Source organism: Syngnathoides biaculeatus, chromosome 2 (assembly GCF_019802595.1).
Source record: "Syngnathoides biaculeatus isolate LvHL_M chromosome 2, ASM1980259v1, whole genome shotgun sequence".
NCBI lineage: Eukaryota > Metazoa > Chordata > Actinopteri > Syngnathiformes > Syngnathidae > Syngnathoides > Syngnathoides biaculeatus.
This window is the reverse complement of record NC_084641.1, coordinates 33,793,225-33,936,295: the sequence shown is the minus strand read 5'-3', so window position 1 is coordinate 33,936,295 and position 143,071 is coordinate 33,793,225. Positions and strand designations below refer to the sequence as shown.

The 143,071-nt window shown below is 43.5% G+C and overlaps 7 protein-coding genes across 15 annotated transcripts in view; 4 read left to right on the top strand and 3 right to left on the bottom strand.

Annotated features, from left to right (window-relative positions):
- The window catches only part of LOC133491044 (bile salt export pump-like), a 37,555-nt gene extending 13,893 nt beyond the window's left edge, over window positions 1–23,662 (bottom strand). For 2 of the 5 annotated variants that reach the window (XM_061801900.1, XM_061801926.1), the window contains exons 1-15: window positions 23,523–23,659; window positions 11,628–11,738; window positions 8,542–8,630; window positions 8,446–8,464; window positions 7,543–7,572; window positions 7,404–7,455; window positions 5,501–5,745; window positions 5,336–5,423; window positions 4,828–4,961; window positions 4,569–4,740; window positions 3,905–4,029; window positions 1,379–1,553; window positions 401–514; window positions 187–297; window positions 1–105 (exon numbers count right to left, since the gene is read on the bottom strand). The exon at window positions 1–105 is cut by the window's left edge and continues 21 nt beyond it. In XM_061801900.1, the coding sequence (XP_061657884.1) occupies window positions 1–105; window positions 187–297; window positions 401–514; window positions 1,379–1,553; window positions 3,905–4,029; window positions 4,569–4,740; window positions 4,828–4,961; window positions 5,336–5,423; window positions 5,501–5,745; window positions 7,404–7,455; window positions 7,543–7,572; window positions 8,446–8,464; window positions 8,542–8,620 (1,449 nt within the window). In that variant the 5' untranslated portion in view covers window positions 8,621–8,630; window positions 11,628–11,738; window positions 23,523–23,659. Of the gene's footprint in view, window positions 106–186; window positions 298–400; window positions 515–1,378; window positions 1,554–3,676; window positions 3,778–3,904; window positions 4,030–4,568; window positions 4,741–4,827; window positions 4,962–5,335; window positions 5,424–5,500; window positions 5,746–7,403; window positions 7,456–7,542; window positions 7,573–8,445; window positions 8,465–8,541; window positions 8,631–11,627; window positions 11,745–23,522 lie in introns of those variants that run through there. The other 3 variants (XM_061801910.1, XM_061801918.1, XM_061801935.1) reach the window with 3 other exon arrangements.
- LOC133491076 (retinol dehydrogenase 7-like) lies at window positions 22,543–25,868 on the top strand. The gene is made up of 5 exons (XM_061801969.1): window positions 22,543–22,909; window positions 23,482–23,796; window positions 24,718–24,976; window positions 25,065–25,228; window positions 25,299–25,868. The coding sequence occupies exons 2-5, from the start codon at window positions 23,484–23,486 to the stop codon at window positions 25,520–25,522; spliced, it is 960 nt and encodes a 319-aa protein (XP_061657953.1). The 5' UTR covers window positions 22,543–22,909; window positions 23,482–23,483; the 3' UTR covers window positions 25,523–25,868.
- Window positions 25,869–26,067: 199 nt separating this feature from the next.
- atp5f1b (ATP synthase F1 subunit beta) lies at window positions 26,068–29,330 on the bottom strand. Its single transcript, XM_061801957.1, has 10 exons — window positions 29,172–29,330; window positions 28,228–28,407; window positions 27,952–28,126; window positions 27,728–27,849; window positions 27,459–27,643; window positions 27,232–27,390; window positions 27,037–27,159; window positions 26,752–26,964; window positions 26,431–26,632; window positions 26,068–26,356 (listed from the first exon to the last, which is right to left on the bottom strand). Exons 1-10 carry the CDS (start codon window positions 29,272–29,274, stop codon window positions 26,259–26,261), a joined length of 1,560 nt encoding a protein of 519 aa, XP_061657941.1. The 5' UTR covers window positions 29,275–29,330; the 3' UTR covers window positions 26,068–26,258.
- Window positions 29,331–41,273: 11,943 nt separating this feature from the next.
- LOC133491036 (collagen alpha-1(XXVIII) chain-like) lies at window positions 41,274–66,806 on the top strand. The gene is made up of 36 exons (XM_061801886.1): window positions 41,274–41,391; window positions 41,472–41,628; window positions 43,730–44,304; window positions 45,771–45,791; window positions 45,873–45,935; window positions 46,734–46,787; window positions 46,900–46,944; window positions 47,029–47,055; window positions 47,272–47,316; window positions 47,440–47,484; window positions 47,767–47,820; window positions 49,684–49,752; window positions 50,315–50,383; window positions 51,814–51,882; window positions 54,638–54,706; window positions 55,193–55,261; window positions 55,343–55,411; window positions 55,587–55,655; window positions 55,745–55,816; window positions 57,681–57,749; window positions 57,836–57,907; window positions 58,062–58,130; window positions 58,250–58,318; window positions 58,592–58,660; window positions 58,943–59,011; window positions 59,266–59,334; window positions 59,942–60,010; window positions 60,082–60,150; window positions 60,227–60,307; window positions 60,391–60,426; window positions 60,533–60,569; window positions 61,773–62,330; window positions 62,994–63,247; window positions 63,336–63,492; window positions 65,931–66,128; window positions 66,219–66,806. The coding sequence occupies exons 1-36, from the start codon at window positions 41,389–41,391 to the stop codon at window positions 66,224–66,226; spliced, it is 3,597 nt and encodes a 1,198-aa protein (XP_061657870.1). The 5' UTR covers window positions 41,274–41,388; the 3' UTR covers window positions 66,227–66,806.
- A 3,361-nt stretch (window positions 66,807–70,167) lies between these two features.
- LOC133495611 (kelch-like protein 41b) lies at window positions 70,168–77,380 on the top strand. The gene is made up of 6 exons (XM_061810478.1): window positions 70,168–71,271; window positions 71,782–71,939; window positions 72,102–72,209; window positions 76,385–76,570; window positions 76,637–76,783; window positions 76,865–77,380. The coding sequence occupies exons 1-6, from the start codon at window positions 70,183–70,185 to the stop codon at window positions 76,974–76,976; spliced, it is 1,800 nt and encodes a 599-aa protein (XP_061666462.1). The 5' UTR covers window positions 70,168–70,182; the 3' UTR covers window positions 76,977–77,380.
- A 5,930-nt stretch (window positions 77,381–83,310) lies between these two features.
- Window positions 83,311–122,993, bottom strand: LOC133491032 (heparan-sulfate 6-O-sulfotransferase 3-B-like). Its single transcript, XM_061801873.1, has 2 exons — window positions 122,083–122,993; window positions 83,311–84,526 (listed from the first exon to the last, which is right to left on the bottom strand). Exons 1-2 carry the CDS (start codon window positions 122,610–122,612, stop codon window positions 83,803–83,805), a joined length of 1,254 nt encoding a protein of 417 aa, XP_061657857.1. The 5' UTR covers window positions 122,613–122,993; the 3' UTR covers window positions 83,311–83,802.
- A 13,224-nt stretch (window positions 122,994–136,217) lies between these two features.
- dzip1 (DAZ interacting zinc finger protein 1) overlaps window positions 136,218–143,071 on the top strand; it is a 20,720-nt gene continuing 13,866 nt past the window's right edge. The window contains exons 1-11 of one of the 5 annotated variants that reach the window (XM_061801831.1): window positions 136,218–136,459; window positions 136,554–136,657; window positions 137,216–137,367; window positions 137,477–138,070; window positions 139,677–139,761; window positions 139,855–139,970; window positions 140,060–140,099; window positions 140,222–140,331; window positions 140,405–140,521; window positions 140,600–140,662; window positions 140,759–140,887. In XM_061801831.1, the coding sequence (XP_061657815.1) occupies window positions 137,341–137,367; window positions 137,477–138,070; window positions 139,677–139,761; window positions 139,855–139,970; window positions 140,060–140,099; window positions 140,222–140,331; window positions 140,405–140,521; window positions 140,600–140,662; window positions 140,759–140,887 (1,281 nt within the window). In that variant the 5' untranslated portion in view covers window positions 136,218–136,459; window positions 136,554–136,657; window positions 137,216–137,340. Of the gene's footprint in view, window positions 136,460–136,553; window positions 136,658–136,863; window positions 137,061–137,130; window positions 137,368–137,476; window positions 138,071–139,676; window positions 139,762–139,854; window positions 139,971–140,059; window positions 140,100–140,221; window positions 140,332–140,404; window positions 140,522–140,599; window positions 140,663–140,758; window positions 140,888–143,071 lie in introns of those variants that run through there. The other 4 variants (XM_061801849.1, XM_061801814.1, XM_061801822.1 and 1 more) reach the window with 4 other exon arrangements.

Here is a 143,071-nt window from a genome sequence, read left to right as displayed (position 1 = left end):
GAAGCGCTGAATGAGCTGGACAGCTGTGCTTTTCCCCGCACCGCTCGGCCCAACAAAGGCTGTGGTCTCGCCTGACTTCACTAAGACACTGAGCTGGTCCAAGATCTGAGCAGAAGATGGCACAACTGTCAGGTTAGAAGCATATCTTCATCAATATATTGCAATTACAAAAAACGAGTCACATACCTTGACTTCAGGTCGAGAAGGGTAGTGGAAGGTCACATGATGAAATTCAAGGTCACCTTTGACTCGATCAAGTTTATATCCTGCCTCAGATAAACAGTCAATCTCAGGCTCCTGAAAAAGTTAAAAAAAGAGTGGAGGGGAGTCATGTTAATGCCACAACAGAACTACTTTTCGTGATGACAATATCAATGTTACCCCACCAAACATTTTTTACCCTTTCAATGGTTTCAAAGATGATGGTAGCAGCTCCTCGGCCTGCAGCGAATGCCTCCAGACATGGCGAGGCCTGTCCCAAATTCATGGCTGCGATCAGAACACCAAAGAATACCTAGAAAGATTGTGAAAGATTATCGTACAAGGTAATCATGTTATAGGTATCCCCATAAAATGACAAAAATGTATACACCAAAGGATAAGAGGAATTTTAGTTTCAAAGTGTTCCCGTTATAAGTTGTCTAAAATGTCTGTGTAAAACAAGGACTTTGATGGTATGTGTCTCAGCTACAGTTTTCCCAAGTAAAAAGCAAAGCTCATCATAGTACTGAAGCAGATATTAAATTTTAACAAGCTCTTTGGGGAAATATAATGACCCATTACAGGGATGGGCAGCTTTGATGAACGCTACAGGGCAACAAATGTTTGTTCCATTCCCCTTGAGGGCCAGAATTAGCAGAGTGGGGTTTTTTCGTTTGTTTTTTTTTATGAGCAGCACAGTAAAAATGTAGGTTAAACTATTGATAATTCTTATTTGAAATGTATTATAAGCATTCATAGATTATATTAGATTCTGACCTCTAAATGCTTCAATCAACTCACCAAGTATTATGTAACTACCATGTAATAAACATACTGTATATGAAACGAACTTTCAATAGCTTTAGTAAATACTGTATGAGGAAGACGATCTCTTGTTATTTTTTGTTTTCTTCCACTAGTAACATCTCCCAGGTGTTGGCTATTTGATTATTTTTGCCTTTGTACGTGGTACTGTAGCGACAACGCCACTCAAAACATAAGTAGCTAATTGTGACACCAGGCAAAATGACACTTTCTGTGAAAAGAAAATTAGCTTCTTTTGGCCACATTCTCTTTACTGCCTATCCCTGACACATTAGCTTGAGGGCAGAGATGACCAAGAAAACGGTCGAAAAGCTGCATATTATCATATATTGGCAGCATGGGCTGGTGTTACCTGAAGAAGTGTCCCTGGTGAGTATTCGTCTGTGTCTATGACAAGACTGGAGCCATACCAGAAAGCCAGGCCATAACACAGGAAGATAATCAGCCACATGTATCCAGTGAAAAAGCCCATGATCAAACCCTTTCTGATGCCCCAGCGCTGTGCTGAGACTAGGTTCTTGTCATAACTGGAGGGAACAGGAGCAGTTTTCTTGTTAAAGACTTAACTCATAACATAACATCCATTTCTGTAGTGCTTGTTGTCCTTGGGGACGCATATGACCCTCGCCTTGCTGATTTGGCCGAGATCCAGGATCCACCTTGGACTGGTCGCCAACCCATCGCAGAGAACATACAGACAAACAACCATTCACAATGACGCCTATGGACAATTTACAGTCGTCAATGAACCTGAGCGTTTTTGGAATCTGGAGTACCCTGAGAAAACCAATGCAAAAACATGGAGAATATTCACACACGGGAAAGCTAGAGCTCAGATGTCAACTTTGCTTACCACTAGACTACCATTCTACACTCTTAATTCAATATTTTCAATCAATGTTGTTTATGTACACAGAGTAAAAAAGTACAACACTTGTTTTTGGTCCCATTTTTCACAAGATGAACCTAAGATCTAAGACTGTACAAAAAAGGCCTATTTCTCTCAAATTGTGTTTAAAATCTGCTCAAATCTTAGTAAGCACTTTTCCTTTGCTGAAATAATACATCCACCTTATAAGCATTCCATATCAATATATTGATTTTGACATATTGCATATTTGTGTCTTGGGTTGACCCCAATTAAAATGTCACTCTAAAATGTGTGGTTATATCATGCGGGCACAGTGCCACAGATGGTGAAAATTTTGAAGGAGATTGCAATCAGCATGTTGACTGCAGGAATGTTGCCTGGGAACGGAATGTTCATTTCTCAACCATAAGCTGTCTCCAAAGGCATTTCAGAGAATTTGGCAGACCATGTGGAGAGAAACTAGCCCAGGATCTCCACATCCATGATAAATTGAGACCAGCCACTTAGACAGCTGCAGCAACAATCGCTCAGCGTAACTGACTTGAGTGGGCAAATGGTCACAAATTTCAATGGCATCTGCCAATTTGGAGAGGCATTCTCTTCACAGATGAATTCCAGTTTTCACTTTACGGAGCAGATGGCAGACAAGTTTGTATGCCATCATGTGGGTGAGTGGTTTGCTAATGTTAACACTGTGGATAAGTAGCGGATGGTGGTGGTGTGGTTATAGTTTGGGCAGGCAGAGTATTATGGACAATAAACACAGGAGCATTTTCCTGATGAGATTTTAGATGCATAGAAATTCCATGACAAGATCCTGAGCCTTGTTGTTGTTATTCATCCAGGACACCCAACAGATATTGCAGCATGAAACTGCACACACCTGTGTCGCAAGAACCTGGACAATTCCTGCCAACTGAAAAAATTCCATTTCTTGAATGGTCAGCTGTCATGCTCAACATTTTGTTTGCGTTGTTTGTGTTTCATGTTTCCTGTGCTCCATCCTTTCCATGTCTTGTGTGCTCATTTTGTTAGTTGTGTCCACCTGTTCATGTTTAACGTCCTCCATTGTGTTGACCAATCACCTCCCTCCTGCCCCTCATGTCTTGTCCAAGCGTTCCTCGTTGTCTCACCCATCTCTGTGCATTCAACTCCCTGGTTTCTTTCAGTTCTTGTCACTCTAATGGTCGTCGACGTCACGTTTGTCCGTGGCCATGCCATTGTCTCTCTGTGCCACATCATGTCGTGTTTAGGTTTATTTAAGGTTTTCTTTGTTACTTTGCTTATTTAGTTATTGGACTGTTTGATTTGCCGTTTTTCAAATTGAATATTATTTTTGGAGATTCCTGGACTTCTGCCTTGCGTCCCTGCATCCCTGCACTTGGGTCCACTGTGTTTTTTCCTTGCCTTCTTTGCCTTCAGCAGCCCCGACCGTGACACCAGCATACTCACTGGACAACTTCTCCATTGAGTATGTTTGGGATGTTCTGGATCAGCCCATACAGTGTTCCATTTACTACCAATTGCCATTTACTTTTTGCAGCCATTGGTTTGGAGTGGACCAACATTCCACTGACCATAATCAACTACCTGATCAACTCTTTGCGAAGGAAATGTGTTGCACTGCATGAGGCAAATAGTGGCATAACAGATAGAGAGCCTGATGAATGGTGCCCCCCCTCAATGGTCACACACATACACACACAAAAGCAGAGTGTGTGTAAACTCCCCATTTACCAGTTATAGTGTTTTTTTGTGTGTGGACAGCTGAAGGCACACCTGTACATTAACTATGCTGTCTAATCAGGATCTTGATATGCCGCACCCCTGGGGTGGATGGAGAATCTCAGCAAAGGGGAAGTGCTCACAAACAGATCTAGACAGATTGGTGAAGTTTGAGAGAAATACTCCTTCTGTCTGCAAAGAAAAGGTCAGAGATTCTTTTTAATTTAATATCATGGAAGACTGAGCCAAAATCAAAAGTTGTATATTTTTCTTCATGCATACCGTTGAACTTCTTTTTTCTCCCCACCAAAAGCAGCCACTGTTCTGATGGAAGAGAGGACTTCATCTGCAATGGCTCCCGCTTTAGCATAGGCCTGCAGCTCCATGCCAGTCAGCTTAGCCACAAACTGGACACAAAGTTTCAGCAAAGAAGTCAAGTCATGTCAAGCCAAACGCTTCTGAAGAATCCACAATTCCACAAAGTCCCGTTGTATAGTTCAGTTCACTAAATTATGGTTGGAAAAAGTAAATCCAAATCTTCTTTGTGTTCCCATTGCAGGGTGTGCATGCGGGATAGTGACAACAGCGTCAGCAATCCTGACTGTCACATAATAAGAGTGTGATTCAATACATCACCAATTAATTCCTTAAGGAGAAACCCGCACACTGCATATGACACAATGTTCGGTAAAAAGAAATGTCTTTATTAATATTTTTGGGATCATTTCACTGTGTATTCTTATTTTAGCATAGAAGTGATGAGTCTTCTCCAAGGAATCGAAAAGGAATCTTATTCTATCATCTCGATGGCCAAATGTAAGGATGCCGAACAATATTATGGGACGAGTCGTACTATCAATGTAAATGCAAACCATCACACATATTCATTTCAAACTGAACATCAAAGCATGACGAAGGAAGCGCAGTTTAAGGTGCAGAGTCTCACCAAAGCCATTAGGCCTGCTCCAATGCCAATTAGTGGACTTGCTGCCACAATCACCAGCGTTAACTTCCATCCTTTCACAAAACCGATGCAGAAGCCACAGACAAAGGTGGTGAAACGCTGCAAAAAAATGGCCACCTGGTCCGCAATGGCGTCATTGATCTTGTTGATGTCACTGCGTTGCCACAAGCATGTCATAATCCAGTCAGCAGGCATCAGATGCCCCCATCTGCCCCACATAGCGAGATAGCGGCCTACTCACTCTGACATGCGCGTATTGAGCTCTCCCACCGAGGTGCAGTCGAACCAGCCAATCTCCATCCTCATCACTTTGCTGAAATAGATTTTCCTTATGAGCTGGATCTGCTTGGCAGCAGCAGTCACCCACAGAGAGATCTGTCAGACATAAGGTTGTCAAATGTAAAACAGGAGAGCACACAGAGCAAAAAAGGCTAAACCTATGACCAATGTACCATTAATTCAACGTAGCTTCTTCACTTACCACCCAGCCTCATTTCTTCTGAATGTGTTAAGTCAATGGGTTTTTAAACCAAGTCAATTTCCCAGTTGTTTCAAGGTTTTTGTTTCACACAATACAAAAAAAAAAAAAAAGGTGCATCAAATGAATCACAAGAAACTATGTGGGATCACACTCTTGTGTTCACACTTGACCAATGGTGGGAGATAGAAATAGTCGGTAATCAGATGGAAGAAAAGGTGTGGGGTGAGAGCTCCCCAAGATGGTACCGACATTAGGTGAAGTTACTGACCTGAAAGTATCCCAAAATAAATACAGCTGCTCCAATTCCAACATAATAGAAGGCAAATTTGGTCATTTCGTGTTCGATGTCCAGTATCCTGAAATCAGCATGCATACATGATATGCATTACGCACACGCAAAATAAAAACCTTGCCATTCAAACTTCCAACGTACCCACAGGACAGAGACCCTGAGTCTGACTGGTTCATGTTGTCAGTGTAGTTCTTCCACTGGATAGTGTTGTTCACACACTCCTTCCGCTCATCACTTAGCTCATTCAGTTCAACGTCATACTCGATGAACGTGTCCGTAAGCAAGCCGAACACCAGCAGCATAAGTGGCTGGGCTGAGCCGTGCAGCACGGCACATATGCTTCCCATCACCATCATCAGCACTTCATTGCATGAGGCAAAACGGAACTGCATATACAGTGAGGAAAATAAGTATTTGAACACCCTGCTACATTGCAAGTTCTCCAACTTAGAAATCATGAAGGGGTCTGAAATTTTCATCGTATGTGCGTGTCCACTGTGAGAAAGATAATCTAAAAAGAAAAATCAAGAAATCACAATGTATGATTTTTTTTTTAATTTATTTGTGTGATACAGCTGCAGGTATTTGAACACCTGTCTGTCAGCGAGAATTATGACCCTCAAAGACCTGTTAGTCAGCCTTTAAAAGTCTACTTCCACTCCATGTATTATCCTGAATCAGATGCACATGTGTGAAGTTGTTAGCTGCATAAAGACGCCTGTCCACCCCATACAATCAGTCAGACTCAAACTTGTAACATGGCCAAGACCAAAGAGCTGTCCAAAGACACCAGAGACAAAATTTTACAACTCCACATGGCTGGAAAGGGCTACGGAGAAATTGCCAAGCAACTTGTTGAAAAAAGGTCCACTGTTGGAGCAATCATTAGAAAATGGAAACAGCTAAACATGACGGTCAATCTCAATCAGAGTGGAGCCCCATGCAAGATATCACCTCGTGGGGTCTCAATGATCCTTAGAAAGGTGAGGAATTAGCCCAGGACTACACGACAGGACTTGGTCAATGACCTGAAAAGAGCTGGGACCACCGTTTCCAAGGTGACTGCTGGTAATACACCGAGACGTCATGGTTTGAAATCGTGCATGGCACGGAAGATTCCCCTGCTTAAACCAGCACATGTCAAGGCCCGTCTTAAGTCTGCCACTGACCATTTGGATGATACAGAGGAGTCATGGCAGAAAGTTTTGTGGTCAGATGAGGCCAAAATGGAACTTTTTGGTCATAAGTCCACTAACCGTGTTTGGAGGAAGACAAATGATGAGTTCCATCCCAATTAGCATCATGCTTTGGGGATGTTTTTCTACACATGGGACAGGACGACTGCCTTGTATTAAGGAGAGGATGACCGTGGCCATGTATTGTGAGATTTGGGGGAACAACCTCTTTCCCTCAGTCAGAGCATTGAAGATGGGTCGTGGCTGGCTTTTTCAACATGACAATGACCCGAAGCACAGAGCCAGGAAAACCAAGCAGTGGCACCGTAAGAAGCATATCAAGGTTCTGGCGTGGCCTAGCCAGTCTCCAGACCTAAACCCAATAGAAAATATTTGGAGGGAGCTGAAAGTCCGTGTTTCTCAGCGAGAGCCCAGAAACCTCTCTGATCTAGAGAAGATCTGTGTGGAGGAGTTTGCTAAAATCCCTCCTGCAGTGTGTGCAAACCTGGTGAAGAACTACAGGAAACGTTTGACCTCTGTAATTGCAAACAAAGGCTACTGGACCAAATATTAATATTGGTTTTCTCAGGTGTTCAAATCCTTATCTGCTGCTGTATCACACAAATAAATCATTAAAAAATTGTGATTTCTGGATTTTTCTTTATAGATTATCTTTTTCACAGTGGACATGCACCTACGATGAAAAGGTCAGACCCCTCCATGATTTCTAAGTGGGAGAACTTGCAATATAGCAGGCTGTTCAAATACTTATTTTCTTCACTGTAAGCATTAAAGAGTACGTTTGCAACAATGAATGCTGCATTAACAATGAAAAGTCAAGACATGAAAGCCAACTGTTGTGATTTTACCAGCTGAAAGAAGCCAACTCTTATTGCAGGCTGCTCTTTGTCCTGTTGTCCTCTGTTTGGAAGAAAATATTACCATATATTTTTTTTTTTTTATTGCTGAGATGAAATATCAGGTCTTTGCCAAAACCGTTCTACTCACGTAGCCTTCTCCTTGGAAGCTGTCATAGTCCTGCACAGAAACAAAACACATGCCAAGCAACTAATCTGATCAGCGACAACATGGATAATTTAGGGAATTCTATTTAGTTTTAGGCAGCGATGAACATCTGCCTCACAGTTCTTAGGACTCAGGTTCAAATCAAACTCCATGTGTGGAGTTTGCATGTTCCCTGTGCCTGTGTGGGTGTTCTCCGGGTACTCTGGTTTCCTCCCACACCCTCCCAAAAAATGCATGGTAGGTTAATTGAGGACTCGAAGTTTCCCATTGGTTTGGATGTGAGTGTGGATGGTTGTTTGTTTCTATGTGCCCTGCATTTTGCTGGCGACCAGTTGAGGGTGTAGACTGCCTCTTGATAGCTGGGATAGGCCAGTACGGCCGCGACCCGAGTGAGAATAAGGGGTACTGAAAATGAATGAATGAAAGAATGAAGTCTTATGTACAACATTTAAAACGTATTGCTAAACTTTACATACGTGTGGCAGCAGACATTGAAGTCATACTCAATATTAGTCTCTACCCTGTCATTAGGTAAACTTCTATTTGAATACAACAGCTGTGTTTGAAAGAATTGCGGGATTTACAAACGTTGACACTATTTGAGAATTGTAATTAGAATTGGCAGTGCTTTACAATAGCCATGCATCATATTCAGTGGTTTTTATGATATTCAGATACATGAAGGAGCCCGCAAAATATTGGAAACTCAGCACACCATAGACTCAAAGTATTTTATTCATAATGTTGTGGCTAGAGAGTGTATGTTCAAATAAAAATGGATTTAAAGGAGCAGCAAAAAAAGTACCCAATAATAGCCAATACAAAATCATACTACTTCATACTACTAATGTACTAACTCTATGAAATAAAATATAATATACATACATGTAAGGACCAGCTGGTTCTGCAAAACAGAGAAAATATGAAACAATTTAATTGAGATTCAACTGCAATTCTCATTGATGACTGGAGCTGTTTTACCTTCATCCGTAATCTCATAGCTGTGATTCTCTTGTCCAAGCTTTTTTATACTTTGCAATTTCACTGATCCAGATGGCATATTGACTCATCTCAAAAAGGCAAAGCAAAAGTAAAATTCATGAAGAATCTCCAAAACAAGAATTCCAATTATGAGACAATCATATGAGTACAGAAGAAGAAGAGGCATTTACCAACAAGTGTTCTTTGACAAGGAAATGTGTCTAACTAATCATGAGTACCTAGAACAGCAGCCAGGTGAAGTGATCCTTCAGCAATTCTTTGACGCCTAAGTCAGTTTTCGTGACATGCAGCTTATACGCCCATCCAGTACTATAGTGCCAGTTGTGACCACATTCCACTTGTATATAGGAGGAGCACATGCTGTGTACCTTGATAGGGATTCACGTGCCCTTACTGAGGAGGGTTGGGCTTGTTTGGAACTCAGGAGTCATGATGTTTTTCTTTGAGGGTAAGTGTCCGTTCGGTTTGTGTCCTAATGCTGTAAAGGTCAGTGACCGCACGTGTAAAATTTCACCTGCCGAGGCTGTTGGATTTATCATGACTGGATTCTTCGGATTTTCTGTGTAGGCACATCGGTATATATATAATACAAAAGAACTGGTTTAAAAATCTATTATTTCATTCTTATAGACAGTATACTATAGATGTTTTACTGCACAGAAGAAAATCTGGTGTAAACACTCAGTAAAGTGGTTTGTTTACTGAGGGGAAATAAATCAATACTATAACTTTTAAGCTTTATGGAGGATTACCACTATCCTACTGAGAGGATAATGCGAGTACTCATGAGCCCACGATCACGAAAGTGGGTCTCAAAAATATGTGGACAAAGTAAATAAAAATAAATAATAAAATAAAAAAGCCTCATTCCTTCCCGAAGATCCTTTTTCAGGATTTCGCTTGCTGCTTGTGTGCTGTGGCCTTCAGGTTTTGTCTTCAGTAGGTGAAAAGGAATTTGAAGACAACAGGTCAGTGACTTGGCTGCTCAAAATCAAATATATAGTTTAATTTGTTCTGTGATTATGCTAATAACTTCAAACTCTAAACAATATAATATAATGCAACATGGTGATGCAACTGGTTCAACCCTTGGCCTCACAGTTCTGAGGACCACCGTTCAAATCCTGGCCCCATCTGTGTGGAGTTTGCATGTTCTACTCGTGCATGCATGGGTTTTCTCCAATTACTGCTGTTTGCCCCCCATATCCTAAAAAAAACATGCATTCATTGGAGACTCTAAATTGCCCCGAGGTGTGATTGTGAATGGGCTGTTTGTCTCAATGTGCTCAGCGATTGGCTGGCAACCAGTTCAGGGTATACCCTGCCTTCTGCCCAATGACAGCTGGGATAGGCTCCAGCACTCCCCGCGACCCTTGTGAGGATAAGTATCTCAGAAAATGGTCGGATTGAAATATATATATATATATATATAAGTAGTATACTTTATAAAAAGGGAAAGTAATAATTAAAAATATAAAAATTACATCTAAAGATGAATATAGAGAAATTTTTATTTGCACATCATGATTTCATCCATTAATTCAATGGGCAATCTGTTTCCAATGTGCACATCTTGGTCACCAAGGAGCAATATAATAATAATTAGAATCAGAATCAGAATCAGCTTTAATAGCCAAGTATGTAACAACACAAAAGGAAATTGTCTCCGGCAGTCGGTGCCGCCATGGTATGACATTGGGAACAAAGAACAAACAAACCGACATACTATATGTGGATTTGATGAAGACTGTCAAATGCAACGCAATCAAGTAATATATTGCATTTTTAACAGATGGTAAAGAATATACAGCTATGAGTATTGTTTTACTGTATACCTTCTTGTATTGTTACTGTTACTGATTTTTAATGTACCTCAATATCAATGATAGATTTGTGAATCTGTTTATGGCGTTTCCCAATATGTGTTAGCTTTAAGCTATCAGACTTTTTATAAGGCAAACAAAAGTTGAATACACACACAATTCCTTCTTCTCGGATCAATTGGGCAGTAAACTTCAACTGCGAGTGTCAATAAACAGCCAAAAGCAAGCACTTGGCCTCTTTTTTGAAAAAATCTTCCAAACTGCTTGTTGTCATGTTTGCTCATTTTTGCCAGCATTTGTCCTCATGTCAAAGCAAAATTGATCTGCCAACCAACTCGAGAAAAAAAAAGAAAATTGGGTCACTTGGAAGTCAAGGCACCACTGTTATACATTTATTTTTCTTGAAAAAGTCAAGTTGTTTTCATGGTACATGGAGGTCATTGATCTGAACTGAGAAGGGGCACACTGTGTTTGTAATAATTGGCTGAATGTGGGCAAAATACCGTGTTTCTTCCATCAAAAATCACATCATCATCATAATCAATTCCCACCAGGGAGTCCATTGTGTTAGCAGGGCTACTGTTTGTCCATGATGTGATTTGATATGCTTTCGACCATGATCTGTTTCTTAAACGTTTCCAGTGGTTTGGTGAACTGCTGCTAGGTTTCACATTGGTCGTTCAACCACAACAGCGGCCAGATGTCAACTCCATGCCGGACTGGTCAACTGGTTCATGCTTCAGCCATCTGGTCAAATTGTCTCTTGTACGTTAATTGTCAAAATACTTTAAGGCCCCATAGTTCCCCCATATGGGGTTTTGGGTTTTTCCTACCCCGATTGGGGGATTTAGATGAGTGGATGTCCTCAATCAGTGCCAACTGTGGGCCTGTGAAGCCGTTTGAGACTCTTGCACATATACAAATAAACTTGACTTAAATCATACTCATACTGATTGTAAAACATCTGTATTGCCTGGAGGCCAAAACTCATATTCTAGAGAAACCTTTTGTTAAATTAAAACTGAAATTCTACGCACACTTGCATTTTTAACCGCATCAAAATACACTGTGGTGGTGTCTGGAGCGAACTATAGAGGTAAGACTTTAGGTACCATGTGAGGGAAGAAACAAAAAGATCAAGATAAAACAGGCTGCGTGACCGATGGGGCCCTAAAAAGCAATACTTTCAATTTGCAGAGTTGATGTGCTCAGAGTGCATTGCTTTGAAGAGACGGCTCGTACTTCTCTTGAAACAACTGTTTGCAGGAGACAACGCTCTGGAGGTCACTCATCTCATGTCGTCCTCCCGCAGTCCCTGGTATCGGTGAAGTACACGGACGGCCACCGTGAGCTCTGAAACTCGAATCCAGACATCGTTTGCATGTTCATACAAAAACAACAATTGGGATTTTTTTATGAAACCCATCACATCCCCAACGTAGTCCATCAAAGCCGAGAGTACAGCTCATAACTGAATCTGAACTGGAACCACCAGTTTTTCCTTTTATATATGCTGGCAGCATTTTTACATAAATGTGATGACAGTCTCAAAAAAATAGGGGAAATGTAAAATAGGCGGCATGGTTCATCGGCTGCAAAGCGTTGGCCTCACAGTTCTGAGGTCTCGGGTTCGATCCCGGACCCGCCTGTGTGGAGTTTGCATGTTCTCCCCGTCCCTGCGTGGATTTCCTCCGGGCACTCCGGTTTCCTCCCACATCCCAAAAACATGCAACATTAATTGGACACTCTAAATTGCCCCTAGGTGTGATTGTGAGTGTGACTGTTGTCTGTCTCCTGCGATTGACTGGCAACCAGTTCAGGGTGTACCCCACCTCCTGCCTGTTGACAGCTGAGATAGGCTCCACCCCGCCCCACGACCCTTGTGAGGATAAGCGGCAATGAAAATGGATGGATAGATGGATGGATGGATGATGGATGGATGGATGATGGATGGATGGATGGATGGATGGATGGATGGATGGATGGATGGATGGATGGAAATGTAAAATAGCCTCAAAGAAATTACATGATGATCAGGGTGGGACGGATATTGCGGATTATTCCATTTTGTGTCAGTCATACTGCATTTTATCAAAGCAAGCAGACGCTTCGAGTACACTTGAAAAGAGCACAGGTCGAAATAGGATGCGACTATTTAAAGATACACTGCTGCCATCTCATGGTTAGAATGTAAACTCCACCCAGGTGCCCAGAAATCTTCCTTCAGGCTCTATCGTTAAGGGCGTTTATTCTTTTTAGTGTTATATAGGATTCTTGTGTGAAAACAAAGGTTGTGCAAGACCATGGTATATCATTTGAAATATTTGCACACTCTTTTATGCAAAAGCACACAGAATGTGTCCGAATGTGAGGATATCTATATCGCTTGTGCTCACATATTTTTGGAATTGGATTTCCAGTAGGGGGAACGATGGCGCAGCTAGAAAGCGTTGGCCTCACAGTTCTGAGGATCGTTGTTCAAATCCTGGCCCCGCCTGTGTGGAGTTTGCATGTTCTCCCTGTGCCTGCATGGATTTTCTCTGGGCACTCCGGTTTCCTCCCACATCCCAAAAACATGCAACATTAATTGGACACTCTAATTTGCCCATAGGTGTGATTGTGATTGCGGCTGTTTCCCTCTATGCTCCCTGCGATTGCCTGGCAACCAGTTCAGAGTGAACCCCTCCTCTTGGCCGTTAACAGCTGGGATAGGCTCCAGCATACTCTGACACCCTTGTGAGGATAACCAGCTAAAAATGGATGGATGAATTAACAGTAGGTTTAGTTTCTGCTGGGCCATTCTAAAACTTTCATCTTTGATGTGGTTTGGGTTTTTGTCATGGTGAAAGGTAAATTTCCTTTACATCTTCAGGTTTGTTGCTGACAAGCAGTGTTTTAAATAAGTCTTAAATCCACCTTAACTCAATGTTTTTGTTCAAGTTTAAAAAAGGAAACAATCTTGTAAGATCCTGCATAACTGCTATTGGCCAAAAAAGTTCATGTTTGGTTTCATCAGAAGATGTATACTGCAATACATTGTTTTAGTTTCACACATGCTTTTAGGAAAACTGATATGTGGTATGAGTTTTCATCCACAATTCCATTTTTTTTCTGCAAAAATCCTAAAGATAGTTGAACAGTGGGGTAGTCACGTTCCCTTCAAAAGCACTGGAACACTGAGGCCAATTTTAGACCGAAAACATTTGAGTTTGACATCAAAAGGGGAATAGGAGACAAGAGATTGAATGTCAGATATTATTTCCAGGTATTATTCCAGGATCTGATTCACAATATTTTTTGATCAAATCCATCCCCGTTTCTCATGTGAGAAAAAAGTATTAAGACGTGACTGACAGTTGTGTTTTATTTGCCATATGAGTCTAAAACGATCATACAAACAATAAATAAAACAGAATTGAATGTCAATACCAGGGGTTGGCAAGATATGGCCCTCAGACATCTAGGACTCACTCCTTTCTTTCATCCGGCCTGCTGACATTATCAAGACTCCTGCAATATGTGAAACTCAATGTGCTTTACGTGATTGAAATTGTTTAAATACAAAGAAATAAAATATTTAGAAAAGAAAATTAAAAGACGAAAACAAAAGTACAATTAAAACAGCATACAGTGCAAGGAATATCACTGAAAAGTGGAAATACTCTGAAAAGCATGAGGAAAACACATGGATTTAAAAACATTCCTACTTGGGGCTGACCTCACCTCTGTTGGTAACTTATTCCAATTGTGTGCAGCATAATAGCTCAATGCTGCTTCACCGTGTTTGCTTTGAAATCTGCCTTCCATTATTAGACCTGAGTCAAGTCAATCTCAGAGCCCTACTGGGTTTGTATTCCATGAGCATTTCTTTCATGTATTCAGGACCTAAACCATTTAGTGATTTATAGACCAACTTTAAAATTGATTCTAAAGCTGACTGAAGGCCAGTGCAAAGATTTTAGAATGGGAGTTATTTCTTCTGACTGATTTGTTCTGGTCAGAACTCAAGCTGTAGCATTCTGAATGAACTGCAGCTGCTTGATACTATTTTTTGGGGAGTCCGGTCAGAAGACCATTACAATCGTCAAATCTACTTGAGATAAAAGCATAGATGATCTTTTCCTGGTCTGCTTGACACATACAAGCCTTCACTCTAGATACAGTATGTTCATCAGATGGTAAAAGTCAGTTTTACTAATTGATTTGATATGAGGTGGCACAGTGGAGCAACTGGTTAGAACGTTGGCCTCACAGTTCTCAGCATCCCCCTGTGTGGAGTTTGCATGTTCTATCTCTGCCTACATGGATTTTCTCCAAGCACTCCGGTTTCCTCCCACATCCCAAAAAACATGCAACATTAAATGGAGACTCTAAATTGCGCATAGGTCTGATTGTGTTTGTGCCTGTTGTCTGTCTCCATGGTCAATTGCAATTGGCTAGCAACCAGTTCAGGGTGTACCCCACCTCTCGCCCAATGACAGCTGGGATAGGCTTCAGTGCTCCATGACCCTTGTGAGGATAAGCGGTTCAGAAAATGGATGGATGGATGGATATTTTTTTAAAAACCTCGATGACTGGCCCATTTCTCCATTATAAAAATCAAATGTGGCCCTTGAACACAAAGGTTTGCTCACTACGGTCTACGCTCATTTTGAATTTGCCTGTCACGGACGAGACTCGGGGGTGGACCCAAATGCACGACTCAGGTGAGAGGTAAGCAGTGCGGAATAAGCCTTTATTCGTTCGCCCATGCCTCCGCCCTCCCTGTCATGTGGGAAATCACGAAGGCGATCCGGGAGCGGTCTGTGGGAAAAGCGGGAGCTTGCAGCTCAAAGTGGAGATCGCACTGCGCCAGGAAGGGCTTGACGTTACCGGAGTCGCCTGAGAACCGCTCTGGTCGAGAGAGCGGAGTGATGGTGGCACGGGGAGGCACAAGAGCGGCCGCGCTAGCTTGGGAGGCTAGCCACGGTTGCAGCTGGGTGCAGAGCTCCTGGATCTGGTGAGTCATACCCTGGAGAGCAGCCTCTTGCTCACCCAGGCGTTTGCCCTGCACTTGCAGCGCACGGCGAATGGCTTCAGAGTCGGCTGGGTCCATGTTCTTGGCTAGATCGTTCTGTCACGGACGAGACTCGGGGGTGGACCCAAATGCACGACTCAGGTGAGAGGTAAGCAGTGCGGAATAAGCCTTTATTCGTTCCAATGTCGGTTACCAGGGAGTCAGTCCAAACAAGCAGCAAGATCAGTAACGGCAGGCTTACGGGGTAGGTCGGGAGACAGGCGTTGGTCGGTACACGTCAGGAGTACGGTAGTGCGGGAACGAGGCATGAGAGGCAACGATCTAGCAGAGTAATAGTCGTCCCCCGGGTCCTAATCAAAGGTCATGAGGCGCAGGTGTGCACCTTCAGATCAGCTGGCCACGCCCAGCCCTGGCTGGAATCCAGGAGCATGACAGAACCCCCCCCTCAACGGCCGGCTCTGGACGGCCCAGGAGCATCAGGGTGAGCCGCGTGAAAGTCCCTGATGAGGGAGCGGTCCACGACGAAGCGGGAGGGGATCCAAGAGCGCTCCTCCGGGCCATATCCCTCCCAGTCCACCAGGTACTGGACCCCCCTTCCTCTGCGACGGGAAGAAATCAACCGGCGCACAGTGTACACCAACCCACCGTCGACCATGCGGGGGGGGATTTGAGCGGAGGAGCCAGCGACGATGTACGATTCGGGTGAAGTCTGCTGACGTGGAACGTCGGGTGCACCCTCATTGACCTGGGCAGTTTCAACGAGACGGCGACCGGGTTAATAACTTTGGAAACCGGGAACGGGCCAACGAACCTGGGAGCAAGTTTGCGGGATTCTGTCCGCAGCGGGAGATCTTTGGTGGAGAGCCACACTCGCTGTCCCACTCTGAGCTCAGGTGCGGCCCTCCTCTTGCGGTCTGCTGCGGCCTTGTAGGCGCTGCTCATGCCCAGCAGTGTCCTCCGAGCTGCTTCCCAGGTCCGTTTGCAGCGTCGCACCACGGCCAGGGCCGACGGAACTGTGGATTCTGTGACCAGTGGAGGAAACAGGGACGGAGGATACCCATGCACGACATGGAGTGGAGCCATACCTGTTGAAGCGGAAGGTAGAGAATTGTGGGCATACTCCACCCACTTGATGTGCTGGCTCCACGTGCTCTGGTCTCTGGATGCCAGACATCGAAGACCGGTCTCTAATTCCTGGTTAATCCTCTCAGTCTGGCCGTTAGACTCTGGGTGATGACCCGATGTCCGACTTGCTGAAGCGCCGATGAGGTTGCAGAACTCCTTCCAGAAACGGGCGCTGAATTGCGGACCCCTGTCCGAAACGATGTCCTGGGGTAGGCCGTGGTAACGGACGACCTCGTCTAATACCAACTGGGCTGTCTGCTTGGCCGACGGGATCTTCGGAAGCGGCACGAAGTGGACCATTTTGGAAAAACGGTCCACTATGGACAGCACCACTGTGTTCCCTTGAGAAGGCGGCAGGCCGGTGACGAAGTCCAGCGCGATGTGTGACCACGGACGAAAGGGGATGGACAGGGGTTGCAACTCACCAACAGGCCGTAGGCGGGAAGTCTTATTGGCAGCACACACCGGGCAGGCGTTGACGAACTCCCTTACGTCCTTGCTGAGGTTAGGCCACCAGAACCTTTGTTCGACCACTGAACGTGTCTTCGCCATACCCGGGTGGCAGACCGTCTTGTTGGTATGGGCCCAGTTGATGACGTCTCCCCGCAGAGATGGGATGACGAACAGGCGGCCCGACGGACAATCCGCGGGTGACGGTGTCTCTCCCAGAGCCTCCTTCACCCGCGACTCGATCGCCCAGGTGAAACCGGCCACGAAGCACCTCGCTGGCAGGATAGTAGCGGCGTCTGAATCCGTGCGCCCTCCCTCGTGGATCCGCGAGAGTGCATCCGGCTTGCCGTTTTTGGAGCCTGGGCGGAGCGGAAACACACCTTAAAGTCGAAGCGGGTGAAAAATAGGGCCCACCTGGCCTGACGGGCGTTCAACCTCTTCGCCGACTTCAGGTATTCAAGGTTCTTATGGTCCGTGAAGACAACGAACGGTACTTGCGAACCCTCCAGCCAGTGCCGCCACTCCTCCAACGCGCTCTTGACCGCCAGCAGTTCCCTATCTCCCACGTCGTAGTTCCTCTCTGCCGGGGTCAACTTTCTAGACAGGAACGCGCACGGGTGGATCCTTCCATCCCTGGGACTCCTCTGCGACAAGACTGCTCCGATTCCTGAATTTGATGCATCCACCTCCACCACAAACTGGTTATCTGGGTCCGGAATAATGAGAACGGGCGCAGTAGTGAAACTTGCCTTGAGCCTGCTGAAGGCCTCCTGGCAGGTCCCGGACCAGTCGAAGGGGGTATGTGGCGAGGTGAGCGAATGCAGAGGAGCGGCCACGGAGCTGAACTTCCTTATGAATTTCCTATAGAAATTGGCAAATCCCAGAAACCTCTGTATGTCCCTCCTGTTGGTGGGGGTAGGCCACCGCAGCACCGCGTCGACCTTCCCGGGATCCATCCGTATCTCTCCCTCAGCCAGGACGAAGCCCAGGAAGGACACGGATGCCCGATGGAACTCACACTTCTCCATATTCACGTATAATTGGTGCTGCTGCAGACGCCGGAGCACCTCTCTGACTTGTTGAATGTGAGAGGTTAGGTCTGCTGAAAAGATGAGAATATCATCCAGATAAACAAAGACAGATCTGTTCAGGAACTCCCGAAGCACGTCGTTGATGAAGTTCTGAAAGACGGCCGGAGCGTTAGTCAGTCCGAAGGGCATCACCAGATACTCATAGTGCCCTGTGGGGGTGTTGAATGCCGTCTTCCACTCATCCCCTTCCCGAATCCGCACCAGGTGGTAAGCGCTGCGCAGGTCGAGCTTGGTGAAGATCCGGGCTCCCTGGAGGAGTTTGAATGCTGTAGAGATAAGCGGCAAAGGGTACCTGTTCTTGACTGTGATGTCGTTCAGGCCTCGGTAGTCGATGCAGGGTCGCAGCGTGGAGTCCTTCTTCTTGACAAAAAAAAAACCCGCACCGGCTGGTGAGGATGAGGGGCGAATGAGTCCGTCTGCCAGCGAGTCCTCGATGTAGTCCCTCATGGCTTGATGCTCTGGTCCGGTTAAAGAGAACAGTTTCCCTCTGGGAGGAGAGGTGCCTGGCAGGAGTTCAATCGCGCAGTCGTATGACCGATGTGGCGGCAGAGACTTTGCTTTAGATTCAGAGAAGACCTCCCGTAGGTCATGGTAGCAGGAGGGCACTGCGGTCAGGTCCAGGGCGGTACTAGGTTCTGTTAGCCGAACCGGCGCAACTTGAATACCCCTGTCTCTCCGGACAGCGACTGAGACAGTCCTCTCCCCAAGTCTTGATCTGACCCGTGGTCCAATCTATGTGCGGATTATGTTCTTTGAGCCACGGGCTGCCCAAGATGATGTCGCTACTACGTGCGTCGAAGACATGAAAGCTAATACGCTCCGAGTGAGCGTCCGGAAAGCTCATACGTAGCGTCTGAGTGCGATGTGTAACCCGACAAAGGAACTTGCCGTTGGCGGCATAGGCGTGACGAAAACGTTGCGTGGGAAAGGTTGCTGCCCCCAGCTCCTCGACCACGCGGGGATTTATCAGATTTGCTTCCGACCCAGAATCAATGAAAGCTGTCACAGAGCATGAACGGGAGTCCGTTCCCAAGGTGAGGTGAAGAAGGGACCTCCCTGACCCCATCGCGGTGTACCGCACACTCACCGGAGTAGCGATCCTGATGTCAGAATGCCCTGGTCGAGTCGGGCAACGGGCGATCAAGTGTCCCAAACGCCTGCAGTAAAAACAGCGTCCCTCTCGTCGCCGACGTAAGCGCTCCTCCACTGAGCTGCCAAGCCCCTCCACTTGCATGGCTTCCGGTGAAGCTGACAACACGGGTGGCCGGGAAGCGGAAACAACCGGACTGCGACTCTCCCTCTCCTCCTCCCTCAGGCCCTCCATCTGTCTCTGCACGGTGAGGCGCTGGTCCACCTTGAGGGCCAATGCGATGAGGGAGTTAAGCGAAGGCGGAAGATCCATGGCCACAAGATGTCCACGGATCTGTGGGGACAGTCCCTCGTAAAACGCGTCATGGAGGGCTTCCTCATTCCAGCGGCTCTCGGCAGCCCGAATCCGGAACTCGATGGCGTAGTCGGACACGCAGCGACGCCCCTGGCGAATTGTCATGAGTGACGACGCTGCCTGGCGTTCTGGAGCCGCATACTGGAACACCTGGGTGAGCGCGCAGACGAAGCTCGCCCATGAGCGACAGGTCTCCGAGGTACGGCTCCACTCGGCGGTGGCCCATGCCTCCGCCCTCCCTGTCATGTGGGAAATCACGAAGGCGATCCGGGAGCGGTCTGTGGGAAAAGCGGGAGCTTGCAGCTCAAAGTGGAGATCGCACTGCGCCAGGAAGGGCTTGACGTTACCGGAGTCGCCTGAGAACCGCTCTGGTCGAGAGAGCGGAGTGATGGTGGCACGGGGAGGCACAAGAGCGGCCGCGCTAGCTTGGGAGGCTAGCCACGGTTGCAGCTGGGTGCAGAGCTCCTGGATCTGGTGAGTCATACCCTGGAGAGCAGCCTCTTGCTCACCCAGGCGTTTGCCCTGCACTTGCAGCGCACGGCGAATGGCTTCAGAGTCGGCTGGGTCCATGTTCTTGGCTAGATCGTTCTGTCACGGACGAGACTCGGGGGTGGACCCAAATGCACGACTCAGGTGAGAGGTAAGCAGTGCGGAATAAGCCTTTATTCGTTCCAATGTCGGTTACCAGGGAGTCAGTCCAAACAAGCAGCAAGATCAGTAACGGCAGGCTTACGGGGTAGGTCGGGAGACAGGCGTTGGTCGGTACACGGGAGGTAGACGTCAGGAGTACGGTAGTGCGGGAACGAGGCATGAGAGGCAACGATCTAGCAGAGTAATAGTCGTCCCCCGGGTCCTATATGTACTGGGTCTTAATCAAAGGTCATGAGGCGCAGGTGTGCACCTTCAGATCAGCTGGCCACGCCCAGCCCTGGCTGGAATCCAGGAGCATGACATTGCCTGTGAATATGACATTTACACACTGAAACAAAAACCTTTGAAAGTACTTAATTTGAACATGCCCATTCCTTGCACATGATTAAAATCAGTTCAACTTACACAACTAAATTGAGGGGGGAAAAGGCAAAATTACGCCACTTTTTATGACACATTTTAAATACGTGCAACCGAAAATGAAGTTATTTATTTTTAGTTTGCTCGTTCGATGAAACCAATGTGAAAAACAGATAGCTGTCTAGTTATGGTTTTGGGTGGAAAAAAAAGAAAACTGGGAAAATATAGAAAATCTATTCAAGCCATTACACAACATTGACAGCCATTTAGAAATGTCCTAAAGAAAGAAGAAACCACAACGTTACTAAGTAACAAACGTTGAGCAAGTGAATCATGGAAGCTAACAACCAATGATGACCAAAAATGTTTGAAAGCAGTAGACAAGTGACATCAGCAACAACCTCCAGCTGGTAAGAGTTCAGGTCATGAACATGAACAAGATGTGCGTGTGCCCCATGAGAAGAAAACATTATTAAGAAGAAAGGGAACGCCAGGTTGGAATTTGCAGATAATTTACAGTGACGAGGCTCATAAGTTCTGGAACAAAGTTTTATGGCTTGATGAGACAAAGATTAACCATTAATTGATGGAAAGGCTAAAGATTAGTTCAGCTTGTATTGTTTGTCTGGGATTGGGCTCATTCACCTCAAATTGATGGAATAATGTAAAGCAATGGAAAAATGTGGACAGCAGCAAAATGTTGTAAGAAGTCAAGAGAAATCTTTTGTGTGCCACTTTCCAACAGACCTGTTTGGGAGATCCTTCATCATGCAGCAAGATAATGACCCAAAGGAAAAGTAAACAGCAAGGAAAGAAGTTCATCAGGGGCAAAAAGTGAAAGGTTTGAGAGAGGCCAGGTCGATCTGCAAACTCTCCAACATAGAGCCAGCATTTTACCTGCTGAAAAGAGGAGTAAAGGGAATACTATAATAATATATTATCAATTTACAGAGGCTGGGGAGAAAGCCTTGAAAATCACCACAAGAACGCAAGAGTCTGGTCATGGACCACAAGCAGCTTTGATGCACTTATTGCAAGTTCAGTATAGTCAGCAATAAGTTGAATTCCCTTCAGCCAATTTCAAGTCTATCGGTTCTTTTAAGTACCCTGTCTATAAACGCTTCAAAATTAAATCCGAAATGTTTATCAGAATCAACTTTAATGGCCAAGTATGTAACAAGTAACAACACACAAGAAATTTGGCTCTGGCAGTGGGTGCCGCCCTGGTACAGCATTCATGTTGAGTACGGAAGAACACAACAAACAAACATTCAATTAATAATAATGTATTTCTGAAAAGAAATGTGCAAAGATGCAGTCTTCTAGCATTTAGCGGTATCTTTTGTCTTTTGATGTTGAAGACAATTTTTTTTCAGTGTACAGAAAAAAAGAGTAAGTAAGCTTTTTCAGCTCGTCCCATGAGGGGTCGCCACAGCGAAACACTCATATATGTTTGGCACAGTTTTAATGACAGGTGCCTTCCCGACGCAAACTCTCGTTTTGTCTCGGGGCGTGGAGGCCACAATGGGATACGAACTGACAAGCCCTAGTATACCAAACCAACAGTCTAACCACGGAGCTACAGGGCCTCTGGAGAACAGAAAACTAATAAACAAACAAACAAGCAAACAAACAAATATATGTATATATATATTTATATATAGATAGATAGATAGAGAGAGAGAGAGAGAGAGAGAGAGATAGACAGAGAGAGAGAGAGAGAGAGAGAGGAGAGAGAGAGAGAGAGAGGCCCTGGGGCCTCCACTCACTGAGAAGGGTTGCGTCAGGAAGGGCATCCTGCGTAAAAATTGTGCCAAACATATATGTGCGTTCATCTGAGATGACACGCTGTGGCAACCCTGAAAGGGAGAAGCCGAAAGAAGCTTTTATATATATACATATATATATTATTTTTTTTTAAAGGAACTTGCTTCACTGTTCCAATACTTTTGAAAAGGAATGTCTACCCACCCAATGTTCGACAAGCAATGTAAGCAAGCTGTCCAGAGAGGAAATTCAAAAGTAAACAGAGGCGACTGATGTTGTTTATAACTCGGAAAAGTCAGGAACCCGCGCGTGCAACGGTACTTGGTTGACAGCAGATGGGAGCCACATTTATGATTATTACTTTTGAAGCCATGTATTTACATTCCATTGCCACACTTTCTGTCCACGTTTAGATAAGGATAGCACAAAGGAGCATAAGGTCTTGTCGCCAGTAGAAGCGCAGCTATTTCAACAGGGAGGGGCGCCATGGCATCTACATCATAAGAGGGAAGCGGGGGCGGCTCCGATAGCTCAAAGGGATTGGACATTAATGGAACAGAGTACAACTCACTCCATGCTGAAGCGCTTCACGTTGCTCTGGTCCACCTCCTGTCGAAGGGTAAGATGTTGCGCTTAACTTTTTGAATTTTGCTCATATTTTAAGCAAGGATTAGTTTGCTAGATGCTGAAAAAAATGCTAATGTATACAATTTTGTGCTGTGGACGCTTATTTTGGTATCCGAATCATCTATATATTTTTCATCTAATAAAACCAGTTACTACCTCGTAAGGAAATTACTTTTTAAGTCTTACTAGAAATGAAGGTGTCGTAATGTGATGAAAGCCCTTTCCGATGTATTTACCTTTACAAACCTCTAACCCAAATGTATTCAACTGTGCGCAACTGAGTGATAAAGTGAAAAAAAAACATCTCCCACATCAAGTAAAGTTAGATACTGTTCGAATTATGTGCACGCACGGGGGTAAAGGTTACATTCTGACACGTTGGTCCTAATACATTATGCAACGTCACCACACTGCCCCCCCCCCCCCTGCAATATTCGGCTTTGGGGTCAAACGTTTCCGCATAAATCCTAAAATGCACAACAAGTACAACATTTGGGCCTTCTCTAAACTTTTGATCGCACGTTCGACGCACCAATGTCGGACTTCTTTGTGTGCTTCCCGTAGACATGTTTCTGTTCCTCCTGGGACTTGTCGTGTTCTATTACCTGTACCGCTGGCTCAGGGAGCTACCCAGGGTTCCCGACAAGGACGGCAAGTATGTGTACATCACCGGCTGCGACACGGGCTTTGGAAACCTCCTGGCTCGTCACTTGGACAAGCTGGGATTCCGAGTGATCGCCTCCTGCTACACGGAGAAGGGCGAAGAAGAGCTGAGAAAATCTTGCTCTGGTAACTTGACCACAACCCACCTGGACGTTCGATCTGCTGAAAGTGTCGCCAAAGTGGCGGCCATGATCAAGGACAAAGTGGACCAGCGTGGTGAGTGTGCAGCAGCGGTAGTAAGTAACAAAGTATAAATACTAACCTTCACAAAGCTACGGGCACTTGTTTTGATCACGTGTCTATTTTCCTTCTTGTTTCAAAGACAACGGTATGTCAGTTAATAAAAGATGGAAAGTAATTTTGTGTGGAATTTTTTTTTGTTGTGCCAGGTTATCAAAACAGTTAATGAACTGAATATAAATGAAAGTACATTATAAGAGTCTTATTTTCAAACATATCTTTTATAAAGAAGTTGTGAAGCAATATTTTTTGTGCTGACGTGTCTGTCAGTTGATACCAGTATGAGTACTTTTCCCAACTGTTTTGTACAGGGAGGTCAGGTTCCACATACTTTCAACTTTTAAAATCTTGACAAAGCTATGACCAGGACTCTTATTTGGATAGGTACCATTTGCAAAGAAAAATGTTTCCTTTGTTTTAAAGGTATTGTTTTGAACCCTTGTCCTAGTCACTGGTGGTGTTACCTAGCTGGCTTCCTTCTAGGCTGCATGGATTCAGTTCCCACTCAGTGATGGTGTGAAAGTTTGTGTGAATGGTCTTCGCGTGTGCAGCTCTGATTGACTGGAGACCAGTCCAGAGCATAGCCTGCCTTTTCCCTGAAATTAGCGACTATGAAATGAAGCTCCCCCTTGACCCTGAAAAGGACAAGCAGTTATAACCCCCCTCCAAAAAATGGTTGCCTCACCTCTCATTTGTCTATCCATCACACAGCATTTGCCCTTATTACTGGGTAAGAGGAAACCTATCCCAGATGACTGGGGGGGGGGGGGGTAGGGTACCATCCTAGATAGATGACCAGACAAACGCAGGGTCGGCATAAATCAAAATTGATAATTACTATATTTTCACATGTTGGTGTATTCTGTCTACACTGACTTCCTCGTGTGGTCCTCCCAGGCCTGTGGGCCGTAGTGAACAACGCCGGCGTGTCCGTCCCCTCGGCCCCATGTGACTGGCTAACCATCGAAGACTACAAGTCTATGCTGGATGTGAACCTAAACGGGGTGATCGCCGTGACTCTGAGCGTCCTCCCGCTCATCAAGAAGGCCAGGGGCAGGGTGGTGAATGTTGCCAGTGTGTTTGGGAGGATTAGTCCCACCGGAGGTCCGTACACTGTCTCCAAGTACGGCGTGGAAGCGTTCAATGACAGTCTCAGGTGAAGCTGTGCTCATTGCCAACTTTTTTTTTTTTTTAAGTTTTAGCTATGAAACTATCACTAATGATAAATGGCTTCCCCCACATAGGCTAAATATGGCACCCTTCGGTGTCAAGGTCTTGTGCATCGAACCGGGCTTCTTCAAAACAAACGTGACTGATGCAGCAATCCTGAGTAAGAATATCAAGTGGTTGTGGGACAAGATGCCTCAGGAAGTCAGAGATGACTATGGACAGGAGTACCTTCAGAAATGTAAGATTGACTTATATATTCTTACTTTTTAAAATTATTTCTTACACTGCTCTTTGCCCAACCCTTACAGCGTTAGCACTCTTATCTGACAAAGTTGCTAAGCTATCTGATGGAGACCTGATGAAGGTGGTTAACTGTATGGAGCATGCGGTATCAGCTGTTCAACCTCGTACTCGCTACTCACCAGGATGGGACGCCAAATTGTTCTGGCTGCCGCTGTCCTACATGCCAACTTGCGTCTCCAGCTACATTCTGAGTAAAGAAGCCATTCCAATTGCCAAGCCAATGCAATAAGTGCACTATTTTAATCATTTTTTACATAGCTGCTATTCTACACGACCACTTGCTCTGATGTTACAGCAGTCACGAATGAAAATGCAGTTGAGAAAATATTCTTCCCCCCACCCCAGATTTCAAAACAATTTGCTTTCTTCCATACCCGAACATTGTACTTTTGTTATGCTGTGCCATATAGAAAACCTTATCTGAAGGGAACATGTTGAGGTCAACGTACATGTTCTTCGTGATAAGCCTGTGTGAAATGTAAGAAAAACTAAAAACTACAATTTGGGGTCAGTAAGGCATGCATATTTCCTTGTAATGTATAAAAGTACATGACAATAAAGCAAGCTACGCTTCACATAGGAGACTTTGCTGATCCAGGTAAAATACAAAATTGGATTACCTCATTGTATTGCCATCCATACAACTGCACTCCAGAAAGACAAACAAGCTATGTTTCCTTTTATTTCTACAAGAACCATTTGGATAGTTGTTAAACATGGCTCATGAGTTCTATCTAGTGGTTATTGAAGGTACAAAATTCTTGGGGGAAATAATTGACAAGTGTAAAGACTCTTTATTCTCTTTTTTTGTTGCAAATGGTGACTGACATTGAATATAACTCCCAAGATGACAAGGCATTTGTATTTGGACATGTTTTACAAATCAAGTGCTCCGAACAGCTGGAGACCTGCCTATTTCTTCGTTTATCTTCTTTAGTTCCTTAATAGTTCAATTGCTCAGGGATTTAGGAGTGCTCCTCAGCCAGTTTCTCAGCCTTCTGGACCACTTCCTCGATAGGGCCAACCATGTAGAAGGCCTGCTCGGGCAGGGAGTCATACTCACCTACGAGAACCAGGAAATTAATTTAGAAAGTTGAGTAGTCTCTTACATTTGCATGTGGAACCTTCCACACTCACCTCCAAGAATGCTCTTAAAGCCCTTGATGGTCTCCTTTAGAGGCACCAGCTTGCCCATGTGGCCTGTGAAGACTTCAGCCACCTGGAAGGGCTGGGACAGGAACCGCTGGATCTTGCGAGCACGAGCCACAGTAAGCTTGTCCTCTTCAGACAACTCATCCATACCCAGGATGGCAATGATATCCTGTAGGGATTTGTAATCCTACAGAAAAAGGGAAAAAAAAAAAAAAAAAAGTAAATTGTGGAAATTTAGTCTTTAAAAATAAATTAAATGACAATTAGCCAAGGTTAAACCTAATTAAAAAAAAATAATAATCAGACCTGAAGGATTTTTTGCACACCACGGGCAACATCGTAGTGCTCGGCTCCAACAATGTTGGGATCCATGATACGGGAGGTGGAGTCCAGGGGGTCGACAGCAGGGTAGATGCCAAGCTCGGCGATGGCGCGAGACAACACAGTGGTGGCATCCAAGTGAGCAAAGGTAGTGGCGGGGGCAGGGTCAGTCAAATCATCAGCAGGCACATAGATGGCCTGAGAGAGGGAAAGAGATACAATTTTAACATTGAAGCGCACACATTTTGTGAAACAGATTGTTGAATGTACCTGCACTGATGTGATAGAACCCTTCTTGGTGGTCGTGATCCTCTCCTGCATAGTACCCATGTCTGTGGCCAGAGTGGGCTGGTAACCCACAGCAGAGGGGATACGTCCCAGCAGGGCAGACACCTGAGAAGTCAAATGAAAGCGTTAAAACCTATTCCAACTTCTGTACATGGCACTTGTTCAGGAAGTGCTGACCTCAGAGCCAGCTTGTGTGAAGCGGAAGATGTTGTCAATGAAGAGCAGCACATCCTGACCCTCCTGGTCACGGAAGTACTCTGCCACAGTCAGTCCAGTCAGAGCCACTCTGGCACGAGCACCAGGGGGCTCGTTCATCTGTCCGTACACTAGCGCCACCTATTGGAAGAAGAGTTGAAGAAAGACTTCCAAAAATAAATAAGGTGAGACCCATCTCATCTGCTCACCTTGGAGGTGGTGTCCTTCAGATTAATAACACCGGATTCAATCATTTCGTGGTACAAATCATTTCCCTCACGAGTACGCTCGCCCACACCAGCAAACACAGAATAACCACCATGGGCCTTGGCTACATTGTTGATCAACTCCATGATCAGCACAGTCTTTCCTACACCAGCTCCACCAAAGAGCCCTGAAAGCATAGATTTTTTTTTTTTTTAAAGTTTTCAAATCAACTGCATCTAAAACAATTAAAATGTATATATCTTCCACATACCAATCTTTCCTCCCTTGGCATACGGGGCCAACAAATCGACCACTTTAATGCCAGTCACGAGAATCTCCTGCTCAACACTCATGTCAGTAAATTCAGGTGCCTCAGCATGAATGGGTGCAGTCCTGTGAGAACACAAATAAACATACATTTAGAGAAGCAAACACTGCATTAAATGGATGCATGTTTTATCAGCGCCTTTAATTTAATCTCCACAGTAAACTCACTGCTTTGTGGAAATGGGGCCCCTCTCATCAATAGGTTCGCCAATGACATTCATAATCCTACCGAGGGTCTCAGGACCCACTGGGATTCTAATGGGTGCTCCGGTGTCTAGAACCTTCTGTCCGCGAATCAGACCTTCAGTACCATCCATAGCAATGGTGCGTACAGTGTTCTCACCTACACAAACAAAAAGACAAGTTAACTTCAGATCCTCACTTCAGAGCTGCTATGTGCTTTTAAAAGTAAAAAAAGACATCATTACAAGTCTGGCTCCTCACCAAGATGCTGTGCCACCTCCAGAACAAGCCTGGACTCTCGCCCAGCGACCTCCAGGGCGTTGAGGATAGGTGGAAGGCCCTCATCGAACTGGACGTCCACCACAGCACCGATGACAGCCACGATGCGTCCAGTGGCAACACTAGCAGCAGCAGCAGCGGCAGGGGAAACATAGTCTCTGCCTGTGAGAAAAAGAAACCCACCAAATCAATTTATAGTCATGACATTGTATTCACATTGGCAAGCTATCGTGCAAAGTTAAAACCAGAAATCACGAGTTTCTGAAGTCTAGAAGAGCAAAGCACAACCAAGTTGCTGGGTAGTGAGACAAATATCCACCGCGAATCTCCAAATTAACCCTTGATGAATTTAAAAACAAAATTACAAAGCTCAGTCAGTAATTCACTACCTGCGAATGTCAAATGAATGAAACCTAACCGAAGCTAAGGTTGCTAGCAATCCGGAAACTCGCTGTGTCTGCTACAAGCTCCTTACTATTCTACCCGATCATCTCTAACATTATCCTCGCTCTGTGTAAGATATTCCATGTTTTGCTGGAGTAACATCGAGGCTAAAACTCCGCAAGAAAAACAACACCAAGACGACCAGCGCGTAATGTCAGTCGAGCAGCCACCTCATGTCATTCCTGAAAGGTCATTTATGCTAGCGTTGGAAAAGCGCTATTATAACATCGTCCGACGTATGCATTCTGCCAACAATGATTACGTACATTTGCTTCTAGTTCATGAATACTTTTGAGAGCAGTCCATTATTCCTAAATTAACGAGTGGATCTCAAGACCTGTCAAGTGGCTCGAAAGAACAGCCAGCGTGTGGCTAGCAACGGCTAACTTTAGCATAGCATTAGTCGCGTATTTGAAAGACATCTTGTAATGTCTTGGGCACATGCATTTTCGCTCAAAATCCCCAAAACTCGAGCGACTTACGAGAAAGGACGGACGGTGATCCGACAAGGGCCTTCAGGGGCTGGACCCCAGGCCTGAGAGCCCGCAGAGCCCCGGTGCAGCAGCGTCCCACTGCTCCCAACATGATCAAAATGGCTGAAGGTGGAAGGAGACGAGAGGACCTTTGCGGCTTTAAATTGAGTACGGTCTCAAGGCACTGCGCGTGCGCACATGACGTTTTTTGTTTTTTTTTTAAACGCCCCCATGCGCATTTCTCAAAACCTTTGTGGATGACATTCTGCCTTCCATAAAATTGGTTACGCATCCCGTATTGTTAGTTGATACACATACAGTACTTGAAAAAGAAGACATTTTCCTCACAAAATAGTTAATAAAAAAGACAAAAATAAATCTATCCCACCCGTGACACTTGCTCCTTGACCTGGGACATTGACACCTTATATATATATTGAAACGATCGATAATATTGATACCAAGTCACCCAAGCAGTGGTTACCCCCCCCCCCCCACTTCCCGATCCAACACATGCATGAAAAATAGCTGGGTGTAACTTAATAATGAAAAGTGTTCGTGGTAGCCTCGCACCCTCCCTGTTTGAAAACCACTGAAGTAAGTGTAGGATCAGATCAATAATAGACGGAGGCCATCAATACAGTATTTTGTTTTTCATTATTGCGAGTGTTGGGAGTGGGAAGTTCGGGGTTTACCTCACCTTTCTTCCGCAGATAGCTGGTCGCCAAGGGGACATTTCAAATCTGGACACGGGCCCTTATGACTCCCAGTATAATTACATATTGAAGAAAAATAAGAACTAAAACTGATTATTGTTTTGGACATTTATTTTTAAAGATAGCATAAATGAGGAAAACCATACATTAGAACCATTTAGTTCTTTTTAAGACGGAGATAAAATAAAGCACAATTGACAGTGAAAAGTAAATCTGAGGTGGCAAGTAACATTTAATTCATGACAAATTACAACGCGTTTAGGACTGTTCACAAGCTGTTGATATTTTAATTATACTTTCCTGTATATATATTTCCTTCACAAACTTTTTAAGTGATGTTGAAAAGGATACATTTTTTTTTTGTTTACCAGCATATCATTTAAGACACACAAGAAGTAAAAATTCAGGCAATGAAACGAGCTTCAAATGGACTATTTAAGACAAGCAACATTTATTTTTTTATGTTGAAAATAATCAAGTTGCTTTTTGAGAGTGTTTTATTTATTTTATCAGACAAAATAAATGTTTAAGAGCTCGTTTCCAGATTTGAAATAAGGGTTAAGGGCATATGTCCTCGGGGCCCATGTCCATAAGGGCTCATATCCTTAAGGGCAAACGTCCGTTCCCCCAAATAACCACTCACAGTTACATTCACACCTATGGGCAATTTACTTGTCAATTAATTCACCAAATTAATTCAATTGCCTATGTGGAGTTTGCATGTTCTCCCCGTGCCTGCGGGGGTTTTCTCCAGGTTCTCTGGTTTTCCCAAGAGCATGGATGGCAGGTTGGTTGAAGGTCGATTAATTGAAAACTCTAAATTCTCCATAGGTGTAAATCTGAGTTTGAACAGTTGCTTCTATGTGCCTTACGATTGGCTGGCGGCCAGTTCAGGGTGTACCTCGCCTCCTTCCGGCAGGGAGTTGGGATAGGCTCCTCGTGAGGAGAAGCAATTCTGAAAATGGAGGGATGAATACTGTGTACAGTATTATATTGTAGTGTTTCCACTAGAGTGCGCCCTTGTACCGTAAAAATGCACATAGGCTACATTATCGGCAGTTGCATCACGAGGGGAACGGACATTTGCCCTTGAGAACATGAGCCCTTATGGACATGAGCCCCGAGGACTTATGCCCTGAAGACATAAGCCCCTAACCCTTGTTTCAAACCTGGACAAGAGCCCTGAAGTATTTATTTTGTCTAATAAAATAAAGCAAATCCTCACAAAAAACAACTTCATTATTTTCAATATAAAAAAAATAAATGTTGCTGTCTAAAATACTCTATTTGAAGCTCGTTTCTTCTTCTTTTCCTTTCGGCTTGTCCCGTTAGGGGTCGCCGCAGCGTGTCATATTTTTCCATCTTAGCCTATCTCGTACAACATCCTCTCTAACACCCACTGTCCTCATGTCCACCCTCACAACATCCATCAACCTTTTCTATGGTCTTCCTCTTGCTCAATCCTCAGCACCCTTCTACCAATATACTCACTCTTTCACCTCTGGACATGTCCAAATCATCGAAGTCTGCTCTCTCTAACCTTGTCCCCAAAACATCCAACTTTGGCTGTCCCTTTAATGAGCTCATTTCTAATCGTATCCAACCTGTTCACACCAAGCGAGAACCTCAGGATCTTCATTTCTGCCACTTCCAGTTCTGGTTCCTGTTGTCTCTTCAGTGCCACCGTCTCTAATCCATACATCATGGCCGGCCTCACCACTGTTTTGTAAACTTTACCCTTCATCCTAGCGGAGACTCTTCTGTCACATAGAACACCAGACACCTTCCGCCAACTTTTCCACCCCGCTTGGACCCGTTTCTTGACCTCCTTACCACACTCTCCATTGCTCTGTATTGTTGACCCCAAGTATTTGAAGTCGTCCACCCTCGCTATCTCTTCTCCCTGGTGTTTCACTCTCCCCCCTCCACCCCTCACATTCATGCACATATACTCTGTTTTACTTCGGCTAACCTTCATTCCTCTTCATTCCAGTGTGTGCCTTCATCTTTCTTATTGTTCCTCCTCCAGCTCCCTGCTTTCACTGCAGATCACAATGTCATCTGCGACCATCATGGTCCAAGGGGATTCCAGTCTACCATCATCTGTCAGGCTATCCATTACTACCGCAAAGAGGAAGGGGCTCAGCACGGATCCCTGATGCAGTCCCACCTCCACCTTAAATTCTTCTGACACACCTACAGCACACCTCACCGCTGTTCTGCTACCCTCATCCATGTCCTGTACAATTCTAACATATTTCTCCGCCACACCAGACTTGCGAGTGCAGTACCACAGTTACTCCCTTGGTACGGTGTCATAGGCTCTCTCTAGGTCTACAAAGACACAGTGTAGTTCCTTCTGACCTTCTCTGTACTTTTCCATGAGCATCCTCAAGGCAAATAATGCATCAACTCTTTTTGGGCATGAAACCATACTGTTGCTCACAGATACTGACTTCTGTCGTGAGTCTAGCCTCCACTACTCTTTCCCATAACTTCATTGTGTGGCTCATCATCTTTATTCATCTATAGTTTCCACAGCTCTGAACATCATCTTCGTTCTTAAAAATGGGGAGTAGCACACTTTTCCTCCATTCTTCAGGCATCTTCTCATCTGCTCGTATCATTTGATGAACGCTCGTGTATGTTTGGCACAGTTTTACGCCAGATGGCCTTCCTGCCGCAACCCTTCCTGCCGCAACCCTCTGCATTTATCTGGGCTTGGGACCGGCCCACAGGATGCACAGGAATTGTGACCCCCTTCGGGCTTGAGATACTCAAAACAAGCAATCAAATAAACAAAGTCAGCACGTTAGGTACACAAATCACGTACTACCTGTGTGAAAATATAAAGGATATGGCGATTTAAAGGATATGTGGATGGAAGGGATTCAAACCACAATGGCCCTCACTCTAGTAGTTGAAGGTTGAGTCCACGTTCAATGTTTGGTCCTCGTTGTATACTCTACGTAGGTAATGTGGTTAGCGCGCTAGGCTAACTTGGGCCGAGCAGCTTCAAGGCGAATGATACACCACCAATTTGGGTACAAAGGTGTACTAAGATAAGACTTGTTAAATTTCCTATAAGTCCTCACAGCCCTCATTGAACAAGTTTGGAAGTTACTCACGTTCGATATTTCTTCAAAATCATGGTTTAATCACTAACGCATCTCGTTGTTAGCCAGCTAAGCTTAGGTGTTCTGGGCCAATAAGCAAGTTTAAATTGACGTTTCTACTTCCCAACTTCCTACTAAGTACTCACGGTCCTCATTGTAAATGAAACAGGTTTTGCCGGTCATGTAAGTACTAACGTTTGATGTTAAATATTAGTTTAGCTCAGTTTAGAATACAGACGCGTTTTGTTATTAGCGATCTATTTGAAGCTCGTTTCAATGCCTGAATTTTTACTTATTGTGTAATAGAGATTGTGCATGTGACGTCACCCTTTTCCTTTTTTTTTTTCCAATGATAGTTAATGAATGCGAGTTTGTGTAAAACCAGGGGTCATTTATTCAAAGGGCCACTGTCATGAAATGCATGATGTTTAGTATGTTATTAATGAAAAAACAGCAGCCAACATGGACCCATGCATTTTTTTCACCATAAAACATGATTTTGACGTATACAGCTTTTTGTAACTCCCGCCATGAAAATCCTCTCGAGGGATTTGCTTTCGAGAACAAGCAGGAAGTGGCGTACATGGTAAGACCGCCCTCCAGTGGACTCGTTTGTTTCTATTAGTTTTACCTCCGGGAAGGTAGCTTGTTGTTCCTTCATGTTAGCCAAAATGCCGGCTCGTTGCATTGCTGGACATTGCTTGAACACTCGGGAGAATGGAATTACCCTTCATAAGTTTGAAAGAGACCCTTTTCATTGTGAAAAATGGATTGCACGGGTGCAAAGGACGAGAGCTTCGTGGGTTCCAAATGACAGGTAGGTTTGTATACAGCTACTGAAAAAAAATGAAAGTTTGGGGCGGACCATGTCATCAGTCTCTCATAATGAAACAAAAGATCCGCGTACGTATGACAGCCGTGCTAAATGTGTCGATGTGCGTGTCGGACGGGTTCTGCGTCAGGCTCGCCCGCGATTGCTGCCGTGTTGGCTCGCCCACAAAGGCTGCCGTCACGGCTCGCCTGCAAAGTGGACGAGCATGGCTTCAGCCAGGCTGGCTCATACATACTTTCTGGGAGTCTATCGCCGCCGCAGCGCCGGTCACGGCTTCGGGTGGGGTGGCTCATCTTCAGCGCCGAGGTGGCTTATCATGGTGCCGAGCCGGGCCGCTTTACGGTGTTGTCCTCGCACGCGGCTGAGTGCGCCATTGCCGACAGGGTTGTTCATACCTGCCGCTGTCGTCCGTAAACCGGCCCTCCTCGGCACTGTGATAAGCCACCTCAGCACCGAAAATGAGCCAGGCCATCCGAAGCCGTGACCGGCTTGGCCTTCCCAGTTTTGTCGACAAGGCTGAGCCAGCCACCGGCCTTGTCGTCCAGGATGGCTTGTCGCAGTGCCGGACCGCGATGGCTCATCTCCACTGCAAAAGTGGATCATACAGGGAGGCGGTTTGGCCATGATCGCATATCATCTGAATATGGCTCGAAACAATAGGGTAATATTGTCCCGGTAACTTCACTCGGTTGTGTGATGTTCTCTTCTTCGAAAACAGCTTCCGTGTCAGAAGGGGTGTGTTCGTCTCCCATAGTAGGGTCCACAGCGTGTTTTCAATGGCGAATGTCCAGGGTGACGTCACGGAAAGGAGATACAGCCAATATGGCGACTACTTGGAAGTCGTCGAATGACACTTCCGCAACTTTGCGCATGGATGACGCGCTCTCCGCTCATATTTATTTTTTCGTATAGACATTTATGTGAATAAGGTTATATGTATTTTTCATTCCAATATCAATTTTAGAATGTTTATAGGGATGACACTTGACCTTTAAATATTGGTATTTGTATTGAAAAAATCTGAGTGGGTCCATCACTACGTGGGATTTATTCTTGATTGAGAACAGATCCAGCAACAAAGTATTTGTATGTCTCCAGACTTTTCTACTCTTTCAAACTCTTCCGTATAAATCTCGACGACTTAATCACCAGATACATGTGTAGATTCAGTTGTCCAAGACAAGCGGAAGCCAATTAACAGTCAATAGCAAGAACAAAAACATCTCATCATCAGAACTGTTAGAACTGCTGCCTGTTAAAGAAATGATGACCACACATGTATTCAGCAATCTTCCACACATGCACACGCACATCAACAAAGATGTACACCTTGTTTCAAACTGTTTTGCTTGTCGTCTCCTTTTTGTGACATCCATGTAAATAAGGGGTGTCTCAAAACTAAATAAAGAAAAGGTTGGGGTTTATTTGGCGCAGGCTCCATCTTTTAAACAGTTGTAACTAACTAACCAAACCAAACACAAGATACTGTATGCAGTCTGATTCCATTGCGTTTCACTGTGCCTTATACTGTATTTCACATTACACTCAGTTCGCCTGCAAATCACTTTCTGAATCTGTCACATGTGACAGTCGAGGCCCGAGGCTTCAGACCTCCACCAAATAAATCATGCCTCGATCCACGCTTTGCTGAAACGCCCACTCATAACTCGGTCCACTCTTCGAAGCTTCAGTACGTCTTGGAACTCCATCCATTTACTGAAGCGTTACTATGTTTTGTGAAGGTTCATCCCGTCATCACTACTATCACCACATTCTGCACTAATGAATGAGCTTGAGTGTGTGTTCGCCTTTTTAAGGCTCATCTTCTAAATAACGTGGAAGTGAAACATAAGTTATGGAAACTATTTTCTTTAAAAAAATAAAATTATTAAATTATTAATTATTATTATTAATTTAATATCTATTTATTATTATTATTATTAAATGCAGCCCCATGGGGCACAAACCAGTCCAATCTGTAGGCCGGTCCCAAGCCCGGATAAATGCAGAGGGTTGCGTCAGGAAGGGCATCCCGCGTAAAAACTGTGCCAAACAAATATGAGCGTTCATCTAAAGAATCCCATACCGGATCGGTCGTGGCCCGGGTTAACTACGCCCGCCCCCGGCACTGCTAACCTGCAGGGTGTCGGTGGAAATTCAGCAACTGTGGGTCGTAGAGGAGGAAACCGGATCCATCGTCAGAAGAAAAAGAGGAATGTACGGAGCCTACAACTGACTGTAGGGACTTTAAATGTTGGGACTATGACAGGAAAAGCTCAGGAGTTGGTTGACATGATGATTAGGAGAAAGGTTGATATTCTGTGCATCCAAGAGAGCAGGTGGAAAGGTAGTAAGGCTAGAAGTTTAGGAGCATGGTTTAAATTGTTCTACCACGGAGTAGATGGGAAGAGAAATGGAGTAGGGGTTATTTTAAAGGAAGAGCTGCCTAAGAATGTCTTGGAGGTGGAAAGAGTATTAGATCGAGTGATGAGACTAAAATTTGAAATTGAGGGTGTTATGTATAATGTGGTTAGTGGCTATGTCCCACAGGTAGGATGTGACCTAGAGTTGAAAGAGAAATTCTGTAAGGAACTAGATGAAGTAGTTCTGAGCATCCCAGACAGCGAGAGAGTTGTGATTGGTGCAGATTGTAATGGACATATTGGTAAAGGAAACAGGGGCGATGAAGAAGTGATGGGTAAGTACGGCATCCAGGAAAGGGACTTTGAGGGATGGTGGTGGACTTTGCAAAAAGGATGGAGATGGCTGTAGTGAACACTTATTTCCAGAAGAGTGAGGAACATATAGTGACCTACAAGAGCGGAGGTAGAACCACGCAGGTGGATTATATTTTGTGCAGATGATGTAATCTGAAGGAGATTACTCACTCTAAAGTAGTGGTAGGGGAGAGTGTAGCTCAACAGCATAGGATGGTGGTGTGTAGGATCACTCTGGTGGTGGGTAGGAAGATTAAGAAGACAAAGGTAGAGCAGAGAACCATGTGGCGGAAGCTGAGAAAGGAAGAATGTTGTGCGGCCTTTCGGAAAGAGGTGAGACAGGTTCTCGATGGACAGCAGAAGCTCCCGGAAGACTGGACTACGACAGCCAAGGTAATCAGAGAGACAGGCAGGAGAGTACTTGGTGTGTCTTCTGGTAGGAAATGGGAGAAGGAGACTTGGTGGTGGAACCCCAAAATACAGGGAGTCATACAAGGAAAGAGATTAGCGAAGAAGAAGTGGGACACTGAGAGGACTGAGGAGAGGCGAAAGGAGTACATCGAGATGCGATGAAGGGCAAAGGTAGAGGTGGCAAAGGCTAAACAAAAGGCATATGAAGACATGTACACCAGGTTGGACACGAAAGAAGGAGAAAAGGATCTCTACAGGTTGGCCAGACACAGGGATAGAGATGGGAAGGATGTGCAGCAAGTAAAGGTGATTAAGGATAGAGATGGAAATGTGTTGACTGGTGCCAGTAGTGTGCTAAATAGATGGAAAGAATACTTTGAGAAGTTTATGAAGAAAATGAGAGAGAAGGAAGAGTTGAAGAGGCAACTGTGAAGGACCAGGAAGTGGCAATGATTAGTAAGGGGGAAGTCAGAAAGGCACCACAAAGGATGGAAAAATGGAAGGGCAGTTAGTCCTGATGACATAACAGTGGAGGTATGGAAGCAATTTGGAGAGATGGCTGTGGAGTTTTTGACCAGCTTATTCAACAGAATACTAGCGGGCGAAAAGATGCCTGAAGAATGGAGGAAAAGTGTTGTAGTTCCCATTTTTAAGAACAAAGGGGATGTTCAGAGCTGTGGGAACTATAGAGGAATAAAGTTGATGAGCCACACAATGAAGTTATGGGAAAGAGTAGTGGAGGCTAGACTCAGGACAGAAGTAAGTGCCTGAGCAACAGTATGGTTTCATGCCTAGAAAGAGTACCACAGATGCATTATTTGCCTTGAGGATGCTAGTGGAAAAGTACAGAGAAGGTCAGAAGGAGCTACATTGTGTCTTTGTGGATCTAGAAAAAGCCTATGACAGCGTGCCAAGAGAGGAACTGTGGTACTGCGTGCGTAAGTCTGGTGTGGCAGAGAAGTATGTTAAAATAGTACAGGACATGTATGATGCCAGCAGAACAATGGTGAGGTGTGCCTTAGGTGTGACAGAAGAATTTAAGGTGGAGGTGGGACTGCATTAGGGATCAGCTCTGAGCCCCTTCCTGTTTGCAGTGGTAATGGTAAATGGTAAATCGACAGCTATCTTCATTCTTATCGAACATTCTAGAAATCTGCGTCCGATGACGTAATGGAGTTCTTCTCTAAGAATGTGTCAATGCACGCGGGCTGTCATTAGCGGTGGCGCCGCCACTGGGATGTCGAGTCATACTTTCACAACTTTGCGCTTTAATCAAACGCTCCCAGCTCACTTTTTCTGGCTCGTATTATCATCAAAGTGATTAATGTTATATGTAGTTTTGATAATAACACCAATTTTAGAATTTATATTTTGGTGTCAGTGGCATTTTAATAATCTTTGAAAGAGCACCAGCAGTTGTTCCTATCTTCCCTTTATCTATACAAGCTGTTATGGATTACAGTTAATTCTAATTTAGCGCCGGTAGGCTGTGTTAAATTGGTGGATGACTGGTTAGAGCATTGGCCTCACACTTTGCAGGGCTGGTGTTCAAATCCTGGACTGTGTGAAGCTTGCCTGTTCCCCCTGTGTCACAATGTAATATGAAAGTAACATTAAAAACAGCATGTAGATGCTGTAGCTATAAGGGCCTGATGAAGGGTCAGCAGAGAAAACCATTTCTTTCTGCTCACAATAATACAGTTCTACCAGTCTGTAGTTGACTGACAAAACACAACAGATACTTCTTTTTGGTACTCTGGACATGCCCCAAAGTAAAGTCGGAAGTGATGACTGAAGGGTTGTGCTTTCAGGGTTATTGCGGGGACATGTAGAACATCAAATACCTTCCACTGTGGATTCTGAGCTCATCTGGACCTTTAACTAAGGAAGTTGGTGCTTTCTTTAATTTGGTGTTACTATCGTTACAACAAGGGTGGAGGTGGAATCTGTTCAAGAGAGGCCAGTTGACACAAGACTCAATATGCTCCCTTCACTTGATTAAATGCATGCCAATGCCAATATTATTAGAAATTGAAACTGCCCTTTTTTTTTTTTTTTACAGCTGGAATGAAATACCTAAGATAGTTGACAATGCGAAATCAATTACCTAAATGAAGAATAATTATTTTTTTCATTTTCCGGACCACCTATCCTCACCTGGGATGTAGGCGTGATGGAGCCTATTGCAGTTGACTCTGCACAAGAGCCGTGGTATACCCTGAACTGGTCGCCAGCCAATCACACTCATATTCACACCTGCAGGAAATTTCTAGTCTTCACATGACCTATCATGCATGTTTTTGGGATGTGTAAGGAAACCAGAATACCCAAAGAAAACCCACGCAGGCACGGAGAGAACACGCAAATGCCACACAGATCCAGATCCCCAGAACTGTGAGGCAGACACTCTAATCAGTTGCTCCACCGTTCAACCTAGATAAAACATAACCAAATGTATAATATAAATATTAATTTGTGTTGAATCATTAGTCTTTTGTTTACATCCAGCGTATGTTTCATTGTAAATAATATTTTTGGTAGAGGATGAAGTGTTCTCCTCCAAAGCAGTTGTTGAGTCGGAATTTGCGTGGAAATACCGACAGGGTTGTAGGGATATAAAATAGTGAAAGTAACTGCTAGTTTAAATGCAATAAATATTATATATAAAAATAGCATCTCTTTTTTTTCATGCCTCAACCTGATAGAACATGCACACAGATGCACACAAGCGCACGCATGCTCACACTTAATTCTTCAAATAAAAGGTGTCAACATTGAAAGTCCAACCTATTTATTATCCATGCACGCATAACAAAACACTCATGTAGTATTTACAACACGGCCGTGGTCATTTCTTCATTATTTGAGTTACATTTTTGCATGCATTGCAACAGCGAACCAACAAGAGCATTTTCTTTTAAGTTCCCATTCCTCTCCATAGCTATCCTCATCATGTAGCCAATATTATTCATCCCTCACACAACCAACAGCTTTAAGGACAGGCATTCTTGAGTGGCAGCCCACCATTCTGTGCTTTCAGTGAGGTACTTGGCAAGGAAAAATAAAAACACACACACACATGCACACGCTCACACACACACTGTCACCACAGAGACAGAGTTACGTGATGCTTGTTGCAGCTTCTGGGGCTACAGTCTCGCTGGAATACATTGAGTCGGAACAACATTACAATTACACGAGTTTTTGCTAACGTTTGGTGATGAGAAGGAAAATCTCCCGGTTTTCATCTGAGGGAGCACTAAAACAATATAAAAAAAGAAGTACACAAAAGAAATTTGTAATTTACTGCTTTAACTGCAGTGTTTTTATCACACTGTGAACCAAATCTGTTCTGGGGGGGGAAAAAAGGTATCCTACATACATTTTTGGGATGTTTGACTGTCTTTGCATATTCATCATGTGAGTCGCATGTTGTTTTTGCCCTTGAATCACATTTTAGTTCTTACACATTTTTTTTTTTTTAAATGTGCAGTGTTGTACTGGATTAGCACTCTTGGCAATAAGTGCCTATTGTCTCGTTTCCAACTGGGAGTATCAGTTAACAGCGACCATTATTATCATAATAGTGAACCAAAATAGAGCAGCACAGTGGAAGATTGGGTAGTAAACCCGACTCACAGTTCTGGAATTAGAATCTTGTCTGTGGCATTCATTTGTGGAGTTTGCATGCTATCCCCACGGTTGTCTGTCTCTGTGTGTGTGTGTGTGTGTGTGTGTGTGTGTGTGTGTGTGTGTGTGTGTGTGTTGGGGGGGGGTGTTCTTGCCCAGGCACTATGGCTTTCTCTTGAAATCCAAAAATATCCATCTATAAAGTCAATTGAAGTTTCTAAATCAGTTCTTTGTGTCAATGTGCTTTGTGATTGGCTGGCTAACAGTTCAGAATGTATTCTGCTTCATATATTCTACGTCAGCTGGGATAGGCTCCAGCTCAGTATTGATTACTGCTTAATATTGTTAGCAGTGACATGATTAATCCTTATTTTAGCTGTGCTGTAGATATTCACTGACAATCTATTCCTAGTATTCCCTGGGGTTTTCAGTTACTTGAGGTGAGACGAACACACAAATAAATTAAGTTTAAAAGCACCAAAGCCCTCATTGCCCTTTTTAAGAGTGTCTTGAGGTGCCTTGTTAGGTCCCCTCCCAGAAATGGGAGTGAGTGAGCTCAGAAAAAGGGCTGGTCTTTCGTTCACTTGCTACACCTTTTTAGAAGGGCAATATGTGAGTAGTGTTGGTAAGACGTGAACCGGCGCCATTCAGCCCTGGAATAGGACGCTCAGTCTTTTGGACATGGAACCTAACAAATTGCAAATGTAGACGATCTCCAACTTAATAGCACATTTTGTATCCCGAGGTCGTTTCTTTCAGGAGAACATTAAATTGTTGTTCACCTTGGAGACTTATAGCATCCACATGGTGAGTTCAGCTTGTCACAGCTTGTTCTCAGATGGTATTCAATTTTTTAAATGGCTAAATGTAATTTCTTGCCATTCAAGGACACCATGCTGCTGATGCCGTCAGTGCACTGGCTTCTGCTCCTGTGGGGGCTGCAGTGTGTTTGGGCACAGGACTATAGAGGATATGAAAAGGGGGTGACCTCCAAGAGGAACACCAGGCAATATACATCCAACAATGTGCCAAATAATGACCAATGTAAGTCCAAATGAACAATTGTTTTTAATGAGATTGTTTTAATGGTGTGAAATCAAGTTAAAACAATGCGCTTCTGAAAGTCATTTACCCCTTTGTAAGAGTGATTTGCAAATTACAAAAAACAAATGGAACATAAATTACAAATTTAATAGGAAGTTATATTGTTTTCATATTTACTAGTATATAAATCTAAAAAATAAACTACAGTACATTCCCTATAGCATTGCTTATGTCACCCTCACCATTGAAGTTTGTTACAAAGTGACAGACTTATACTACTTAACAAATCTGTTGGGGTTCCATAGGGACCACCAGTGATTTGCTTACTATACCTTTTAATAGAGAGCACTTACAGACTAAAAACTTCAGCTGTACTTCAAGGAATCAGGGATCCATCCATCCATCCATCCATCCATCCATCCATTTTCTTAGCCGCTTTATCTTCACAGCGGTCGCGGGGAGCACTGGAGCCTTTCCCAGCTGTCAACGGGCAGGAGGCAGGGTACACCCTGAATTGGTTGCCAGCCAATCACAGGGAACATAGAGAGAAACAGCTGCAATCACAATCACACCTATGGGCAATTTAGAGTGTTCAATTAATGTTGCATGTTTTTGGGATGTGGGAGGAAACCGGAGTGCCCTGAGAACACCCTGACAGGCATGGGGAGAACATGCAAACTCCACACAGGGAGGCCTGAGATTGAACCTGTGAGCCCAACGCTTTCCAGATGATCCACCGTGCCACCTCTAGGGATCCATATTTGTCTAATTAATATTACTATATATTGATGCCACATGGTGCATTAGAATGTAGCGCAATCATGTGATCAAACCCACAAATTAAACAAATCTGTATTAAGGGGGACTGGTTAACAATTTTAATTTTCCAAACATTTATACATATTGACGATAGAAAATGGCACAGCAGATTGGAGAACTTTAAATTAAAACCGTTTAGGATGATTATTATATAGCATTCTCTGTTTTGAACAGCCACTTAAAGTCCCGCTGACACGAAAGGCATGATTTTTAGTATGTTTTTAATTAAGAAAAAATGGCAGCCAGAATGGACCCATCCTTTTTTTTTTTTCCACGACACCACATGATTTTGACATATATGGCTTTTTGAAACTCCCGACATGAAAATTGAGTGGTTATTTCGTAGAAGAAGCAGGAAGTGACGTTATTAGCAGATGCCCTCTCAGGCGGGTTCGTGTGTTTATACAAGTTTGACCTGCGGGAAGGTAGCTCTTTATTCCTTCGTGTTAGCCAAAATGCCGGCTCATTCTATTGCTGGATATTGCTCGAACACTCGGGATGATCGATTCACTCGTCATACTTTTCTAAAAGACCTGGTTCATCATGAAACTGGATTGCACAGGTGGAAAGGACAAGAGCTTCGTGGGTTCCAAATGATAGTTTGGGTTTTGGGGTAATCCTTCTTTCAGTGAGCGACAACAACGCAGTGGCTCGTTCCGGCCAGGCCGGGCCGCTTTACAGCATTGTCATCGTTCACGGCTGAGTACGCTACATGCTGTCACAAATACTGTCGGGGAGTCTGTTGTTAGTTAGAAGTGATCCGCATATCGTCTAAATATGGCTCGAAATGATCGATTGTGAGATGTTCTCTTACTCAAAAAGAGCTTCTGTGTCAGAAGGGGCGTCGGAAAAATCCGAAAATCTGCGTTGTTCGTCTCCCATAGCAGGTGTCACTACGTGTTTTCAATGGCGAATGTCCCAGTGTGAAGTCTGCTGATGAGGTTGCAGGCAATATGGCTACCACTTGGATGTCGAGTGAGATTTCCGCAACTTTGCGCATAGATTCACACACATTCTCCGCTCTTATTTATTTTTTTCATATAGACATTGAAGTGAATAATGTTATATGTATTTTTCATTACAATATCTATTTTAGAATGTTTATAGGCATGTCAGTGGGACTTTAGGTTTCCATGCCCACGAAGCACAGTTATTTGAGTTACATTAAAAAAAGAAAAAACAGCCTTGTACCAAGCTCAAGATAAATGTAGAACAGTAATGTCGCATTGTAAAAGTGGTGCTAAGGTGCTAATGATGATTCCGTCTTACTTTCTTGTCTCAGCACTTACGGATGATGCCTGCAGCCTGGAATTAGCCTTTTTGATCGACAGCTCCGAGAGTGTCAAAGACAATCACGCCCAGGAGAAACAGTTTGCATCAGAAGTGACCGAACGACTGCAGGGTCTGAGGCTGGAGAGCGGCCGCAACCTCATCATCCGCTCGGCCCTCCTTCAATACAGTAGCCACGTCATCATAGAGCAGACCTTTAACCAGTGGCAGGGTCCCGACAGTTTCAAGGCCCGCATTGCTCCCATGACATACATCGGCCATGGCACATACACAACCTACGCCATCACAAACCTCACACGCATCTACCTGGAAGAGTCAGCTCCCGGCAGCATCAAGGTGGCCATTCTGCTCTTTGACGGTATCTCCCACCCCAGGAACCCAGACATATCTTCAGCCGTGGCTGATGCCAAAAACCAGGGCGTCCGCTTTTTCACCGTCGGAATCACTCCCGAAGCCAAGGAGTCGGCCAATATTGCCCAGCTGCGGCTAATTGCAAGCTCACCAGCCTCCCGCTACCTTCATAACCTGCAAGACAGAGGCATTGTGGAAAAAGTCATCCAAGAGATTGTGAGTAAATATATACTAGAATTTAGCCAATGTGGAAATCAGATGGTCAGAATTAGAATCTATAGTTTTGCTTTCTCCTTGAACATTCTACTATACTTTATCTACTAGAATCAAAGCCAAATGGCTATTGTTGTTTGCAACGTTTGTTGAAAGCATCTAAGATATGAAGAAATGTTTTTGGACATTGGACCATTGCAGGAATGAAGTAGAACCCATGAAGACACTTTCATTTTGGGATGGAAACAGGCACTTGTCATACTCACAGAATAGAATTGGGTTTCACGAGCTAAGCTCTGTGCAACGGGCCAGTTACTCAATCCCCATTCCCAAATGCCATGTGACTGACTCTGCGGGTTTACCACACTGTGTGGTATAGAAAATGATCTTTGTATGGTCACTGGTGTAGTGATCCATTTAGCTGGCATTCATGCAGTCCAGGTTGTATAGTCTGTCAAAATTTGGAATGGATTGGCTTGATGTGACAATGAATAGGATAAGCAATGGAGTGGTTATATGTTGGTGAACAAGAAAAAACAGATTCAGATTCATAACTAAGGAGTTTAGGCAAACTCTGATTGATAAATTAATTGAGATAAATTCTCAACTTCTCAGCTGGTAAACCATTGGCCTCACTGTTCTGAGGATCCGGGTTCAATCCCAGCCCCGCCTGTGTGGAGTTTGCATGTTCTCCCCATGCCTGCGTGGGTTTTCCCCGGGCACTCTGGTTTCCTCCCACATCCCAAAAACATGCAACATCAATTGGACACTCTAAATTGCCCCTTGTTTGTTCATCTGTATGTGCCCTCCGATTGGCTAGCAACCAGTTCAGGGTGTACCCTGCCTCCTGCCCATTGACAGCTGGGATAGGCTCCAGCACTCCCCGCGACCCTCGTGAGGATAATCGGCAAAGAAAATGGATGGATGGATAAATTACCCAGTATACAGCCTTTGGTATCCTATACCTAGGTATAGCTGCAAAATGTAAATCACTCCCTCGCTGCATTTCAGTTAGATAGAGAGCATCTTGGGGTATGTTGTCTAGTTTTCACAAAATCACAGTTGCAGTCCTAAATTTATGAGTAAAGTATACTGGAATGCAACATCTGGTCGCTGCAAACATGTTCCCTATTAAATGTCGGTGGGAAAGCTATGTACAAAGAGGACGCAAGCAAAAATGAGCATGTACACTAGATCCTTCAGATGACTCGATAAAATAGTTGACAGTACTGTACATTCGCGTTTGGGTTTCAGATGCCATGGGTAGCATACATCTGCACAATCATAATTGCTTGGATCTTAGTACTCAGCATTTTTGACAGCATCACTTTGTAACCTGGCAACAAATTCCACTATTGAAAGATCCTCTGTGTGATTGGCTACATTACTTTCCTGATTAATGATGATGTGTTAGCTCCAGTGATAAAGTCTCTTCTCCCCCCACCCTCACCCCCACACCTTCTCTGTAGAGAACATTGGCAGAGGAAGAGGTACGTCCTAACACTCACAAAACTTGATTTATGTTCCTAAATGCCTTGTCTAACTGCCTCTGAAACTCCCTGTGCTGTAAGTGTCCACTTATGCAGAGCCTGTGTGCTTGTGAAAAGGGTGAGCGGGGGCCCGGCGGTCCAGCTGTAAGTATTCACCTTCCCCACAGGAACATAAAACACCAGTGAGTTTCCCTTTTGGCTCTTTTCTTTATTAAGACATTGCAGACAAAGACACATGCTGATGCCAACCAGCAATACAATTCAAACTTTGGGGGGAATCGTATGGTTCGGAGAGACTCCCTACAGCAATGAGAATGTTGCACATTCTTTACTAACCTTATTGAGAACAGGCTTTAACAGATATTTACTTGGGAAAATACATCAGTGGAATCATGTTCTGACCATATGAATCCACATATTCAGTGCGTTTCTTTCATCTAGGCTTTCTTCATCGGCCAAAGTGATTACACGAGATTCAGCCACATAGAGATGCTTGGCTGATGTATTCTTTCAAGAGTAATTACTTTTTTTTAACTTAATTCTCAGAGCAAACACTGTTTCATGTCATGGCTGCAGGCCTGTGCTGAGGAAAGGATGGAGACTCCATCCACAACAACAACTCTCTCAGTCTCACAAATCAGCACAAAAATACTTTGCTTCAGAGCTTCTTACAGGTCCAAATATTAAGAGAAACTTAAAAGCAGGTTTAAAGCTGTGAAACACCAAATACTTTGATTTCGCTTCAACTGTCTCCAAACAATAAGGTCTCACAAATCAATTTGCAAGTCATGGCCAAATAACACATACATCATAAGGCCTTGCCAAACACTCATACAGTGTTAGAATTTTATTTGAAAATGTTAAACATCTCATCTATTTTTTTTTTTTAATTTCCAAATCAGCAATTTAAAAAAATATATTCATCGCTCATTTTCTGTGCAGGGCAAGAAGGGCCGCCCTGGAGAGGATGGCATCCCAGGACTGAAGGGAAACAAGGTGCTTCTCGTCCATTAACGTCTCTGTTGTTTTTATCCATGACTGCGGAATCTACGATCCGTCCTGACTTCTTACAATCTTGGAATCCTTATTCCAATTCCTTCTTTTTTAGGGTGATGCTGGGCTCAGCGGACGTCCAGGTCGAGAAGGTGCTGAGGTGGGCTCTGGCCTTGATTCTTTATGTTTCTCTGAGTATTGGAGTACATACAATGATTTTTGAACAAGGTCGTTTGGTTCACAGGGCAGAGCAGGATCCAAAGGGGAGCAGGTACTCGACAATCAACTATGATGAAATGTTTTCATCTTTTTATCATCCCACCTGCAGGTATCTTTAGTTACTTCACCTGGCTACCGCTTCAACATAAATGCTCCCAATTGCTCAAATGCTTGGTTTGGACGTCCAAATAAATGAATGGCTTATTCACCTCGGTGTTGTCATGCTATTCCATTTCACGTCGGCACTTCTTGTTTTGTTCTCTTTCAGGGGGACAGAGGAGAGTGCGGCTCACCTGGAATTAAGGGAGACAGAGTAAGGTGTTACCTGATTGTGTGAACCATTCAATCTCGGGCCATTTACAGTGTATTGATTTGAAATTAACACTTTTTGATCGGTTGTTCGTATTAATAAGAGCAATGTTCCTTTGTTTAACAGGGTCCTGAAGGGTCCATTGGCCCCAGGGGGAACCGTGGACTTCAGGTAAAAGTCAATGTTAGACTAGACAAATCAAATTTACTTCCTTATATATTCATTTTTTTATTTGCTTAACTTAACTTTTTTTTTTAACTTGTAATAAAGAAAGTCGCAGTTTTAGTGAAGTCAATTTAATAAGTCGTAACAAAAAATTTTTTGTTTGATTTTTCTCTGTTTTACCATCCTTGAAATGTAATGTAATGTTTAGTTCAGCAGTGTTTCATTGAGATCTACGATAGGTTTAAATGCTGCTATCCCGTTGTGATCATGAATTTGTTCACCTTCCAGGGTTTCCCTGGTCCTCCGGGTGATGTTGGACCTGAAGGTGTGATTGGTAAAAAAGTAAGTAATTTATTCAGGATTTCAAGGCACAGACTAGAAATATGTAATACTGGAAGCATATTGAAACTCAAAATGCAAGTACATCAGACGTTTACACATGAACTTTACCAAGCATCAAAAAATTAATCTGTCTATTAATGCTATTGAAGATGCTCATGGATTAATCTTGTAGGGATTTGCGAGTTTGGACCCTATGCGTGTTCACCAGTTGAGGAAGATATGACCAAAGATTACAAAAAGTTAACAGCAAATGGATTTATTACAAAGGAATGTGCAGTACAGAGATCTAGGTCTTATCTAGGTATCTGCCGCACACGAGACGTGTATCTTCTGGCAGGATAGCCAAAGAAGAAGACAAAAGGTGCCCGGTAACACAAGGTTTTTATATGTATGGGTCCATGGCAAAAGTGGCTGCCCCCCCCCGCAGTCTGGTCCTGGGCCGGGATGGTAAGTTGCCGCTCCTTATCCGGTGTCGTTCATCTCCACGGCAACGCCTGGGAGAGGAGGATGGCGCCAGACGTTTTTCTGTGTACAAAGATCAAGGACAGACACTGCGCTCCACAACACATCCTGGTCTGATTAGCAAATGGACAAGACTTTATCTGTTGATTATATGTATAAGGTCATATTTAAGCAAATAATGAAAGTGCAATAAAAGGAAAATAGTCTTCAATCTGTAAGTCATCATCCCACAGCTCTTCTGCTTACATGTTTCTATGACACCGCATGATGGCAAACTTGATATTTCCGCTCTCCACTCCAAGAGAACTGAGAAAAAAGTGGCCTTCAGTTGCAAAACCCTATGTGACGCATACATACAGTAAACTCTGTCCTTTTGTGGTTGGAATATTCAGTTTTACAATGGCATCACTTGGTCAGTGTCAGTCAACTCACTGGCACAGACAAATCGCCCAACACTGTTGCTTGTGTTTCCAACAATTTACCAAAGAAGAATTCTCCAAATTGTAAAACAGGGTGAAATAGCATCATTGTAGACAAGAAAGACCCACAAATCTTGATGATCTCATTTGTAAGAACTTTCAAACCAGAGGGCTACAGTTGAAGTCTTGCCGGAAACAAAATGCAAGAATGGCAACTACTTATTCAAGAGTTGCCTGTATGCTTCCTGACCAGTGTCCAGGCGCCCTTGAGCAAGGAACCAACCCCACTCTGGCTCCCCTTGCATGACTGCACGTGTGTGTGAGCTCCTCCACAAGCATCTGTTTGAGAACAGTGACTTTGTAACCTAATGTACTGCATATTCATCTCCATTAGAACGTAACACCATGAAGGCAAATCTCTAAATTAGAAACATTTTAAAGTGAAAATGGAAGGAAATTGGCATGTACTGTAGCGCTTCAAAGGAAAATCTGCCAACTCATCAGTTGATTACATATTGAAACACTTTTTCCATAGAGTGAATGAAACCCCTTTTAAGTATCACATCTGTGATGACCTTGCAATCCAATTTGTCTGTTCTCTACTTTCCGAGCCCCGAGCTGTGTTTTGTAACTGCGAATTGCACGACAAGCCTGCACTCCACCTTCACTGTTCACTACTTAATTATTTTGGAAGAATGCGTCTGTTGATTGTCTGCCTGTCGTCCCGTATCACCTGAATAGCACACTAACGTTGGCTCTTAAGCGTCGTTCCAACTTGTCTGGAAAGGTCAGGAAAAGAAAAAAAAAGTTGCAGGCAGAAATAATTTCTACTCTATGTGTCTCTCGTCTGCCTCCTCTTGTGCATCGTGAGACATGAAATTTTCCTTAATATATGGATGTTGATAATGTCACTGTTACATTTCAAATGTCCATTAATGTCCAAGTGATTTCACTTCATGTGTCACCGCCTGTCTTCCCGTAGGGTGAACGGGGACTTCGTGGCCCACCTGGAATCCAAGGGGAAACAGGAATTGGGCTCCCAGGACAAAAGGTTCGTCTCTCCATTAATTTCTGAGCTACGTCAACTTGTATTACATTTAAAGACCAGCAGGGGGCAATCAAAATTTGACTTTCTGGTATTTTTCAAGTTTATCCATACATTCCACAGAGGCAGGATACCCCTTATCGGAGGGCTCCAAAATCGTGGTCAGTGGCACCCCCCAAGGACGAAATTAGTGGTTATAAAAATACCTCGGTGACGGACTGTTGGGAATAGCTAGTAATACTGTACAAGTGGTCATTTGAAAATGTAAACACTTATAGATATTTAAAATAATAAAATACTGCCGTTATATTTACCAGTTTCCTACCTCATCAAATCATAATTATTGTGAGAAATCATTAACATGTTCATTGTCATCACAGATGACAACCATTCATTATTACCAGTTTAGCATATAGTGCAACTAAAGGTAATTTAAGTACACATTGTATCCCACACAAGCACGGGAAAACACAGAAAGACCTGAGCTGAGATTCAAACCCAGAACCTTTGAGTGTTCTCCAATTAAAAAGGATGTCTAAGGTTTACCTGTTTGTGCTCAACTCAACAGGGTAATGTTGGTCTCCAGGGGCAACCAGGGCCAATAGGTCCAGTGGGGCTTGGTGAGCCTGGACCACCGGTAAGTAAAAAAAGAAAAAAAAAGAAAAACACACTCCAGACAAAGAATGGAAATGTTAGCATCTTACTAAGCCACTCCACCAGTAAGGTTATATTTTTATTAGAATTTTTCAAGTCTCACTTTCTTTTCATTTCAACTAGAGGAAACATTTGACACCAAGAAATGTTGTCAAAATTTTGTTCTGCAGGGGTAATATTGCCAACATGTTTTCCAAGTGTCCAGCACTTTGCATATTCGCTTATTCATTGTCATGATACTTTGTGCTATGCGATGTAGTCCCACGAATGTCCACAGATACTCAACTCTAGGACTTCGTTTGGCGTGGGGCCACTCACTAATTGCGATAAATAACTCATAACTATGAGAACATCCTGGATCACTTGCAATCTGTTTCAAATTTAGAAAGCCGCTCCCATCACACTTCAGTTGTACAGGGGTCCACATCGTCTGTCTTGCATGCTTTGCTGTCCTTGTCCTGTCCTATATTGTCCTGTTCTTCCTTCCCAGGGTGTACCACTACTCCACAATACAACACTTGAATCTAATGCGTCATTGCACCAGGAATTTACTTTCTTTATTTTTGTAGCGGTCAGACTTTGGGTCTCCCTTTTTGTTGTCTCTTCCTACTGTATATTATTTAGGTATTTTTTTCAATGTCTCATCTTTTTTGTGTTTTCTGTCACCCCCTTTTAAAACTTTGTTCTGTCTGACTGAAATTTTCCTCAAGAATCCATCAGAATACAAAGAACCACAGGGGCATCTTAAAAACTGTGGCATCGTAAAACTGTTCCAGCATAAAACGAATGCAGACCCCCCCTTTCTGTTTGACCTGGACCCCAAAAAAATTAACAACTGAACCTTTCAGGGATGCTCATTTTATGCCTAATCACAACTTTAGCCTGTTTCCAATTAACCTGTTCACCTGTGGATTGTTCCAAACGGGCGTTTCCTCAATTTCCCAAATTTTGTTGCTCCTGACACAGCTTTTTTGGAATGTGTTGCAGGCATCAAATTCAAAATACAAGAATGTTTCCAAAAAAACAAAACAATACTATCCATTAGTTTGAACATTAAATACCATTCAATACATTTTATGTCAACTTCAAAGCTACAGTATGTATATGCAGGGTCAAAAGATCAAGTACAGTATTTTTATACAAATTTATAAACCCCTTTGAACCACTTTATAGTGCCCCCCTCCATCCATAATAAATTCCATCCATGAAAACCTCATCCATTCTATGATTTGGCAGCTGAAAAATTTCAAAGCTTGAAGGTCACCACCCTAGCTTTAAGATTTGTTTGTTTTAGGTAGACCTTTTGAAGGAAATGTTGGTTCTAAGACGTTCTACAAACATGACGTTATCCAGAAAAGTAAGTGAGAAAACTGTATCTCCTGCAGTTGTTAATACTGATTTATTTGTGTTCAGGGGCCTCAAGGGCCACAGGGAATCCAGGGTGAAAGGGGACCTTTGGGAGAAGGTCTCCCGGGTCCAAAGGTATGTTTTCTGACCATCATGGAAAATCTTTTATTTTGTTCCATGAATCCATCCAGAATTGGTGTAATGCATCAAATTGCAACTCAACTATATTCACTTCCTTAAACCAAGACTCAGATTCCAAGGTGCTATGGGAGAAGGCTGATGGCAAATGGGTTTTCAACCATTAATTATGCAAAGCCCTTCTGGTAATTTATATTCAGAACAGCAACATGCCTGCCATTGCCTCAACATATGATCTGGCCCATTATTTATGCTCACTGGAGGGTGTTGAGGTTGCAGCAGCCACGTGAAAAGATACCATGACTGTCAGCAGACATCTTGAGACACTTTAGTGAGACACACTGAAATTGGGCTGCAGCCTGGGCACACTTGGATATGTTCCCAGTTAACATTAGAAATGTTTAAACATTCAATCTTCTCAAACATCAAAATAGGATAACGACGCTGGTGTAAACAAGTTGTGTGCAAAACTACTAATTAAACTTTCCCCGACAACTCTGCTGTAAGTTTCACTCATTAAAAATATTTCCCTACTGGCATTGAGCTCGATCAATGATATGCTCCAGAGAGCCATACAGTATACTCCACTTTGATTGGTTGGGTCATCAGCTCCACGCACAACACTGTAAAAGTGCAATTATTATAAAACTAAAGACCCGCATTTACATTAAGCTTTCATTTTAAGGTGGGGGCCATAAAATATCAGCTCACAGGCTTCAAATGGCCCACAGGCTGCCAGTTTCAAACCTCTGGTGTATGGTATTAATATTAGTCCGACAGACCAGGCAGTGTACAGTGCATTACAAAATTGTACCTTTTTTTTTTTGCTACTCAACTCTTTTAGACATTGAATAGATATTGTTCTAAATGGTGCTGGAATTTACAGTGCCTTGTGAAAGTATTTGGCCCCTTTAAACTTTTCAACCTTTTGCCACATTTCAGGCTTCAAACATAAAGATATAAAATTTTCATTTTTTTGGTCAAGAATCAACAACAAGTGGGACACAATCGTGCAGTGGGAGGAAATGTATTGGATATTTTATACTTTTTTAACAAATAAAAAACTGAAAAGTGGGGCCTCCAATATTATTCGGCCCCTTTACTTTCAGTGCAGCAAACTCACTCCAGAAGTTCAGTGAGGATCTCTGAATGATCCAACGTTGACTGATGATGATAAATAAAATCCACCTGTGTGTAATCAAGTCTCCGTATAAATGCACCTACTCTGTGATAGTCTCAGGGTTCTGTTTAAAGTGCAGATAGCATCATGAAGACCAAAGAACACACCAGGCAGGTCCGAGATACTGTTGTGGAGAAGTTTAAAGCCAGATTTGGATCCAAAAAGATTTCCCAAGCTTTAAACATCTCAAGGAGCACTGTGCAAGCAATCATATTGAAATGGAAAGAGTATCAGACCACTGCAAATCTACCAAGACCCGGTCGTCCCTCTAAATGTTCACCTTGAACAAGGAGAAGACTGATCAGCGATGCAGCCAAGAGGCCGATGATCACTCTGGATGAACTGCAGAGACCTACAGCTGAGGTGGGAGAGTCTGTCCATAGGACAACAATCAGTTGTACACTGCACAAATCTGGCCTTTATGGAAGAGTGGCAAGAAGAAAGCCATTTCTCAAAGATATCCATAAAAAGTCTTGTTTAAAGTTTGCCACAACCCACCTGGGAGACACATCAAATGTGTGGAAGACGGTGCTCTGGTCAGATGAAACCAAAATCGAACTTTTTGGCCACAATGGAAAACGATATGTTTGGTGTAAAACATGGTGGTGGCAGCCTGCTATTTGTTCAGCAAGGACAGGGAAGATGGTTCACTTTGATGGGAAGCTGAATGGAGTCAAATACAGGACCATTCTGGAAGAAAACCTGTTGGAGTCTGCAAAAGACCTGCAACTTGGACGGAGATTTATTTTCCAACAGGACAATGATCCAAAACATAAAGCCAAATCTACAATGGAATGGTTCACAAATCAACGTATCCAGGTGTTAGAATGACCAAGTCAAAGTCTAGATCTGAATCCAATCGAGAACCTGTGGGCAGACCTGAAGACTGCTGTTCACAAACGCTCTCCATCCAACCTCACTGAGCTCCAGTTGTTTTGCAAGGAAGAATGGGCAATAATTTCAATCTCTCGATGTGCAAAACTGACAGAGACATACCCCAACCGACATGCAGCTTTAATTGCAGCAACATGTGGCACTACAAAGTATCAATGCAAGGGGGCCAAATAATATTGCACGCTCCAGTTTTCAGGTTTTTATTTGTTAAAAAAGTGAAAAATATCCAATACATTTCATTCCACTCCACTCCACGATTGTGTCCCACTAGTTGTTGATTCTTGGCAAAAAAAAAAACCTGAAAATTTTATATCTTTATGTTTAAAGCCTAAAGTGTGGCGAAAGGTTGAAAAGGTCAAGCGGGCCGAATACTTTCACAAGGCACTGTATTCGCTCAATGAGGACTTGATGATGGCCTCACACATGGTGTTTTCATTCTAAAGCAAATCTTTGCATGACTGAACAAGCTGCTGATGCACATGAGGAGAATTACCTTTCTTCCCACACATTAGTGCCTCAGGTGGCAGGATAATATAAGAGGGTCATCATTATAAATTAAATCAACATCTTGGGAACTATGTACCTCTTTGAGGAGATTAGCTTTAACTGCCTTTATGCACACACATTTTTTTCATATATTTATCTGCCATGGACTAACTATTGTTTCACTACTCATAGGGGGAGCGAGGCTTGGAGGGGCCACGGGGGCCCAGAGGACTATCGGGTATTGGAATTAAAGGAGACAAGGTACAGTAAAGACAGGAAAAAGTCATAAATAAGAGGTCTGGTTGAGATGGTTTCACAAAGGCATGAAGATAAAGTTGGGAATACATTCAAGAGTTGGCATGCACCACTAAATGCACTTTCTGGGGGGGTTCAATACTGTATAGGCCAAGGACAAGGGCAGGTGATGAATGGAGTCTAAAGTTTAGACAGCAGTGGTGAAGCTTTACTGTTTCAAACTGATAGATGTGGGAAAGTTGGATTACTTGGATTTTCAGCAGTTCTAAATGTGTTCTACAGTGATCTCCATATACTTTACAGCGACTTATGCAATACCTTTTTGTTTTAGTCAAATGTGCTAAAAATGTTCTTCAAGGTGACCCGTTTATGTCGCACATAATCACTTCTCTTTGTGTGTAGTGATGTTAATATTTGACTACAATGAATGAAGTCTAATGCAACTGACCATAATTTCCATGCTGGTGTCATTATTGACCTCTGTTCTTATAGGGGGAGTTTGGCCCTCCGGGTCCTGCAGGCCTCATTGGCTTACCAGGTCTCGGCATCCAGGGTGAGAAGGCAAGTCAATGTGACACTGTATTGTGTACTTTTTTCACAATTAGGACTCTCAGATTATGCTCATGAATCACCCCATTACAGGGGATCGAAGGTCCAAGAGGACCACCAGGGCTACGTGGGCCACCAGGAGAAGGCCTACCGGGACACAAGGTGTGTTCAACAAATGAAAAAAAAAAAAAAGAAAACACTCCAAAGAATGATATTTTAAACTACAACTTAAAATCCTTGGTTAAAGGAAAATACACACCAATTTTTATCAGATACCCTTACATATTTGACACTTTCCATCCCATCTGTACTTATCATATTTTCATGTCTGAATCAGGGGGACCAGGGGTTCCCAGGTGAGGTTGGCTCTCCAGGAGAGAGAGGAATTGGAGAACACGGAGATAAGGTCTGTGTGATAGTTAAATTTTAGCACTGATTCCATTAAGTCTCAGATGACGTAAAACATTTCCACTGAGTAAAATGACTTGTGCTCAGGGTGAGCAAGGATCACCAGGATTATTAGGTTTACCTGGAGTGCCAGGGGAGGATGGTGCACCAGGGCAGAAGGTAATGTTTAGCTCTTTATTGCTTTAGTCTCTGAGAAATCCAAAATACAGTTAGGTCAAAAGTTTTTGCCTTCATACACCACCACAATGGCTTTTATCGTTATTGTGGATTTGTATTACAATGGCTATTTGTTGAAAAAATTCAGGTTGACAGACACAGGTTTTAAAAGGAAGTGACCGAAAGAAAAGGACATGACAATGAAATAATAACTAAATAAAAATAAAAGAAGAAACACAATAAATTAAATAAAACAATTTATTTTATGCACAAGACAATGTCTAATTAAATTCATGTACTGTGGAGAAATAGTGCTACATCCTATGAGAGAGGAACAGGCCAATGTAGAATAGGACAGTTCAGGACAAGACAAGGACAAGAGGGGAGCGAGCAGGACATGAACACTGGACCCGGCTGTACAACTGGAGTGTCGTGTAACTGGCTCAGTAAATTCTGAACATCTGTATAAATGGACCTCTCAAGAAGTTCACATGGTCATAAGAGTTACAGTATTTAAAGCAATCTGGGGGGGGCCCCACACCAAGAAACTGAGTCTCATGGGTGTGTGTGTGCGTGTGCATGTGCGTGCGTGTGTGTGTGTGTGCATGGGTGTTGGTGTGTGCGTGCGTGTCTGTGTGTGTGTGTGTGTGTGTGTGTGTGTGTGTGTGTGTGTCACGTGCAAGTGAATCAACACCATCAATAAATGTCCGAAGTGTTCTGGAATTGGGAACAGGCCAAGGGGCCCATCTGAGAATTAACCGGCAGACAGGACACTGCCCATACATAGGGCCCACCTGTCCACTGGCCCCACTGAATCGCCCCAAAGCTGGCCATCCGGCCAGGCAGTAATGCCTAACGGGAGAGCGAGACACCCCTCAAACCCATCCGACCCCAGAATTCCCACCTTAAGTAGAGTGGATACACACCTTCGACCCCGTGTTGGTGTAGCACCTGAGCGTTGTTGTACATTAAAATCTGCAGTGCCCCATATGGATGAAGTGAGGGTAGGTACGGGAGCTGGGGACTGTTGCCCTACAGCCAAATCCCCCTCGAAAAAAAAGGGGTATGAGTCTCTAGGATGCAATAAAAAACCTGGGAGCAGACGGGGGCGAGAAGTAAAGCACATTTACAGTGAAGCAGGACTGATTCTCTTAATCCATCGCTTGCACCCCACTGCCCCACACCAGGCCCCTAAGAAACTCTGAGCATGCCCAAACGTGACTCATAAAATATATTTTACTCAAAAATAAACACTACATTGATGTGTGATTAGGTTTGTCTTTTGTCCTGAAGTCAGAAGGAATAGGTCTCCAGCCCTGTGCAACCCTGAACAGGATTAACTGTCTAGAAAATTGATTAAAGGATGAGATTTTTTTTTAGGGTAAAACTTCCATCCATCCATCCATTTTCTTTGCCGATTATCCTCACGAGGGTCACGGGGGGTGTGGGAGCCTGTCCCAGCTGTCAACGGACAGGAGGCGGGGTATACCCTTAACTGGTTGCAGGGCACATGGAGAGAGACAACAATCGCACTCACAATCACAGCTAGGGGCAATTGAGAGTGTCCAATTAATGTTGCACGTTTTTGGGATGTGGGAGGAAACTGGAGTGCCCGGAGAAAATCCACACAGGCACGGGAAGAACATGCAAACTCCACACAGGCGGAACTGTGAGGCCAACGCTTTACCAGCTGACCCACCGTGCCGCTCGGGTAAAACTTGTCAGATTAATCAATCACCTTGATTATTTTTTTCTGCATCAATTGTTGTGGTGTATCAAGGACTAGTTATAAAAATCCTGTCATTGTCTCAATAGTTCTGGAAAAAAATGAAGATTTTGTCATGGAGGACATGTTCTGTGACTTTAGGGTGAGCCAGGAGCACCAGGCATCAGGGGGCCGGAAGGGTCACCTGGGATAGGAACACAAGGTGAAAAGGTAAAAAAGTTCTCTTAATTTGTCATTGGACCTTGTTGAGCTTTATGTAGTTAATTCATCACTGTATTCTCCATTTAACTATTGAGGGTGATCAAGGTCAAAGGGGAATAAGAGGCTTGACTGGCCCACCTGGCATTAGTGGCCCTTTAGGACCCAAGGTGAGGATTTGTTTCCTTGTCATCAGATTACAATTCCAAATAATATTAGTCAGTACAGTGGTAGTATTAACGATATTATTGATAAATGCATGAATGCTGGGGAAAGCACAAGCAAAAAACATTTAGCCTTTTTTGTTTCCATTAACTTATTAAGGGAGAACCAGGATCACAAGGCAGGGTGGGTTTACCTGGTCTACCAGGACGCTTTGTAATGGGACCCAAGGTAAGTTCTGTTACAAAACCCAGAATACGCGTATATCAAGACCGTGAAAAGAGAAACAAGATGATATTGACAAAGTCAGCAGTTAAGTCAGCTAACATGAGCTCTTACTTGTGTTCTAGGGTGATGTTGGACCAAGTGGCCCTCCTGGTCCGTTTGGGGAGACTGGCTATGGGCTTCCCGGGCCAAAGGTGAAACCTCGCTTGCTTGTACTCCATGCCTAATTTCTACTTTACAACAAGCAGGTTCTATGCACTCATTCTGCACTTGAGCAGATTTAACGAGAACAGGGGTGAGCAAACATGTTGGCTGAAGGGCCACATTGAGCATTTAAAATTCGAAATGCGGCCCAAGTCACAATCAGGTGCTTAAATACGAGAAATGAACACCAACAAAAAAAGGCATCGTGGCGTTAATACATTTACTCATAATGGGAACTGTGTTGTTCTTTTAATTTTTTATAGGGTGCCCATGGAGATCCAGGCCCTGCAGGTCCATTTGGGCAAAAAGGAGAAGGCTATCCCGGCCCTATGGTGATTTACAAATGCACTTACCTATCTGCCCATAAACCTTTAAACTTCCACTTTTTATCTTCCTCCCAACTTGTTGCACCCTCCAGCCTTTAACATGCTACTTACTCATCTATTGATAAGAACCAGAATTAGTTGGTTAAAATCAGAGCTAACTTAAAACAGTTAAGACATCAACGGCTATTGCAACTCCTATGAAGAGCTCTGGTGCTACAAAATTTGTGACAGGATATGTACAGTAATCACTGGACTGTTAGTGAAAGTTTCATGTTTTGTATTTCTCAGGGGCCCCCTGGTCTACCTGGGCTTCCAGGAGAACCTGGGCCTGAGGGGATAGGCTTACCTGGTCCAAAGGTGAGGGCTATTGAACAAGCAAGAAAAATAAAAAGAAATTCGCAATTCAATGGGAAAGTAAATGTTGGGTTAGGGTTAAAAAAAAAAAAAAAACAAGACTGTGATGGATATACTTCAAAACCTTGTTTGAATCTGAAGATGAATAACAAATACTTCAATTGATCCGCTTGCATTTTTTATGATTTTACTGTATTAATTGTAAATTGTTTTACTCCTGTTGTACATCTATCTTGACTGGGTCTTTGTTGCTTAAGGGGGACATTGGTTTCCGAGGGCTGCCTGGGTTACCAGGATCTCCAGGCGATGGCCTCCCAGGACCTCAGGTACTGTTTTAAATTTGAAACAATCTTTGTACAATACATGAAGAAAAATAATGCACGAACTGGTCTCAGTGTATCTGACCTCTTTTTGTCACATTTTTGCTCTATTTAGAGAGCTAATGTTTCGATTTATGTATTGAGGTTATTCTTGGTACTTAGGTTAATTATGTGTCTGATTAGATACTTGGCTTCGGAACCTTACCAGATGTAACGTACATATGTCTTCCAATATGTCATCCAGAATTCCTCCGGGTTCTAGCGCTGCATTTTTTTCCGATAGTGTTAGCAGGAGGAACATGTAAAAACAAAAATACAATGAAGTATTATATCATAGAAAAGAAAACAGCAGAGCTGTTAACCTGTAGCCTCTCTGAATTTCAAACTTTTCAAAATTTTGTCAAGAACATTGTCTTGTGACAGTCAGAATCAGAATTGCTAATAAATTATGGCTTCTAATGTTTTTTATTATATCAATTTTGTAAAATCAGACACAGTTGTAGCCTGAATCAAAGTGCCAGTATATGAGATATTGACATTCCATCGTCAAACATGTCTATGGATTAATTCACATTTTGCCATGTGACTCTACCCTGTATACTCTGTGGTGCAGGGTCATCCTGGGCGACCAGGCCCCCTGGGACCAGTGGGGCCATCAGGAGTAGGAGTCCAAGGACCAAAGGTAGATTTTGTTGTCTCAGTCATAGTCCTCCAATTTCCTGCCAAGAAAAACAACAACTTTTATTTTTATAGGGTGAACAGGGGATCCAGGGCGTGACAGGACCAAGGGGGCCTGCTGGAGAAGGCTTTCCTGGAGCTAAAGTGCTTGCGATGTTGGATTTATAACATGTAATATGATAAAGGTATCTTGTCGCTGAGGTTGTGGACTGTGTGACAGGGTGATCGTGGTTCTGCAGGGGAGAGGGGCCTGAAGGGGTTCAAGGGAGATATGGGTGACTCGGGGGACCCGGGGCAACCCGTGAGTACAATTTGTTTGCAAAAAGGGTTCATTGTATATTAACCCATCAATGTTTTAATAGTAAAGGTCTTTTCTCATCAAAGGGTCAATCTGGTGTCAAAGGAGAACCAGGTCTCACAGTGAGTCATCCTGTTTCATCCTGTTTACCTTTGGAAGCGTTTGCTAATCTCATCTATGAGGGTGTTGAGTGAGATTATTTCAGAGTGAGTTGTGTATTTGTCACAGAGGGAGGACATCATTAGATTGATCAGGGAAATTTGTGGTGAGTAGTTTGTCCAAAATATTATCAAAGCACTTATTTTTCTTCCCAAGTTCTACAATGCATACAAAATGTTAGTGATACAAGGCTTTTGGGTGAAATTTCAGAATGAACCTAAAATGAAGTTATATTTTTGCAGGTGTACCTAATTTGACTTTCTCTACACTTTTCGCAAGCACAGCCAACTCTTTGTGTTGCAGTACTTTTTGCATAAACATCTGTTCGCTAACAAGGAGCTCAATGGCTGTGACTTGACCTAAATTAATTTCCTGGTTCCATAAGAGCTGGTTTTTAAAGTCTTCCTCATCATGCTGTTTCCAGTTTGACATGACACCAAGACACAACCTAAAAATTGATCAGCAGTTCTTTATCATCGCAAGGCTTCACATTGTCTGTTTTCAAAGGGAAGAGGCTACAAGCGTGTTTTTTCAGCAGGTTTGAACAATGAGCATGGAACAGTCACAGAAAGGCCAAGAAATGGATATCCTCGGAAATGTCTTGGTTCATTAATGGATCTGTCACGACCCATCGAGACGGAGGGAGGACCCAAATGCAGGATTCGGGAGATGCAGAGGTAATTCGGGAAAAAGGAGGAGGAGTCGGTACACGGGAGATAGATCAAAGAAGGTAGGAGTGTCAAAGGAGTCAGGCTTACGGGGTCGATCGGGGAACAGGCGGAGGTCGGTACAAAAGGGTTCACAATCAGAGATACGGAAGTGCAGGAATGGGGCATGAGTCGCACCGATCTGGTGAAGACCAGTCGTCCCCTGGGTCCTATATCTACCGGAGTCAATCAACCAGCATGAGGCGCAGGTGTGCCCCTCCTAATCAGTGAGGCTGTGCGAGAACCCACACAGCCAGGGCTGGACCGGCAGGACCATGACAGGATCAAACATTAGAAGCAAATTTGCTTCTTGAAGGAGAACAGCAGGTTGTGTAAAAAGTATTGAAACAATGAACAGTTGGACAATTGGTTTAAGACAAGGTCATATTAAATTTGACCATGAAGGTTTTTTCTAGTGCCTTTTAGGTTCATGATATTTCACTCAAAAGCCATGCCTTCCTTTTATGTGTGATGGATTTTCAATAATATGAGGTGCAACTGCAATATTTGGTGTCATTGGAAGCCACCACCAGGAACAAATTCCGATACTTCCGCTTAATCTCGTTTACTGTCATGTTTTCACTCTCATTTTCTTATTCCAGGATGTGGGATCAAGTGTAAAGAAAGGCCTATGGAGCTGGTGTTTGTCATTGACAGCTCCGAGAGTGTGGGTCCCGATAACTTTGAGATCATTAAGGATTTTGTCAATGCACTGATTGACCGAGTCACGGTGGGCCACAACTCCACCAGGATCGGCCTCGTACTGTACAGCCTGGAGGTTAGGCTGGTATTCAACCTGGTCCGCTATGTAACCAAACAGGATATAAAACAGGCCATTAGGAACATACAATACATGGGAGAGGGCACCTACACTGGTACCGCCATCCGAAAAGCGACCCAGGAAGCCTTTTACAGTTCTCGCCTGGGAGTCAGCAAAGTTGCCATCGTTATTACCGATGGACAGGCCGACAAACGGGAGCCGGTGAAGCTTGATATTGCCGTACGTGAAGCTCACGCTGCCAATATCGAAATGTTTGCCCTCGGTATTGTCAACACTTCGGACCCAACACAGGCAGAGTTTCTTTCGGAGCTCAAGCTGATCGCATCTGACCATGACTCTGAGCATGTGTTCCTCATTGATGACTTCAACACCTTGCCAGGTAAAAACGCAAACCATAGAGTCAAACCAGTTATCCATCATTTTGATCTGTTCATAATTTATCGACATATTGCATTCACAAAATATCTTCTTGCAAGCCATAAATGGCCCGTGGGCTGCCAGTTTGACTTCACTCCTCTACACTAATTAACAACATAATTTGGAGGCCTGGTGATGAGGTGTTGCTTCTACAAGTAAAAATACAATCCAAACAGTTGCTTTTTTAAACTCAGGTCTCCAAAACGAGCCATTCCTTTTCACTGTGCTGAGTTACCATAGTAACGCAAGCTAGCTGTAAATGGGGACCCTAACCCTATCTCTTCAAAAACATCTTATGTCAGTGATAAAAGAGTGAAAGCGTCATTCTTGATCCTTGCTTTATTTTTACAGTAGTGTGTTATTACATGTTATTAAGACACCTGGAGCAATAAAATATTTCATTTCAATGTCATTTATTTTAGAATTACAAAACCAACATCAGTGTATAATTCTGAATCTTAAATTAGTGAAATAATTTTATACTTGCGGCTTGTTGAGGTACCATACAAAGCTCTACATCGGCATGATTAGCCTTTGGAATGTGTGGCTGGCCCAGTCTCGGTGACAAATCTCACAGAGAGGGCACACACTAAGAGAAGGTTTTAATGTTGTCGCTCTGTCGCAGCTCTGGAATCCAAGTTGGTCAGCCAGTTCTGTGAGGATGAGAATGGAGACCTGATATACAACCGACTGTCTAATGGAAACAATGACCATAGCAACAGCAGGAATGGCAACAATGGGAAGTATGCCAAAGGGGGCCATGGGTACCAGCCTGCCAATGGTTGGGAACTCCTGAATACCCGACAGTCCAACAATCACCACCATGGGGACAAGGTGGTGAGCACCCAGTATGGCCATAAAGGATCCAACGCAGGACAAGTATGGACATTCCTTGCAATGTAAATGTGTATAGACTGTGACAGCAAGGATAAACTGTAATGACCTTTTTTTTCCTTGTCAACAATAGCAAGTACATGCAGGAGCAACAAACTGGGGGAATGAGCGTGGAGACACGTTTAATGTTGGGAACACAGCATTCAGTCCAATTACTTCGAGAGAAGACTCTTCTTCAGTAAATGTAACATCATCATCATCAGGTGCACCAAGACCAACTCTTCCCAAAGGTAGACTCTACTAATAAGATATCAAGGATTTCACTTGGTTTCAGCAGGCAACTGTTATCGCTATATTGTCAATTTTTTTCTGCTGCCATATGGTCCATCCTCACAAGTATTGAAAAATGCCTCTTGACCAATTGATCAGTTTGGGAAATGCTTGTTTCTGCTCCAGCATAACTGTGATTGAAATGCACAAAGCAAAGTCCATGGTAGAATCACTTAATCTAAACGTTGAACATATCTCAAAAAGAAAAATGCACATTAACAACAATAATGACTGGAGGAGTTTGTGGGGACTTGTGAGGCCTCACCACTACCTTTGGAAGGACCTAAAGAGGTACAACAGAAACTGGTCTTCTAAATAAACGGACAAAATCGAGCTACAAATCAATACATCACATCGAAAGTCTTCCTTTATTCCAGTTCCATTTTCATGTCTCTAATTTGTGCGGCTACGCCCACTGGTTGTATATCAGTTTGCTGAGCTGCAGTTGGGCTTTGCACAATTGTTTAGCGTCAACAGTACTCCAGCTGTCTTGTATACTTGTGCCTCCATACCGGGAACAGACTAGTTTGCCTGATTGAATTGCTACCTCTGCTGGTTCAAGCCAAATGATAAAATTGTATTAGACCAGGGCTCAACAGCCTTTTTGAGGCTGAGGGCTACTTCGTGAGCACCGATCGTATGAAGGGTTAGTGACCTGTTTGTGGCAAATTTCAGTCTCAGTTCATTACACGTACATAACATATTTTTGTTTTAATTTATTGTAGTAAATGACATTACAGACATTTTCATCCATTTTCTTCACCGCTTATCCTCACAAGGGTCGCAGGGAGTGTTGGAGCCTATCTCAGCTGTCAACGGGCAGGAGGCGGGGTACACCCTGAACTGGTTGCCAGCCAATCGCAGGGCACATCAAGACAAACAGCCACACTCACAATCACACCTAGGGGCCATTTAGAGTGTCCAATTAATGTTGCATGTATTTGGAATGTGGGAGGAAACCGGAGTGCCGGGAGGAAACCCACACAGGCACGGGTAGAACATACAAACTCCACACAGGCAGGTCTGGAATTGAACCCGGGTCCTCAGAACTGTGAGGCCAACACTCTACCAGCTGAGCCACCATGCTGCCCTTACAGATATTCTAAAATTTTAATTCACGTAAGCAAGTCAGATTCAGAATTTAAAGCACAAATAATAGTAACAATTTGCGGCCTATGGTATTTATAGAACATACCTCGCGGGTGCCTTATATGGTCCTTGCGGGCTACCATCCACCCGCGGGCACCACGTTGGTGACCCCTGTATTAAATGTTCAAATTTGATACATTTGAACACATGTGATTTTGTTTTTGTTACGCACCTTTTATCAATGTAAGACGTGATATATAAAAAAAATCTGCTTTCAACTTTGCGGCACAGTGGGGGCAACAAAAATAGTGTCTGGCTCACAGTTCTGAGTGGAGTTATTCTCCCTGTGCCTGCGTGGGTTTTCTCCAGGAACTGCGGTTTCCTCCCACATCCCAAAAACACGCAACATTAATTGGACACTTTAAATTGCCCATAGTTGTGATTGTGAGTGAGAGTGTTGTCTGTCTCTGTGCACCCTGCGATTGGCTGGCAACCAGTTCAGGGTTTACCCCGCCTCCTGCTTGATGATAGCTGGGATAGGCTCGAGCACTCCCGTGACTCTTGTGAGGATAAGCAGCTCAGTAAAGTGATGGATGGATGTTCTTTAACAAACCTTTGAAATCTTCCCCAAACAACTGAATTTATATTGTACTGTCATTAGATTCCACACAGGTAGACACCAATTACTAATTAAGTGACTTCCTAAGCTAATAGGCACTACTTTTATTTAGGGGTGGCTTGGGGTGAAGTTAAAAAAAAAAAAAAAACAAAACACAAAGCCCATTCCTCATTCCACTAATGTCGTCTGCTTATTGTGTCTGACGAGGTGTGGTCACGGAGCTATTTTTGATGCAGGCGGCACGGTGCCAACTGGTTAGCACATCTGCCTCAAAGTTCTGAGGATCAGAATTCAAATCCTAGCCTCAGTTGCGTGGAGTTGGTATGTTTTCCATGTGCCTATGTGGATTTTCTCCGGGTACTCTGGTTTTCTGTCACATCCCAAAAACATGCATGCTAGGTTAACTGTAAAATCACAATAGGTTTGAATTGCTGTTTGTTTTCTGTGTCTCCTTCATTTGGTTGGCGATCAGACCACTGGATACCGTGCCTAAAATAGCTGGGATAGGCTCCAGTACACCTGAGACCCAAGTAAGGATACGGAAGAGGGATGGATGGATATTTGATGCATTCAAAGGTCACTGTGTCGTGATTGCTCATCCGAGAGGAGAACAGTAGCAATTTGCTGGACAGGTCGACAACAGATGGTAAACAACCTTTTCACTGACTGCTCGCATCATGTTTTATGCAGAAACTGCACCCTTGGACCCTCGCTGTGCTTCAGCTCTCGATCAGGGCTTGTGCCGCGAATACGTTGTCCGCTGGTACTATGACAAGCAGGCCAATGCATGTGCTCAGTTTTGGTTCGGAGGGTGCAGCGGTAATAAGAACCGCTTTGACACAGAAGAGGAATGCAAGAAGACTTGTGTGGAAACCACAACCACTACTGGTACAACACAATTATCAAAGTAGTCCTGAAGTCATTTTCTGGTTGTCATTGTTCACAGTTTTGTTTTTCTCCTACGTTTTAATTTTTTAGGAAGCTGAGTGAAGGCACGCTGTATAGGTTCTGAATTTGCTTCAGAGTCTAACATTTTTCATCACACCTACTCAGGAACAGAGGCTGGGTATTTCTTTTCCCCATGGGACCGGATTTTTTTTTTTTTTTCATAGTCTCTACGTGAAGCTGAAAATGACAGTGTTTGGTCACAACATGAGCAAGAAATACACTGTGGAAATGAAACCCCTCATGATACCGTAGTTTTAGCAAATTATAAATTCATGATCTTGAACATTTACAAGTTTATGTGTCTTTGAAAAAAATAATCACTGTCATTGTATTGTCTACCATTGTAAAGCCAGATGATTCAATTTAAATTTTTTACTGGATGTTTACACACACATACACACACATACTTGCCGATGTGCACTATAAGGACATTCAGCTCGTGACCTGCATTATGGTGTATTAGAGGGACACCCCTTTCCGCTAGTCGTACAAAGACGTGGTATAGATCAAACACACACGCGTACACACATGAATTAACTCCCTCCTACTGGGCAACTGTCAACAAGGCCAGTGATACAATAAAACATAAGTAGAGACACAATAGAGTTTGTCCTAACTACGTCTGTACATGCTGCTCTTCAATACACTATGGAAGAAAATGTGTACTTTAAATAAAAACTAACTCAATTAATAAGCAAGCAATTTCCTACCAAGGACTGGAAGACTGAGTTTTTTATCAAGAAGGTTGGAACAGACCAATTGCTTTTTTTTTTACGAGGGAAAATCTTGGTCTTCTACATTCATAATATTTCATTCAAGTTCAAATTCATTGAATTTGAATACAAGATTTAAGCTTAAGATTGAAGAATTTGGCTGCACCAACAACTCGAATGAGCTGATGTTTGCTGTTTGTTGCTGTTACTTATTCTAGGCATGATGAATATCAGAATAGGGTGCATGTTCCACAGTACTTAGAACAAGGGGCCTTTCAATTGGACGGAGCTAGTTTAACTCTGCACAGATAAAGAATTTTTGTATTCAGGAGTAAATAGTTTGCTGGAAATCCAAACAAAATATATTCACTACTAGAGTTTTTGTTTCAGCTGGGAAATATATTTTAAGGTATTATCTCGAACTCCCTAAAGATTCACATTTTTAAGAATGAATTAAAATTGTCAAGTATTTTCCCAGATCTGATTGACATATTAGCTTGTTGAACGCCATCATCAACAGACTCGACACTTCCCTTCTGCTTAAAGCTCAAGTGTCGTCAAACGGATGATTTTTGGTATATTATTAATGAAAAACCCACAGCCAATATGGTCCCATGTGTTTTTTCACCACAAAACATGATTTTGACGTATACAGCTTTTTGTATCTCCCGCCATGAAAATCCTCTCAGGAATTTGTCGAGAGAAAGCAGGAAGTGATGTAATGGACAATGGCGCCCCCTCGTGGACTCGTTTGTTTCCATTAGTTTTACCTCCACGAACGTGGCTCGTTGTTCCTTCATGTTTGCCAAAATGCTGGCTCATTGCATAGCTGGACATTGCTTGAACACTCGGGAGAATGGAATTACCCTACATAAGTTTGAAAGAGACCCTGTTCGTTGTGAAAAATGGATTGCACGCGTGCAAAGGACGAGAGCTTCGTGGGTTCCAAATAACAGGTAGGTAAAAAAAAAAAAATAGTTTGGGGCGGACCACCTAATCGGTCTCTCTCATAACGTAGCAAAAGATCCGCGTATGAAATGTGTTGATGTGTGCATACAGCTACTAAAAAAAATAATAGTTTGGGGCGGACCGGATAATCGGTCTCACTCATAACGTAACAAAAGATCCGTGTATGAAATGTCGATGTGCGCGACATCAATGTCTCACTCAGCCTGCAACATAGCTCGGCTCCACCCCCGGCGGGCCGAAACTCAGCCACACCGGCTGAGGCGCCGCGTTCAGCGGTCACATCTTCCGCGAAGGCTGCGCCTCGGGCTGTGCGATGGGGGCGGCTCTGAAGAACCCAGCCGAGAATGCGTTACTCAGTCGCATGCGAGCATGAAACTCGCCGGCTCGACTGTAAACACAAAGCAGCACCGCTCGGCTCCATCATAAGCCACACGGCTGCGATGAGCCGCGATGGCTCATCTCTGCCGCGGAAGTGGATCAGACGGGATGCAGTTTGGCCGTGATGGCATATCATCTGAATATGGCTCGAAAGAATAGTGTAATATTGCCCTGAGGGCTCGAAACAATAGTGTAATATTGCCCCGGTAATTTCACTCGGTTGTGTGGTGTTGTCCTTTTCGAAAAGAGCCTCCGTGTCAGAAGGGGCGTTGGAAAAATCCGAATATCTCTGTTGTTCGGCTTCCATAAAAGCAGGCACTGCGCGTTTTCAACGGCGGAAGTGACGATGACGTCAAGGACAGAGGACGACTATTATGGCGACCACTTGGATGTCGAGGGACACTCAATTGCGCAACTTTGTGCATGGATGACGTGCTCTCTGCTCACTTTTTTTTTTTGTAAAGACATTGAAGTCAATACTTTTTTATGTATTTTTCATTACAATATCTATTTTAGAATGTTTATAGGGATGTCACCCGCACTTTAAATGACATGAGACAGTTCTCAACAAGTGTCTGATCTATCTTTAGGACTATCCACTAGATAAATGTTTCCTAACTCCACACGCTCCTCACACACTTACAAACTAAAGGAAGAACACAAATCTAGGATGCAGTCAATCGAGTAAAATCAGCTGTTAGTTTCAATGAAAAAGACATGGAATACCTTAGATTGTGCATTTGAACTTTTTTTTTTTCGATCAAAAAATCGCAGCACAGAGAAAGAGTGGTTGGGATGATGCTTATTTCACGTGTGCTTATGTGGTTGTCACCTGTTAGTGTTCAGAGCTGCTGCACGCCAGTTGCACTGCTCCAGTTTTTGGAACGCTTTGTAATCGTCTGTTTCACCCAAATAATGATAATAATTCTTTTAACGTGTCCACAACGTTTCCAATGAATGGCAATGAAAATGACCTCATTCACAGTAGTGCTAACGTAATGATACTTAAGTTGCAAGTGTTGATCAAAGATGTAAAATCAGGGATACAAATTGATCAATCGAGAAGAATGAATAATTTCGTTACGTGCTAATTTGACACAATTGAGTTTGAATACATGTCGTTTCGTATCTGTTTGTGTTTGGAGGTGGACAAACTATAGCTAATGTGATATACCATTAATGAGTAAAATCAAGTATCTCTACACCAGTATCCATGCTCCCTGATGAAGTATGTGACTCTATAATTTCCATAATGTGCTGTGTGTCAGAACTGCATATTAAACCATAATTCAAATTCTGATTGTGTTTAAGTCTTTTCTTGCTACTTGAAAAAAATAGCCATATCAGCTTGTAAAAAGTGGGAGAAAAATATTTTTTTGTATGCTGAATGTGCAAGACTGTCAATACTTAATCCTTTCTTCATGGATATCATAATTTATTTTTCTGATTGCTTCTCGATTGGGATATCGTTGCTGTCAAAATATATGTGCCTGTATGTACGATGGGCTACACTTCACATCCCTATTTTCTTTGTAAAACTGGCAGCTATTAATATATCCTTAGTCGGGTCAAGCTATTCAAGGGCTCTGATACTATTGTGTTCACTCTAATCTGGATTTACGACACTTTAAGAGCTGAATCATGATGGCATATCAGCAGCCAGTTGCTTCTTTCTGTCTGGGACAGCAGCTGCTGGCCAGTGCAATCCAGTGCAGTGCAGTGATTTGACGCAGGCGGATTCCTGGGGAGATGAGGTAGGCACGAGCAACTATATTTAGAGGGGCTGGTGGATTCAATTTCAGGGTCTTCACACCGCGCCCCTTTTCTCTCTATTGCCCTTTCCAGCCAGGATTGAGTGCCTTTAGGATCTGTGCTCAACCCCTCTTTCCTTTCTCTACAGAGCCCCTCTCCTCATCCAACATTTTTCCACCACCATGGACCCCACTGCCATCAAGGAGGAGTTGCGCCTGTTTCAGAGCACTCTGCTCCAGGATGGTCTTAAAGAGCTGCTGAATGAGAACAAGTTTGTCGATTGCACCTTGAAGGTTGCCGACCGCAGCCTCCCCTGCCATCGACTGATCTTGGCCGCCTGTAGCCCTTACTTCAGAGAGATTTTCTTCACAGAAGATGGGAAGGAGGCGGAAAACACTAAAGAGGTGGTCCTGGAGGATGTCAACCCCTCAACCCTGGACATGATCATAAAGTACCTCTACTCTGCCGAGATTGATCTCACAGATGACAACATTCAGGATATCATTGCTGTTGCCAACAAATTTCAGATCCCATCGGTTTTCACTGTTTGCATCAACTACTTACAGAACAAGATCTCTTTGGGCAACTGCATGGCTATCTTCAGGATGGGCCTCGTGCTCAGCTGTCCCCGGCTTGCCGTCGCCGCTCGCAACTTTATCGCCGATCACTTTGAGCTGTTACATAAAGACGAGGAGTTCCTCAGACTGGCAGCCCACGAATTGTTTGCCATCATTGGTGGGGATTCTCTGAATGTGGAGAAGGAGGAGCTGGTGTTTGAATCAGTCATGGCCTGGGTTCGCCATGATAAGGATAAGCGTAACAAGGTCCTGAAAGATGCTTTTAACTGCATTCGCTTCCGCCTGCTGCCTGAGAAGTACTTCAAAGATAAAGTGGAAACTGATGAGATAATCAAGGCGGACCCAGAGCTCCAGAAGACAATTCAAGTTATCAGAGAAGCTTTCAAGGGGAAACTGCCAGAGAAGCCCAAGAAAGAGGAAGGAAGTGAGAAGGAGGCTAGCCCATTCCCTGGCTATTTGAATGACAATCGTAGGCATGGTATGTACACACGGGACTTCATCGTGATGGTGAACGACTCAGCGGCAGTGGCGTACGACGTGAACGAGAATGAGTGCTTTCTGGCAGCCTTGTCCGAGCAGGTGCCGCGCAATCATGTCAGCATCACAACACAAAAGAACCAGCTCTTCATAATTGGGGGTCTATTTGTGGATGAAGAAAATAAGGATGTGCCTCTGCAGTGTTATTTCTACCAGGTAGGCATCTTTTTTTAATTTTATTTAACATTCACAAATTTTACAATTTAAGTCTACATATTGCTCGAAGCTTAAAAGATGGACTATATGTATTCAGAAAATGAAATTTAATTGAATGTTGAGAGACATTCACACTATTGCAGCTGTGTGACAAAAATAATTTACTTCTCTCATTAGGGTTGCAGAAATGTTTGTAGCATTTTTGTGCTGTATATTCAGAACAGATTAGATGTAAATTCCCAAATACGGCACCGTCTAATTATGAAATGACTGCATATTGCTCTGATATCATCTGTGGACTACACTCGGGGATGTTTTGGCAAGGTCCACTTACACAGTTTCTGAACAAAATGTCTGAGTTACCGAGTGTCTTACACATTACACTATGTTTGACCATTGGTCGAGGATTTCTGTCTATGCCTTAATGGAGATCAATCCTTGCACACACACGAAGTGATTCTGAAGTTCTATGTTTTCGCCAAATTCACCCAGATACATATTTCACTGTAGTTGGATCCACTTGCTTCTGACTGGGTTGCCCTACCGCCCATGCCCTCTCCAAGATGTCTTTTCAGCATTGGCGAGAGTGACAACTTGCTGTTTGCTGTGGCTGGAAAAGACCTGCAGACCAATGAGTCACTGGATTCTGTCATGTGCTACGATGTCGAGTGAGCGGATTTGTTCTTTCCTCTCGAACGTTAATCTCTCGAACGTTATTTTCAGATTTCGGACTGATGTGAATAGATTGCGGTCGTTCATTTAACTCTAATATCCTCGTGAGAGTGTTCAGGAGGACCATGTTGTTTTTCATTATTTCATTCCTCCACCAGGAAGATGAGGTGGAGTGAGACTAAGAAACTTCCCCTCAAGATCCATGGACATGCTGTTGTTTCCCACAAAGGGCTGGTATATTGCATAGGTGGCAAGACAGATGACAAGTGAGTATTGTGTATATGTCCGTCTGCATGTGAGAGAAACAGAGACAAGGAAAACATCATTTTCAGAAGGGACAACAGGAGGGAGAGATGGAGGTGGCAGATGTTGAGGTTCTCTCTAGGAGCGAGCAGCTTGGATAGGATTAGAAATGAGCTCATTAGAGGGACACCCCAAGTTGGATGTCTTAGAGACAAGGTTCGAGAGACCGGACTTCGATGGTTTGGACATGTCCAGAGGCGAAGGAGTGTGTGTATTGGTAAAACAGTGCTGAGGATGGAGCTGCCAGGGAAGAGAGCGAGAGGAAGACCAAAGAGAAGATTAATGTATGTTGTGAGGAAAGACATGAGGGCAGTGGGTAATAGAGAGGAAGATGCACGGGACAGGCTTAGATGGAAAAAGATGACACGCTGTGGCAACCCCTAACGGGACAAGCCTAAAGGAAAAGAAGAAAAAGACTGTGAGATCCACCTGTTTGTCTATTTCATATCATCCTAACAGACTACTGCTCATCACAAATATGCATACTCTATACTGTAGTACAGTATTACGCTCATGAAATGTGACTAAAGTATGTGGTAATGTGATGAATTTCCTTCTGCAGCACTAACTGGAGTTGTAATACATCAGATAAACAGTCTGCCAAGAAAATGCGTCTTTCATAAGAAGTTCTTAAACCTCAGATTAAAGCACTTTTTCTGTGTATTAGCGTATTCGGCCATCAATCGAGCACAGCAAGTAATAGGTAGGTGTTAGTTCCAGTGGAAAATATAAATACACTGTATGTGTGATGCAGTCATTGTTGCGTCAGTGTTCAGTTTTGCTTGACAGAGTGCGTCGTGGAAAGAGCAGCTGAAAAGCTACATATAGTCATCCCTGGAGAAAATGTATTCTTCTATAACGAAATCAAGCAAGGTTCATGCAAATAAAGAGGTCAAAAGGGTAAACTAGTGCTTCATTAATATATGATCAACCTGAACATAAGTGCCTTAGTCTTCAATATAAGCCATATCACAACAATATTTTTAATACTGCCTCTGTTTGGCATTCAATGAGTCACCGGCGGTGTCGTGGTACACACGCCTGACTTTGGTGCAGATAGCATAGGTTCAAATTCCCGCTCAGTGATGGTGTCCATACAGGTATGTGGCCCGCAACTGACTGCCGACCAGCTCAGGGTGTAGTCGGCCCTTTGCTCAGCTGGGATTATCACGACCCATCGGTATGGAGGGAGGACCCAAATGCAGGACTCTGGAGACGCAAAGGTAGTTCGGGAAAAGTGTTTATTCGGTCCAAAGTCGGGGATCAGGCAGACAGTCAAGTGGGGCAGCGGTAATCAGGACGTCGAGAGTAGAGAGCAGGGCCGCGGGCAGGCAGGGGTCGGTACACAGAAGATCGATCGGAGAAGGCAGGAGTATCAAAGACGTCAAGCTTACGGGGTCGGTCGGAGGACAGGCAAAGGTCGGTACACCAGGGTTGACGATCAAGAGTACGGGAATGCAGGAACGGGGCATGAGTTGCGACGATCTGGGGAAGACCAGTCGTCCCCTGGGTCCTATAAATACTGGGGTGAATCAGCAAGGATGAGGCGCAGGTGTGCGTCTCCTAATCAGCGCTGGTGTGCTGGGCCCAGCCAGGGCTCGACCGGCAGGACCATGACAGTACCCCCCTACCCCCCTCTAAGGCGCGGCTCCCAGACGTGCCTAAACAATAGAAACACACACACAAAAATTAACATGTCCAGGGATGGGTGGAGAGGGATTCACACTATTGCAGTTGTGTGACAAAAAGAATTTCTTTTCTCAATAGGGTTGCAGAAATATTTGTATTTGCATTCAATTATATTTCATTTTCTCTGCCGCCGCCTGCTGGACAGGAATGTGAGGCGGCTGCGGACGAGCTGTCGCCACTTCCTGAACAGGAACGTGAGGTGGCTGCGGTACCATCCCCACCTCCTGGACAGGAATGTGAGGCGGCTGCGGAACCATCGCCACCGCCTGGGCAGGAACGTGAGGCGGCTGCGGCGCCATCACCACCTCCTGGAAAGGAACGTGAGGTGGCTGCGGTGGCTGCGGTGGCTGCAGCGGCTGCGGCGACGTCGCCACCTCCTGGATAGGAACGTAGGATTTGGAGATTGGCTCCTGAAACCCCACAGGCGGTAGAACACTGCGGAGTTGCTCTTCCGGTGTTTGCCTTGGCACGCCTGAACTGGGCGCATGTTCTTGAATGAGAGTTGGCTCCTTCAGATGGAATCTTACTGGCCTCATAGTCAGGAATCCCAGAGGAGAACTGGCAGACACTAGAGGCCGTGCATAGATCATTCTTGGGCACAGCACGGAGCGACGGGAATGATAAAGTTCTCCCCCTCTTAAGTGGAGGAAAATAGTTCGCCTTGTCTTTATCTGAATTCACTCGAGCCTCTGAACTTAAGCCCTCTGCAATTCGCTTCTGGGTCTTGTTCCTTGGGAACACACACGTTGAAGGCGCTCTGGCAGGCTCATCCTCGATCGCCAATTCCACCCTTTTCCTACGATGGTTGCCTGGGCCCCTGTCACCACCGCGACGTAGGTGTGACGCGGCAGTGAATCTGTTGACACCCGCAACGTGAGCTCTGTTCAAAAAGGGGTCAATGGATACGCGAAGTGGGCGTGTCTCGGGAGCGGGTCAGTTGCAACCGCGACGTCGGCGTTGCTTGGCTGGTTATCTAATCCTCGCCAAACCTGGGCTGTGAGGACCGCCAGTTCGGCGCTCTGCTGGTCTATTTCCACCCACATTTCACAATAGAAGACCTCGTGATTCTCGGGTCGCTGCACCTCGGGATTTGCGGACCCCTCCTCCCTCTGAGCTGGAAGTTTCAACACCAGCTCCGGATCTGCTGGTTTGGTCATTGCCGGTGGGGAGTGGATGGACGAGGACTGTGTCTTTGTCGCTGTGCAGCGGGAGGCACAAGGGAGCACCCGGCCTGGGCGTCTCCTCTGGCCGCCACGCGGAAGACACGGGTAGATGGCCAAGCGTGTTCCCAAAAAAGGATTGGAGGACAAGGACTTTGACCTACCAGGCGAAGACAGTCGGGAGCTGGAAACACGGGGAGGTGAGGCAAACTGACTGGGACTAAAGATCGGGAGGGTTAGGGTTAGGGTTAGAAATTCATAGTCAAAATCTGAATCACAGTCAGGCAGCCGGTCATATAAATCAAGTTCTTCCTCAGAGTCCAAAAAAGAATATGAGGCGCTGAACGGGTCGTGGTCAGGACGTATTCATGGCACACAGGCAGTGCGTGTGACACGGAAGAAGGGGACAACATCATGGAGCCTACCCGGATAGGACAGGCAATCGGTTTACTTTGCGTCAGTCCCGGCAACGGCGGGTCTTTCCTGCTGCGTCCTGGTTTGACCAGAACGTTCTGTCACAACCCATCCGTACGGAGGGAGGACCCAAATGCAGGACTCCGGAGACACAAAGGTAGTTCAGGAAAAGTGTTTATTTGGTCCAAAGTCGGGGATCAGGCGGACAGTCAAGTGGGGCAGCGGTAATCAGGATGTTGGGCGTAGAGAGCAGGTCCGCGGGCAGGCAGGGGTTGGTACACAGAAGATCGATCAGAGAAGACAGGAGTATCAAAGACGTCAAGCTTAAGGGGTCGGTTGGAGGACAGGCAAAGGTCGGTACACCAGGGGTGACAATCAAGAGTATGGGAGTGCAGGAACGGAGCATGAGTTGCTACGATCTGGTGAAGGCCAGTCGTCCCCTGGCTCCTATAAGTACCGGGGTGAATCAGCGAGGATGAGGTGGAGGTGTGTGCCTCCTAATCAGCGCGGGTGTGCTGGGACCCGCCCAGCCAGGGCTGGACCGGCAGGACCATGACAGGGATAGGCTCCAGCTCCCTGCAGCCCTAACCGGAATAAGTGGTATTGAAAATGGAATGGAATAGAATTTTTTTTGTACAAGGCCAGAACCTTTCACTTCAGGCCTGTAGGAGCAGATACATATGCTGGATCTGGTTGGTCACTGTACCACATGGCCAAAGTTTAATAGACTGTAGCTGCGAAATATGAAAATAAATGACTGTGTCAACACTTTTATTAATATCTTAACCAATTTATACTGGATTTCTCAGTATACATGCCGCACTTCCAAATAGTGTGTAGTTTCCCTTACCTTCACACTTCCCTGTTTTCTGCAGCAAAGCACTCAGCAAAATGTTTGTGTACAACCACAAGCAGTCGGAATGGAGGGAGTTGGCGGCCATGAAGACGCCCAGAGCAATGTTTGGGAGTGTCATTCACAATGGCAAGATCGTCGTGGCGGGTGGGGTGAATGAGGGAGGCCTCACTGCCTCCTGTGAAAGCTACAACTTTGTAACAAACAAGTAAGTACTAGCTTTAAGTATATTTATAATTCTGCTTGACCTTTTTCTCTTATTGAATGTCACCAGATGGGAGCCCTTTACTGAATTCCCCCAGGAGAGGAGCTCTGTCAACTTAGTGAGTACAGGTAGCGCCCTGTATGCTGTGGGTGGTTTCGCCATGATTGAGATGGAGAACAAGGAGGTGGCTCCCACAGAGGTCACCGACGTCTGGCAGTAAGTCTTTATTTATAAGGCAGCACACTGTAGAAGACATGACTGTAAAGAGCTCTAACTGTCGTCTTTCTCGTGCTTTAGGTATGACAGCGACAAGAAGCAGTGGAGCGGCATGCTGAGGGAGATGCGATACGCTACTGGTGCTTCCTGCATGTCAATGCGCCTCAATGCAGCCAGAATGCCCAAACTGTAGACAGAGGTGCAGACTTCCGATTTTCAGCATCCTCCAGCCAAATATCTCCGATTTGTCTTATTCTCGATGCTCATCTATGAGTGCCTAGTTGACCTTAGATACTAAATGTATTCTGCGGATTTCAATTCGTACCATGAGGACACAGCATCCTCATCAAAGACTCATCATCATCTCCACAGTTTCAAGGAAATAACTAGATCTAAAGCTCTTGTTACCGCGTTTTGTAAAATAAACATTTTTACAGTTTGGGGTTGTGGTGGCCTTCAGAGGACATAATTATGCTTTCATGCCACGAAGAGGGAAAAAAACGGGTGGCATTTTGTACTGAAGTCTAAGATGTTGTAAGCTTCACCTTATGAGTTATAGTTCATTGCCATGCACAAGTGAAATGACATTTACAGACAAATAACACAGCTGCAGACACCATGTGGACCAATGAAGGTGTAAATGGAAGGATGTTCGATGCACTCCAAATGAAATGGTATTAATCTACTTATTTACAGTACAGTAGTTACATTGTCCTATCATTTGCAGTTGAAAATAATTTTCAAATGATTCATTTTAGTTATAAAACATTTACACTTTCACAGAGTAGTGTGTCACTTTGAATTCCACGTACACCTGAGTGGCAGCAAAAAAAAAAAAAAAAATCAGCCATTGTGACATTAAGTGCAAGGCAAATCTTGCGGCAAAAATCCTAAGGAGTAAATGTCCTGAAGGAAAAACATAAAAAAAAGACACCCGTAATAGGTGGAATATATAATAAAGTCAAAATTTTATTAATAATAAATGCCTAATTTTACTTTAAGATTTATAGACAGTATTGTGTTATCTGTTATATGTTACACATATCAGTATATGTGTATGAAAAGTATCTGTTGTTGGGTTTCTTCACTCTTCAACCCTAAATGTTTTAACATTTAATTGTTTCTCAATGAGTATGCAGTGGAACCTTGGGTCATGAATTCAATTTGTTCCATGATCCCATTCTCAAACCGATACATTTGCAAACCATGGTCATGTTTCCCGTTGAAATGAATGGAAATGCAAATAATCATTTTGAGCCGCAGAACAACATCATATTTACCTAATTTTTGTTTGTTGTGTTGTAAAAAATAAATACTGTGCAATATACAAATTGGTAAAAACTATTTATGATGATAAAATAACAGTGGGTTTGCTAGCAAATCACTGTGGAGGGCCTTTTCAGGAATAGTAGTATTTATGTTCACTGTAGTTATTGGAGGCCTCAATTGCCTCCAACTCCCAAAATGCAGCATGGCGTTTGCGTTGCTTTTTTAAGATGTGTTTTAGGCAGAAAATAAAAAAGATACCTGAAGCAAAGAGCCAATTATCTCTATGAAACACATGAAAATGCAAAAGGTTCAGAGCCTTCCGTGGTCATGCCTAGACTATTCATAAACCAACAATAGTGTGGAACATGAGGAAAATGTCTTTTTAAAACCATCATTCGTAAGCTATTGGTGTGGAATTGTATGTAACAATGGAAGGAAATACAAGCACAGAAGTTGAACAATGCCTGGCAGGCTTTTATGAAAGGCTAAGTGTTATATTGAAGAACAACTTTCACATTTACTTGAAAAGAAAAGTTTTTGGTTAATGTATTTTACCAGTCCTCAATTACATTAGTGAAACTTGTACTACAAATGTCAAAGTAACATAAAGACTACGTGCAAGCCATAGGAACATGGAATGCAAAATATTGAAAATAAACATTTGCGACAAGAAAAGATAACACATGAAACCAACCATGCATGTTTTTGGGAATGTGGGAGGAAACTGAAGTACCCACAGAGAACCCATGCAGGCAAATGGAGAACAGGCAAACTTATACAGATGAGGCTGCATTTGAACCCAGTTACTCAGGATTGTGGGGACGATATGCTAACTAGTTGTCCACCTTGCCGCCCATCAACATTAAAGTGCGGGTGACATCCCTATAAACATTCTAAAATAGATATTGGAATGAATACATACATATAACAGTATTCACTTCAATGTCTATACGAAAAAAAAAAGTGAGCGAGGAAGTTGCGCTATTGAGTGTCCCTCGACATCCAAGTGGTCGCCATATTAGTCGCGTCATCTGTCCTTGACGTCATTGTCAGTTCCGCCATTGAAAACGAAAGAGAGACCAAAGAGAAAGTTTATGGATGTGGTGAGGGAAGACATGAGGGCAGTTGGGGTTAGAGAGGAAGATGCAGGAGATGGGCTAAGATGGCAAAAGATGACACGCTGTAGCGACCCCTAACGGGACAAGCCGAAAGGAAAAGAAGAAGAAGAATGAAAAATACATATAACAGTATTCACTTCAATGTCTATACGAAAAAATAAATGTAAGCGGATCGTGCGTCATCCATGCGCAAAGTTGCGCAATTGAGTGTCCCTCTACATCCAAGTTGCCATATTAGTCGTGTCCTCTGTCCTTGACATCATCGTCACTTCCGCCGTGCCTGCTACTATGGAAGCCGTACAACAGAGATATTCTGACTTTTCCGACGCCCCTTCTGACACCGAAGCTCTTTTTGAAAAGGACATCACCAAACAACCGAGTGAAGTTAACGGGGCAATATTACACTATTGTTTCGAGCCACATTCAGATGATATGCGATCATGGCCAAACCATATCCCCATCCAATCCACTTCCGCAGCGGAGATGAGCCATCGTAGCTCATCGCAGCCGGTCGGAGTGGCTTATGAAGGAGCCGAGCGGTGCTGCTTTGTGTTCACAGTCGAGCTGACGCGTTTCATTCTCACACGCGACTGAGTAACGCATTCTCGGCTGGGTTCTTCAGAGCCGCCCCCGTCACAAAGCCCGACGCGCAGCCTTCGCGGAAGATGTGACCGCCAAACGCAGCTCTTCAGCCGGTGTGGCTGAGTTTCGCCCCGCCGTGCTATATAAGGAGGGGGTGGAGCCGAGCTATGTTGCAGGCTGAGTGAGACATTGTTGGCTGGGCGACGTGCACATCGACACATTTCATACGCGGATCTTTTGTTACGTTATGAGACCGATCACGTGGTCCGCCCCAAACTATTTTTTTTTTTTTTTTGTAGCTGTATGCGCACATCAACACATTTCATACACGGATCTTTTGCTACGTTATGAGAGAGACCGATTACGTGGTCCGCCCCAAACTATTTTTTTTTTTTGTAGCTGTATACACACCTACCTGTTATTTGGAACCCACGAAGCTCTCGTCCTCTGTACCCGTGCAATCCATTTTTCACAATGAACCAGGTGTCTTGCAAACTTATGAATGGTAAATCCATTCTCCCGAGTGTTCAAGCAATGTCCAGCAACGCAATGAGCCGGCATTTTGGGTAACACGAAGGAACAACGAGCTACCTTCGCGGAGGTAAAACTAATGGAAACAAACGAGTCCAGGAGGGGGCGCCACTGTCCTTTGCGTCACTTCCTGCTTCTTCTCGACAACAAATTCCTGAGAGGATTTTCATGGCAGGAGTTACAAAAAGCTGTATACGTCAAAATCATGTTTTGTGGTGAAAAAACACATGGGACCATATTGACTGTGGGCTTTTCATTAATAATATACCAAAAATCATCCGTTAGACGACACTTGAGCTTTAACTTATATTTAATCCTGTGTTCTATTCCTGTCTAGTCTTTGCAATCACTTTTACAGTTTTTAGATGGATAATTTAGTTTTGTTGGAGGCACAGTGAAGAAGTAGTTAAAGTGTGTTCTAAGTAAAATTGATTGATTTATTTTAGTATGGCCAATGAACTACAGTATCCTGTATATTAAATTGAATCTGCATATAATATACAAGAGGGAAATAATTATTTTGAAAGTGCAGCAGAGTGATTCCATTCCATTTTCAAAACCACCCGGTTGGGTAACAGGGCCTATCTCAGCAAAGACTACACCCTGAACTGGTTGCTAGTCAGTCACAGGGGACACATCAACACCATGACTGAGCAGGAATCGATCACACATTGCCTGCTCCAAAGTCAGGCATGTGTACCACTACACCATCAGGGAGATGTCGCTGCAAAATAGGAAGCAAAACGCCATCGTTATGTGACTAGCTGGAAACAGTTTCTTTATCTGAGTTTCATGTAACAATGTGTGCCTCAAACTGCAACACTACTGTAAATTGACCCTTATGATAAGGCGTGCTGAGCACATCTGCCTCACAGTAAAGAAGGCATAGGTTCATAAATTGATTAGATCCTCTTTATGTGCTTGCATAGATTTTGTAATGAAAAGACACTGAATTGACCCCTCCGTACAGGGCACTTAACCACGCCTCCTGAAGTGACGTCACCCCACGTGTGCTGACCTCAGACAAACAATTAGCAAAAATGGCAGCGCAGGAAGAAAAGACTAGATGTCATGATCCTGGATTCCAGCCAGGGCTGGGCGTGGCCGTCTAATCGGAAGGGTCACACCTGCGCCTCATGACCTCCGATTAGACCCAGTACATATAGGACCCGGGGGACGACAGAGACTCTGCTAGATCGTTGCCTCTCATGCCTCGTTCCCGCACTACCGTACTCCTGACGTCTACCTCCCATGTACCGACCAACGCCTGTCTCCCGACCTACCCCGTAAGCCTGCCGTTACTGATCTTGCTGCTTGTTTGGACTGACTCCCTGGTAACCGACATTGGAACGAATAAAGGCTTATTCCGCACTGCTGACCTCTCACCTGAGTCGTGCATTTGGGTCCACCCCCGAGTCTCGTCCGTGACACTAGAGCGAAATTGTCCGATTTACCAGCTGATTTCTCACTCGCATTCTTAGCTAACAGTGAAATATCATTGAAAAGCAGACAGCAGGGCTTCAAGTATTTCAGCGAGCGGTATTTCAATGGTATTTACATGCATATCGACGGAGAAACCATTGATATTGGCGCGAGATCTTTCCAGAGTCAGAGGAAGACCGAGATGCCACATAATATAATATATTATAACCCAAAGACGAATTCGTCATTGACAGTTTTCTATTTTCGTGTTACATATCAGACTTGTGTGCAGAATCTTTATATGTATCTGTATAGCCGTTTGTGAACTGCCGTATGAAGGAAAAGAAGGCGAGGCTTGATTTACGAGTTGTTTCTCTCGTTTTCTTTGTGTAACGTCACGCGCTCCCCTCAATAATTATTCTTGAATTAGTGCCGAACCTACGTAAGTCCCGACCGAGTACGACAATCACTACTTTAGTGTCCTCAAACATGCTTCCTTCAGTCTTGGTGTCTCGGTGCACGTCGAAGGCTTTTAGGACTGCTAGTCCGATTTAGTTTAGCTCACCGCCGAACAGACACGTTTGTGCAGTCAGATCATCGCAAAATATCGCTCAACACAGATCAAGTGTGTCAATCATTCACACGTAGCTATATTATGCAAGCAAAGAACTGCTAATTCATTTATATGAGACATGTATTGAAAATCAAATATAGGGCTTACCTTTGTGCAAACATATCTGTTCCGGTTGATGGATTCAGTTGATCATGCGGTCTTCCACAAAGTTTGATCCATCGAAGACAGCTTTCGTACTGGGTCTTCGGTTTTGGAAAGGGTACGAATTGAACTCCACCAACTAGCCTTTCAGGATACCTGTCGTCACTATTACAAAGTCTGTGACTACACCTCTTAACCATATCTATTGTTAAAGAACCCAAATACGCGATAAAACGCTAACAAAAGCTATAATGGACCATGCAACGTTGTCTGAGAAAACTGTGGGTCCAGAAAGGGGCGTGGTTTACGCAAATCTCTGGTCTCTGATTGGTCAGCGACGCGGATGATGCAATTTCTACAGAGGGGTCAATTGTCCATAGGTGTAAATGCGAATGCTAATGAATGTTTGTCACAGCCTGTGTTCTAGTATCAGGATGATAGTTTAAGGAAATGGGTCTGCTCCAGAGTCACTGATGGTGTAGTGGTAGTCATACCTGACTTTGGTGTGGACAGCAAGGGATTGATTCCCGCTCAGTGATGGTGTCAATATCGCCCCTGCAATTGACTGGCGACGAGTTCAGGTTGCAGTCCACCTTTTCCCCAAAGCTCGCTGGGATAGGCTCCGGCTATCCAGTGATCCTTGTGAGGATAAGCGGCTTGGATAATGGGTGGATGGGTCTGCTCCATAAAATAATTTGATTCGCATTCTCAGTGTAATCATTTTGAGGGATCAGTTTCTATTATTCTAACAGCTCTGTAGCTATTTTACGTGATTGGCCGAGTGTTTCTATTTGTTGAAGACAGAAATCAATGTAATGTGATAGCTAAAATAAAATAATACATAAAAAAAGAGATCAAGAGCAAATTTACCCCACATAATGCTGTAAATTTTTATTGACACAATTTCCGCTCAGGAATAGACTTGATTGCCTCTCATTGGTGGAGGTCAATTCGTAGGAGAAAAAAGAAAGATGAGAGTCAAGTTTGTGCTTTGATTTTCCGACCTAGCCACAGAGTAAGCACAATATTTTAATGGTCAACAACGGCGCTAGAACATTACACAGAACTTCCTGAAACCCCACATTATTCAAAGACTTTTTGCAAAACTCCTGAATTGTTTTTTGCAGACATTAGATTCTAGCCAAATGTGTAAAGCATTTTGCTTTGCTCATGAAATGAAATGCATTTCTATAACTGCAGTGCCAAAATAGCCATAAGAAACAAACACGTACAAAATGTTCCAAATACATCCATCATAATTATTAAGACACCTATCGACCAGTCAAGCAAGTACTGGTACTAGGGGATGAGAGAATTTGGCAGATTGACAGAAAAGTACGGGGAGCAGAACAGCAGTCAGTTTGGTCCCTGTTGTGTCCTCCTCACCATCGCGCCACCTGACTGTTATAGTCCTCGGTAGTGGCCAGGACCTTCATGTCCTCCTCCTCATCTCCTCCGAATCTCAGAAACTCTGCCAGGTAGGTCCCATGCAGACGCTGCCTCTCCTGACGCCGTCGGAGACGCTCCTCTTGATGCTGCTTTTGGCGGTTGTACTGGTATCGCTGCAGGAAAAGCTCCTTAGCATACTCATAGAGCTCCACGTCGAGGGCATTCAGCCCCTCAATGCGCCATTGCACTTTCTTGTTGATTCCCACACTGGCAGCACGCGTGCTGTTGATTTGAGTGAAGGGCTGAATGAAGCGCAGGTTGAACGTCCGTTCGAATAAGTGTTGTGTCTTTCGTTGGTACTCTGTCAGACCGTAGAAGGCCATGTTACGCAGGTTGGCCTTTGCGCTGGCAAGCAGCACGCGGCCTCGTTCCAGCTCATTCATGGACGACATGTTGTAGCAACCGACGAGGCTGAGGTCAGCCAGCATGCGCACTTGGCGGTTGTTGGCAAGGTTGGAGGGGCAATTCATGAAGTCTGTCAAGGTAACACCAGTCCAGTCTTCACCGCTGTAGCAGGCCGGAAGTTCGTCTTGAGTGGCTGGGCGGCCATCACACATGTGTATGGCAGTCTTCCAGGTGGCGCCACGCTGTACGTGCTTCCACTCACTGAGGTAGCGTGATACGGGGTCGCGGAGCATGGTGATGTAGTAGAAATTCCTGCAGGGAAGACAAATTTGATAAGATTAGGTGTGTGGCTATCAAGCAACAGTTTGCAATTTTTTTTCTTTTGTGTGTGTGTGTGTGTGTGTGTGTGTGTGTAGGGCATGGAAGTGTCTCCGTTGTCTGCATCCATCTTTAGATAGCATTAGGAGGCAATGGGTTGATTCTGAAAGACATCTTTAAACAGAATTGGCAGAAAAAGACTTAAGTGTTCAAAATAAATAGTCCAGTTTTTGCCATCATAATCACCCAAAATCTAATTGTCTATTGGACTGTGGGTCAGACATCTTGATACTTATTGAGTCAGGACCTTGTTGTTGTGGAGCGATGCAATGTGAAGTACTTTTGTTTCTATGAGCTAAGAAGTTGGAAAGCACTGCAAGTTGTTTGTCATTTCTTCATCTGATCACACCGTCTACCTCCTCCAGAGTTCATTTCCACAAAAGATGAACTCTGGAAAGCTATATCATTTTTTAACTCAGCCTCCATTATTCATTTGAGTTGAGTGATTACCAAAGAACCACTCAGGTGAAGCAACGAGTCAGCTTTCAGTATTTTTCCAAACATAGTTAAAAAGGAAATGGAAATTGTACACAAAGATCAGGTGACCTTCTGGTTTTCAGTGGCGGAAACAAAATGAAAAACTGCTGGTTATTTCATGTCATTGAAGATTTCTTCTCGTGAGCTTTCAGGCAAACGTAAAACAAAGTACTAAAGCTTCAGAGACACCGCAGGAAAAATGCTAGCCTGACAAGGCCCCTTCCAGCACATGATTGTCTTTCTTGTGAAAATACAAATCACAATGAGGCAAACACCAAAAAAAAAAAAAAAAAACATCAACCCCCTCACCCCAAGGAATTTCAAATTTACGTTTCATTCCAATTCAGATGTGTGATCTTACAGTAACATGTTCTGGGCTGCAGAATATGGAAATGCCGTATGATAAAATGTCTCCAATGTAGGAAATGATGTAAAAAAAAAAAAAATCAAATCAGCTGCCATATGTTTTACACTCACTGACCTAAACGTACAGGGGCAAGTACCCTAATTTCCGGCCTGTAAGCCGAGACTTTTTCTACACGCTTTCAACCCTGTGGCTTCTGCAGTGATTTGTGCATTTTTTTCCAACAGCTGCAAGGGGGCACTCGAGTGGAAAAGGTAAGAGTGAGACCGGTGGAATATATGTGCCGAGGAAGTGACTTTTACTGGTATGTTTTTGTTTTTTTAACTGGCCCTTAGGGCCGTGCTAGCGTTAGCACTGTGCTAGCATGTTGCTGCTGTGTTACTGCCGTGTCTCAGTGATTTTTACCGGTATGCTTTTTTTTAACTGGTGTGATGGTCTGAGTGCTCCCGGCGCTGAAAAGTCTTCTTGTGATTAATGCGCACGCACGTCTATTAATGTGCATGCGTGTATATTTTGTAAACTTCGGGCCAGTGTGAAACATCCGCATCCATGCTTCAACGTGTGCCATTCGCCAAGTGTTCATGTTCACTATGGACGTCTCAGAAAGACAAACACAGCGAACGTACAGTGTATATTTTTGTTTTAAGGTTAGGTTAGGGTTACGGTTAAGATATAAATGTATGTTAGCTGCCTCTATGTAGAAGAAGGGGAACTATGAGAGCGGGGGATTTCCCAGTAAGCGTCTACTACGTACCAAGAGTTCCCCTGTTAGTAACGCATGCACATTAATCACGAGGGGACTTTTCAGCACTGGGAAGCACTCAGACCGTCACACTGGCCTTGTTAGCAGTGCGCTTGCGTTAGCGCCGTGCTAGCATGTTGCTGCTGTGTTACTGCCACGTCTCAGTGATTTAGGTACGTTTTTTTTTTTAACCAGACCTGTTATTGCTGTGCTACCGTGTTGCTACTGTGTAGCTGCCGTGGCTGTTTTTTTTTTGTTTTTTTTACCAGCCCTCTTTGTACCTTGTTGCTATGTTAAGCTAACGTATTAACACTTGGAAAACTCTTTCTGTGTACTGTCTTTCTTTGTAGATATCTCGTGTTTCAATGTGGGTTTCAAAGTGGGCTCTTGCTGCTTTTACACAGGTGTGGCTTATGTATGTACCAAATGGTATTTCCTTTACAAATGTACTGGGTGAGGCTTATAATCAGGTGTGCTCTGTAGGCCAGAAATTACGGTAATGAGATTGTAAGAGGTACAATATTGCTCTAATATTAATATTAAATATTAATGTTTGCGGCGACATGGTGGACAACTGGTAAAAGTGTCTGCCTCACAGTTCTGTGGATGGGTTCAAATCCCGGCCCTGCCTGTGCGGAGCTTGTATGTTCTCCCGGTGCCTGCGTGGATTTTTGCTGAGTACTCAGATTTCCTCCCACATCCCCAAAGCATGGATGGTAGGTTGATTGAAGACTAAATTGCCCCATTGCTGTGAATGTGAGTGCGGATGATTATTTGTTTCTATGTGTCCTGCAACTGGCTGTACCCCGCCTCCTGCCTGAAGATAGTTGGGATCGGCTCCAGCACTCCCATGATCCTTCTCAGGATAAGCGGCTCAGAAAATGGATGGAAGGATGGATGGATTAATGTCTGTCAAAAAATATGCATATTATGTTTGAATAAGAATGATAATTCTCTTTTTTTCCTTTGTACTATTGTATGTCAAAAACACACAGGGAATTTGTCTCCAGTAGTTGGAGCTGCTCTTGTATCACAATAGACAGCCATTTTGACAGAAAATACTTTGAGACATAAAAAATTAATAACACATTATGGCGAGTCACTTAGCCTCTTGCCTCTGGTATTGTGATTTTAGTTTTCAGTAGAGTACAAATAATCCGTGGCATACTAAAAGTGGTGATAGTACTCGATTTGGTTGCCTTTACTGTAGAGGTAAAATATTGGAAACAGCTTTTAGTTTGTATATGGAAGGGTGCAAAACGATGACTAAGGGTGGGGATTGATACGATTTTATCAATAGCAATGCCATTGTCAATTCTGCTTATTGATTCAATTTAATAGTTTTATGGGGGGAAATGACCCGCACAGTACACAATCCTCCACACCAAATTTTATTTTATTATTTTTTCAAAATGATGTCTGGTCTAGACTTTTTCTAGTAAATAACAGAGTAGGGTAGGGTGGTTGAGTGGTGGCCTGAGCATAGTTCTTGTGGCCCTGACAAAACCTGAGATTGTGCTTTGAAACAAAAGCATCACCAATGAGGATCCAGTGGAATTGGTAAATTGTCAATTGTCAAAACTGTTTTTCAATTCTTACCCCCAATGATGACTACAAAAGCCTAATACAGTAGAAACAAATAATAGCCATCAGAAGGTAAGTGAATTATGGACCATGAAAATAGGGATAAACATACACACAAATACACACACACACACACACACACACTCACACACACACTCCTGCTGATATCAGCTGTCTAGTGATGACCACAAGTTAACTGGATCAATAAGGAACCACCCAATTCTGCGCTGACACTTTCATCTTGACCTGTTGATAATGGTAAATGTCCCAAGTTCTCTAATATATTTGTGAGGGATAGAGGATGGGCCAATAACAATGGAGGTATTGTGTGTTGTTTTGTTTTTGCACCATCACTCATAGAAAATAAAGAAGACAAGGGATTTAGGTGAATGCTTGTTCTGATGCACTTTCAAAACCAGACGTCAATCTCCCAGGCCCCGGGCTACTTACAGTTTATGCACCAATTTTGTTCAACCCACAGCATCAATTTGAAGTCAGCGGGGCGTTTCAGGCATGGGTGCAGGGGTGCATAGTGGGATATTTAAGCTATTTTCCGGTTTGGTTGACCCCCACCCCAGCCACCTTTCTGCCCTGCCAGTCCTCCAGTTTTAATCCACCATACATCCAACTACTGGGGGTGGTCAGCAGTGTCAGGCTTGGAAGGACCATTGGCCAGGTGTTGCATCACTCTGGCCTGCTCTCTGCTTCTGCTATGTCTTTCCCCCATGGATGTTTAATTCAGCACATACATTCACACATGCTTTTGCCTAGGTAAGGGTGACGGTTACGGGTCATCATTGCCTTGCGACTATCACGCCTCACCCCCACCTGTCTACCAATCCAATCCAAGACACCCATCGCACGCAATTACACTGCGGGGATAATGGTTGCCAGTCAGGGACCTTGTAACCATAGTAACAGGGTGGGTAGTGGGTATTCACATTTATGCTAACTGGATTGCTGGGGCCTGCGCCCCCACCACCCCTTTCAGTTGTAGGTAAGGGGTCCAACCCTCTTCCTCCACTTGGTGTCCCACCTTCCTTTCCCCTCTTTTGGCCTGTCCTTGGTCAAAATGGGCAGTGAACCTGGGCTCGCTTTTGACAGGGTTAGGATTGGGGTTATCTTATTTTCAGGTGGGGGCTGTCTCATGTGTTGGTCCTTGTTGGTGGCTGGGGCCCCCGCGTTCTATAGGCGGGGTGTCGGTGGTGGGGCGCACTGGATGTGTGTGTAGTGGTGGGGGTTGGTGGGGTGGCCCTTTGCTCCTCTCTTTGAGACTGGTCGGGGAACTTCGGTTGAACTGGGGACAACTCAGGGTCCTGGGGTGTGGGTGACATCCTCCGCTTGGATCCCCTGATGAACAAGCTTGGTGGATGCCAGGCCCACCCTCCTCATTGTGCCACCTCAGCAACTTCATACACCAGTTAAAAAAACATGCATATGATATGGTGTTCATTAACTCTTGTTCGATAGACACATTGGTGGCTTTAATTGGTTGGGCTGGGATAGCTAATAGCAATACGGGTTATATGAACATATCAACTCACAGGCTCTTACAGGTCTTGAGTTACTATAAATAATTTCACTTTACCACTCATCAGTAGCACTGACTTGGTCATTTCTCACATCCTCTCCTGACCTGCCCTTTTCTGTAATGGCAAGTCGTTGTCCACACCCCTCAAGCACAAAGAACTTGATCTGGCTGTCCCCTCAAACCATTTTCTCTCTGGCTGCATTTTTAATGAACATCAGAATAATTACAAAATCTGAAAAATAGCAGCGGGTAGCAGAGGATAAAACTCCCTGCGCACACTCTGACAAGGAGAGCGCCACTGCCAGCTACTGTAGTGGATGTGCAATTACACTTAATTCTAGTGCGGCCCAAAAAAAGCATGTTTCCCAAGGTCACCCGTGCCCCTCCTGGCATGGCACCGCATTGGTGCATTGGCCGATAGACTCAACTGACTGAGAGTTGACTTCACTGATGATTCGTGAAGTGTAGGCTGAAGTTTGGAGTGCGTCAAATGCTAGACATGGGAAATAAACTTTTCACAATGCAGTACTGTATAATCTTATTCCAATCGCTCCACTTAGGCAGCTGGTCATTCATTTGAACAAAGTTAAAATCAACATCATTGTGCCTGTTTTGTTTTGGTGGTTTAGGGTACTTCCATTGGTGCTTTTTGCCATTTTTTCTTTATGGCTGAAGGACTAGGCGTTGAAATGAGGAAATGATTTTTTTCTTTTTTGATTTTGATTTACGATTCCGGGAGAACAAGAATGTTAGTCCCAGTTTCAATTGGTTCTTGATTCTCAATGTCCAACCCTAGCAGAGGGGTTTTTTTTCAAACTCCAGTTACACATCCAAACTTCTCCAACACAAAAAAGATACATATCCACCATTCTGCAAGGCCATGCAGCTGAACGGGTCAGGTTAAAAAAATCTGTTAAAACCAAAAAATGTATTTTAATGCTCAATGAACACGTCTGAGACAAAAGGAGTATTGAGTGGATATCATAAAAGCATAAAAACCAGGGGCCACATGGCGAAAGCAAATCATTTGTGTCAACCTGTGATGCTTGCTAAAATCTGTTCCAAAATGTCACATTTTAATATATAACAAATAATGTAGCAATATTACAAGTAATTTTTAACTTTTTAATTTTTAACTCCTCAATCAAAAATGGCAAAAATGTGCGTAACCGCAGCCAATCAGAGTCAGCCTTTTCCTGCTCCGCTTCCATTTGCAAGTTGTGAAAGTAAGCAGAAACGCTGCTTCCTCATCTTGCCCACTTCATAGCCTGACACCCTGACTGACTCACCGGTCCTCCCGCAGAGGTTCTCGCGACTTCAGTGGCCCCTCCTCACCCTGACGAAGGAGGCGGTAACTTCCAATAACGTGCCATCTGTCAAGCAGTGAGATTCTCCAAGAAGCGTCACACAAATGATTATGTGAAAAGCATAAAAATACAAGGGTCAGTACAGCTTGTAACTCCCTGCTGCCAGCACGTTAAGTCAAGTTTATTTGTATAGACCTTAATCACAAAAGAATCTCAAAGGGCATCAGAGGCCCACAGTTGGTGATGAAAGACAACATCCCCTAATCTAAAGCCTGCGCAGGAAAACTCCATTCAGCCGCTTGTATCCCAGATCTTGTTCTTTCGTTCATGACCCACAGCTCGTGACCATGACGAGGTGAGGGTAGAAACAGATCGACCGGTAAATTGAGAGCTTCACCTTTCGACTTAGCTCCCTCAATGCCAAAAATGACCGATATAAAGTCCGCATCATTACAGACGCTGCACCGATCCACCTGTCGATCGCCCACTCCATTCTTCCCTCACACGAGAACCCTAAGATACTTGAACTCTTCCACTGGGCGGAGGATCTCATCCCTGACGTGGAGAGGGCACGCCACCCTTTTTTGACTCAGGACTATGGTCTCAGATTTGGATCTGCTGATTGTCATCCCAGCTGCTTCACACTTGGCTGTGAACCACTTCAGTGAGAGTTGGACATTGCGGCTTGATGAAGCCAACAGATTTATAAATAATTTATGAGCAAATTATGATGGAAAATAAGCAACATTTCTGGCTCTCACAGACCTGTGACCTTCTTTAAGAGGCTACTCCGTCTTTCACTTGTTACCTGTATTAATGGCATGTGTTTGAACTCATTATCAGTATAAAACACAAGTACTCATAACCCCGTTCACACTCCAAACTCCACTCTAGCCATAAGCGCTGTCACAGAAGACCTGAAAACAAAATTGCAGATCCGCACAAAGCTGGGAACACTGAATCTGCAACAGGGAAGAAGCTTGGTGTGAAGAAATCAACTGTGGGACAAAGTATTTGTAAATGGAAGACTTACAAGACCACTTCACGCAAGATCTCAGCTCCTGGGGTCAAAATGATCACAATAACGGTGAGCAAAAATCCCAAAACCACACTGGTAGACCTAGTAGATTACCTGCAGAGAGGCGGGATAAAAGTAACAAAACCTTCCATCAGTAACACTACGCCGCCAGTGTCCCCGTGCTTAAGCCAGTGCATACCCTGACTCATCAGACGTTTGCTAGAGACCAATTGGACGATCCATAAAATAAAATCAGATTAAACCAAAATAGAAGTTTTTGGTAAAAACGGAAACTATTATTTTTGGAGGAAAAAGAATGCTGGGTTGCACCAAAAGAACTACGTGGAAGCCTGGCAGTCAAAACATGCTCTGGGGCAAATTGTATGGCAGATATAGACAAACAATTATTTGCACTCACATTCGGACCTACCGACAATTTTGAGTCTTCGTTTAACCTATTATGCACATTTTTGAAAGATAGGAGGAACCTAACCCTAACCCGGAGAAATTTCACACAGGCACGTGGATTACATGCAAACTGCACACAGGTGAGATCCTCAGAACTGTGAGGCAGATCAGTCATCCACTGCGGTGCCGGAATAAAAATTAAACAGATAAATGGGTCAATTTTATTACTGCTTTATTGCAAGGGTCTGGAGCACACAACAAAGGCTATGACAACTATATTGACCAAAAATGCAACAAATTATTAATCAAATGTGCATATCTAAACAAACAGTGAGTTCATGTGCTTCATCCAACGCAAGGTGAAATACTGCATATCAAAGAAACAAAATACATGAAGCCTTTAGAATTTCTGAAATTTCTGCATAAATTCACCATAAAATGTAGTCTGATCTTTACCTAAAGAACAAGAATAAACAGTATTTTTAAATTAATACCATGCAAACAATTAATACTTTCAGTTTTTAAATTAAAGCCCCACTGACATCCATATATACATTGTGAAAGATACCGTAATGAAAAATACATATCACATACATATAATATACCAAAAAAATAATAATATGAGCGGAGAGCATGCCATCCATGCGCAAAGTTGCGGAAGTCTCATTGAACAAGCAGTAGTCATATTGTCTGCAAAGTCATCAGCAGGCCTCACACTGGGACAATCACCATTGAAAACACGTAGTGGCTCCTGCTATGGGACACGGAAGCTATTTTCGAAGAGAACATCTCAGAATCGAGTGGTGTGACCGGGGCAATGTTACCCTATTGTTTTGAGCCATATTTAGATGATATGCTCATCACTTTTAACTAACAACAGACTCCCCGACAGTATGTATGACAGTATGAAGCGTAATCAGCCGCCGCCGGTCGCTCGCCGCCAGGTCGCTCGCCGCCCAAGCTCGCTCAGGGCCAGCTGCCGGAGCTTGCTCACAGCCCGCCACTTGAGCTCGCTCGCCACAGGTCACTCGCTGCCCGGTCGCTCGCCGCCAGAGCTCACTCGCAGCCGGTCACTCGCCGCCGGAGCTCGCTCACGACCGGCCATTCGCTGGACGAAGGATTACATCCCCCCCCCAACTATTTTTTTAATAGCTATATAAACAACTCGTACAACCCACGAAGCTCTCGTCCTTTGGACCTGTGCAATCCATTTTCACGATGAACCGGGCCTTTTGGAAACGTTTGAAGAGTAAATCCACCCTCCCGAGTGTTCGAACAATATCCAGCAATAGAACGAGACGGCACTTTGGCTAACACAAAGAAACAAAGAGTTACCTTCCCGCAGGTAAAAGTGGTATAAATACACGAGGCCGCCTGAGTGCGCTCCTGCTGATAACCTCCTACTTCTTCCCCAAAACAAATCCCTCGAGAGGATTTTCATGGCAGAAGATACAACGTACGTGTCAGTGGGGCTTTAAAGGACACAGGAAACAGTAAGTTAACTCCAGGCTACAGATTTCCCAAGAGTTAATTGGACTCAGGGTTCAAGCAAGCTGGAGTCCAATCACAGAGTTAGGATTAGAGGTGTGTCTTATTTGACCTATGGTGTCCCTCAACGGTCAGGGTCAATGGCTTAAGTGGCTGGGGAAAGGGAAGTCTGGGCATCCCTGTAAAATCTATTGCCTCCTTCATCTGACCTCAGATATGTGGTACAAGATGAATGAATGAATAAACTTTATTTTAACAAGGGATTGGCGAAAGAATAACACAATGAATCAGGTTCTCCCTTTGTCATGGCTGTTCCCCTCTCACCATCTGAACTGCCTTAAAAAAGAGCAAAGCCATCTCCCACAAAAATATCCACATTTGCTTTCTTAATTCAACTACAAATGCATCAAGGACACTAATCAACTTACATTGAAGGTCTTGAGCTAAACTCATTTAGTTTATCCTCTTTAAAGGTCAAGTGTCATCCCTATAAACATTCGAAAATAGGTATTGTAATGAAAAATACATATAACATTATTCACTTCAATGTCTATACGAAAAAATAAATATGAGCGGAGAGCGCATCACCCATGCGCAAAGTTGCGGAAGTGTCATTCGACATCCAAGTGGTCGCCATATTGGCTGCATCTCCTGTCCGTGACGTCACCCTGGACATTCGCCATTGAAAACACGCTATGGGCCCTAGTGTGGGAGACGAACACCCACGCCGCGACGAGCCACCACGGCTGACAAGCCGGTGGGTGGCTGCGATGAGCCAACCTGGCTGACAAGGCCGGTGGCTGGCTCGGACTTCCTGGCTTAGCAAGGTGGTTTATCATGGCGTCGAACCGGGCCACTTCACGGCGTTGTTCAGACCCACAGCCGTCCACGATGAGAACACTGCCAAGCCAGGGCACTTTACGGTGTTGTCGTCGCACATGGCTGAGTGCACCATTGCCGGCAGCGCTGTTCATAGCTGCCGCCGTCCGCGAGCCCGACGTGGCAGCCTTCGTCAAAGCTGTGACCGGTGGACGCGGCGCCTCGGGCAGGGTGGCTCATTGTTGGCACAGAGGTGGCTTATCACTGAGCCGAGCCGGGCTGCTTTACGCCGTTGTCGTTGCACGTGGCTGAGTGCGCCATTGTCGGGAGAGTTGTTCATAGCCGCTACCGTTCGCGAGCTGACGCGGCAGCCTTCACTGGCGAGCCGACGGAGCAGCCTTTGCCAGCAAGCCCGACGCGGAAGCCGTCCGACAACACATTTAGCATGCCTGTCATACATACGTGGATCTTTTGTTACGTTATGAGAGACCGGTTACATGGACCGCCCCAAACTATTATTTTTTTTAGTAGCTGTATACACACCTACCTGTCATTTGCAACCCACGAAGCTCTCGTCCTTTCTTCTTCTTCTTCTTTTCCGCCACAGCGTGTCATCTTTTTCCATCTTAGCCTATCTTCTGCATCTTCCTCTCTAACCCCAACTGCCCTCATGTCTTCCCTCACCACATCCATAAACCTTCTCTTTGGTCTTCCTCTCGCTCTTTTGCCTGGCAGCTCCATCCTCAGCACCCTTCCACCAATATACTCACTCTCTCGCCTCTGAACATGTCAAACCATCGAAGTCTCCTCTCTCGAATCTTGTCTCCAAAACATCCAACTTTGGCTCTCCCTCTAATGAGCTCATTTCTAATCCTATCCAACCTGCTCACTCCGAGCGAGAACCTCAACATTTTCATTTCTGCCACCTCAAGTTCTGCTTCCTGTTGTTTCTTCAGTGCCACCGTCTCTAATCCGTACATCATGCCCGGCCTCACCACTGTTTTGTAAAGTTTGCCCTTCATCCGAGCAGAGACTCTTCTGTCACATAACACACCAGACACCTTCCGCCAGCTGTTCCAACTTGCTTGGACCCGTTTCTTCACTTCCTTACCACACTCACCGTTGCTCTGGATTGTTGACCCTAAATATTTGAAGTCGTCCACCCTCGCTATCTCTTCTCCCTGTAGCCTCACTCTTCCCCCTCCACCTTTCTCATTCACGCACATATATTCTGTTTTACTTCGGCTAATCTTCATTCCTCTCCTTTCCAGTGCGCGCCTCCATCTTTCTAATTGTTCCTCTGCATGCTACCTGCTTTCACTGCATATCACAATATCATCTGCGAACATCATGGTCCAAGGGGATTCCAGTCTAACCTCATCTGTCAGCCTAACCATTACCACCACAAACAGGAAGGGGCTCAGAGCTGATCCCTGATGCAGTCCCACCTCCACCTTAAATTCTTCTGTCACACCTAAGGCACACCTCACCATTGTTCTGCTGCCATCATACATGTCCTGTACTATTTTAACATACTTCTCTGCCACACCAGACTTACGCATGCAGTACCACAGTACCTCTCTTGGTACTCTGTCATAGGCTTTCTCTAGATCCACAAAGACACAATGTAGCTCCTTCTGACCTTCTCTATACTTTTCTACTACCATCCTCAAGGCAAATAATGTATCTGTGGTACTCTTTCTAGGCATGAAAAGCTCTCGTCCTTTGCACCTGTGAAATCCATTTTTCACCACAAAGTGGGTATCTTGGAAACTAATGAAGGGTAAATCCATCCTCCCAAGTGTTCCAGCAATATCCAGCAATGCAACAAGCCAACATTTTGGCTAACACGAAGGAACAACGATCTAGCTTCTGCTGGTAAAACTAATAGAAACAAACGAGTCCGCTGGAGGGCGCTCCTGCCCCATATGTCACTTTCTGCTTCTTCTAAAAAAAAAATCCCTCGAAAGGATTTTTATGGCAGGAGTTACAAAAAGCCATGTACGTCAAAATCATGTTTTGTGGTGAAAAAACGTATGGATCCATGCCGGCTGCCGTTTTTTTCATTAATAACATACTAAAAATCATCCATTTTATGACACTTGACCTTTAAATGGAAAGTCCAATGTGATTCTTTGTGTTAGCTTTGCCCTTGGTTAAACACATTCTTGCTACCTGCTATATTAGTAGCGGAAGTGACTTGCCAAGACAAGATGTAGACTTCACATTCACGAAGAGTGTTGATTACTTGCACACTTAAGACCAAAACTGTTAAAGACGCACTTACACAGAGATTTGAAGAGGTATGGCTCCGTGCGAAGAATTAGTGGCTGACATGAGGAAAAACGAAACACTTAGTATATGCTCTCTTCAGTAACAAGGGAAACTCATTAAAGCTGCTGCTTGAAATACATAAAATAAGTATATTGTGCAGTAACTAATGATTTAATTACTGAAAAAAAACATGTGAGGATGAAGAGGACATGCAAATTCCATCGAGGAATACTGGTGACTGCATTCAAACCACAAACATCTACAGTCAGAACTGTAATACGCATGTGCTCACCCCTCTTCCGCCATGCCACCTGCAGGGATAATAACTGGTAAGATTTTCCTTAATATTTTTGGTTTAAATAGGAAAACCATTGATCCACAGATTTTTTTTTTTTAGGTCAGAAAGAGCTTTTAATTTTGGCTTTGGTTGGTGCAGGATATCAGCATTAGCGGGAAACAAATAATTATCTGCATGGGTTACTTATCTATGGCAAACAATTAAAAAGGGTTGTAGTTAAGAGAAGAAGAAGTAAACAATGAAAAAACAAGTAAATTTGGTCAAGAATACATTTGAATTCAAAGCACTGAGACTCCAATTTCTTTTTCTTTTTTGTGTCTTAACATTATTTTATAGTTGTGTGACAGAAAAGTCATAAAGTGGTTTCTAAGGGATTTATGTTGGCTGTCATGATCCTCGAAAAAGAATATTTCCAATGCAAAATGTTTGGGAATAACCAATGAACAGGAGATTGGATTGACTTTAAAGGTCTCACATTATAGCAAGCAGAGAGAACCTAAACAACTAATAGTGAGGGACAACCACACACTCTTTGTGTGTACAATACTAAATGAATAGCCCTCATTCCACTTTGAAACACAACCCATGGTGTGCAATGAAGGGAGAGACGCTCTTCATTCTTGGTATATACAGTACAAGGTGCTATTTTGGACCAGATGGAAGAGAAAAAAGAAAAGGCTACCAGAAAACACAAGGGCTGTTTGGACATGTACTGGAGCTCAGACTTGCCATTTAAATCCCTAAATGCTATTCACATTGACAGGAACGAGCGACTGGCAAATCGATGGTACTATTCCGAAATAAAGATGAAATTGCCCAAGAAATAAAAAATCTAATTTGATTATTGAAAATTATCGACAGATCCCTAGTTAAAGTGGGCCTGTCATGAAATGGATGATTTTTGGTATATTATTGATGAAAAACCCACAGCCAATATGGTCCCATGTGTTTTTTCACCACAAAACATGATTTTGACGTATACAGCTTTTTGTAACTTCCCGCCATGAAAATGCTCTCAGGGATTTGTTTTCGAGAAGAAGCAGGAAGTGACGCAAAGGACAGCAGCGCCCCCTGGTGCACTCGTTTCTTTTCATTAGTTTTACCTCCGGGAAGGTAGCTCGTTGTTCCTTCGTGTTAGCCAAAATGCCGGCTCATTGCAATGGTGGACATTGCTTGAACACTCGGGAGAATGGAATTACCCTTCATAAGTTTGTTCGTTGTGAAAAATGGATTGCACGGGTGCAGAGGACGAGAGCTACGTCGGTTCCAAATAACAGGTAGGTGTGTATACAGCTCCAAAAAAAAAAAACAATAGTTTGGGGCGGACCACGTAATAGGTCTCTCTCATAATGTAGCAAAAGATCCGCGTATGAAATATGTTGATGTGCGCATACAGCTACTAAAAAAAATTAATAGTTTGGGGCGGACCACGTAATCGGTCTCTCTCATAACGTAACAAAAGATCCGCGTATGAAATGTGTAGATGTGCGCGTCGCCCAGCCAACAATGTCTCGATAGTGTTCATCGCGTACTGCGGCGACTTTGAACCTACCCCTAAAAGCAACATAGCTCGGCTCCTTCTTCTTCTTCTTCTTTTCCTTTCGGCTTGTCCCGTTAGGGGTCGCCACAGCGTGTCATCTTTTGCCATCTTAGCCTATCTCCTGCATCTTCCTCTCTAACCCCAACTGCCCTCATGTCTTCCCTCACCACATCCATAAACCTTCTCTTTGGTCTTCCTCTCGCTCTTTTGCCTGGGAGCTCCATCCTCAGCATCCTTCTACCAATATACTCACTCTATCGCCTCTGAACATGTCCAAACCATCGAAGTCTGCTCTCTCGAATCTTGTCTCCAAAACATCCAGCTTTGGCTGTCCCTCGAATGAGCTCATTTCTAATCCTATCCAACCTGGTCACTCCGAGCGAGAACCTCAACATCTTCATTTCTGCCACCTCCAGTTCAGCTTCCTGTTGTTTCTTCAGTGCCACCGTCTCTAATCCGTACATCATGGCCGGCCTCACCACTGTTTTGTAAACTTTGCCCTTCATCCTAGCAGAGACTCTTCTGTCACATAACACACCAGACACCTTTCGCCAGCTGTTCCAACCTGCTTGGACCCGTTTCTTCACTTCCTGACCACACTCTCCATTGCTCTGTATTGTTGACCCCAAGTATTTGAAGTCGTCCACCCTCGCTATCTCTTCTCCCTGTAGCCTCACTCTTCCCCCTCCACTTTTCTCATTCACGCACATATATTCTGTTTTACTTCGGATAATCTTCATTCCTCTACTTTCCAGTGCATGTCTCCATCTTTCCAATTGTTCCTCTGCATGCTCCCTGCTTTCACTGCATATGACAATATCATCTGCGAACATCATGGTCCAAGGGGATTCCAGTCTAACCTCATCTGTCAGCCTATCCATTACCACTGCAAACAGGAAGGGGCTCAGAGCTGATCCCTGATGCAGTCCCACCTCCACCTTAAATTCCTCTGTCACACCTAAGGCACACCTCACCATTGTTCTGCTGCCATCATACATGTCCTGTACTATTTTAACATACTTCTCTGCCACACCAGACTTACGCATGCAGTACCACAGTTCCTCTCTTGGTACTCTGTCATAGGCTTTCTCTAGATCCACAAAGACACAATGTAGCTCCTTCTGACCTTCTCTGTACTTTTCCACGAGCATCCTCAAGGCAAATAATGCATCTGTGGTACTCTTTCTAGGCATGAAACCATACTGTTGCTCGCAGATACTTACTTCTGTCCTGAGTCTAGCCTCCACTACTCTTTCCCATAACTTCATTGTGTGGCTCATCAACTTTATTCCTCTATAGTTCCCACAGCTCTGAACATCCCCTTTGTTCTTAAAAATGGGAACTAGAACACTTTTCCTCCATTCTTCAGGCATCTTTTCGCCCGCTAGTATTCTGTTGAATAAGTTGGTCAAAAACTCCACAGCCATCTCTCCAAATTGCTTCCATACCTCTACCGGTATGTCATCAGGACCAACTGCCTTCCCATTTTTCATCCTTTGTAGTGCCTTTCTGACTTCCCCCTTAGTAATCATTTCCACTTCCTGGTCCTTCACTCTTGCCTCTTCAACTCTTCCTTTTCTGTCATTTTCTTCATTCATCAACTTCTCAAAGTATTCTTTCCATCTATTTAGCACACTACCGGCACCAGACAACACATTTCCATCTCTATCCTTAATCACCCTAACCTTCTGCACATCCTTCCCATCTCTATCCCTCTGTCTGGCCAACCTGTAGAGATCCTTTTCTCCTTCTTTCGTGTCCAACCTGGTGTACATGTCTTCATATGCCTCTTGTTTAGCCTTTGCCACCTCTACCTTTGCCCTACGTCGCATCTCGATGTACTCCTTTCGCCTCTCTTCAGTCCTCTCAGTATCCCACTTCTTCTTCGCTAATTTCTTTCCTTGTATGACTCCCTGTATTTTGGGGTTCCACCACCAAGTCTCCTTCTCCCCTTTCCTACCAGATGACACACCAAGTACTCTCCTGCCTGTCTCTCTGATCACCTCGGCTGTCGTCGTCCAGTCTTCCGGGAGCTTCGGTTGTCCATCGAGAGCCTGTCTCACCTCTTTCCGGAAGGCCGCACAACATTCTTCCTTTCTCAGCTTCCACCACATGGTTCTCTGCTCTACCTTTGTCTTCTTAATCTTCCTACCCACCACCAGAATCATCCTACATACTACCATCCTATGCTGTCGAGCTACACTCTCCCCTACCACTACTTTACAGTCAGTAACCTCCTTCAGATTACATCATCTGCACAAAATATAATCCACCTGCGTGGTTCTACCTCCGCTCTTGTAGGTCACTATATGCTCCTCCCTCTTCGGGAAATAAGTGTTCACTACAGCCATCTCCATCCTTTTTGCAAAGTCCACCACCATCTGCCCTTCAAAGTTCCTTTCCTGGATGTCGTACTTACCCATCACTTCTTCATCGCCCCTGTTTCCTTTACCAATATGTCCATTACAATCTGCACCAATCACAACTCTCTCGCTGTCTGGGATGCTCAGAACTACTTCATCTAGTTCCTTCCAGAATTTCTCTTTCAACTCTAGGTCACATCCTACCTGTGGTGCATAGCCGCTAACCACATTGTACATAACACCCTCAATTTCAAATTTTAGTCTCATCACTCGATCTGATACTCTTTTCACCTCCAAGACATTCTTAGCCAGCTCTTCCTTTAAAATAACCCGTACTCCATTTCTCTTCCCATCTACTCCGTGGTAGAATAATTTAAACCCTGCTCCCAAACTTCTAGCCTTACTACCTTTCCACCTGCTCTCTTGGATGCACAGAATATCAACCTTTCTCCTAATCATCATGTCAACCAACTCCTGAGCTTTTCCTGTCATAGTCCCAACATTCAAAGTCCCTACACTCAGTTGTAGGCTCTGTGCATTCCTCTTTTTCTTCTGACGCTGGATCCGGTTTCCTCCTCTTCTTTGTCTTTGTCTTTGGCTCCACCTCCTCCTTATATGCCACCACGGGCGCCAAAACTCAGCCACACCGGCTGAGGCGCCGCGTTCGGCGGACACAGCTTCTGCAAAGGCTGCGCGTCGGGCTTTGCGACGGGGGCGGCTCTGAAGAACCCAGCCGAGAATGCGTTACTCAGTCGCGTGCGCGCATAGAGCGCCCCGGCTCGACTGCGAGAACCCCCCCTAAAGCGCCACCGCTCGGCTCTGTCATAAGCCAGACCGGCCGGCTGCGATGAGCTGGGATGGCTCATCTCCGCCGCGGAAGTGGATTGGACGGGGATACGGTTTGGCCGTGATCGCATATCATCTGAATGTGGCTCGAAACAATAGTGTAATATTGCCCCGTTAACTTCACTCGGTTATTTGGTGATGTCCTTTTCAAAAAGAGCTTCGGTGTCAGAAGGGGCGTCGGAAAAGTCAGAATATCTCTGTTGTTCGGCTTCCATAGTAGCAGGCACGGCGGAAGTGACGATGACGTCAAGGACAGAGGACACGACTAATATGGCAACTTGGATGTCGAGGGACACTCAATTGTGCAACTTTGTGCATGGATGACGCACGATCCGCTTACATTTATTTTTTCGTATAGACATTGAAGTGAATACTGTTATATGTATTTTTCATTCTTCTTCTTTTCCTTTCGGCTTGTCCCGTTAGGGGTCGCCACAGCGTGTCATCTTTTGCTATCTTAGCCCATCTCCTGCATCTTCCTCTCTAACCCCAACTGCCCTCATGTCTTCCCTCACCACATCCATAAACCTTCTCTTTGGTCTTCCTCTCGCCCTTTTGCCTGGCAGCTCCATCCTCAGCATCCTACCACCAATATACTCACTCTCTCGCCTCTGAACATGTCCAAACCATCGAAGTCTGCTCTCTCGAACCTTGTCAGCAAAACATCCAACTTTGGCTGTCCCTCTAATGAGCGTGTTTCTAATCATATCCAACCTGCTCACTCCGAGCGAGAACCTCAACATCTTCATTTCTGCCACCTCCAGTTCTGCTACAACAAGGCATTTTGGCAACACTATATGTATATGTATTTTTCATTACAATATCTATTTTAGAATGTTTATCGGGATGACAGTCCCACTTTAAGTTCTGGTTGCATTTTTGGTAGGTTACAGATTTGGTCACAACACCAGAGAAGACTACTGACACGTTTTAAGCATCCACTTTTCATTACGGAAAAAAAGTGTTGCCAAAATGCCTTGTTGTAGTTTCAAATATCTTAGTCTAACCAGCATCCAGGATGTGATCGAGTACAAGTGTGGCTACAACTGCGCATATTCACATGCTCAAATAAACATGGCAGCGCAAGTAAACAAAGCAATGCAACAACATGCTTTAATTTCATTTCATTCAATCGCAAAAATAATTGTTTTGGGATTTGTTCTTGTTTTTTCTTAAAGCAGACTTACGAGTGACTCTGAATTGCCACTTATTTGTTCATTGCTCGGATGTGTGTACACATGAGCGTGATGACTTTGCTTTGGCAAAAACTACGTTACCACATAAGGGAGTGATGTTACACAAATAATATAACACCATTAGAAAAGTGACAGTGTGTGTGTCTGGGTATAAAGGTATGTTCCTAGCATTCCCAGGGTCAATTTGTCTGTTTTGAACAGACATCAGATGCAAAGCATTCAGGAAATCTACATTCACGTCACCCTGTTTTATGTTGGGTTAGGATCTTAGACTTAACCTTTGCTTCAGCTCTTAATCTTTCATTCTTGTGAGGCATCTGCCTAGATGTCCTCTATGTTTATATCTTGTAGCTATAGGATAGAGAAATGTAAGGCTGTAGTCAGTAAAGGTCATTTCCGCCCACGCAAATAAAGGAATTTCTGAAAGGCTGGTGGAATGAGTTGCATTTTGTATGGCAGCTCTGAAGATCTGTTACACAGTAGCTCATAACCATACACATTTAATATAGCTGACGTTACTGTATCAATAAAGAATATATCCCTTCCAAGAGTTTGTAAAAATAATAATATTAAAATAAAGACTGTGAACTTCAATTTATTTGACTGGATTAATCTCCCCCTTCTTCGTCCCTTGTGTAATAAATCCTAATCCCCTTCAGTAGTGGAGAGATTACCAAGATCCTCTGAATATCTTACATTTCTTAAAACGACTCGAGACCTGGCTCAGTGTCACAAAGTCCAAGAGGTATGGTTCGTGTGAGCTTTAACTTAAAAGAATATATATATATATATATATATATATATTATATATATATATATATATATATATATATATATATTATATATATATATATATATCAAACTCACCCCACGTCCTACTTAAAGGTCCTTTCTTTCATTACCAGCTCTACGGTGCCTGAATAAACATCAATTACGAATTAAATGGTCCATCCATTCCTAAATTCTATGCATTTTCTAGCAAGATGCCTGCAATCACATCATTCACACTTCTCAAGCTTGTATGCTGTAATTCTCCTGCAAAACGCCGACCCAACACCTCTCCACTATCAAGCCTGTCAACATAACAGGTGTACTGAAGTGGATCGTTCTCTGAAAAACTGGGTAAACAGAAATAATTGTCAGATGGGTTTTTTCTAGAGACTCATATGACAAAACCGAGGTGTTTTTGCATGGCATAAGCAATGAAAAAAACTGAGATACATTGGCACAACACAAATCCTCAGGGCAATATTTAGTTGTACTTTCCAACACTTTGATTGAAACGGGAGTTGACAACTTCCACGGCTCTATGTTCGTAAGTGACGAATCTGCAGCAGAGTGCAAAAATTGTCGTATCCTTATTTTAATGCATGTGCGAGGCTCTCACTGCACTCATTTGTCAATTCGGTGCATCAAGGGAGTCTCCTCTGATATGTGCCCAACGTCAACACAGGATAGCTGACTTCCTGTGTTTGGTATGCTAACGAGTAGGTCTGCAAAATTGATCAAGTTTTAAATGTAATCACAATTTTGGCAGCCACGAACAAATGAGCCTGATCATTGGTGATTTTTATTCGTTTGTTAGATTATTTATTACATGGAAAATCTTGGCTCTGATGCATACAATGCACCTTCTCAACTTTGTCAGCCAGCCACTAAGGGGGAATGCTTCATTGAGCTCCCAAAAAAGCCGCGGTAGCCTCTCAGTCACTCTTTGTGCAATTGCGAAAGTGAATCAAGTACAGAGAGAAGCAAGCACTACAAACAATGGAGCATGTAAGTTGCGCATGATCGACATCTGTTTTTTGGACATCTTTTTATTCAGGTCAAAGAGAGTTCAAACAAGAAGCCAAATCTTAAAAGTGCAGTAGAATTGTATGCCTTCAAGGTAGGTAAACACAACTCCTCTTTTCAGCCATCTCTAAAAAAGGCGGAACACTGGACAAGGAAGATGTGCGCAATTATTCCTCCAAAGTGGCAAACAACATACACTATATGACAAATGACAGCGGTCAGGCCAGACTGCGGTTGAAACTCTTAAGTTAAGCTAGCTTGCAAAATGATTGTCTTTACAAAGCGATGCATTACCGTAATACGCCAGCTACGTGCCCCTGTGCCAACTTGAAAATGGAAACCTAAAATGGCATCAATGTCCAATGCATGAATATATGAGCCTTTTCGTTTTATGTTGGCACTCAAACCCCATCGGTTACCATAATGTTATCATAATGCATACTATTAACAATTGTTGTAGCGGCTGCCTTGAGTTCAAGTTTATCATGATTCATAATCGTGAAGATTATGATTGATTAAGGATATGACTCAAGGTTCATAATTGTGATTACAATCTTGATCAAAATAATCATAACTATTGCTTTGCCAATATCTTGAAGCCATGTTAATGAGCATACCTAGGGTTGAGGACAAGTTGTTAAAATATAGATTTCTTTATGGTTAGTGCCTTCAAACTAATGTTAAATCCATCCACCCACTTTTATTGCCAGTTATCCTCATGAGGGTTGTGGGAGTGCTGGAGCCAATCCCAGCTGTCATCGGACAGGAGGCGGGGTACACCTTGAACTGGTTGCCAGCCAATCGCAGGGCACCTGGAGACAGATAGCAGTCAGACACACAATCACACTTAAGGGCAATTTAGAGTCTCCAATTAATGTTGCGTGTTTTTGGGATGTGGAATGAAACCGTAGTGCCCGGAGAAAACACACGCAGGCACGGTGAGAACATGCAAACTCCACACGGGCGAATCCGGGTTTGAACCCAGGACATCAGAACTGTGAGGCTAACGCTTTCCAGCTGAGTCACCGTGCCGTCGAGTTCAATACATGTTTACAATTTATATATGTGTGCAGGGTGTACTTGGTCTACGACTGAGATCCGTTTCTACAGAAGACTGAATGACTGAAGCCTTGGTCGTGTTGTTGTCCCTCCTTTCTCCAATCTTTTTATGATCTTGAGCTTTGTTTCCATGGTAATGGACTTCCTTTTGGCTGCACAAGCATTGCTAAAAGACACTGCTTTCTACTTTGGGGTGATGATGTCGCAAAAGAAGGGCGAGAAATGTGGGGATACTCCCGGCGCACAAACACGGACAAGCATTAGCAAGACAAAGTGGCGGGCGGAGGACGGGCGTTGTAAAGTCAAAACGTCTTAGGTCGAGACTGTCTTAACCCAAGGACTCCTTGTGCTATCAAAATATTCAATGTACTTTTCAACTTCATAAATGATCGTATTTGGCTGCAAATTCAAAATTCATTCAAACTTTCAGCTTCAAATTCAAGTTTCAGTGTTAAATATTTTATTTTGTCAGTTAAAATTCAACATTCAGTGTATATATAGTTCAACAGTCGATACATTTTGTCTCTTTGACTTCTAATGCTTAATTCAACTGTTATGTGTCTGTGTATTTTTATTTTTATTACTTTATAATTAGTTTCGATTCCTGGCCAACCAAGGTTAGCGACAGACTACATTGTCCTGACAATAACCTGTACGGTTATATCACGATTACGAAATGTCATGATAGTGTTGAAACCAAACAAATCAGTTGATTTGCTACAACACTCTTCTCCCCAGTTTCTGATTGTACAGTTGATGAAGATGCAAGCCTCAATGACAATGTTGATGATGTTGTTAGCGATGTCAAGTTTGATGATTTGAGTAATAATTCTGCACCAAAGTTGTGCAATTCTGATCTGTTAGCTCGCCTTGATGAGAAATTGACACATTTGTCAGCTGACCAGAAAGCTGAAATGTCACATTTGCTTTTTGCGTTTTCTCACCTGTTTCCAGATGTGCCTGCCCGCACATGCCTGGTTAGTCATGATATGGATGTGGGTGATGCTGTGCCTGTGAAACAACACCGATATCCAATGAATCCTGCGAAGAGTGAGATTCTGCGGAAGGAGGTGCAGTACATGCTGGACAATGACATGATTGAACCCAGTGACAGTCCATGGAGTTCACCTAGTGCATTTGTGCCTAAGAGTGGTGGTGGTGGTTGGTGCTGCTGCGCTAACATGAAAACTGTCCATGCACTGTCACGAACTGACTCCTACCCTCTGCCGAGAGTGGATGGTCAACCGCCATACGTGAATAACTTTGACCTTCTGAAGGGATTCTGGCAGGTGCCGCTCACGGAACGTGCTATGAAAATTGCGGCATTCGCTACACATGATGGACCATGTCAATACAAAGTGATGCAGTTCGGCTAAAAGAATGCCCAAACAACGTTCCAAAGGCTGCTCAATAACGTGACATCGGGTCTGGAAGGTCTCAAAGCCTACAGAGATGATGTCGTCGTTTACGCCATGGAATGGGACGTTCAACTGAAGAGGATTCGGGAGTTCTTCGAGAGACTGTCGGCAGGGAAACTGAGTGTCAATCTTGCAAAGCGTGAGTTTGGAAAGGCCCAAGTTGAATTCTTGGGGCATGTTGTAGGGCACAGGATGGTACAACCAGTTAGTGCTAAGTTGGAGGCTATAGACTGTTTTCAACCACATGACCTCATCCCGGCACTGCTTACAATCACTCAATCAATGTTGGATGGGTTCACTCTATCGCTTTTTCATACAGACCTGAGTTACACAAATGTTTGTACACTGTAAAAAGTGACGCATGATGGGTAAGAAGACTTTGGAAAGTTATTGGGGCTCGTTAGATGTTGTTTCAAGACACCGTTATGACAGGAAACGTGCTTTGATCGACAATATTGACCCATATGCCTTGGAGAAACACAAATGGAGCAAGAATTTCGAGCTGCGGGCATCGGTAACCTATCCAGATATCGCCAACATTAGAAGACTTTGGAATCAATCAAAGAGCTTTTGTTTTGGTATTATTCATATTTGTACTTTTATCACGAAAAACAGCTTCTCGTGATGCGGCGGTATCCATTGTAAGCAACCTGTGTCCTCACACTGCTAAGGTTGGTGCGCCGCAGAATGCACTTTAAATATGTAGGCTGAAGCTACTTAATTTCTGAGTGAATGCTCTCTAAATTATTCATTCATGTGATTACAGTCAGCGTTTTGTTAAATTATGTTGATTATACCGATGAAAGAGGTGTAGATTAGTATTATTTTGATTTTTGCAAACGTGTGTACACAGTCATAACTTTGGAGGGATGAGAAAAGCAAGGGCAAACCGAATATGTGAAACAGTGAAATAAAGATTAGGCTGGATTCATTATAGAGTACGGGGGGGATTCAGTTCAGTTTTAGTTGCCTGCAGATATAAAGTTGTGGGTGTGTGTTCTGTTTGTAATTATGAGTATACCCTTTTAAGAGAGGAGGGGGGTGGTGTCAGGTAAACTAGGAAGCAGAAGTAGGCCGAGCAGCATCTCGTTGTTAGAGACCGTGTCCGTGTTAAAAAAAAAAAAAAAAAAAAAAAAAAAGACACCATGCTTTAGTTCACTGCGCTGGATTGATTTTCATGTGCCCTGAGACTGTGCGACAAGTGCGCAATTGCGCAGTGGTGCATCTTAGAGGGAACATTGGTCAAAACTACACAAAATAAGCAACGTCTTTCAATATCTATGTATTTCTACTCATAACAAATTTTACGCGCGTGATTTTTCGATCTCAACTGTGCGGATTTGCGAGTGCTATGGCGGGCGGGCGGACACACACCCATCAAATCACAGTGACTGCCAAAGAAAATTTTCTACCATTGAGAAGGAAACTCTGAGTCTTTTATTGGCTTGGCAGCATTTTGGAGTGTACTTACTGTAGGTACCACAACATTTCCGATTGAGGTCTTTCTTCTTTTGCTTTCGACTTATCCCGTTAGGGGTCACCACAGCATATCAACTTTTTCCATCTTAGCCTATCTCCTGCATCTTCCTCTCTAACCCCAACTGCCCTCATGTCTTCCCTCACAACATCCATCAACCTTCTCTTTGGTCTTCCTTTCGCTCTTTTGCCTGGCAGCTACATCCTCGGCACCCTTCTTCCAATATACTCACTCTCTCGCAAAACCAATGAAATCTGCTGTCTCAAACCTTGTCTCCAAAACATCCAACTTTGGCTGTCCCTCTTTCAAATCCTATCCAACCTGCTCACACCAAGCGAGAACCTCAGCATCTTCATTTCTGCCACTTCCAGTTCTGCTTCCTGTTGTCTCCTCAGTGCCACCACCTCTAATCCGTACATCGTGGCCGGCCTCACCACTGTTTTGTAAACTTTGCCCTTCATCCTAGCGGAGACTCTTCTGTCACATAGAACACCAGACACCTTCCGCCAACTGTTCCACCCGGCTTGGACCCGTTTCTTGACTTCCTTAACGCAATCTCCATTGCTCTGTATTGTTGACCCCAAATATTTGAAGTCGTCCACCTTTGCTATCTCTTCTCCCTGGAGCTTCAGTCCTCCCCCTCCATCCCTCTCATTCACACACATATTCTGTTTTACTTCAGCTAATCTTCATTCCTCTCCTTTCCAGTGCATGTATCCATCTTTCTAATTGTTCCTGTTATATGTATTTTTCATTACAATATCTATTTTAGAATGCTTATAGGGATGACACCCGGGCTTTAAGGGGGAGAGTGTTATGTGTTTGTGCATTTTTATTCTTTATCCTCTTTATTTTCCTTTAATACTTTTCTGAATTATTATGAGTTATTATGATGAGGATCTTTTGCGATGCAGAATTCTGGAATGTTCTGAGGAGTGCCTATATAAGGACGAGAATGACCGTCAACGGAGCTTCTTATCACCGCTGCTTTGGACAAGTACACGCCACACTGCATTCTGCCTTTCGTCTTTGGACATTTCTGGAACATTTGTTGACTTTGAAAATTCGCTGGAAAGAACACTTGCCTGGTTGTTCAACTTTGGTGACTATTTGTAGCTTAGATCAACGACTCGGTCTTTGAACTTCTATTTTGTGTTAGTTGTTTTATAATTTTTGAATTGTATTGTTCTGTGTGTGATTAAATTGTCTTAAACGCAACACAACTGCCTTGTCATATTTTGCTGGTTTGCGCAAAGGGGATTTTAGTCTAAATTCACATGTAACACAACATTCAGTCATTCAACAGTGTATTTTTTCCAAAAATATCACCTCACGGGGGTGTGTTCCGTTCAGAAACTCTGAGAATTTTCAATTTTCAAAGATGGATGCCCCGAGTGTAAACAGAGAGTAGAAGGTCCCGTAATTTGTCACACGAAATTGACCATATACATACTACTGATGTATATATATGGCAATGTTCCCGCAGTGCAAAATACCTTTTTTATTATGTGAACCACAATGCAGCGCTTGCTAACACTAGCCTGGTGACTTCGTGGTAGACATTTTCATTCATGTTTTCGAAACTCATTTATGTGGAGAATGTTTAGACGTAAAGGAGGGGAGTGAATTACGTCAAGACTAGGGATGCACATTCTGAATGTCATTTTCACTTATTATTTAACAACGACCACAGCATTTCTGTTATCTGTGCATAACAGAATTCATTGCTGCGATTAGATCGCTATTTCTACTTAGTTAAAATCCTATATTATGTCATCACATCATAGTAATATAATGAGAAATGATGCATACATAATCAGCACCTGCAAATCTTAAGACCATGGTCCTGAAAAGGGTGGCGTGCCCTCTCCACGCCGGGGATGAGATCCTGCCCCAAGTGGAGGGGTTCAAGTATCTTGGGGTCTTGTTCACGAGAGAAGGGAAGAATGGAGCGGGAGATCGACAGGTGGATTGTTGCTGCATCTGCAATGATGGAGACTTTGTATCAGTTCTTCGTGGTGAAGAGGGAGCTAAGTCGAAAGGCGAAGCTCTCAATTTACCAGTTGATATACATTCCTACCCTCACCTCTGTTCACGAGCTGTGGGTCGTGACCAAAAGAACAAGATCCCAGATACAAGCAGCCAAAATGAGTTTCCTCTGCAGGGTGTCTGGGCTCTCCTTTAGAGACTCGGTGAGAAGCTCGGTCATCCGGGAGGGGCTCAGTGTCGAGCCGCTGTGTCATGAGCAAGACTTGGCCAATGCTAAGAAGGGTGTGGCCATGCCACTGCTCTGGGCGGTGCTGTATGTCTTTTGGATCGCACCTAACCTAGCATTTCTGTGCCTCTGCCTTGTCGGACTGCTACACCGCGTATGACCCAGTTTCCGAAATAAACTACATTGAACATTATGCATCTGCCTCAAAGTCCTGCATTTTGGGTCTGCCCCCATTCAGGAGATTTGTGACAAAACAAACCAGTTCATTGAGTTTGCACTGGGTCTCCAAGTGCGGACACTGCTTTTGAAATAAAACCCACTGGACATTATGCCTTTGCCTCGGAGTCCTGCATTTGGGTCCTCCCCCATACTGATGGCTTATGACAGAAGGAACTAGCAAGAACAGAACTCAGCGGGAAAGGTGAGGCATCGCTGGGCACGTTGCCGAGGACACCGCCGGCCTAAGGACCAAGCATCTCCTATTCGCGTGGGCTCCGTTATATCGTCCTCTCCTGCTTGGTCACCCGCATCGCCCATGCGTCACAACTACGTGCCAACCATGACCCGTTCACCACCACATGTCCTTTTGGACTCAGATTTTTCGGATTAGAGGAAGACCTAAATTTATATGACCGGCTGCCTGATTCCGACTCGGACAATGAATGTGAATTTTCCCTCCTGGTGATGTGTCTCGAGGAGTTCATTTTACGGTCCCGTATCTCCAGCAGCCGAGTGCCTTCGCCCTGTGAGTCCAACTCCTCTTCCTCTAATCCTTTTTGGGGAACTAGTTTGGCGATCTATCCGGGTCCTTCGCATGGCGGCCAGAGGAGATGCCCAAGTAGAGTGCCCACCATCATTCATCCACGCCTCCCAGGCAACTAAACTTCCAGCACAGAAGGAGGAGGGGTCCGCATTTCCCGAGGTGCAGATAACGAGGTCTTCTATCATGAAATGCGGGCGGAAATAGAGCGAACTTCAGGTCCTCACAGACCAGGTTTAGCGGGAATTAGATTACTGGCCAAGCTATGACATGTCACGGTTTCAATAGACTTGCTGCTGACCCATGCTCACGCCGCGGTAGCAACCGACCCGCTTACGAGCCAGACCCATGTCGCGGTGGCAACACACCCACTACCGAGCCAGGTCCATGTCGCGTTGACGACCAACCCGCTGCCAAGTGCATGCCGCAGTAGCCACAGACTCATTACCGACCCAAGCTCGTGTCGCGGTGGCAACAGATCTCCTGGTGAACCACGCTCACGCCGCAGTAGCAACAGACTCGCTGCCGCGCCACACCCATGTAGCGGTGGCAACGGTCTTTCTGACAAATCACGCTCACGCCACGGTACCAACCCGTTTCCGAACCTAGCTCACGTCGCTTCTGGCAACAGACCCGCTGCCGTGTCACACCCACGTCGCGGTGGCAACAGACTTCCGGACGAGTGTCAAAGTAAAATAGCGGACTTGACGAACGAAGACAAGCCTGCCATAGCGCCTCCAGTGTTTGTTTTGCAAAAAAGCAGAACTCAGAAGCAATCTGCAGAGAGCTTAAAGGGGTACTGTCATGGAGCTTCCGTGTTCTATAGTAGGTGGGCGGACGAGCCGCCACCAAAGCCATGCCTCATGGACGAGCATGGCTTCGGCTGGGCTGGCTCACACATACTGTCTGGGAGTCTGTTGTTAATTAGAAGTGATCCGCATATTATCTAAATATGGCTCAAAACGAAAGGGTAATATTGCTGCGGTCACTTCACTCGGTTGTGAGATGTTCTCTTCCTCGAAAAGCGCTTCCATGTCTGAAGGGGTGTGTCCTATACTAGGGGCCACAGCGTGTTTTCAATGGCGAATGTCCGGGGTGACGTCGCGGGCAGTAGATGCAGCCAATATGGTGACCACTTGGATGTTGAATGACACTGGCATGGATGACGCGCTCTCCGCTCATATTTATTTTTTCGTGTAGACGTTGAAGTGAATAATGTTATATGTATTTTTCATTTAAATACCTATTTTAAAAGTGTTTATAGGGATGACACTTGGGCTTTAAGTACAGGGGATGGAGAGGATTCAGATAAAGATGAGAAAAACAACTTTCCTCCAGTGAAAAGGGAGAGGATTTTATCATTCCCGTTGGTCCATTCTGTTCCCAAGAACAATGTATTCATGCCACCCAGTTTCTGCCATTTTCCCAGCGGGAACTCTGACTCTGAGCCAGACGAGAAGCCAGTCGGGTTCCGGCTAATGCCGTCGACTCTCATTCATGGGCAACCGTCTAGTTCAGGTGTGCCAAGTTAGAAACCGAAAGAGCAACAACGCAGCATTCTGCGGGCTGCGGTTCTTCAGGTGCCACCCTCTAAATCCCACGCTCCTGTTCAGGTGGCGACGGCAACGACTCCGCTGCCTACCACTCCTGTACAGGTGGAGGCGACGACTCCACGGCTGCCTCCCACTCCTGTCCCGGCAGTGGCAACAGGTTTGCGGCCGCCTCACATTCCTCTCCAGGCGGGGAAAGCTCGTCGGCCGTCTCACCTTCCTGTCACGGCGGTGGTGAAGGGTCGTCGGCCATCTCACGTTCCTGGCTCAGCAACGGCGAAGGCTCAGCAGCCGCCTCACGTTCCCACCCCGGCAATGACGACATCATGGTCCCCTTCGTTTCGGTGCCGGTGTCTGAGCGCTCCCGGTGCTACTGTGAGTAATGCGCATGCAGGTTTCATACTCAGTCGGACCCAAAAAATTTAAGGGCTTTTTAGGGCCATTCTTAGAGGCTGACACGAAAAATTTAGGGCTGAAACAGAAAAAATTTAGGGCCGACACGAAAAATTTAGGGCCATTGTGGGAAATCAAGAGTAAGGAAAAAAGACTCACCCAATGGTGCCATCAACCGTTCTTGGTTCATCAAATGTTCCAGTACATCAGTACCTGTGAGAGTGATCACCTGTCGCCCCTTGTGGTAGTTCTCATTGATATGACCATTGTCAACGTCTTCACATAACAGTATACAGAAAAACTGATTCTAACTACAATTGCAACTATATACACAAATGTCTTCTACTGATGTCTGTTTCAGCACCCCTACTCTAGCTCCTTGAGCCTACCCAGTGCCTCCTCTATTTGCTGCTGCAGAGGTGCCCAAGAGGCTCTCTCGTCCTTTGCTCTGCTTCTGAGTGCATTGGCCTCAGTGATAAACCTCAGATTCCTCTTTTCTTCTGCCTGCTCACACAGCCTGTTAGCCTTCTCAATAAGCATAGATATGTCAGTCTCTATTCTGGCTTTTTTGGCTTTGAGGCAGTAGAGATGAAATGTGGGCAGCGATGCCAAATGTAGCCAGGTACGAAGTCTTCCTTTCCCCACAGTGGTAGTTTCTAGCAATGGGAACATGACTGCAAAAACTTTTGAATTATTTTCACAAGATTTGTAACTGTAATGGCAGCAGATCAATTTTAAAGTCCACACGATCTCTGCCTTTAACAAGTCCGCCTTCGTGTATTGAACCACGTTCATAAACCCTGACTTCCGGCTGGTTGAAGTCGATGACTGGACAAGTGTAGGTGCGCATGCACTGCTAGTACCACTGCCTGAAGTTCATTCATCACTATCTTGATATTTTAGAAACAGATTGATACCAACGGAAGATGAGAGAGTCTTCGCCAAATCAGCGTGTCTCCTGTTTTTCCGGTGCGACTCCAGCGCTTTGACGCCCATCTTTCCTAGCTGGTAGCTCTGCTTGCACTGATGGCAGTAAAACATGTGCCGATCTTTTGCATCTCGACGAACCCAGCTTCCAAACTCGTTACTTTCAACCCAAGCATCTTGAAAAATGCACTTCCCCATGATACAAGTTGGATCAATGAAAGACGTAACGAAGACGAAGTGAAATGCCGACTCACGGAAACGAACAATGGAATATCAACGACAAGATGGCGACTCGTTGTCAACACGGTGACTTCCATTGACAATTTCCGGCTGTTTTAGGCGCCAGACGGATCGCTATTTTTTTTAAAGAAAAGATCTTTTTTTTTCGGGAGAATTTTGGCGGTAGAGGTCCTCCCTTTGATTTTTTATAATTTAAGGCCTTTTTAGGGGCTTGACAGGTTTTCGCGGATTTTAAGGACTTTTAGGAGCCCCTAAATGCACCTTCGAAAATTTAGGGGTTTTTAGGGACTTTTAGGGACGCATGCGAACCCTGGCATGGGCGTATATTAATGCACATGCGCATATATTTTGCAAACCTCCACCCATTCTGAAACTGTCCCATTCATGCTTCAACATGTGCCTTTTGACAACTTGTCGCCGAGTGTTCATGTTCTCTATGGACGTCTCAGAAACACGAACACAGCGAACGTAAATATATGTGTATATCTTTTGTTATCAACTTTTGTTTTGAGGTTACGTTAGGGTTAGGTTATAACATATGTTAGCTCCCTCTATATAGAAGAAGGGGAACTATGAGACCGGGAGATTTCCCAGTAAGCGTCTACTGTGTACCAAGAGTTCCCATGTTAGTAACGCATGCGCATTCATCACAAGGAGACTTTTCAGCACGGGGGAGCGCTCAGACCGTCACACCGGCGGCGAAAGGTATTCGGCTGTCTCACATTCCTGTCTCGATGTTGACCGGCCGGCCCCCACTCCAGCTTCGATGGCGACCCGTCCCCGGGCGCCTCACCCTCCTGTCTCGGCAGCGACAGGTATTTTTCCGTCTCACGTTCCTGACTTGACAGCGACACACCCCTGTCTCGACGGCGACCAGTCCACAGCTGTCTGATGACCACGCTTCAAGGGTGACCCATTCCCGGCTGTCTGAGGACCACGCCACAGTGGTAACCCATACTCAGCTGCCCCCGAAACAAGCCTCAGCAGTAACCGACCTCAGCTACTTCATGACCTAGCCTTGGTGGCTATCGATCCATGGCTGCCTCACGACCGAGACTCGGCGGGGACCGATCCCCGGCCACCTCACAACCACGTCCTGGGATGTCTTCATCCGGAGCCATCGCCTTCTCCCATCTGGTTCCTGCTTTGCCTTTGGGTTCCTCCTCGAGGACGGCTGCCCAAATCACCCCGCTTTGCTTTGGGTGGCCTGGACAGCCACCAGACAGACTGGGTTGGGGGGAAAATGGATGGATTTAATTAATGTTGCATGTTTTTGGGACATGGGAAGAAACCGGAGTGCCCGGAGAAAAGCCATGCAGGAACAAGGAGAACATGCAAACTCCATAGAGGCGGAGCTGGGATTGAACCTGGGACCTCAGAACTGTGAGGCCAATGCTTTACAGCTGATCCACCGTGCCGCCCCTATTAGGGCAAAAAAATAATAATAATAATTGACTACCACAAACAAAATAACTATACCTACAAAATCTACATTTAAATGTATTATATTGTCCATCCATCCATTTTCATAATCGCTTATCCCCACAAGAGTTGCAGGCGGTTTTCCGGGCTAAGTTTGGGTGAAAGGCAGACTACACCCTCAACTGGTCGCCAGTCATTCACAAGGCACATATGGACACCATCACTTAGCAAAAACTGAAAACACGCTGCCCACACCAAAGTTAGGCGTGTACTACTACACAATCAGTGGCTCACTATATTGTCTGATATAATGATTTATATTAACATTGGTCTTACTACCTCATTTTGTAATGATCAATTGAATGCTTTTAAAGTGATTGATTTTTGCACATTGCTTCAACTTCACATCCATCTGTTCTTTAGTCTCAATCCATTATTTTAATGTGCAGGATTTTTGAATTGTGGTTCTGCATTTGAGACAAACTATGGATGACAGGTGCACTGTCAGGAACACCCAAATGGATTCCCAAAACAGGTAAATACAAATGAGTAGACAACACACAGTAGCCGCACTATGAAATAATCCTGCACTTTCTTAAAATGCAAAGTGTTGGATGCCAGCCAACCACAGGACACATAAATAAACAATAATTCATTCTCATTCATACTTGGAAACAATTTAGTCTTCAATTAATCTACCATGGATGTGTTTGGAATCTGAGAGGAAAACGATCCCAATATTCATCCATCCATCAATTCATTTACTTAGCCGCTTATCTTCACAAGGGTCGCAGGAGAGCTGGAGCCTATCACAGCTATCAACAGGCAGGAGGCAGGGTACACCCAGAACTGGTTGCCAGCCAATCGCAGGGCACATAGAGACAAACAGCCGCACTCACAATCACACAACGATTTAGTGTCCAATTAATGTTGCATGTTTTTGGGATGTGGGAGGAAACCGCAGTGCTCGGACATTTCACTTTTGCTACTTTTATTATTGATTAATAACCTGTCGTGATGTTACAGTCCTCAGGTATAACCAGGTTTGCCATGGTGCTGCATGCAGTTGCACTGATGTAGTTAGTAGCATAATCGTGTGTTCTCTAGAACAAAAGGCACCAGGAAAAGTGTCCTTTGTGGGGATCCAAACACATCCCAGTCTTGGTGTCATCATAGACTGGAGGGGGGAAACGTTAACATTACAGCTACATTGTACTACCCTCAGTTGTTTTTTCATCACAAAAAAACAAGCCATCTTTACTCAGAAGAGACATCTTTGGAAAAAATACTACACTGAATGTTGAATTGAGCAACATAAGTTGAACCAGACAACATGTGTCAAATGCTCAAACAGACTCTGAATGTATTAATTACAACTACTGTAAATACATTGAATGTTTAACACTGGATGTTGACTTTGCAGCTGAAAATGTTTTTTTTTTTAATGAAAAGTACACCCCAAAATACTTTGATGGTAATAAAATTCTGCATTAGTAATTCAGATTCAAAATCTGAGGGCACAGATATATTTCCAAAGACGTGTCAGAAGTACCTGCACCTTTACCTTGTCTTCCCAAAATAAACTGTGTTGTCAAGTGCAGTATACCTACCTACCCACAGAAGGTGACTAACCGCAGCATAAGCTGTAAATGCTCTCCACAGCAGCACAGAATACGAACTGAAATCAAATGTCTGTTTCAGAGGACAGAGCAATACAGAACAAAACAATAGATGACCACATATGATACTATCATGAGGAGCCAGTTTCCAATATCCACACTTGACTCATGAACTAACTCGGTGCCTTTTACGTGAAGGAGATTAATTGTGAAAATCTGAAATTCGAAAATACCTGTTATTTTCAAAATCATCAAAAGGAACACATGGACATCCTTCTAGAGTAAGTAAGTTTCTTTCAGCTTGTCCCTTTCGGGGTCGCCACAGCATGTCATCTCAGATGAACGCACATATGTTTGGCACAATTTTTTTACACCGGATGCCCTTCCTGACGCAACCCTTCTCAGGGAGTGGAGGCCCCAGTGGGATACGAACCCACAACCCCTGGTTTACCAAACCAGTGCTCTGACCACTGAGCTACATCTGATTCAATTTGCTTTTAAAATTGTGTTTCGGCAAAGCACTTGGACAAAATAATTACAACGCACCTTTTAATCATTTCTTTTTCTTCAATCGTTTCTCTCGATCTTTCTGTTTCTGCACATGTGTGACTTGCCTGCGCACAAAAGCTTAAGCTCTGTAAGTGTGGAAGATTTTGAAGGTGTAATTCAGAGGAAATGTATTTTATTTATCCATCATACAAATGTAGCTAAAATTTCATAAAAAAATATTTTAAAAATTCTCAACACAACAGAAATTAAATAAATTTGTGTCAAAGTCAATCTCAAGATTTTGTTCAAAATGTCACTTAGATTCAGCAAGTTCCGGCACTCCCCAGAATAAGACGTCACGTCACAACAAAATTTAGCTAGAGAGTGAAAAAGCTAGCAAAGATGGTGAGGAGGTGTGTTGTATATGGCTGTTCTGCATCAAACGCTGACGGGGTCAGTTTACATGCATGGCCAAAAGATGAACATATAGGCAGGTTATGGACCAGGTTTGTGAAGACAAAGCGGGCGAATTGGACTTACAAATCAAAATGGACAGTAATATGTTCCAAGCATTTCACGGATGACTGCTTTGAAAACCCGGTACAGCGTTCACTTGGGTTCGGTTGCAAGTAAGTACGTACGTGTTCAATTGTTTAATATTGACAAGTATCTACCTCGTTTTAAATGTAAGTACAATACCGATACAGATATATATGTCAGCTAATATCCTTTTCCAGGTGATGTTTAAGTGGTGATGACATTTGGACACTGTATAAAGTTAGTGTACTGTTGATGCTGAGGTCTTCCTGAAATTCGACAACGGCAGTGTGTGCTCTCAAGTGTTAAGTGCATTATTTAAAATACGGGCTAAATCTTTAAACGCAGAACTATACCAAAGGTTTCGATTTTTGTTTTACGCTGACTCAGTCGGTAGTACAACAACAAACGACTCACTGTTGTGTGCAAGCACCATCTGTCACGAACGAGGCTCGAGGGCGGACCCAAATGCACGACTCCAGAGGTAAGCAAGTAGTGTACAGAAGGCCTTTATTCGGTCCGTGGTCAATGATCAGCGAGTCAGTCAGGAAAAGCAGCAGTATCAGAAGAGGCAGGCTTACTAGGATGGTCAGGGAACAGGCGAGGGTCGGTACACGGTAGGTCATGTATACGGGAGTGCGGGAACTAGTTGTCCCCCGTGTCCTATAAGTACCGGGTGGAATCAGCCGAAAAGGGGTGCAGGTGTGTGCCGACTAATTGGCTGACCACGCCCAGCCTAAGGAGGATGCCAGGGGCATGACATCATCAGATGTTTAAACATGTTTGCATTATATTATTTCATCAACAAGGTGTTCGTAGCTTTCTTGAGGCACCTACCAGTCTATGTTTTGGCTGCAAAGTTCCACGTCAACTTCGTCAGGTCTCGCCGAATCCCGTCCTTGTGTCGCATTCGACGCTCTGACCGTCACACCGGTTCGAACATATATGGTTGAATTACACCCGCATGGGATGTTTTTCTATGTTCTAGTTATTTACCTGCGGCAGTCTATGTGTAGACGCTCATTGTGTTCCATGTCCTCGGAGTTCAATAAACACTCATTGCTTCGGAAACCCTTGTAATCTCAGGCACAAGAAGCCAGTAGCATTTACACATTCCATAAAAAACTTCTTCATCACTGCTGTCTATCTCCTCTAGATCCCACTCGCACCGTGTATGATGGTCTATTGTGTAGGAAGCCATTGTTTACTTGGGTTGTCTAGGCGTGACGTCACACGGAAGCAGCTACAACAGAGCCTCAGTTTGAAACAGACATGGGAGGCATTCAGATTACAAAGAAAATGTGCACTTTGGCACTAATTTATTTTATTTATGTTGTGTTGAGAATTTTTTTAATTTTTTTTAAATGAAATTTTAGCTGCATTTGCATGATAGACAAATAAAATACATTTCCTCTGGATTAGACCGTTAAGATCCCCTAACTCAACTGCACCAAAATCCATAAAGATAAACTACAATAGGGATTGTCAGATTGCAATCGCATTAGTGCTGAAATACAGCACAATGTCAAATACAGACAAAGTACAGTTCATTCACGGGCATTACGGTTGGAATCACAGATACTGGTTACCTTACGTTCCTTTCTCAAACACACAAAAAAAAAAGAGCCAGAAATACTGTAATATCGCAGATAATAATGAGTGCACTGCAATACTGCAGGCAGTGCAATTAAAACTACAGAACGCATTTTTTTTCCTTGAGCAATTCCTTTGCTTGTCATTTAGTGAGGCAATTGCCATTTAGTGAAGATAAAGTGCCGGAGTAAACGAGCACATATTTTCTAGAGTCCATTATGTCACACTGACTGACAGAGTGTTGATTCTGCCTTCATTCAAAGAACCTCCAATTCAATATATTGGCCGCCTGAACGTTGCTTAATGGACTCTTGAAAGGAACTATTCCTGAAAGCACTGACCTCCTTTGTTGCCCCTCTTTAACACTCTTCGGAACATATGGAGCTTTGCTTTCTGAACCTTTAACACGCACCTCAGAGCACCCAGCCCGCTTAAGCGATTTACTTGGCAGGGCTTAACTGTGGCTTCTGTAATTACCGCAAATTGAAACAGACCTGCAGATGAGCTGGCTTCTCAAACAATTTGCCTGGAGGCCTGCGCACAATCTGGATGACACAAGAGGCGGTCCTGGAGCGAATGGTGCCCTGTCGATTGGACCTCCCTTTTTATGTTTTTTTTTTTTTTTGTCCCGTTCAGCTGTTAGGTCAAGCAGAAAGGAAATTTTGTATCCCTTTTATGCCAGAATATTTTACCGTGTCACCGTGGACTTCTTAAGATGCCACTGTTGTCTCTTTGTGGATATTTATTGAGAATTCCCGTCATTCTGTCATACAGACCGATGTTTCTAAAACCTAGCGGAGATTTCGGTTTACAGCATTTTCAAAACCGCATTTCGAAAGGTACCTGCAATATACGCCACCTGTCAATTGCAGACCCCTGGTCGATCTGGGTGGGTCGATAATATATGTAGCGAGCGTGTTAGCACTGGAGCTCAAACAGCTCGACAGCATGTGTGATGTTTCAGTATACACATTTGCAGGTAATGAATATGCATGTGCTCCATCAGTGTAACATTTATTTATAGACCCCCTATTAACAGTAAGCCATCAGCAGGTTCAGGCCACTTTTGCCTACCTTGTGTGGTTTCCTAGGTCCCTTGAAAGTTGATTGTTGTGTAACATTTTATTATGTTTGAGTGTTCAAATGGAAAATCACTTTGGTATTTCTCACGCTTCTTTGAGATCACAAATACTGTAAGTGCAAACTAGATCTGCCCCTTTACAAAAAGATGTCACAAACACTATACCTTGTGTAAGACATATTGACATTGTGTTGTTTTATGTCATTATATTTTAATTAGTAAATTGGTTTGGGCAATGTATGGTTTTTGTTTGTTTCAATTTGCTCATGAATACATTTCATGTTACTTTTCTTGTTCTAGTCCTGACATCATTCCAAGTAACAAATGAAAAATAACATTAAAATGGGATAATCCAATCAGTTCATGAAATACAAAGAGGTTGCAGCAAAACTTCTCATTGACTCTGGCAAGAGTGTTGTGCTTTTTATCAAATAAAAAAAATGGTCCTGATCTGCATAAGGGCCAGGTATGGTTTCATCGAAAATCTGGTTCCACATGTTCCTGAATATCTGGGGGATGTGGGGTTTACTTAGTGACCAAAACATGCATGCGCGCAGAACGTCCCTGACCATGAATTTGATTGCTGCAGATCCAGATTAGGATGCTGAGATGCACCGAAACCCGTTTGAGATGAACTAAATAAAATGTTGGCACGCCTCACCTTTTTCTCTTTTGGGAACTCTTTCTGTCCCGCTTATTCATCACCACGGGGACGCAGCTCGTTAGCTCGGTCCAGTCGGCGTGCAAGCCGCAACTCCAGCCGGTGGAGAAGCGGGAAAAGAGCCACGACTCGCTTTTACCGGGCCGGTGACACGTGCATTTCCTCTGGCCCGGCGTGCACTCGCAGGGCTGCTCCAGCTGGATGTTCTTAACCAGGTGGCGCCCGAACGTGGTTCCTCCGGTCTTCTGGATGTGCAGGAACACCATCACGTCATCTCCCCGGATGTCAAAGTTCACGTGTCTTCTCAGATCCCGCTCCGTGAAGTTCAACCTGAACCCCGTCCTGAAGCCGAAGTCATTGTCCAGCTGCTGCTCGGTACGAACGGATGAGTATTGTTCGAAGACGCCGCTCTCTTCGCGGAGGAAGTAGCAGGTGTTTCTCTCCGGGGGGCACACGTACTGGTAGGCGACCATGAAGCACAGCACGGCCGCGATGGGAACGAAAATGAGTCTACTGAACTTCTCCTCCATTGTGGAACAGTCACTCCGCGGACACAAGCGAGACGCAATCCTCCCGCCGCGCGGCTGGCATCCTGCGGCTTGGCTTGGGTTTGGTCTTGGCAGGGCGCTCCGGTTAGGAGAAGTCCCGACTGCAGCTGACCGATGCCGCCAGTCGGGCTTCGCTTGCCAAACTTGACGCCGTCAGGCCGTGAACAAAATGCGCGCACATGGCGCTCTCTTTTTTTCTCTCTGCGTCAGTCAGGCGAAGTTGCAAGCACATCGCATGTGCTCTCCTAGCCGAGGGGCGTTCCTGGGACGGCGCTCGCCAGTCCTGACAAAAATCCACTACTGTACGAACTGTGCACAGTGTATTTATACTGCAGTGCCGCTGACTGAAACTCAGTGACTATGGAAAGCGGAACTGGATCAACACAAGCTTCCGCTAAAAATAATCGCAAAGCTAAATCTACACTGATAATAATAAACTGATTATTTTTTTTCATTTAAGAGTCAGGATATTTCTGTCTCAGTAAATTTTCACGTAATCTGTGAAAAATACAGAATTAAACGTGCACTTGTTTTGTAGATTACAGTTGTCCTGAAACAGTGTGTGAAAACATGATTCTAAATGGGCCTATTATTCACAATTCCAATTCGCACTCAAATGCCCCCTGGAGAAAAAAAAACATTCTCCACTCTTGTCTTCCCTTTGATGAGCAGTTTGCGTATCAAATATAGTAAAGTTGTAAATCAGGCTTTTGCACAAGTTTTGTTGATTGTTTTTCTTAATTGTTAAAAAAAAATCTAATCACAAAAAGGTTTACATAGTAGTTATTATGGTCTGAAGTTGTGTCTTTCAACACATATTACATCCAACTCTTACACTAATACCTTTATCACCATCTGGTGTCAAATGTTTGACACCAAGTAGCACTTAAATAATACACATCTGTTCAGGTACAATTGGAATGATTAAAATAGAGTAACAATGAAACAATAAAAGGGGTTTCATTACGTAAAAAATAAATGTATTATTTTTGTGAACATTAGCACTATACTAAAATAACATTAAAAAGTCTCAAATGATTCAGATGGAAATGTATAGCACATTGTAGGTTAAAAGAAATTGCACTTAAATTACATTTTTAAAACAAATAATTCAAGATTAAATGCAAATTTGTTGCACTTAAGACAACTGAACTGTACTTATAAGTGCACTGTACACTGTGTGTAATGTAAGTGTACTGGTACAATAAAAATTTCATTTCTGTAAAAAATAAAACCTTTACTGTACTTGATTAAAAAAAGTTAAACTGTATGCAACACCACAACCTTCACGCCAATATGTTTTATTCAAGTCCTTTTTCAATACCGTAAAACTCACAAGACACATTGAGAGTCACTGATTTAGTGAAAGAGACAAAAAGTGAACTACATGACAAAGGCGAAATTGCATCATCAGGCCATTTACTCTGACCAATTCATCTATTTTGGTTGAGTTCATTAATTTTTTTTGTTTGTTTACACCATATTTTAAAAAAAAAAATTCAAATGTGATGGAGTGTTTCACTGAAACCAATATAGTCCTGCTACGAATGTTATCAGAACAAGACTAACATTTTTCTTTTTAAAATTAATTAATTAAATTGAAAATTTAGCATTGCAGCTAATAGCGCTAATGTGAGCAAAAAATCATTAGCAGTTATTTGAACAGGGTTAGGTCAATTTACTGTAATTACGGTGCCGTGAAAAAGTATTCGCCCATTTCCTAACCCTAACCCTTTTTGGGGGGGTGTCTATCAATCACAAAGATTTGAAATCATCAAACCAATTTTAATATCACTCAGAGACAGCCCAAGGAAATACAAAATGCAGTTTTCAAATGGCAATTCAATTTATTGAGGCACAAAAAATATCCAAACCTTCGGATGCTCTGTAAAAAAGTAATTGCCTCCGTAACCTAATAGCGGGTTGCGCCACCTTTGGCAGCAATAACCAAAATAAAGTGTTTGGGATGCTTGGTGTCACATTGCTCTGGAGGAATTTTGTCCCACTCTACTTTGCTGTATTGTTTCAACTCCACCATCCCAATTGGTTATAAAATCAGACTTTGTCTTGGCCACTCCAAAATATTATTATTATTATTATTATTATTATTATTATTATTATTATTATTATTAGCAATTCAGAGTTGACTTGCTGGTGTGATTTGGATCATTGTCTTGCTGTATGATCCAAGAGCACTTGAGTTTGAGGGCACGAATTGATGGCCGGACGTGTGCCTTTAGGATTTGCTAGTACACGGCAGAATTCATTGTTCCATCAATCACAGCAAGTTGTCCTGGTCCTGAAGTAGCAAAGCAGCCCCAGTCTGTCATACTGCCACCACCATGCTTCACTGTTGGCATGATGTTCTTTTTATCAAACGCTGTGCCATTTTGACGCCAGATATAAAGGGCGGCACACCTTCCAAACAGCTCAATTTTTGACACGTCAGTCCAGAGGATGTTTCTCCAAAAGTCTTGGGAATCATCAAGATGTTTTTTCCAAATATGGGACGACCCTTTGTATTCTTTACTGATTACAGGGGTTTTCACTAGGGAACACTCCCATGGATGCTATTTTTGGCTAGTGTCTTTCTTATGGTAGAGTCATCAACGTTGAACTTAACTGGGGCCAGCAAGGCTTGCAGGTCTTTAGATGTTGTTCGAGGTCCTCCTGGATGAGTCGTCGTCACACTCTTGAGGGCTGATGGATTTCAATCACTTTTTTTCCTCATTTCTTCTTAAACGTCTTTGTATCGTTGCATGATACATATGGGTTTTTGAGATCTTGTAGCCTACTTCACCTTCTCTGACAGATTCTATTCAAGGGATTTCTTGATTCAACAAGTATGGTGGTCATCAGGTTTGGGTGTGGCCTGTGAAATTGAACTTACCTTTCAAAAATTCTTGATTAGTCACATAGTTGATAAGTGGCTCAGAAAATGGTTGAATTTAAAATGTGTGGTAGATGTGGAAAAAATGACTACTACTAGCATTCAATTAGCAACAAAATAAAATTAATTTGATGGTAAAAGTTTTAATTTGAAAGATTTATTTTAATTTGCCTGAGCATATGTGACTGGGTTTGGTCAAAGACCAAAACATATGATATGACATAAAATATCTCATTGAAATGGAACTGCTGATGCTTGAGCAGGAAGAATCAAATTATATTATGGTTTATTAACAGGGTTTTTTTTTTTGTGAAAACATGAAAAACAAAATGAAATTTGTGTTCTTAAAAAATGTTGCTATCTAAATAATCTCCCAATTCTGTCATGACTTTTATATATTTTCCATCCAACCATCCATTTTCTTTGCCGCTTATCCTCATGAGGGTTGCGGGGAGTGCTGGAGCCTATCCTAGCTGTCAATGGGCAGGAGGCAGGGTACACCCTGAACTGGTTGATAGCCAACCGCAGGGCTATTACAGACAGACAGCCGCACTCACAATCACACCTCAGGGCAATTTCAAGTGTCCAATTAATCTTGCATGTTTTTGGGATGTGGGAGGAAATCAGAGTGCCCGAAGAAAAAACACGCAGGTACAGGGAGAACATGCTAACTCCACAGAGCTGGGTCCGGGATGGAACCTGGGACCTCAGAACTGTGAGGCTAACGCTTTACCAGCTGATCCCCTGTTCCGCCCTTTTACATATTTTGAATCTGTAAAAGTTCATCATTTATACTTGTTGTTCTTGCTGTTTTTGAACAATATGAACACAAGTTGTTAGTTTTGGACAGATGATTTGTTACCTTTCTCTGCCCATACAGAGAAAGGTAACAAATCATCTGTCCAATTTACTAAGATCCAATTACATTGTCAACCTAATACTGATCACCGCCACTGGTGTCTTTAGAGTTGCATGAGGCACTGGGAGTGTAGTGGTACATGTTGCTGCCTTAGACAACGCTGTTTCGATTCCTGGTTATTCACCCAGCCACTGCCAGTCCCAAGGCCGGACAAATCATGCAGGTGACCTGCTGTGACGATGCCTGATGCGACAAGACGTGTTTGACTGCAGATTGTATTGTCACAATGTTAACTGTAGACCCCGGTAAGAAAAGCTTATTGCCAGGGGCGCAACCAGAAATGTTTCATCTTCTTTATGGAGTTTGCATGTTCCCGCCTCTGCCTGTGTGGGTTTCTATCTGGGTAGACACCGCTAAAACATGCACAGTTGGTTAAATAGAAACTCTGAATGAGTGTGAATGGTTGTGTATATGTGCCGTGTGATTGGCTGGCAACCAGTTCGGGGTGTACACCGCCTCTCGCACAAAGATAGCTGAAATAGGTTCCAGCACACCAATGACCCCAGTGACAATAAGCGGTAGAGAAAATTGATGGATGGATGGATGGATGGATGGATGGATGGATGGATGGATGGATGGATGGATGGATGGATGGATGGATGGATGGATGGAAGTTCTTGATCATAACCATAATGTAGTAGTCACTTTTACTTTGAAGCTCAGATACATTAAAGCATCCCTATTTTCAAGCTCACTTGACTCTACATCTGTGCCTGTCCTATGTCCTGGCTGCCAAGCTGGTGATGCAACACCATCTCTAATCACACACACAGAGAGACACGCAGAGACGCACACACACACAATCTCTCTCATGCACACATACACAGACATGCACGCTCACCCTGTGATTTTGTTTTTCACTAATGGGTAAATACTTCCTTGAAAATACATATTAGTTTCCGGGCTATCCATCCACCCATCCATTTTCTGAGCTGCTTCTCCTCACGGGGGGTCGCGGGAGTGCTAGAGCCTATCCCAGCTTTTATCAGACAGGATGCAGGGTACACCCTGAACTGGTCGCCAGCTAATTGCACGGAACAAGGAGGCAGACAACAGTCACACTCTGTCATGGGCATGGCCTGGCCACTGCTGTAGACGGCGCTTCCCGCGAGGGGCATGGCCAGGCCACTGCCCTGGGCGGGGCCACCTCTGACAGCTGTCACAGCTGTGTTGTATTTTGGGCACTAATGGACCAAGTACTTAAGTGGTAAACGTGTCACCGGCATTTGCCGGTTCGCTGCGCATGCTTCACTGCATTCTGGGATTCTCCCCTACTGTGTGTAAGTTAGTGTAGAGAAATCCTGTGTCACAGCGAGTCTGTGCCCTTTAAGTTTGACCACGTCTTGTCATGTTTCTTACTTTGACTCATAGTCATCGTAACGTGTTTCACGTTTTTTGGATCTTACCTTGCCTAGCATTTTTGTGCCTCTGAATTCTTGGACCGATTAAACTGTGTATGACCTTAGTTGGGTATAAAACCACTCTGAACATTAAGCCTTTGCCCTGGGAGTCCTGCATTTGGGTCCGCCCCGGTGCCACTGGTACATGACATACTCACAATCACACCTCGGGCAATTTAGAGTCTCCAAGTAGGGCATGTTTTTTGGATGTGGGAGGAAACCGGAGTGCCTGGAGAAAACCCATGCAGACATGGGGAGAACATGTAAACTCCACACAGGCAGGGATGGGATTCAAACCCCAGCCCTCAGAACTGTGCGGCCAATGCTCTACAGCAGCCCAATTTCAGGCTAAGATATGTTATTATTTTCTTTTAGGAATATGTGTGGGAATGGGATGTTGCATAGTCATGTTGAATGACCATTTTCATTTTCCTCCCCTGATCCTACCGACCTTTTCACTTCCAACTTTATATATCATTCAGATCATAGAAAACCCATTCTCAGATAGCAGGCTCAGCAGTCAGTCCCATGGACAGTTTCCTACTACTTGAGTCAATAAATACTCCGTGAGTTCTCAAAACCAATGGATCATGAACATGTGACTGAGATGCACTCATCTGCAATATGTATTGTCAGGGCACCAATAATGGATCATCTTTAAGCTTTTACTGGTCTAAAGCTTTCACTTTTTGCACCAGATTCTCCTATCAAAGTTTCAATGTGTATTTTGAGGACCGATAAGTACACTACAATGCACCCATCAAATGTATTAAAGGGGATTTAACCAGAATGCACTTTGCATTCTTTTGCATCCTCTTTCAGCGCACATGCCCCCTGACATTGCTGGACTATGGATTTTATGGTCCACCTCTCTTTGTGTCTGATTAGAGCTCAAAATCTTTCATATGAGCAAAAGCCATTACAGAGTCCATGGAAATAATGTTTTGGAATGTGACATGATGGATCATTTGCTGAAGGTCAAGCCCAAATGGCCTTCTAGACAAGTTTGTTTGTCCTTAAAATCTTGAGTCAGCATTTACGTTATGTGCAGGTGTCTTCCATTCCATTCTGCATATGAATAATCTGCCACAAATAGCCCATTACCCAATGTGAGACAATCAGCATTGTTTTATGCTACAAAAGAGAAGTGGTAATAAGCTGTCTTTAAAGTTTCGATACATACAAATTCCCTCAGATGGAACCCAAATGAAGTAGTGGTTGGTGTTATCTGGTTTACAGATGTGATTAAAGTCTGCACTAATTAGAATTATCAAAGCATAAACATTGTGCCCGTCTTTTCACGACCCTGTTTCCAAAATAAAGAAGGTGTGGAGAGAAGATAGTAAGGGGACTTACATTCAAAGCAGTACTTTCCAGCATGTCTCAAATGTATCATTATTGAGTATTTCAGTTGTTTGCCAGGTGTTCAGCCAGGAGTTGGTTCCCAGGAGGCACTAAGATGCATGACTGTAGTGAAGATATAGATATATAAGAAATACTGACTTGTTCCGCGTGCCACCTGTTATTAGAGAGGAAGTGTTTTATTGATTTAACATTCAATGTGAGTAGTTGTTAACTTTTTGCATGCTTTGGTTACCATCAAAAAATTTGATGCATGAAGAAACACCATACCTTCCTTATTCATGACTAAAGTTAAGATATTTTTTGAAAACTAACTTATTTTCATCCTTCTACAGCCATTAAAATATTGACAATACAGGTTTTGTGAACAAATGACTTGTGTTTAGCTTATGTCCCACAAAGAATGTTCATTATGAAATCTGAACAATTTAATTGTCGACCAGCATCCCAAAACATTATTTAACTTTGATAGACGTAGCAGCACAAGTTCCAAGTAATTTCCCTCCCATTCTTGTTTCCAGAATCATCAGTGTGCTCCATGTGCTTACAAAAGAATTAAGCCACGAATAAGATTCTCATTGGTAATCTGTCATCTAGTAAAATGTGGACATTGATGGCGTCATGGAAGCGACTGCACCTTGCTCTTCATCCGCCAGGCCCTGTAAAGAAATCTCCACGTCTCCTTTGGCTATCGCAAATGTTTCATCCTATAAAATGATGATTCTGCTTCCCGATCCATCTAGTTTCTATAGCTCTTGTCCTCATTTGGTTCTCAGGTGAGCTGGAGCTTATTCTAAGTGACTTTAGGTGACTCCTGGCCTGATGGTCAGTCAGTCATTGGGCATGTATAGAAAAACAACCATTCACATTTGCATTCACACATATGGACAAGCTTTCAATTGCATGGATTGATGGAGGGATGGAGGGATCGAGGGATGGAAGCCAACCCATAACCAGACCTCAATCTTAAGGGGTGCACATAAAATTGATGGGGGACATGATCACTATTATCTTACCAATAGCACCGATTTTTTGTAATCCTTTTCCCTGCTCTATTCCTGAAGCACTTATGTAGTAATCATCATGTGAAAAACAACGGCAAATTTGACCAGCAACAACACCGACCAGTCCTCATACTTTAAGATATCTTTATCCATAAAAAATTTGAGAGTTCAATTATGAGATATAACACCAGCAGTATCTCACAAATAGAAAAACTACCATGGCGGATGGAGTTTAAGGCACCCACAGAGAGACATGGATTTCTAACACTCACACGAGGGCCCAATTCAAACCATCCATTCATCCATCCATCCATCCATTTTCTGAGCCACTTTTCCTCATAAAAGTCACAGGAGTGCTAGAGCCTATCCCAGCTGTAATCGGGCAGTAGGCAGGGTATACCCTGAACTAGGTGCCAGCCAATCGCAGGCCACATGGTGACAGACAACAGTCGCGATCACAATCACGCCTTGGGGCAATTTAGAATTTTCAATTAATGCATTTCTGGGGGGTGTAGGAGGAAATCGGAGTGCTGGGAGAAAAAACCCGCGCAGGCACGGGGAGAACATGCAAACTTCACAGAGGCCAGGGTGGGATATGAAACCCGGTCCTCAGACCTGAGGCCAACACTCTCCAGCTGTGTCACCGTGCCGGCTCAGTTCGAACCTACAAACCCAATTCTAATGAAATTGGGACATTGTGTTAAACATAAATAAAAACTAAATACAATGATTTGTAAATCACATTTGACCTGTATTTAATGAACAGACTACAAAGACATCTATGTTAATACTGATAAACTTCTTCATTCTTAACTTTTAATTTTATGGCTCCAACACTTCAAAAAACATTCAATGGGTGGAAAAAAAAAGTTCAGGAATGCTCATCAAACACCTGTCTGGAACATCTCACAGGTGAACAGGCTAATGGGAACATTTGGCACATGCAGATTTTTATAATGAGAAAAATGCTGGAAGCATGGGGAGAACGTGCCACCTCCACAGAGGAAGCGTTTGAGCCTGAAGTCTAACCACTTGAGTGCAAGGCAGACATATTATGCTACCCCAGGCGCATTTTTTTCTGTAGAAATTTTATACAAAAGCTTACATTCATGGGTGAGACATTAATAATGTCGTAGTTCATTTGAGTAACAAATATGGTCATTTAAGTTTTTACATTAATGTGTCCACTCGGCTACGTCAATGTGCACATGAGATTGTTTTAACACATTTTTTTCCACTCTGAGTTCTCAAACACACACGCACCAGCTGCACCGATGACGTTTTGCATCTACATGAAAACGCACTTTGGCAGGCTGACAAACCAGGACATCGTCAATATTTCCTAAATGCAATTTGAGATTACATGAAAGGTGCAGATACTTTTTTTTAAAAATGCCTGTGTTCATGTTTGCATGTTTCATTTTGTCCTGTATTAAAGATTGCGTGTAAGAGTAGATTACATTATGCACATATAGGTTTAATGTTCCGTGCTTGTCACTGAGCAATTTAAATCTGTGTGAGTGCCATTCAGCCAAATGTACCAGTACGTATTTAATGTGGTACTTGGTATTTAGGTGATTATGGTTTTCTCCAATTGAGATTGTGCACATCAGAAACCTTGTATCGTCCATCCAGAGCTCAATGTATCTCATCCTGTCACTATTCATAATACACTCGACATGTGGATTTTCTTTTCTAAGGATAAGTGAAGCCGTAATGTACAATCTAAGAAGATTGTTTCTCTAAGCCTTCAAAGACCATATCTGAGAGAAAAGCGACGATTCCATTTCAGACAGAGATTTATCTTGGGCTCCAGTACCAGAGCGAGAGGTGTAAGACCAGAGGCCAGGTTATTCTCATATCTTTCCGGCTAAAGCTCTGACAAAAAGCAGCCCTCCTGACATTTAAAACACATGTCTGCAACAGCACCATTGGTTCTGTCATTCTTCACCCCCTCCCTGTTTGGCCTCCAGAGAGAACATCTTAGTAACTCTAAATGTCACATTAAGTGCTTCTCTTGTCCCACACTAAAACAAGATGCTTTCTGAATATAAAGAAGCTTTACTCTGGACGGCTGCCATATCTCGGAGAGTGCGACACTTCTTTTTGAGCTCTGTTTTTCCTTCTGCCCTCCTTCATGTCTGCAACAGAGATGCAGAGAGGATGGCAGACTCTTTGTACATTCCAGGTTGGGAAAGGGTCTCACTAATTTCAACACAATCTTCTCTTAAGAACAGAAGAATGAAGATTTGGATCACCACCAATGTGTCATTGTGACTGTCTGCTTGACCCAACTAAGGTCACCATACCAATGTATTAGAGTCAGCTTTCTGCATAAAGATATACTGTATTAATTTATCATCCAACACAATATTTCCAAGCGACACACTCTAGAATCGAGACCAAGACACAACAAAGACCAAGATTTCCTTTAACGTATTTGCGCACACAATATTGCCACAAGTATTGACTCACCTGCTTTGACTCAGATATTAATTTAATAGATATCCCATTTTTAATACAGACAGTTTAATATAATGTGGCACCCCTTCTGCGGATATAACATCTTCTGGGAAGGTTTTCCACAAGGGTAAGGAGTGTGTTCATGGAACTTTACAAGCATTTGTCCAAAAGCTCATTTGTGAGGTGATACACGGATGCTGGATGAGAAGACCTGGTCTCTGCTCTGATGAATCCAAAACTGTTCTATAGCGTTGAGGTCCAGATTATGCAGGTCAGTCAAGTTCATTCTATATGCTACCCATACACTAACCTAGGGTTAAATTCTTCAGAGCTTTAATTTTGACCATCATAGCTATGCAGATGAAACACAGTTCTATCTAGCAGTGTCTCCGGGTGACTACATTTGTGGTATTGTGTTAATGTGTAAAACAGATAAATAACTGGATAAGACAAAATTTTCTTCAATTATATCACAACAAAACAGAGATTATTGTTTTGGCCAAAAAAAGAAAGGAGCATTGCTGTTCGTAAGTATGTGGACTCACTCCCTTTAAAAACCATAGACCGAATTTGAAACTGACTTCAACACTCATATCATTACATAACAATCACAGAACTGCATCTTCCCATCTGAAGAAGTGAAGGCCTGCATATATCAAGCTGATCAGGAAAAGCTCATCCATGCTTTTATCTCAAGTAGACATGTCTATTGTAATGCTCTTCTGACTAGACTCCCTAAAAATATCATTTAAGAGCTGTATCTCATTCAGAATGTTGCAGCTCAGGTTCTGACCAGAACAAAGAAGTCAGAGCACATTAACTCAAATTCTAAAATCTTTACACTGGCCTCTACTAAGCTTTAGAATAGATTTTAAAATTCTGCTACTGGTCTAAAAATCAGAAAGAAGTCCTTATGGAATACAAACTCAGTTGCGCACTGAGATCGACTGAAACACGTCAAATAGTGGAGCACAGAGTCCATAGCAAACATGGTGAAGCAGCATTTAGCTAATAAGCTGCACATAAATGGAATAAGTTGCCAACAGAAGCGATATCAGGTCTAAGTGTGAATGTTTTTAAGTCCAGGTTAAAAACGGTTTTTCCTCATGCTTTTTAGATTATTTCCATTTTTAAATTATTTCTTGCACTGTGTGCTGTTTTAATTCTTCTTCTTTTTCCTCTGTTTTAAGTGTTTATGAAGTGTTTTTGTTTTTTAAATACTTTTAATAATGTGTGGCTCATTGAGTTACCTTGTGAATTAAATTTGCCTTGCTTTCCTTTGCTCATCACACTCTTTTATCTGTGTCTTTTTTTTACCTTCATTTATGAAATTGATCCACGGTACTGTTATGTTGGGACAGGAAGGGGCAATCTCCAAACTTTTCCCACGGTTGGAAATGTTCAAAATATTAGTCCTTGATCACTAGTGAACAGAGGACTTGCTTGATATATTTCAGCATACCAAATGATTTTGGGTAGTCAAACAGTTTGGAGACTACCCCTTCCTTTTCCACCATGTCTGTGCGCAGGGACTTAAAGCAAGGTGCACAAAGACATAGGTTGGCCTGCACAGAGTTCTGCCCTTCGGCTTGATTTTAAGTGGACACTGAGCCAAACATTAGTGTGTGACCTCCTAAATATGTTCTTGGAAGAATGGGTATAGGTTCCCACAAATTCACTCCTAAACCTGGCTGAAAGCCTTCCCACAAGAGTTGAAGCCATTGCAGCTGCAAAAGGGAGGGAAACATCATTTTAAACCAGCACTCCCTCGACCCTTGTGAGGATAAGCGGCTCAGATAACAGATGGATGGTTTTCCAAAGTGGATCTCACTTAAAAATCAAATGTGAGGCAAGAAACATCAGTGAATACTTATGGCAATATAATGTACCTGCCGTTATCGAGCCTTGGTCACCTCACTAAGTGGGAGGAAAAACATCAACATGCACCTCATTTTTTCTTGACTTATTTAATTTATTTGACATTATTCATACTAGACAGTGAAAATAAACTGTGGGATGACACTTTCTTCCTCCCCTTCCTGCCGCCATGCTTTTCCTTACCACAAGGCTGATTCACCACTTGTGACCCCATGACTGCCTTGTTGAAAATAGACAACAAAGAGCCTCAGATGAAACCCAGCAGGCAGATAAAGGTTTGTGGTGGTGGTGGTGGAAAAGATGCTACCCAGCTTGTCTGGCATTAACTAAATGGAAGCCTTTCTGTCCATTGCTGATTGTTATTCTAGTTATTTGCCAACTACAAAGTATAGGAAATAAATAGTCAGAAGGCAGAGTCTTGAATGTTGATTTTCATTAAGGAATGTACAAAATGTGTCATTGTGGCTTGTAAATGAATGTGGTTATGTGTGTTTCAATTGGACTTATTCTGAATAGACATCAGCAAAGAACCACGAATAAACAGGTGCCTTCTCAACCTGTGTATAAGGATCTCGTCCGACAACTGAACTTCTCTACCTCATTGGGATGCCATGCCTAAATATTGGCTCATTTTAACAACGCACCATTTGAGGAGTCTCTCTCCATTTGCCTCAGGGTACCTTGTTCCTCACTGCGTTTGTAGATAGGAATTAATATCCCTCCATCAGCTCTCACTTAAGGCTGTCTTGAGGACTGCATAGCCAGGAATAGGATGCTTGTTCCAGCAGTGGGACTCTGATGAAGAGTTCAACACAGTTACAATATGTTCCAAGGCTGTACTAACATCATATGATTACCAAAGAACATTTGAATCGTGCATGTTGGGTGCGTGTGAGGCTTTTTCCTGTACATAATCGAAAGGAAATGGAGACATCTACACTAGTTATGAATATAAATCGTTTCTTCATTCGATTTTTTTTTTTTTTGGCCATTACGCTTTGTGCTAATTTAGTCTACACTCTACCGCAGGAGCAGTGAGCCTAGGACAAGCCTTTGTGAGTACTGACCTCTGCTGGTTAAATTTAATTAAACGTGCATCATGTTGTATTTTTTTTAATATCGTTTGCTCGTTTTTCAGACCAAGTATGCTTAATTGGGAATTTAAGTAGATTTTTCATTTCTGCAGGTTGTTTGGAGTAATTTCCCATTACAACAGAAGTGACTCAGAATTGTCACTTATTTCCCCAAACACTTAATTCCACAAAAAAATGCAAGCATTAACTTCTAGGGTTGAGCAGTTTTGACTATTGTTCAGGTCGGATCCATGATTCAATGTGAAAAGAGAAGGTTGACGATGAAACTGAGTGGACGTCATAGAAACATCGACACGAGTCGTATCAGAGACTGAAAAAAATAGCAGAATTTGTCATCTTATTATTTTTACTTTGAAGGTACCGAACATATAAAGACATTTTTTTACGTTGTTCCCAAACTCATCTGGGGGGAAAACGTTGTAAAAAGAAATAAAATAAAATAACACGCCATTCTTAGTGTCGTCTGCAAAACTTTAGCAAAGAATGAAAAAAAAAAACACTACGCTGTAGACGCAGCATACGCCGGAAAACAACTTTATGTAGTGATTTTATTTTGAAGGGACCAGAAGTGTGAGGAACGTTCTCCCCAAAACTCACTGCAATACATCATACAAGCTGGATCAGCAGAGGCAAGAAAAAAACATTTCATGGATCTTCTTTCTGTCCATTCGGCCACTTTTCCATTTTAACTTTTGCACTCTCAGGAAGAAAATCAGCAATCCAAGGACAAAGAAGTGCTAAAAGAACTGGATCATTTTAAAGAAGTTGAGATGGTGCAGATACAAGCCTTTCAAAAGCAGTTTCCCCAGTCATACTTCTGTATGTAATTATGTTGCAAGCGGTCTGTAAACGGCCAAATATGTTCCATTTTATTTATTAATATAATATGCAATTCATATGATTTACTTTGAAGGTACCGGATGTTCAATCGTGAGTCACCCCAAAATTCTTTGGGTCAACGCAGGAGAAAACTTTTCCAAAGTATTTGAAATATTTATTCACGCCGACTCCCCAATTGTAAGTTTTTCTTCTTTTACGGTTTGCTGGTAGATTTTTAACGCAATCTCTTAACGGTCGCTGCGGCAAAAGAGAAGACGCGTTTTTTTTTTTGTTTGTTTGTTTTTTTTTACTGTCTTGGTTTGCTCGTGCTGACAAAACACATCTCCGTTAGAATGATCGTCTTTCCAGTAGGAACTCACCCCCCCCCCCAAAAAAAAAAATAGATTTAAAAGCTTTGTGCTTCGTGGTACAGTACGACATTACTAACGCTCCTAGGATAAGTTCAAACATGCATGCTATTGTTCATCTTGAAGTCAAGCGAATCCAAATCCATCATGGAATTTATTATTGGTGGGATTAGCGGTACGAACTGAACATTTCCGACGACCATTTTTTCGATAAATGTCCTCGCGCATTGCAGGTAAACTCGCGGTTGCTAACGTGAAATGGTGTCGTTAATGTTTTTACTACGCCTTAAGTCTCTCCCACAGGATGTAGTTGAACCACGGCTGGTGCTAGGGAAATATTGAGCTGATAGCCTGCAGTGTTTTGATAACATTTCTCTCCCTCGGGAAGCTCTTTTCTGTTTCCACGGCAACGCGGTTTCGGCGTTTGTCCTCGTGGCTGAGAGAACGCGGAACAACAGAAATACGACGGCTCCTCGATTCGCGATCCCTGTGGGAGTCCTGGACGATTCGGAGATGGTAAGGAGAGCTTGGCAGGAGCAGGTAGATTATAATTTTCAAGAAAATGTAGGTCACTTGCTGCGTGATGGCAATTGTTCATCTTTGCACGTCTAACCAGATGGTAATGGTGTGGTCTTATTGTCTGTTTCAGCCATTTCAGGACGGAGCCTACTACCCTTACAGCAGTGACACCCAGGGGAATCATTCGTCAGCAGGGATCCCATCCCTGTTGAATTCCCCACTCAGCCAGCGCTCTGTAAAAGTCCAGTCTGCACTCGGCATGGTTCCATCCGGTGCACCACCCACCATTCTGCCTTTCAGGTTCCGCCAGCGTAGGGAGAGTGTGGACTGGCGGCGAATCCATGCTGTAGACATTGACCTGGTGATTAGCCAGCTCGATGTGGACATCCTTCAGGAGCACATAAGCACTGTGACCTTCTGCAGCTTGGATGGGGAGCGATGTCAGCGCTGTCAAAGCCCTGTGGACCGAGCTCTCATCAAGATCCTCCAGTTGGCCCAGCTCACAGTTGAATGGCTCCTCCACTGTCAGGAATGTCTCACGCTCAATCTGCAAGCAGTAGAGGAGAGGCTGGCGAGCTCCAACATGCAGCAGGAGCAGCTACTGGCTCAGCTGAAGAAGCAGGAGGAGAGCATGATGGCGATGACGGCTGAGCTCAAAAACAGGAGGAAGATCATACGCAAACAGCAAACCCTGTTCGCCCCACAAATCACAAACAGCCAAAAGGTACAGCAGACGTACAGAATTCTCTTCACGGTGTTGTTTTAATAGTGATTTTAATCATTTGGAGGTTCACAACCAGCTAGCTAATCATACCTCCCCCTCATCTCCTCCTGAAGAATCCATCTTAGCGAGTGTCTCAGACAGCAAATCAGAGAATTCACCAGAAATGAGAGCATAGCTGACATAATTTTGTGTCTATATGTGAATTGTAGAATCTCCCTTGAGTGTTGTTTGAGAAATTTTTGCAACAGCATTATTTTTGGTCAGGAATGGTTTGATTTACAGCTGGGCAGCAGATGGTTGGTTCAGTTGAGTTTTTAATCCACTTATGAAGGGGCAGCAAGTGTTTTTCAACCTGGCTAGCAAGCTATTGACACTCATCACCAATTACTGTGCTTTATTTGCATATTTTGTTTTTGGCATTTCAATAGATGTACTTGACACACTTTATGTTCATTTGTACTGATACTGTAGTACATTATCTCTGGCATAGTTTATCCATTTTTCATCAGGATATTGATATCAATTTAAACAAGCACCCCCCATTTCTTAAGTACATAACAGGGCTGGCTCTGACTGGCCAAAGAAGTTACCAAGGTGACAGATAGTGTGTGAGTTATGGAGGCATGTTGTTGCTAGGTGTGCACAAGCAGCTCATTAACGTACTGCTGAATAGTTAATAGAGCCTTGTTTTCTAACCTTTGTTGAGCCAAGCCACCCATTATTTAAATTGTCTTACTGCACATCACCAAACGAAAATGTCGCTCAAAGAATGAAGACTGAAATAATGATGATCTAGTCTCCATTTACTGAAAAAGAAAAAAAAAAAGCACTCACTCAATGTGGAATGTGGGCTTGTTTAACTGAACACAAAGCTGATATACTTGCAAAAAGCAGTGACTTATTCTTTTGTATGAATGGAAACCGGTAGATACACAGGTTTACAGATTTACATCTGCCATCAAATGGAAGAGCATGTAACTGTCTTGTAGTGTTGCTCAATGTCGCTGGGATAGATAGACGGACTAATATGTATTTGTAATGAATACATTATTAGTTTTGGACAAATCGAAACAAATTGTTTGGATGATGAATTATTATGAATTAAAAAAAATAATGGCACCCTAGTGTGCCACAGCACCCTGGTTGAGAATTACTGTAGAGAAGACATCTATCCATTTTCCATACCACTTATCCTCACTAGGCTAGTGGATGTGCTGGTGCCTATCTTAAGTAAGTCTGAAGGAGAAGCGGGGTAAACCCTGAACGAGTTGCCAACCAATCGCAGAGCACCAATAAACAGCCAATCATTCGCACCTTCGGGAAATTTAGAGCTTTCAGCCTGTCGCATTAATTAACGTTGTTGCAAAAATTTGCTTCAATTTCAGATTGTTATTAGTGTTGAATTTGTGGTGAAAAATGGAAAAGCTGTGTCAGTGTGTTTTACTATTTTATTACATGCAGACTAATTCACAAAAATCTCACCCTAACCCAAATCTTATTGATGCCTCAGACCTCAACATATTCATTCATCCATATTCTGAACTGCTTATCCTCACAAGTGTCGCGAGAGTGCTTTATGAATACACTTGCCTTTTTTGTGTTTTAGTGTGCATTTTGTAAAAAGAAGTTCCTCACGGCTTCATTTCTCCAGAGTCACATGCAGCGGCGCCACCCTGATGAGAATGATATACGTAAGTCACATTGAATACATGAGATTATCTTTTTGACTTTGCATATGAAATGATACATACGTTGTGTTGTCATTACTGTTTTGTTTTTACCAGAGCTACTATCAAACGGTGAGGAGAAATCTCAGATTCAAGCCCTGAAATTTGAGGTGAACAGTCTAAAGGAGCACACTGTTCAACAGCAACAGACGCTGGAAGCAAAAACAGCTGAGGTAAGATTGTGCAAAGTATTGCATTATGTTTATTTAAAAACTCATTTCATGACTACATTGTGCAAACTTTCACACATTCTTTTTCACAGAATCAAAAGCTGCAGAGACTCCTGGAAGAGAGTGAGCTACGTGAGTCAGCTTGCAATACAGCAGTTTAGAAGACAAAGGGAAATAATTGTAGTTTGTAATAATATATTTTCACCCCCCCTCCAAAAAAATCGGATTTACTTTTGTATATGCCTTCTTTTCAGAGGTGCGAGAAAGTGAAAAGAAATCTCAGATTGAAAGCCTCAAACTGGAGATAAAAAATCTAAAGGATCTTATTCAACACCAATACATAATACAAGCTAGACCAGCAGAGGCAAGAAAAAAACATTTCATGGATCTTTTCTCTCCGTTCGGCCACTTTTTCATTTTAACTTTTGCACTCTCAGGAAGAAAAGCACCAATCCAAGGACAAAGAACTGCTAAAAGAACTGGATCATTTTAAAGAAGTTGAGATGGTGCAAATACAAGCCATTCAAAAGCTGGAGCATCAACAGAAGCAGCAGGTATCAATAATATTATTTTGCACTGTAAGAAGGTGGATTTTGATTGAAAACTAATGTATAAAAAATATGCTCTTCCAGGACAAAAAATGGGAGACGAGGTTGGGGAAAATCACTGCGCTTCATGAGTCAGAAAAGAATGATGTACAGTAAATATTTTTTTTAAAATTCCACAATGTTTTATCATGACAAATAATATATTGTTTAGAAATATTCCTGAGAGAAACCTCCTCCCCCTAGTTGCAGAAAGAGTTGAGCAGATTGCAGTTGGCCGTGTTGGAGCACCAGGAGCATAGCAAGAGGCAGCTGCAAGAGATGCGAAGGAAGCTGCAAGAGAAGGAACAAACCATCCAGGATCAGAGGGAGCAGGTTAGCGCCATTTCGCTTTTAATCTGTGTCCACTGTAAATATGCGCAAAGAGGGAAGCAGGGTGGAAGCTCAGGCCTTGTTCAGGATATCCTGTATTTGCTGCATGAGCTGAGTGATATGATGATGATACTGTGCATTGGCTGGGGAGATTAATCCACAGGAAGCTCATACATTTCCTGGAATAGTTCAGAAAATTCAGAAAAACACAGCATACGCCACATATGCATGACATGAACTAAAACATTAGGTGCACAAAATTATTGAGATCGATACAAATCTCGTCTTCACAATAGCCCGACAGCAGAACTTAATTTTGATGCGCATTGTCAGAGAGGTGTTTATTATTTACTGCTTCAAAGGCCACGTTGATTTACACAGTTAGGAGAACAAATTAAGCAAAGCCTGGCCATATTTTGAGTTGGTGTGTAATTGTACAGAGTGAATAAGTGCCATCTGAAAATGGTACAATAAAATGCTCAAAGATTCTTAGATGCTGGGATAAGGAATATTTGGGGGAAAATATTTTCTATTTTTAAGTTTCTTATGCCCCAAATTATTCACCAACTTTGTACCGGTATAAAGTACCTGTTGTTGTATGTTTATAGCTGACTTGAAGACTTTACACGATGCTCAGATTTCACAAAATCCTAAAGAATGGTGTTAGTTAAGTTAAGTTAGTTAAAAGGTAGCTAATGTTCAAAGTCCAATTTAATGAGACAGTAAAATACTGATTTCCCCTTGTCTTTTCCATCCATAAGAGCCAACCTCAACTATTTTTAAAAAGGCACTTTAAAGCTCAACTGACATCCATATATACATTTTAAAATAGATATTGTTATGAAAAATACATGTAATACTATGCACTTCAATGTCTATACGGAAAAAAATGAGCGGACAATGTGTCATTGATGCGTAAAGTTGCGGAAGTCTCACTCGACATCCTAGTAGCAGGCATATTGCCTGCAATGTAATTTACAGATGTCACACTGGGACATCGCCTCCGAGAAGACGCTGTGCCACCTGCTATGGGAGACAAACAACAGAAATTTTCTGATTTTTCCACCCCCCTTCTGACACGGAAGCTCTTTTCGAAGAAGAGAACGTCTCACAACTGTGTGAAGTCACCAGGGCAATATCACCGAATTGTTTCGAGCCATATTTACAGTGAAGAAAATAAGTATTTGAACACCCTGCTGCATTGCCAGTTCTCCCACTTAGAAACCATGGAGAGGTCCGAAATTTTCATCATAGGTGCATGTCCACTGTGAGAGAAATAATCTAAAACGAAAAATCCAATGATCAAAATTTATGATTTTTTTTCTAACGATTTATTTGTGTGATATTGCTCCAAATAAGTATTTGAACACCTGAGAAAACCACTGTTAATATTTGGTACAGTAGCCTTTGTTTGCAATTACACAGGTCAAACATTTCTTGTAGTTGTTCACCAGGTTTGCACACTGCAGGAGGGACTTTGACCCACTCCTCCACACAGATCTTCTCTAGATCAGACAGGTTTCTGGGCTGTCGCTGAGAAACACGGAGTTTCAGCTCCCTCCAAAGATTTTCTATTGGGTTTAGGTCTGGAGACTGGCTAGGGCACGCCAGAACATTGATATGCTTCTTATGGAGCAACTCCTTGGTTTTCCTGGCTCTGTGCTTCGGGTCATTGTCATGTTGAAAAAGCCAGCCACGACCCATCTTCAATGCTCTGAGGGAAGGAGATTGTTCCCCAAAATATCACAATACATGGCCGTGGTCATCCTCTCCTTAATACAGTGCAGTCGTCCTTTCGCATGTGCAGAAAAACCACCCTCAAAGCATGATGCTACCAACCCCATGCTTCACAATAGGGTTGCTGTTCTTGTTCTCATTCGTCTTCTTCCAAACACGGTTAGTGGAATTATGACCAAAAAATTCCATTTTGGTCTCATCTGACCACAAAACCTTCTCCCATGACTCCTCTGTATCATCCAAATGGTCATTGGCAAACTTAAGATGGGCCTTGACATGTGCTGGTTTAAGCAGGGGAACCTTCGGTGCCATGCATGATTTCAAACCATGACGTCTTAGTGTATTACCAACAGTCACCTTGGAAACGGTGGTCCCAGTTCTTTTCAGGTCATTGACTGAGTCCTGTTGTGTAGTCCTGGGCTAATTCCTCACCTTTCTAAGGATCATTGA

Excerpts from the sequence above, each read along its gene's own strand:
- LOC133491036 (XM_061801886.1), top strand. Across the intron at positions 59,012-59,265 it reads TAGGCTTACCTGGTCCAAAG|GGGGACATTGGTTTCCGAGG; the intron begins GTGAGGGCTATT and ends TTGTTGCTTAAG. Across the intron at positions 60,011-60,081 it reads TAGGAGTCCAAGGACCAAAG|GGTGAACAGGGGATCCAGGG; the intron begins GTAGATTTTGTT and ends TTATTTTTATAG.
- LOC133495611 (XM_061810478.1), top strand. The coding sequence starts at position 70,183 with ATGGACCCCACTGCCATCAAGGAGGAGTTGCGCCTGTTTCAGAGCACT. Across the intron at positions 71,940-72,101 it reads GTCATGTGCTACGATGTCGA|GAAGATGAGGTGGAGTGAGA; the intron begins GTGAGCGGATTT and ends TTCCTCCACCAG. Across the intron at positions 76,784-76,864 it reads GAGGTCACCGACGTCTGGCA|GTATGACAGCGACAAGAAGC; the intron begins GTAAGTCTTTAT and ends CTCGTGCTTTAG.
- atp5f1b (XM_061801957.1), bottom strand. The coding sequence starts at position 29,274 with ATGTTGGGAGCAGTGGGACGCTGCTGCACCGGGGCTCTGCGGGCTCTC. Across the intron at positions 28,127-28,227 it reads GGAGGTGGCACAGCATCTTG|GTGAGAACACTGTACGCACC; the intron begins GTGAGGAGCCAG and ends TTGTTTGTGTAG. Across the intron at positions 26,357-26,430 it reads CTTTAAGAGCATTCTTGGAG|GTGAGTATGACTCCCTGCCC; the intron begins GTGAGTGTGGAA and ends TGGTTCTCGTAG.
- LOC133491076 (XM_061801969.1), top strand. The coding sequence starts at position 23,484 with ATGTTTCTGTTCCTCCTGGGACTTGTCGTGTTCTATTACCTGTACCGC. Across the intron at positions 23,797-24,717 it reads GGACAAAGTGGACCAGCGTG|GCCTGTGGGCCGTAGTGAAC; the intron begins GTGAGTGTGCAG and ends TGGTCCTCCCAG. Across the intron at positions 25,229-25,298 it reads ACAGGAGTACCTTCAGAAAT|CGTTAGCACTCTTATCTGAC; the intron begins GTAAGATTGACT and ends CAACCCTTACAG.
- LOC133491032 (XM_061801873.1), bottom strand. The coding sequence starts at position 122,612 with ATGGAGGAGAAGTTCAGTAGACTCATTTTCGTTCCCATCGCGGCCGTG. Across the intron at positions 84,527-122,082 it reads AGTTCCCAAAAGAGAAAAAG|GAATTTCTACTACATCACCA; the intron begins GTGAGGCGTGCC and ends TCTTCCCTGCAG.